This window comes from Chelonia mydas, chromosome 6 (genome assembly GCF_015237465.2).
Source record: "Chelonia mydas isolate rCheMyd1 chromosome 6, rCheMyd1.pri.v2, whole genome shotgun sequence".
Taxonomy (NCBI): domain Eukaryota; kingdom Metazoa; phylum Chordata; order Testudines; family Cheloniidae; genus Chelonia; species Chelonia mydas.
Window position 1 is genome coordinate 124,464,659 of NC_051246.2, and position 144,179 is coordinate 124,608,837.

Here is a 144,179-nt window from a genome sequence, read left to right on the forward strand (position 1 = left end):
TGGAACACTCGACTGGACTTTGTAGAAAGCTGCACACTGGGACTTTCTTTCTAGACCAGAAGTTTCCATGGGGGATGAGGAAATGCCCATATTGATCCTGGGAGACCCCGCCTACCCCTTGCTCTCATAGCTCATGAAGCCTTACTTCAGGAACCTAGACATAGGCAAGGAATGCTTCAACAACAGGCTCAGCAGGTGCCAAATGAGTGATGAATGTGCCTTTGGCCAATTAAAAGGATGTTGGCACTGTCTTTTTGGCCCGGTAGACCTCACTGAGGAAAATATTCTGACAGTCATTGGAGCCTGCTGTTCTCTGCATGATATTTGCGAAGCGAAGTGGGAAGAGTTTCTCCAGGGGTGGAATGCTGAGGCTGATCAGCTGGCTGCTGATTTTGAGCAGCCAGGTACAAGAATATTTAGAGGAGCACGGTGGGAGGCTATTTGAATCAGGGAGGTTTGAAGGAGCATTTTGACAACGGTTCCCAGTAACGTGTCTTTATATGATGCATTCGGCCAGGAAATGTTTACTTGCCACCTTGAATTACCCCTGTAGTGCTTTCTTCCTGAGCATTAATTGTAGTGAGCAAATATTCCCACCGTTGGCAACTGTGTTTTAATATTAGCACTCACCGATTTGTGTATCAGTTTTTATTTGTGACATTATATTTCAAAGATTCAAATTTAATAAGAGAACAAAAGACAAATTTTTGGGCAAACAGGAGACATGAGTATGAGAAACAATCTCGCGATTAGGGCTCATGCAGCTGAGTGTAACTGCAGCTTTTGTTGGGAAACCAGTCACTGGATGTGGAGTGCACAGGGTACTGTGAGGGCCTGGGAACACACAAGGAATACAGTGGGGAAGTTTGGGGAGGGAATGGACCGGAGTCCTGTATTGGCTGCAGGGGGAGTCGTGCATAGATGTGTTCAGATTGCAGGTTAATGGTGGATTTCATCATCTCTGGCCCTCCAGGAACTTTATCATCTGCTCCTACCCCTGTGTCCTTTCCAGGCTATCCAGCAATAGTCCTTCATTAATTATCTCCCTCCATGCTCCTGTTTTTATATATGCTGCATCTGTTGACTGCAGCACTTAGTGAACCATATCCTCCTTATCTGACAGAGGTGTTCTGCTGTGATGTCACGGGGCTGTGATGCGCTGCCGTCGCACAGGGACTCGGGGCGGGACGGGATGTCACGGGGCTGTGATGGGCTGCCGTCGCACAGGGACTCGGGACGGGACGGGATGTCACGGGGCTGTGGTGCGCTGTCGTCGCACAGGGACTCGGGGCGGGACGGGATGTCACGGGGCTGTGATGTGCTGTCGTCGCACAGGGACTCGGGGCGGGACGGGATGTCACGGGGCTGTGATGTGCTGCCGTCGCACAGGGACTCGGGGCGTGAGGTGATGTCACGGGGCTGTGATGCGCTGCCGTCGCACAGGGACTTGGGGCTGGACGGGACGTCACGGGGCTGTGATGGGCGGCCGTCGCACAGGGACTCGGGGCAGGACGGGATGTCACGGGGCTGTGGTGCGCTGTCGTCGCACAGGGACTCGGGGCAGGACGGGATGTCACGGGGCTGTGGTGCGCTGTTGTCGCACAGGGACTCGGGACAGGACGGGATGTCACGGGGCTGTGATGTGCTGTCGTCGCACAGGGACTCGGGGCGGGACGGGATGTCACGGGGCTGTGATGTGCTCCCGTCGCACAGGGACTCGGGGCGGGATGTCACGGGGCTGTGATGGGTTTCCGTCGCACAGGGACTCGGGATGGGACGGGATGTCAGGGGGCTGTGATGGGCTGTTGTCGCACAGGGACTCGGGACGGGACGGGATGTCACGGGGCTAGAGATGCGCTGTCGTCGCACAGTGACTCGGGGCGGGACGGGATGTCACGGGGCTGTGATGGGCTGCTGTCGCACAGGGACTCGGGGCGGGACGGGATGTCACGGGGCTGTGATGCGCTGTCGTCGCACAGAGACTCGCGACAGGACGGGATGGCACGGGGCTGTGATGGGCTGCCGTCGCACAGGGACTCGGGGCGTGAGGCGATGTCACGGGGTTGTGATGCGCTGCCGTCGCACAGGGACTCGGGACGGGACAGGATCTCACGGGGCTGTGATGTGCTGTCGTCGCACAGGGACTCGGGGCGGGACGGGATGTCACGGGGCTGTGATGGGCTGCCGTCGCACAGGGACTCGGGGCGGGACGGGATGTCACGGGGCTGTGATGCGCTGTCGTCGCACAGAGACTCGGGACGGGACGGGATGTCACGGGGCTGTGATGGGCTGCCGTCGCACAGGGACTCGGGGCGTGAGGCGATGTCACGGGGTTGTGATGCGCTGCCGTCGCACAGGGACTCGGGACGGGACAGGATCTCACGGGGCTGTGATGTGCTGTCGTCGCACAGGGACTCGGGGTGGGACGGGATGTCACGGGGCTGTGATGCGCTGCCGTCGCACAGGGACTTGGGACGGGACGGGATGTCAGGGGGCTGTGATGTGCTGTCGTCGCACAGGGACTCGGGGCAGGACGGGATGTCACGGGGCTGTGGTGCACTGTTGTCGCACAGGGACTCGGGACGGGATGTCACAGGGCTGTGATGTGCTGTCGTCGCACAGGGACTCGGGACGGGACGGGATGTCACGGGGCTGTGATGTGCTGTCGTCGCACAGGGACTCGGGGTGGGACGGGATGTCACGGGGCTGTGATGCGCTGCCGTCGCACAGGGACTCGGGACGGGACGGGATGTCACGGGGCTGTGATGCGCTGCCGTCGCACAGGGATTCGGGGCGGGACGGGATGTCACGGGGCTGTGATGGGCTGCCGTCGCACAGGGACTCAGGACGGGATGGGATGTCACGGGGCTGTGATGCGCTGTCGTCGCACAGGGACTCGGGGCGGGACGGGATGTCATGGGGCTGTGATGGGCTGCCGTCGCACAGGGACTCGGGACGGGACGGGATGTCACGGGGCTGTGATGCGCTGCCGTCGCACAGGGACTCGGGGCGGGACGGGATGTCACGGGGCTGTGATGTGCCTGCCGTCGCACAGGGACTCGGGGCGTGAGGTGAGGTCACGGGTCTGTGATGTGCTGCCGTCGCACAGGGACTCGGGGCGTGAGGTGATGTCATGGGGCTGTGATGTGCTGCCGTCGCACAGGGACTCGGGGCGTGAGGTGAGGTCACGGGGTTGTGATGTGCTGCCGTCGCACAGGGACTCGGGGCGGGACGGGATGTCACGGGGCTGTGATGGGCTGTTGTCGCACAGGGACTCGGGACGGGACGGGATGTCATGGGGCTGTGATGGGCTGTTGTCGCACAGGGACTCGGGACAGGACGGGATGTCACGGGGCTGTGATGGGTTTCCGTCGCACAGGGACTCGGGATGGGACGGGATGTCAGGGGGCTGTGATGGGCTGTTGTCGCACAGGGACTCGGGACGGGACGGGATGTTAGGGGGCTAGAGATGCGCTGTCGTCGCACAGTGACTCGGGGCGGGACGGGATGTCACGGGGCTGTGATGGGCTGCTGTCGCACAGGGACTCGGGGCGGGACGGGATGTCACGGGGCTGTGATGCGCTGTCGTCGCACAGAGACTCGGGGCGGGACGGGATGTCACAGGGCTGTGATGCGCTGCCGTCGCACAGGGACTCGGGACGGGACGGGATGTCACGGGGCTGTGATGGGCTGTCGTCGCACAGGGACTCGGGACGGGACGGGATGTCACGGGGCTGTGATGGGCTGTCGTCGCACAGGGACTCGGGGCGTGAGGTGAGGTCACGGGGCTGTGATGGGTTTCCGTCGCACAGGGACTCGGGACGGGACGGGATGTCATGGGGCTGTGATGGGCTGCCGTCCCACAGGAACTCGGTGTCGGACACGGTGCCATGGTGCTGTCACAAGATGCTGTGCTTTCACAACGCTCCTCTGTCCACAGCTATGGGGCCTAGAAGGCCTCTCGAGGGCTCAGCGTGTGACCAACCCCACCCTGCACGTGCCCCCGCCCCCCTTTGCCGCGCCCGCTGCCCTCTCAGTGCATGGAGCCCCGCCCCCTGAGCACCAGCTCAACCCTCCGCCAGGGGGGGCATGAACTTCCCCGCGTCCCGTAGCCGGGTGAAGCCCGCAGTCCGCTCCGGCCGCCCTCGCGGATTGGCTCGCGAGCTGCCCGGCGCAGGCGCACTGGAGCCAGCCGCCGGGACGAGGGCGGCGGCGCTCTCGTTCTTAAAGGGCGAGCGGACGGGGCTGCTGCAGGCGCAAAATGGTGAGTGGAGCCGCCTAAGGGAGCCGCGTCCGCCCGGCCCCGGCGAAGGCCGCCCCGGCCCGCCCCACCGGGGGGCTGCCGGGCAGGGCAGACAGCGGCGCCGCCCTGCTGGGGCAGTTGCTGGCGACCCCCGCCCCGCCCGCGGAGGGAGCGGATGAGGGAGGCCTGGCCGCTCGCAGCTGCCCTGCCCTGGGGGCCCTTCGCCTCCCCCGCCCCTCCCCTGGCAGCCCCGGGGCGCCTGGCCGAGCCCCAAGCGGCCGCCCCCAGAGCCCGTCGGCGAGCCGGCGTGTCGCTCGGGGGCCCACCCGCACGCTGCGGCTGGGGGGCGTCAGCAGCGGCCCGCAGGAGCCCCTGGGTCCCAGCGGCGGCTGGCGCCGGGGCCACGCGGGACAGAGCGAGCGCTCAGCCCGGCCCGCCGCTGTGTCCAGGGCGACTCCGCCGCCCGCGCAGGCTGGGCGCTGGTGCTGGGAGCGGTGCGGGGCTCTGTGCTGGGGCTACGGTGTGTGCTGGTTGTGTGGCTGGCTGCGCTGCTTGACGGCGATCTGCGCAAGTGAGTGTGGGGGGCGCGCTGCCTTTAGGGGCTGGGTGTGTTTGGGGCTTTGATGTGTGCCGGTTGTGTTGACTTGTGTCTGGATTGGGGGGCGGGGGGGGGTGTTTGAAAATTCATGCGCACAGGTGGCAAGTGAAGGGGGGGCTGCTGCAGTGAGGGACTAGGTGTGTTTCACGTTATTGTGTGTGTGTGGGGGTTGTGTGGGTGGTGAATGGGGCGGGTGTGTGTGTGGAGTTATTGTGTGGGTGCCAGTCTTGGAAGAACTGGCAGCTGGGCCAAGTAATCCACCATCTGCGCAGTCTCCCTCATAGAATCCATGGAATTGTTTTATGGAAATTAGTTGTAGAGTCGGTGACGGTGGTTGTCTGATATCACAATGGTCTAGGAGTCTTGGTATGGGATAGATAGATGCCTTGCAGTGAGTGTAATTTATAACCTCAAAATGGCAAAGCTTAAAAATTTACTGCAAATCCTAGTAATGGTTGAACCTAATGATATTAGGAACAAAAAACTCTCAGCCATGCTTGTAGCTATTTCCATTGCTTCATGCTGACTCAACAGACATTCTGGGCTTCAGAGTGACAACCTTGCATAGATGGAGCGCACATTCTACCTGAAACCAAATGGGCAGGGTCTGAAGGGGACAAAAGGTGGAATCCTGGAAGTATGGTCTCTAGAGTCACTGCTAGTGCATCGCCGTTTTTCACTCACCTTTGAATTTGCTACTTTGTCGTAACTTTTGTTAGGTGGAGGCGTGAAAGGGGAGAAACTGTTCTAAAATGATACTGTGTATGTAAACTAAAGTAGTCATGATCTTACATGACTCCTGAGAAAGCTGATTCCGTTTTTTTCTTGAAGTAGAGTTCAGAAAGGTCACACAATGAGAAGTTCTTCTAGTTCCACTGTAACTGAAGATAAAGGCTTCAATTGAAACATGCATTTCTCAACTTCTTGCTTACCCTTGGTGTGTTGCTAAAAAGTGACCATTTGTGGCTCTGTGCCTCTATGGGGAGGAGGGATATGAAAACAGTGTGACTAAGTCTTAACAGGTTTCCATCCTGTCTTCCTACAGACGTTGCAATATGAAAACATTTCTGTGTAAACACTTTGAAAAGCCACTCTTCTGTGATCAGTTAGGAGGAGGGCAGCTGGCTGAGCTATCAGTTTCTGAAGAATTTAAGGTGTGGCTCTAGCCAGAAAAGGGACATGGTTTTTAAAAAAAAAAAAAAAAAAAAGGCACCCCCTTCCTTACTTGGCAGATTTGCTCTCTGCGTAGTCAGTCATAGCTCTGCTGGCTTTAGTGAAAGCATAATATTTAGGTTTACCTCTGGTGCTGGAGAGCCAGCATAGCCAACAGGGAGTAGTGAACTGGATTATGTTCCTCATGTATCACAAACAGAATTGTTTAATTCTATTTACAGGGCTAATTTGAGTCACCTGTGGAAGCCCAGGGGATTGCACAAGTGGTTTGGCCTGCAGTACTTGGTTTACTATTTATGTTGGAAAGAAAAGAACCTAGATAGACTCTCATCCCAAATTGAGTTTGTGGTGTTGGGGAAAAACTGTCTTACTGCACATCAAATGTTTCCATTTTGAAAGTATCATTTAGAAACAATGAACATGGATCACAATGCCGTGTTTAACGACTTTCAGAATAGAACCATACTACTACGACAGCAGGCGAAGTAGATGCTAATACTAGCCTGTGAGTGAGGATGATCCAGAATGGTCTGGGGAAACAAGCACACGGCCATCATCCTCATCCCTGCAGCAGCCAGGAGCCTGAGAAAGAGTAAAGAAGTAGAGTGCCATCATAGCAGACGCATAAGTGGAGGAAGAAGTCTCCATTCCAGCAGTCATAGGGAACAAACTCAAGACACCTTTCCAGAGGCTGCATCTTGGACTCCATCTTCATCAGAGACTAGAGACAGCAGGAGAATGCTTGGATGAGGTTTGCCCTTGCTACTTTTTTAGTGAGGAGACCCTCCTATCTTCAATACTGGCCTCTGGTAAGGTGTCTGATAAACTGCTCGAGGCCTGAGTTTAAAGATAAAATTTCTTCTGATCACTAAACTCGTGATAATTTCTTTTACCGAATGATTCATTTAGTGTCTGCCTTCAATAATTTTAGAATTGTTGACTTGTATTTAAAGATAGGTTTTAATTAAACCACCCCAGCAAAAAAAGTTCTGGCACATCTGAGTAGTTGCAGGGAAACATTCATGGGACTTCCCCTCCCTAACTAATTCCTGACAAAGTCCTCTTTATGGACAGAGGAAGCTATATGTAAACTAAGATAAGTGGACTACTACTTTCGTGTAGTTGCATATGGGCTCAGAACCTTACTTCAGTATCTTTCTAAACTCTAATTTATTCCTTTAAGACTTGCTCTTCATAATGTGATCATTTAGTTTTATATATAGATTTTTGTTAGCCCTGATTTCTCAAGAGTGAGTGTATAAAGAAAACTCCTATGTATGGTGGCTACAGTAGTAAAATTTAGCTAAAGATGGTGAACTACTTTTTCTTCCTTCTGCTTGGCAATGGTGTTCTGATATGCTTGGCATTCAGTCAAAGCTACCTATGGTGACAGAACATTTGCTGAGCGGTGGAGCTGACTGTTACAACAAGACATGCGAGGGAGTGTGTATAAAGAGTGGTGCAGGAAATGGGCAGTGGTTGGTGTGGTGCAATTACAAATTATATGTAAAATGGTTTAGAACTCAGAGGGCTATCTGTGAAGGAACTGATTACTTCCTTTCTTACCTTCAGTAGGATAACTTTTCTAATACTTCATTTTAGACTTCACTAAGTCTGAGTTTTCAAAAAAAGTGACTTGTAAATATAATAGGAAAATGCACACTTTTTTTCATTTAATATAGTTTGTTAAACACTTTGCATGTAGGCAAAATTTGAAGGTTCAGAATTCTGCTTTCCTACCTAGCACAACAGGCCCCTGATTGGGGCCTCTAGATGCTACTGAAATATTAACAGCTCTTATTATTTTAAATATTCACAGTGCTGTACTGGCATTAGTGTATTAATGTGTATTTAATAGGGTGTCTTATTTCAGGACTAAACTTGCAAAATCAGTTGCATATCTGATTCATGATTTTAACTTGTAAGTTGCACAAACAGGATTGCTTGATAAGGTAAAAGTATAGAAATTATTTTCTGACTTCAGGAATAAATATGTAAAGACATTTGGTCCACATTTTTCTGATATTTAACTTTCCTTTTTTGGCCCAGTATGAACAGATAAGATTTTGTTTCTTATGTATCACAAGTCCATTTTTCACTGTGTTTAATCCTTATATTGTCTCTTTCTGAATGTTCTGAATCTTCAACTAATTTCATGTAGTCATATAATTTTGGGAGGATGGGGGTAGTTTCTTTTTGTTAACTGAAATACTTTTTTTTTTTTTTTTTTTTTTTTGGTAGAGTGAATCTCTGGTGGTTTGTGATGTTGCTGAAGATCTGGTGGAAAAGTTGAGAAAATTCCGGTTTCGCAAAGAAACCAACAATGCTGCCATTATAAGTAAGCTAAAATCATTGCCAACAAAAGCTATAAGGTCTTACAGAAAATCTCTTTGATAATTTTTAGCTGCTGCAGCAAAATGGCCTGGACTATGCTTCTACTATACCACTAACTTTGATATTTTCCCATTCCCTCTTAACAATAGAACATTATTTTATAGTATGGAACTAAAGCTTTCAGAATAAAAGCTGTTACACTTGCTGTTAATAGAAATACTTATGTGCTTAAACACTACTTAAAGTGGGAAAAAGTCTACCACTGGCTGCAAGAAGGTGGAGAAAAAGCCAAGACTTGATCCTCTTAAGTTTGAGTATATTTGACATTCTTAAAGTAGACTATTTTGAAATTGCTAGTTTTGTAACAAAGTTTGGGGGGAGAAGTCTTGACTGCACTGAAGTTAAAACTCCCATTGACTTCTGTGGGGCCAGAATTCCACTCACTGATCGTTGTCAGAGGGGGCGGGGGAGAAGAGGAGGGAGTGAAAATACAAGATAATGCAGTAGGTGGGTTAAATAAAAAGCTGATTATTATATGCATGTAATTCTAGAAAAGTTGCAATTTTAACCTTTAATAAAAAAAGGGGTGGGGTGGAGACAGAGCCCCCTATAGATGCATAGTTCACCTATGTTATGTTTTTATTATAGTGAAGATTGACAAGGATAAGCAGCTGGTGGTACTGGATGAGGAGCATGAGGTTTGTTAAATGAACTGTAAATAAGAATATCTTCAGCTTGCCATGTATTGTTGCCACTGAGGTACTGTCTTAGTGTCAAATTGTTTTCAAACTGTTAATCTTATTTGGGTCATGAACCTCCTTCAAATGCATGGTTACTCTGCAGGTGAAGCATGATACACTATTAAATGAGCTGTATGGTAGCAATTGTACTGCTAATTATCCAAACAAAACAGTTTAAGCTTTAAAATGTTAATTAAATTATATTTGAATCAAAATTAGGCAAAAAGCATCTCTCTCTCTCTATTTGCTGGCTCTCTGGAAGAATTCTTGCTGAGCCTTTTGCTGACTTGCACTCTGGATTCTACATTGACCTGCCATTAGTTAGAAGTTAGGATTGTGTTAATCCCTGTAGACAGGTGGCGTAATAACCTTATCTCAGTGTGTAGTGTTGGTCCACACAACACAAAATCTTATGCAATGATTTGAGAAATAACTTTTACCTCTTTCCCAGAATGTTAAATATAATATTTGAAGAGGAATATAGGCTACTGTGAATTGTTTGGCTTGTTCACTAGTCCAGGAACTGGTCTCTCACAGATAGAGGCCAAGGGCTAGATTTCAGGATCCGTTTGTATTGCTGGTTGTAGCAAATCTTGCACACTCGTGTTCAGTAGCTGAGATTGAAATATGTGGTGAGTGTCAGTATATCTAAGACTAGAGTGGAGCCACAAAACATCAGTTTCCTAAACAGATTTTTTTATTAACATTAAATCTCTTATACAAAATTACTAAATCAGTTTAGCAATCATTTAACAGTGGAATCTTCCTATGACTGTTCCCATAGGATTGTTCTCAGTTAAATTGTAGATATATAACTGTAAATGTAGCAGTATCTCTTACTCCCATGACCTTTGTACTCTAGCCTGTATAGTGTGTAGGTCTGAGTTCACCTATTTAAAGACTGCTTGTGTTTTAATATTACTAGGGCATTTCCCCTGATGAACTAAAAGATGAGCTGCCTGAGAGACAACCTCGATATCCTTTTTCTAATGTTGCTAGCATTGTTTTGTTTACTGAAAAAAATTAAATCTAAAATACATTGGAAATTGAATTTCCTTCTCCCCCCCCCCCCCCCCCCCCCAAACAAGTATTTGCCTACAGTGGAAATTCTCCCTACGTTCATGAAAATTAATCAATTTTTGAATTATCTATTCTGTAGTCCTATGCCATTTCTTAGCAAAGACTTGTACAATGGTATAGTGAAGTCTCTACTTCTAAGACTTGGTTACTTTCACCATGTTTTGAATGGCTTTCAGTCTGCTCTTTTGCAGGGACATTTAGCACATTAATACAACAGAAAGATATAAATCTAACACTTTAGCTATAGATTCTGCATTTAAAGGTTAGCAAAACACACCACCATCCAATGTTTGATGTGCAAAGAGCTACCAACAAATAGTTTGCAAAGATAGCATTCAAAGAGCAGCAAAAATTCTCTTTAGAAAAAGAAATCTGACTGCTTATGAAGTGTCAGCTAAATCAGATATTTAAAACATTGTAGAGAGAAATCCTTGGGAAAGGACTTTATAGTGAAAAGGACAATATTGAGAACTAACATTTAGTTTGCAAAATATTCACACAAACAACTATCTCAGATGGGGGTTATGTTACTGAAAAGCAGGGTAAATCCTCCAATGGCTCAAACTCAAATCAGAAGAGAAACCAAGATGGGAGCAAGATGAAACAGTACAGAAATTGATAAATGTAAGCATCTCTTAGAACAGACAGCAAAGAGATTTATTTTTGCCTATATCAAGCTCAGCTAATGAATGTAAGGATTATGTTCTAAGATCAATGAGTTGTATTTTTTTTTTTAGTTTCCTTAACCTCAGGAAAACATTCATTGTGTATAGTTACAAGTATCAGCATGATGATGGAAGAGTTTCTTATCCATTATGCTTTATTTTCTCCAGTCCAGTTGGTGAGTGAACATTGTGAATAGCAGTTGCTATATCCTATAAATGTGGAAGTTCTTGTATCTAAGAAACAAAAAAGGCCTAATGCTTAAGATCAGTGTTTTTTCACACTTAAGGCCAAATTCATCAGTATGTATCCTCTGGCCAACTCTGACACAAAGGGGTTGCAAATTCACAGTAATGGCTTCCTGACAAAATTCTTTGGAGGGGAGTTCCAGGCACAGAGCCAGTTGTATGCTACCTCCTACAGGAGTGTCAAATATTCCTGTGTCCCAGCTGCCAGAACAGCTCTTGCAGCTGAGACCCACATTAGAGCAACTCTCAGGCTGCCTTAGTCTGTACCAGGGACTGAGTGGCCCTGAAGAAACCTAGGAATGTAGAGGAAAAAAGCCAGCTCAGCACCTCCACTTTGTTACAAGCTCTGGTCATACACAGGGAATGAATTGGGCCTCTTGAGATCAGTCTGCACATTCTGAATTATAATAGGGTGGCTTTCTGCAGCTATTAAATTACATTGTGATCCTCGAGAGAGTGCATTATTTTACCCTTCACTACTCTGCCTGCTAGAATAACCAGGTGGGTGTTAAAGTTTAGCAATAAAAGTCCACATCTTTTCTGTATCTTACAGTAGTTAATTTCTGTAACAAGTTCTAAACTACGCCTGCGGTATTAAGTTCTGCTCTGTGAGAGCTCGACCAATGGTGAGGTGCTTCATGGGAGACCTTACCTAAAATTCATTTCTGTAATTATTGTATCTCTAGATTTTGTTTCTAGAAGTTCCCCTTTATTTTCAGTGTTTGGCTAAAACTATACAAAGAGTCAGGACATAGATGGCTTGCTAAATGAAATAAAGCTGGTTATTTGTTTTTGTGTGTGTGGTGTTTTTTTTTTTTTTTTTTTTTGTCCAATCAGTTTATTTTTTTGTCTTGCCCTGAAAGATATTGTGCAAGATTTGTGGCTACACTCAGATAAATGCATCCCCTGTATAAAACTGCATCTGTAGTTCAGGAGGAAATGGGAATCTATTAGAAACAGCAGCAAAGGTAACTTGCTTTCGTGCTCTTGCAGAATATAAGATAGCAGGAGGAGGTAATGGGTTTAGCCTCTGCTTTGCTGGCTGTGAAGTTTGAATTGTGATACAATTAAGCTTAATAGTTATCTTGCTCTCTCGAGTACAGTTGTAAGCAGAACTACAGACACCGCTAGATATAACGACCAATCCAACCCACTTTCATATCACTTTAATATAGTCTTGACAAGTACTAAATATTCAAAACAACATTAAAAGATGATACTGTGTACAAAGAAACAATTGGGTCATTCTGTTGATTGGAAACTTCTGGTATACAAGCTGGATTTTAAAAAAAATCTTGTTAATGGATTTCAGTCAAACTGTCCAACACAGCTTTGCTTTCCTTCTCCACAACTACAGGATGCAAGCCTGAACAACAGATGATGTACGCCGGGAGCAAGAATAAGCTTGTACAGACAGCTGAACTCACTAAGGTATAATTTAATATCTAGCTGACCAGTTGCAAGAATCTTTCATAAAAAGCAGAATGTGAGTGTACATAAGATAGAACAGTATCTTGCTAGTCTCTCACATGTACACAATACAACAGGATCATTATGTTCTTGCATGTTTTAAATTGCATTCAGCAGGTGTCTATCTTGCAGGAAGCCTAAAGAAAGAGGGGAGTAAGCATGGAGATTTATGGATGTGGAGTGTTCTTGCTTTTTTTAATTAGGGGACAGGGAGAACGAATGCTTGTGGAGCATTATCTAAAGTGTCTCTAACTGTTAGAGGGTATTTTAATAATAGTTAACACAATTTGTCAGGTCAGGAGGATAAAAAGGCCATCCTATTTACAAAATAGAATATTCTAGGCTAAGATGAAGTCTACAGCGTGATTGCAGGCTAGGGCTAATGCACATTGGCTGGGCTTTATCTCCTCTGTAGATATAGTATTGTAGCTCTCGGTGTTATATAACTGGAACAGATGAGAAGGCAGGAGTGGGAGACCTACTGATCAACTGGACACAAGTGTTATATATATTAATAGGTGAGAGAATGTAAATAATGCCTGTTTTAATAGCAGTCTTGATCACTAGATTTCAAAGTGCTTCATGCTATTTATTCTTATAACATTCTTGAGAGGTAGAAAAGCATTATTTTCCCCAAAAAGACTAATTGACTTGCCAAAGGTTACACATGATGGAGCAGGTAATCGAATTGGGTTTCCTATATCAGTGCCCTAACCGCTCTTACCCCCAGAATCTAGGAGAGGAATGACACTATTGATTTGCATATGCCTCAGACTTCAAAACACAATCTAAACAAGGCAGAAGCTTGTTTTCGGTTAATAACATGGTAATAGCTAACCCTAGAACGTAGACTAGCTGATCTCGTAAGGCTTTTCCATCTCCCTGCCAGTATGTAGGTGCCACATGTTTGCTAAAAAAAATTCCTCCTTTTTAGGCTTTATACCTTTGACATTCTTAAATTAAGACTAGAAGGGACCATTGCAGTCCTCTAATCTGATTTGTTATATAGCACAGGACATTGACCTTCACCTAGTAATTCTGGTAGTGAGCCCTGTAATTCATGGTTGAACTAGGATGTTTTTAATAGAAGTACATTATCTTGATTTAAAGCTTTCAAATGATGTGGTAGAACCTCCATCTCTTGATAAGCTGTTGCAGTGGCTAATTACCCTCACTTAAAAATGTGCCTTATTGTGGTGAACGCTTCATAACCATCACTGAAGCATGAAACACCTTAGGTGTCTATTTTCTAACAATGGTAGAATGGGTCTTGCCAACTTTATTGCCAACTCAGTGTTTCTAGGCCAAAATTGAAGAAGCATAGTCTGGTTGGATGGTTGGTTCTGACACTGTTGGGTCAGAAATAGGAGATTATAAAATCTGCCCCTGGACACCTGCAGTACAGCTGAAAGTTAATGCTGAAACTCACAGGAGCTATTCTGCTGTTCTCTTCCCCTTCCTATCTTGGTTGCTACCTTTGTAAAGCTTATACTTTAGCCAGGGCAGGACGGGCTTAGTGTTCTGGCCTGTAGTCATCTCCACAATACCTGTAAGAAACACCAAGCCTGGAGAAGAGGGCCCTCCAGTTGAAGGGGATAAGTGGGAGGAAGCAGGCTTTAGAGAGCTGGCTGTTTGTTTTGGCAGAAGGAGACTGTTTCATAGGCCTGGAAGGAACTGAGGCATGAGAACAGAAAAGAGGGGGGACAAGGGGTGGGATCCCCTGAGGAGAAAGGTGAACTCGGGCTATGCACAGCTCATCCACTTGGTGAATGGGGAAGACTGTTCAGGTTTCCAGAGGCAAGGGAAGCTAGAGACCAGCTGCATGTGGGGTTTACCCTTTTTTTGGCAAGAACCACAAACCATTTGAAAACTGCCTGAAAGAAGGCCAAGGAATAGAGTCAGATCTGTTCTAGAACTGACCCAACTCCATACCCAGGTCGGGGTGTTAACTTTCTGCTTCAGATTTAGATTTTAAATATGCTTTATTCATACCTCTCACAGAAGGTTCATTTAATTCTGGCTCATGCTAGGGCCTCTCCTGGTCTGACTCTTGTACATGACTTAATCGACTTGCCCCACTTCTTGGTAGATTAGCCTAGTATCTGTTATGCTAATCTGTGCTATCATATTGATCTCTTTTCCCATCCTTTACTCTACAAATCAATATGCCAGTAGACAGCAGTGAATAACAGATTGAACATGAGAATCTGTGTCTGTAGACTGGGCCTGAGAGGATAGTGCAAAAGTAGAAATAAACAAAGGGACAAAAAAATGTAAAAAACCAAGACCTAAATAAAAAAAACAAACTTGGGGATTACTAAGAAGGTAGAATGGATGGGGAGGAGTAAACAGGTGATTCATGCCCAGCAATAGGTAAATTCACTGGGGATTTTATGTATTTTGTCCCTTTTACTGTCAGCTGAATACTGTAGCGTCAACATAGCGCTCCGCGCATGCGTGTGTGCACATGTACGTGTATAGTGCTGAAAATGTGACTTACAATTTCACATTGATCTTAATAGTATGGTCAAAATATCTTGCGGTCTTCTCTTGGTATATAGTATGTCTTTTCTTGCTAATAATTCTAACTTGATTCTCCACGACTTCAATTTTTTTATCTTTCTTGCATTAGATAACAAAATGTTCTCCAGGCTCTGTGGACATGTTATTGATGCAACATTGTTTTATATTGACTTAGCAATTGACTGTCCTAAAAAGATTGTACCTCATTTGAGTGATGCCCAAGGATTCCAACTGGAGTGGAGTAGTGTAAAATTAATCTATTCTGTGCCAGTATCAAAATCCAGAGATCCTTTGCTGCTGGGTGTGTACTGAGCAGGGAATGGTGTACTTGTTTCTGTTTCATTTGCTGTATCAAGGCCTTACTAAAAACTCTCCAAGCCTTTGTATGTATTTAATACTTAGATCAACAATGCGTACTGACAAGCTACCTTTTAAGTAACAGATGAGCAAAATATTATGGTGATATTTTGAGGATTTCTGCCAGTTTACAAGTTGTTCTTAATCATGGGCTGAAAAAACTTAAAAGGCTTCAGTTAATTCAGCCCAGAATATAGTAATTGTATTGCAAACAGGAAGAACCTTCGCATATTGTAGTAAATATATTAGCATCCCAGAGCTGTGGCTGACCATACCACTTCAGAGTCACTTAAAAGATTGTTTGCTTATGTTATATCCTTATCCTATATATAATGTAGAATCTCAAGAGAACTACAAATGAAGTAGCAAGTCCAAGAAACAGTAATTATGGCTCTCCATGACTTGATCAAACTGAACATGTATTTCCATTAGAGTCTTGCATTTTATTCAAGGTTATTAACCTGTCCTTGCAAAAATGTGCATGAAGCAAAATGTTACACTAGGAATCATCATGTTATCATGACTATTTTTTAAAAGTACACTAATGCATTTTATCAATAGAAGTGTGGTGTAATGTGTTCTGTTCTTCCAAGTACTGGAATGGTAAATATTTAACCTGATACCATTTTGTTTTAGGTATTTGAAATAAGAAATACAGAAGACCTAACTGAAGAGTGGCTGCGTGAGAAACTGGGCTACTTCCATTAAGAGAACCTCTATATTAAGTATTTATATACCATCCTGACAATACTGGAACCAGACATGAATACTTACGCCTAAAAATGCACTGTATTTACAGCAGTTTCCTGCAGTATATTTCTTGTACAAAGTTTGGGCAAGGGGAGGAAGATTAGTCTCCTTGAAGTAAAACTTTGCAAAGTGTTTCCTTGTGTATAACTCTAAAGGGGAATACTTCTCTGCAGGGATTCTCTTTTTTGCACTCTTGTGACTAATATTTCTATAATTACTACAGTTCAGTTCAGAAACTGTTAACGATTTACAAACATTTGGAAGCTGACACTAACTTCCTGAGCTGCAAATGCACCCTTTGACAGATACTGTATACTAGCAGCTTATATGTTAAAATAGCATAGTGCCACTTGTTAAAATGGAGAATTTTTTTTGAATTTCCCAAATTAAAGTCTATGGAAGTGTTAATATTAAACTGAAACCAAGTATTTATATGACCAATAACGTGAAAAAAATTCTTTTTAGGACTTTTCAGGAGTGATTCTCTTTCATTTTAATGAGTATCTCAGTTGATTGTGAGTCAATCCAACTAAATTTCAGGGCAAAGGTCTATGACAACTAGTCAGTCATAAACTAGTTTCTGTAAGACTATTTTATAACTCTTAAGGGCTTAATTACAATACCGGTTACATGCATTCTGGATTTTTACATGCAAGACTTAATATTACACTATTTATAAATTAACCTCTTCACTCACATTACCTGTTATATGAACACCTGTTAATACTGTGTGCCTTTAATTTGTTAGCTTTAAAAAGGACTAAATTTTACACTATTTACTCCAAATTTGGTAAAAACTAACCTTTGTTAAATGGTCTAAGTAACATGTTTTCTAATGCCTAGTGGTGCAACTAAACATTTATAAAATAAAACACACCTCAACTTAAAATGCCAGCTATCTGCTCCCATCTGTAAAGACCTGGGAGTGCAGGAGTTCAAAGCTCTAAAGATCTTGTGAGTGATTTAGAATAGTCTGATTTTGTTGTTGAGAAACCTTGGCCATATATAGATCTTGTGTCTTTTTTTTAAATGAAAGGAGGTCTCCTAGCTTAATTGCTTGTTAGTCAAAACTACATTCCAGCTAGGACTTCTGCGCGTAAGTAACCTCATTCAATCTTTAAGTTTCATCTCTTTTTGGTAAAACAGCAAAAATTCTAATATGAAAATAGTACTTTTTATAATATTGCTAAAAACTAACCTTTTAAAGGGTCTGTTTTTATATTAAAGTAGAATAGTAGTTTGAGTTGGGATATCCTATTTAGCCCATGCAGTGGCAAACAGGTACTCCTGTGACAATATCTCAGTTATGACTCGCGTGAGTGTTTGTCATGCTACTGAATAAGTGGTTTCTCATGAGCAGCTTCCAGTCATGAACAGTTGTAGCTTAAAGTATAGTTGCCCTACTAATGTGTGTGTTTTGGTGGGGAGGAGTGAATTAATCAGTTGTTAAATTGGGAGGCCAGTATTACATTCTGTAAAACCTTTGCTGGGAGAATGTATGTTTACTTGCAAGCACATGTTGTTGTGTAAGAGTATTAAACATGACTCTGTTTAAGAAGACCACATGGACCCATGCAGTGCTCTTCAGTAGCAGCAGTTCATGTTTAGCTTGACTTATTGATTTCTTCCTCCTTCATACACACATCTCTCAGACATAAGAGGGCTTTTCAAGGTGCAGAGGTTATGATGTGATTGAGAAAGACCATTAGTTCAGTGTAGGAAAAATGACTTTAACTGGAGGAAATAAGATCCTTATGTTGATATATTGAACTGGAACAACATTATTTCCTCATTTCCCTGGACAGAACATGTATTGATTGTAAAAATGTTCCTTTGTCTTTCTCATGTGCTACAGATCAAGAGAAGCAATTTCTTTAGTGGCAGACTTGTATAAATAAGGCTTTGGTCTTTAAATTGGTATTACTTTCAAAAGCCATTAAAAAAAATAAGACTAGAAGGTTTTGCTTCACTTGTATTGCATGAACTCTAAGGCATTGTGATGTCAAAGTCCAGTAGGGCAGAAAGAAACTGCCCACTGCACTGTGAGCCCACGAGATTCTCTAATATTCAGCCTAGCCTGTGGTGGGAAACCGGGATTTGTAAACCCCTGACCAGACCAGTGTGCTTTGTACGCTATGTTGGACTGGCAATAGCCACTTTCACAGGGTTTAGCAGGAAGAATGCTCATAAAGGGGGGAAATGTGCCCCACCAAGAAAACTGTTCTTAATTTGTCTCTTTAGATGAAAATATGGGGTTTTCCGCACTAAACTTATAATTGTACTTAATTTGTAAGTGATTCTGAGAGTCACCAGTTCTCCGCACATGGTCTCCTCCTGCCTTGATTCCAAATACCAAGAGCACTTCCTCCTGTTCAGTTCTTCCCATTCCTTTCTTCAGCATTTCACCATTCCACCCACCCCATTCAGATCTCAGATGTTCCTGCTGCCCTATCTTCTATCTTCCCTCCACTGCACCCCCATACTCCACAGTCTTCCCTTTATGCTGCTCCTCAGGAACCTCCTTTGCCTAACTCCCAGTCATACGGGGGCTGTTCTGAAGACTGATGTGATGGGTAGGGCCTACACAGGCAATGAATTCCTAAAAGCCTTGGAGGACCAGGCAGCAGTGTTGCTCTGTAAGTTGTGGGAGTAGGGTGCTGTCTCTGTCCCCTTTCTTCTCAGCTCTGCAGCAAAAGGGAAGGAAGTAACTGCAGCTACTGTGCGGGGAGTCCTTGTGCAGAACAGCTGCTGTTTTAGGGCTAATCTAGACTTAATATATGTCAAGATACTGTACTGTCTCCTGCTGCTCAGTGTCCAGTTCTCAAGGTCCCAGGACTGGCTCTGAGATATGGTAGTGTGCAGAACTATAGTACTTTTAAAGTAAAGGCATAACTGACCACATTCAAATCTATACTGTGGATGTGAGATTTGTAATGCTGTCATATCGCTAACTGCCCAGTCTTGTTCAAACTGCCTTTCTTTACAGCTACCCTTGAAGATTAGCAGGAGGCAGATACATGGTGTTCAGAAAGCCAGTATATTCTAACTTTGCTTATCATTGTTAGTTTAATTTATGCCAGTCTGATGTAACCAAACTCCTCTCTTCTCTGCCAGTGTTTCGGAGATCTCTAAAGAGTACTCAAAACATGGGGCAGAAGAGTGCTTTAATTATCATGAGACTTGTTAACCTTTGTCGCTAAAGGTCACTCAGCATTTTCTATTAGAAACTCTGACTTTTTTTCAGGAGTCAATAACTCCACCATAAAAATGTTTCCTGACCAGAAACTTTACTTAGAGGTCACCAACAGGTGGAGTTTTTCTGCCACACTTAATTTGGCTGTTTTAAATTTCAAATAGATGTATGTGGCAGGGAGGAGGGGGAGGAATCTCTTGTAATCCCATGTGTGAGGAAAAAGCCAAACTGACTAAAGCATGAGAGTTTTTGCATGTTTTCACTTCATAAGATGGACTGGTTCTACTGCATATGTTTGTGGAAAAAATTTAAATGCAATATTTGGTGGTTTAAAGATATTTCTCGTACTGTGTATGCCTCCCTTGATAGACCAGAATGTCAATAATGCTGGGACCTACACCTTTCCAATGTATTGTGTAAATGTGCCTTGTACATTCCCACTGATGATATTTTTGTGTCTTAAATGGCTTTTAGTCCAGAAGTTGCATTAATTTAATGCTAAGGGTCAAAGTTAAATGTGCAAAAGCAAGGGAATTTCGATTTTTAAAAAATTGCTCATGATTTCTCAGTTGTGCGTTGGAATGTAAGCATGTCTCAAAACATTCTGCTCAAACTGCAATAGTGAGTTGTAATGGGATGGGAGTAAAGGCTCCAGTGGAAGCTCTCCACTTCTTCCTTTGCATTTATTACGTTGGGTCAGGCGTACAATGTTACCTTTGGGTGCTGATTATGTATGCCAAGGCAAGCTGCCAATGCTATGGATGTTAAAAGATCAGGAGGTTTGAAATATTGATGGTCAAACTTATGAATCTAACAATTCCATGTAACTGTTAATGTCAATAACTGGCACAACTTCCATCTGGTATTTAGTCTCTGCTAGTTCATACTGCATGTTTGTTTTTAAACCAAATGTTTTGCTCAGCATGGTGCTTGTACTGGTTTAAATAAAATGTGAATACTCAAATCGCTTTGTTTCTTGTTTTAGCTACCTACAGAACGCTAGGCAAGGTCTAAAGACATGGCCCACGTGCAAACTAGCCACAATAGGCCTTTATTCCACTCTCTTGTAAGCAGCGGGGACTGTGAGTAGGCCCATCTGGGGAGAGAAGGAGCTAGTAGACCTGGTGGGTGGGAAGAGTACAGGTGCCATGCCATGATTCTTTCCTCCTCCACCTGTGGGATCAAGGTTGACTGTGGCAATTGGGGAGGACTCTACCTCTTAACCCTGTGAGGCTTCATCTTCCATAAAATAGGGCTAACTCTGTTGCCCTTAACTAACATCATCGCAGCTGAAGGAAGCAAATGGAATCATGATTCTCCATTGCCTTGGGTTGCTGTAAAAATAAGATCAAATCAGAATGGTAGCACTCTTTACACCTGTGCAAAGGGAGTAAAAGATGACCCAGTCAAGAATGGGCCTTAGCACAAATAATACTCATAGGTGTGGGGTTTCAGGGCAGCAGTCATTAGACCCCCTTCTAAAGGAACCATGGACAGGGTTGATCAGGTTCATTGCTTTGATTCCATAAACCTGCCTCCTGCTCCCAGCTAAATTATTCAGGGGAAGCTATGCTGTAGAATTTAGCTATGTGTACACACAGCTTAAGTTGGTATAAGTTAGAAGTGTGAATAAGCTAACACCCCCACACACACCCCAAGTGATGTAAGTTACACTGACCTAAGCATCAGTGTGGACAGCACTAGCTCTGCAGGAGAGCTTCTCCCCCTGACCTAGCTACTGCTTCTTACAGGGGCTGGAGTTAAGTCGATGGGAGAGCTCTCTCCCATCGACTTAAAGCGCCTGCCCTAGGAGCGCTATAGTGGTGCAGCAGTGCCACTGTAAACTCTGTAACATAGCCATAGCCAAACTTCCCCCTTCCTTGCCTACCTCTTCCTTTTGATCTAGCTCCGCTATTGATTGATTCTGCTTCCTAGTTAGGGAATAAGCCCCCTAACATCTTGGTGTCAGTGACTCGGATGTGTGGCAGCCTGTAAGTCCCCCTCCCCGACAGTCCACGCAGCTGCTTGGAGGGGGTATAGTGAACTCTCATGAGGGTAGTTGCGGGTTCTGGCAAGCCAGGGTAAAGGACTTTTTGGATAAATGGATAAGGAAGAACCAGGGCCCATACCAGGTGCAGGGGTCAACCTGGGAGGAGATTAAAAAGGAAATGGAGGAAAAGTTAGGGAACCCAGAGGGATGGGGGGTGGCTGAGGAGCCCACCCTCCTTGGTATATGGGTAGTGGAAGAAGGTTCCTGCCCATGGGGACTGAATGCCTTCCAGGGAAAGGAGACACTTCAGTCTGCTTGTGAGAGGTTTGAAGTAAGGGCAGCATTATGGGAAGCTGTCAGTAATTTTTCAAGTTTGGTGCTGCTTCAGCAAGGGTTGCTGAAGGGTTGTAAATTAGTTAGGGGTAGTTAAAAGATGATTTGGCACAACATGGTTTAAAGTCAAAAGCAGAGTTACAGACTACCTTTAGAGACTGGAGCTGGGACTTGGTCCTGGGGGAATGGAGAGAAAGAAAGGGGAGGGGGGAGTTTAAAAGTGCAAAATGGCAGGGTTTGCAGGAGCAGGTAACAACCCCCACTCTTCTCCCAGAGCCAGAATGAGAACCTGGGGATAAGGGTTCCCAACTGTTTCAACCCAGGGAGCCAACTCTTGGCTCAGAGCTAACTATGTCCTTTTCTTCTTTTTCTCAGTTTACTTAATTTGCTGCTAGTAGCCTAGACTTTAAACTGACCTGACAGGCTTAATTAGTTTCTTTCCACCTCTTCCCGCTGCCTTTCCACACTTTTTTGTTTTTCTGAAGTTTTAATGGAGGGTACTTTGGATACTTATGTGAGATGTTTTTGGTTATTTTGGACAAAGTATGAGGGAGGGCTGCTGTATTCCACTGGAATTTTTGGAGTAAAAGATCCATGGGCATCCATGGAGACAAATGTTTTACTGCCTCTTTGAACAGTCTCAAGGTAAAGACAGCACGCATTAAGGCAGCTGTGTGGCAATAATTGTACTTGATGGCTAAGTTGTTACAGACAAATTGCACTACCTTAAAGAAAAGGAGGACTTGTGGCACCTTAGAGACTAACCAATTTAGCTGAGCATAAGCTTTCGTGAGCTACAGCTCACTTCATCGGATGCATACTGTGGAAAATACAGAAGATGTTTGTTTTTATACACACAAATCATGAAAAAATGGGTGTTTATCACTACAAAAGGTTTTCTCTCCCCCCACCCCACTCTCCTGCTGGTAATAGCTTATGTAAAGTGATCACTCTCTTTACAATGTGTATGATAATCAAGGTGGGCCATTTCCAGCACAAATTACCAGCAGGAGAGTGGGGTGGGGGGAGAGAGAACCTTTTGTAGTGATAAACACCCATTTTTTTTCATGATTTGTGTGTATAAAAACAAACATCTTCTGTATTTTCCACAGTATGCATCCGATGAAGTGAGCTGTAGCTCACGAAAGCTTATGCTCAGCTAAATTGGTTAGTCTCTGAGGTGCCACAAGTCCTCCTTTTCTTTTTGCAAATACAGACTAACACGGCTGTTACTCTGATACACCTACATTTAGTTCTTTAAGGTAAGTGATTTAAAGAAGTGAGTGAGAAGTTACAAATAGCTTTTGTAAAAATTGATAATACAGGGTTTGGAGGAAAGTAAACATTTGGGAGTTGTGGAAATGGTAAAAGGTAACAGTTGTGGTGTTACAAGAAGGAAGTTTTTATTTAATGATCAAACACAGTTATATAAATGTAACTATATGTGCAACTCTGTGCAGTCACATTGGATGGAAGCTTGGTAATTAAATTATCCAAGGGGGTCAGGTAGAGTGGCTACTACCGTCACCAGGCTTCTGTCCCCAGAAGCCTTTACAGCTATTCTGAGGGAAAATGGGCCCTTTTCCCACAGAAATGGTCTATAAGGGACTGCTGCAGGCAGAGAGAGAATCTGATCAAAATTATTTGACTATTGGGTAATGTAATCAAAATCACTAAAGGATGTAAGGGGTTTCTATTGGAACTTAACTTGGCTGCCCCTGGTTGTGCCTAACTGTGCAAGATGGAAGTGTAATCGGGGTACAGTTGTGTAAAAAAGAGTAATCACAGTGCAAGGGATGTTAGGCAAAAGAGAATTTTGTGTGTGCACAGGAAAAAGGAAAAGGGGAGGAATGATGGGAACACTGAGCCTTGGGGTGGCTCTGGGGGATCAGATTGTTGCTTTGGTGGGTGCACATGAAAACTCTGTGGGCATGGGGGAGGCAGTTACACCTTGTGTAAAATTAATATGGCTAATGTTATGGAGGTGGAACTATATGGAAGGAATGTGCATTTTCCCAGGACATGTGCAGTGTATTTTGGAGAAGGGGTAAAAGAAATGCAAATAAAACATGGTACTTCATTAAAATCCTATTAGGGTTCCAAAAGGAACCACAATAGGTTGTGCTTTCTTTTTCAGATCTCTCTGTTTTGGAGCAGGGGATGAAAGGGGAAAGTAATCAGAACTCTAGTGGAAGTGGAATGTTTCCCTTTTAAGACCGTTTCTGAGCTGCTAATAGCTTTGGATCCAAAAGCAAGCTAGTAAGCCACTGTGTAAATGCAAATTACCTAGCTGATGGGCACAAAGGAGCTGCAAATAATGAACACATATGGTCAGCAAACAAGCTACCAAAAGACTCAGATTATGGCCCTCCAGGAAAGGGAGGTGAAAAAACAAGTCAAGCCTAAAAATAAGGGGTCAGGTTAACCTTAAGGGGTGGGTGTGTATGTACAGTGCTAAAATCTGAAGCTGTTTCTCAGCTATTACCTGAGAATAAACTTAAAGCTTGGTACAGCAGAGAAACTATTGCAAACTTGGTCTGTTGTACAAGAGGGGAAACTGAGGTACACCACCCCATGAATTTCATAAATGACCAGTGAGTGGGGTAATTCACTAGCCTGACTATAGAACAAAATAAGGACAGCCTGGAGCTAATTCTTCTGTTTTTCCTGCAATTAGCAAGGAAATTTGTAAAAGAAAGTGGTATTATTATTTATTATTAAGCAATAATCTGTCCCCACCGGGGGGGGGTGGAAATTGTTTTTTGTTTTTCAGACACTCTACAAGCAAGCTGGTGCCATCGGAAAAATAACCGACAATACCATGGATCTGTGTTTTGTGTTTGTCTGTGGTGTTTGTCTTGTTGCTAGCATTGTTCTGTTTTAATGAACAGAAAATCTCATGATGTGGGTGGGGGATGGCTTCAAAAGGCTGACCTTGGGGGGGAGATGTGTATGGGAATACAAAATGCTCAGCTAGGAGGCCAGTACCCGTGTAATAGCTACCGTGGTACCTGGAAATGGAATGGCAACTAAGGTGGTCCCCACAAGCCCTATGGAAATAATGAGAAGGGGAGGAGCTCACTGGGAATCAATGGAGGGGTGTGTAAAATAGTGTAAATCAACAGAAGATGTTTGGATGTGCCCCTCTTCTATGACTATGGAGGAGCAGGATCAATGGCCTATGCAAGGGGTGGACAATTGGGTGTACTGTGTATAAGGTGTTTTGCTGGGAATGTACGTATTACTGGGGGCACAATTACACCAGCCCATAACCAAACTTCACCCATCTACATGCTGCTATCTGGACTTTGATGCACAAATGGATCTGTGAATCTTATTGCTGTGTATAATCAAACCAGGGCATACTGCCTGATTCCATACCAAGTAGTTAAGCTGGTTTGCACAATAACCCATTTTTCTGTGAACATTCAATGGGCTTATGATATGGACTAAACCATGCAAAACTTGCAGGAGCAGCTTGTTGCAACTGCTAGCAACTGGACACACACAATCTTGACCCTGTCAAAGAAGGAGAGGCAGTGTTTTGGGGGTGTCTTGGATGTTGGACCATACTGCAGTGGTCAGGACTCAGTGTTGCTGTGGATTTTGTATTGTTAACTGTACTTGTGTTACATTGCATATGGAGATAACCTATAAGTAATGTAATAACCTCTCCAAACCCTGCAGTGTACTAGACAACTCGGGCCCACTATACTGGGAAGTCTGGAACACTCATTGGAATAGGTGTGGTATGCCCGTACGAGAGAAGGTGCAGGGCACTATACAACACAAGGGGCAGTGGGACAAATGGAATATCGACACCTTCCACCTTGATGCCTGGCCCTATCAGGAAATGTCACCATATGTCCTATGCTTTTCCAGGGATACCTGGGCAGGAGGACTCCAAAAGAAAAAAAAGCGGTGGAGTGTTAGGATATAGATATTCAGGCCTGTCTGTAAACGCCTATACGCTAAGAATTTTGGTGTATTCTTATCACTTAGCTAGTTATAGAGGTATAAAAGAAAGAGAATCAAAATCACTGTCTGCCGGTGTAAGGGCCTTCTCTTACTGTGACAGTCTGAGGCCCTGTGCTTAGGCTAAGATCTTTGGCTAAGCAGCAGAGGCAGCCATAAACTGGGAAGCGAATGGTCAGATCCTCCCATTCCAAACTAGTCACATTGAAATAAGGTGCTATTGGGCTGTTAGGAATACAATCCTGTCCTGATAATGCCTATCGCCTCCAGAGAAAGGGAAGTGCCTAGAAGATGTAAAAGGAAATTTAATTTGATAGCATCCTGTCTGGCAAGAACTCACTTATCAATAGCTGGGATGTGAAATCCTCATTTCTTTTTTGTTCGATCACTTTAGTCCCCATTTCCCTATTGTTTGTCTGTATAATCTGTCTGGTTCTGTGATTGTTTCTGTCTGTTGTATAATTAATTTTGCTGGGTGTAAACTAATTCAGGTGGTGGGATATAATTGGTTAAATAATCATGTTACAATATGTTAGGATTGGTTAGTTAAATTTCAGTAAAATGATTGGTTAAGGTATAGCTAAGCAGAACTCAAGTTTTACTATATAGTCTGCAGTCAATCAGGAAGTGTGTGGGTGGGGAGGAAATGGGAACAGGGAATGGGGGTGGGGAAATTGGAATCATGTTTAGCTAAGGGCAGGAATGGGAACAGGGACACAGGTAAGGCTCTGTGGTGTCAGAGCTGGGAAGGGGGACACTAAGGAAGGAAACTGGAATCATGCTTGCTGGAAGTTCACCCCAATAAACATCAAATTGTTTGCACCGTTGGACTTCGGGTATTGTTGCTCTCTGTTCATGCGAGAAGGACCAGGGAAGTAAGTGGGTGAAGGAATAAGCCCCCTAACACCCTCTCTGCCAGAGAAGGTTCAGAGGACTTTTTTTGTACATCCTTCCTCACTCACCTGGGACAGGTCATCCCCGTCCCATCTAGGGAGTCTGAAAAACAATAAAACCTGCTGATATTCAAGAAAGGCTGCAAAGAAATGGCGTGAATAAGCAGAAGTGCTTGTCAAAGCAGAAAACCTGCGGTGGGAGCTGTTTGTAGCTCTAAAAATGGAAACACTTTGGATTTAGCCTCTAGACCTGAGATTGGCAGAGCAGTCCTGCAACTACTACTTGAAAGAGATTCCTCCCAGTACCCTCCTTGGGTGCTGGAAGCCTGCCTGTCACTACTCTACAGTGGAGATCCACATAGGCAGTGAGACAACTGCCTTTGTGTGGATCCACGCTATCACTTCTTCCTTCCCCACTCTCTCTAGAATTGCAGAATATTTAGAGGAAGAAAGCGAGTGGTCATTAGGGCTGTTATCCTTTATATTGTATTGGGGTCTGAGGTCCTAGCAGCCATGACAGATGCTGCTATTAATGGCTCACGTCATTAACACAGAGTTAAAATTGTCTTGTGATAGCTTGTGCCATTCCAGAACGCTGAGTTCACCACTCAAACTTCTGAAAACCAGGAAGTACAGAGTTCAGGTAAATGCCTACTGTGATAGTCTGTAGCCCTATATTCATCCCTTTTGCAAGACTGTTAAATTTTGTACAAAGCATACTGTGTAAGGTATCCTTAGAAAACTCATGATTTGCTGATCATTATTGTCTTGGTAAAATGTGTGGCAACACTGTATATAAAGATATAAAATTTCGCTGTATGATATTACCCAGGACGTGTTCTGGAGGGCAGTCATAGACACGTTCACCAGAGACAAAAGGCTAGCCCATGCCTAAGCTAGGTGTCCATGAGATCAAATGGACCACAGTTTGATTGAGTGGCCACTCTTGGGCAAGAGAGAGCTACATTTTGACAAAGCAGCAGGTTAAAGTTCCTGGCCACACCAACTTTCTGTCTCCTGAACATCAGCTGGAGGAGATTACTGCACAAGAGAAAGGGCTATAACTGGAGAGGATAGACTCCCCCCAATCTCTTCCCCTTGCTCTCCACCAACAGCATTATCAACACTTGAAAAAAGAAGCAGCATTGGACTGGGGGAGGGGGTGGTGGAGATCTTGACTGGAAGATATTCAGCCAGTAAGATGGCTGGAACATGTGGTGAGAGAGACCTTTGCTCTGAATTCACTTAGCTTGTTAAGTTAGGTGTTTGTGTTTTGCCTTTTTATGTCCTTGTAACCACTTCTGACTTATATGCCTCATTACTTGTAGTCACTTATTAACTACAGAAAGAATAGATTTTAAATTTGTTTTGTTGTTTTATCTAAATCAGTGGGTTTGGACTGAAGCAGTTGGGGAAACTCCATTTGGGATAAGATTTATGCATATCATTTTCTATTAATAAAATGACGGACTTTATATGAGCTTGTGTTGTCCAGGAGAAGGCTGGGTAGTACAAGACACATTTATGAGGGAGAGTTTGGGACTGGGAATTTGCTGGTGTTGCCCTGCAGTGTAGTTCGAGTGGCTGGCTATAGTGCTCCGACAATATAGCTGGGAGTGATTTACTTGCTGGGGGCTCTGAGAGGTGACAAGGAGTGGTTGCTCTCACAGCGAAGCTGTGTAAAAGGCATCCCAGGTTGGAGAATTGAGGGGACACAGCTGTTCATCAGTCCAGATTGCACCCTAGGGAATGTCACAGTAAGTAACCACTCTTGGTAATTGGATGAGGGGTGGCTTTTGGGTCCCTAGAGGGCATAGGAAGCAGTTTGGGATTGTGGGATCTTTCTGCCAAAATGATCAGCAGTGAAGTAGCTACAGATATGAATGTTTAATTTAACATTAGGTTTCAGAATTGACATGACTGAGATGAATGGGCAGTTCACACCTCTGAGCTGTTGCTTATGTTAGACAACACTGGACTGGCTTATTCTCCATTTGTGGTTTTCAGGGTTTCCTTTACAACTACAACTCTTCATGAATACCTAAATTCTTAAGTGCAGTTTGGTGGCAAATTTCACAGCTGTGTAATACATGGGGCTCTGACTTTTGCTTTTAACTTGTTTGATATACATTTTTTTTTATTGATCGTGACACTTTGTATTGAATAGGGTAATGGCTCAGTTAAACTTTTCAAGTTTTCTATCAATTGCTAATCTTTATCACTTGTGAGGTAGCAAACTGAGACTACTGCAGTGGTTCTCAAACTTTTGTACTGATGACCCCTTTCACATAGCAAGCCTCTGAATGCGAACACCCCTTTATAAATTAAACACTTTTTTTTTAATACGTTTAACACCATTATAAATGCTGGAGGCAAAGCAGGGTTTGGGGTGGAGGCTGACAGCTTGCGACCCCCATGTAATAACCTTGTGACCCCCTAAGAGTCCCAACCCCCAGTTTGAGAACCCCTGGAATACTGGTTCTGGTCCACTTATTGATCTTGATTAGCAGGAGATGAAAAGGCCACTGCTATTCTATGCAGAAATATGCTCTTATCACTGTAATCCTTTCCTCTATTCCCTCCCATCACTCTCTTCAGTTATTTCACACTACTTGTCTCAAATTAAGATTATATAAATGCTTTGGAACAAGGGCTGTTTGTTATGATACAGTACATCTATACAGTACCTAGCCCAATGTAGTCCTTGGTCAGCTACCTAATACACCAGGAATTGAAGCAAACGTTATTTTAGAATAGATTTACAAAATAGGTGAGGTTTATCAGCCTCTTTCACCTCTTGAAATCATAGTGGGATTGTTTCCCTACAACCATTTTGTAACATCACTCTTTTGGGACCCTCAGACATACTTTCAGTGAGGTAATTTCACCGTTGGTGTTGCAGAGATGTCTCCTACCTCAATTAACTAATCCTCATTGAGATTGTACTCTGCCTAATCTGACAGCTCTAATCATTTAGATGTATTAAACCAGTGTTCCCCAGCGGGAAGCTAGAATAGTAGAGATGGTGAGGGCAGAAGAGATGTGGATGTCGGAATAGGTACATGATAGTCGGTCCCACTCTCACTGCAAATGTAGTTCTGGTCCTGTGGCTAAAAGCAGCCTGGGGGTTTTGTGGAAGGAATGTACTATCCATCCCTGCTGCTGTGGTGGCCCATAAGGCAGCTAGCTCCGGGAGTAAAGCTTCTCCGTTCTCATGGTACTTGGCTAAGCTACACTGAAACCCTCATGCAGAGCAACAAGTGCTGTAGCATTCTCATCGGTGGAGAAATAGGAAGGGGGGATAGAAAAGACAAGAGGGTGAAAAACTAAAAGGGTGTGGGGGATGGGGAGAGTGTGTTTGTGCAAGGGGGTCAGGAGGTAAAGGGGACCCAGCTGTCCACCTGTCTGAAGGGAGCTCCAATACAATCAATCTGAGTAGGGCAGGAGTCATACTTATGCATCCTCCTTGTAATGATTTATTATTTAATACAGAGCCAGTTGGGAAATCCTAATGGATCAGTGGAAGGAAAACATGCCTGCCCTACTCCCCCATGCTGTGCCATCTGCTCTGACCTCCACAAATCCTGCCTTGATTTGTGAATATGATCAATTCAACTAGGAGGACTGGCTAGCTCAAGGGATCCCCTAAAGATAATATTTACATGTACTCTACCCCCAACTGTGAATGTGCAATTGTTTACCTCAGAAATGCAAATCAAACTGCCAGCTAGGTTTGTGGAGGAATGGTCAAATATATGCAGCACATTCTATCGATTTTAGATCCCCCCCTCACCACAGTATCTTACAATCTATAATGTATTTAACCTCACAACACCTCTGTGAGGTACAGAAGTGCTCTTACCCCCATTTTACAGGTGGGGAACTGAACCACAGAGACCAAGGGCCAGATTTTTTAAGATATTTAAGAACCCAGTAGGATTTTCATTTTGAAATAACAGGAATTGGATGCGTAAATGCCGCTAGGTATCTGCCTCTTTAGGCATCTAAACACCTTTAAAAATGCGACCCCAAGTGACTTGCCCAAGGTCATGCAGGAAGGCAGAGTAGGGAATCAAACCCAGGTCTCCTGAATCCCAACTTAGTACACTAACCATTGGGCTATTCTCCCTACAGCTAGCCTGTCCCTTAAACCTAACATATAAGGCAGAGGTTCTAGCACTATGCTGCACTCCTCTTACCTCCACCTTCTCCTCCCTCATTTTTCTACCCACAATCCAGCTCCGCCCAATCAGTACAGTATCCCGCATGTTACTTATTTTGATACTAAATTCAATGGTTGAGATTTTCAAAGCAGTGTAAAAGTAAAAGGTTAATGCATTAAAGCTTATATGCCTCCTCCCAGCCTCCATGCTGTGATCATTAAACATTTGTTTAGTATATATTAGATTTTTTGTGGTCTATACAAAGTACATACAGGGAAATTTCTGAGAAAATGAAGTCAATTGTTGGGCGATCTGAGAAGAGAAATATATAAATGAAATGAGCATTGATTTGGCCATTGTCCATAGAACTGTTTTTGAAAATGTTTTCCCTGTTGTCCGAGAAAGATAATCCTGACTGTAAGTAATCCTTCATTTAACAGATCCTAGGGGTATAACATTACAGTTGGTTTACTTCCAGTTTTCTCTGCAAAATAATTAAATTTCAGTGACGTCCAGAAATGTGTGTAAGTATTAAAGCTGCTGAAACGCATTCTTTTGAAGCAGGAATAATACTGATGATAAATATAAATTCAGTATATTGCTAACACTCCCTACTGTATATATTGCATATCTGTATTGCACATGCATTTTACTGTATTGTAAAGGCCAGTAATAACATTAGTAACACTATTGCTTATTTGTTTGTAAAAATAGATTCATAGATAGTAAGGTCAGAAGGGACCATTATGATCATCTAGTCTGACCTCCTGCACAACGCAGGCCACGGAATCTCACCCACCCACTCCTGCGAAAAACCTCACCTATGTCTGAGCTATTGAAGTCCTCAAATCGTGGTTTAAAGACTTTCAAGGAGCAGATTTCAGAGTAACAGCCGTGTTAGTCTGTATTCGCAAAAAGAAAAGGAGGACTTGTGGCACCTTAGAGACTAACCAATTTATTTGAGCATAAGCTTTCGTGAGCTACAGCTCACTTCATCGGATGCAAGTGAGCTGTAGCTCATGAAAGCTTATGCTCAAGGAGCAGAGAATCCTCCAACAAGTGATCCGTGCCCCATGCTACAGAGGAAGGCAAAAAACCTCCAAGGCATCTTCCAATCTGCCCTGGAGGAAAATTCCTTCCCGACCCCAAATATGGTGATCAGCTAAACTCTGAGCATATGGGCAAGATTCGCCAGCCAGATACTACAGAAAATTCTTTCCTGGGTAACTCAGATCCTACCCCATCTAACATCCTCCTCTTTTCCCCTTCATGTTTAGGCTAAGAGCGGAATACACCTAATCCTAAAATACCAACATCTGTTATCATAAAGTCATAGAATTTAAGACAAGAAGGGACCACTCTATCATCGATTCTGATCTCTTGTATATCACTGGCCATGGCTAGTGATAGGCTGTGTACTGACTGAGAGCTTGAAGTTAATAACAGCATGTCTCTCAACAGGACTTGGGAAGTTTTCCTTTCTGAATAATATTGTAGGCTTACTGCCCAAAGCAATCTCTAATATTGCAGGATTTGTTTCACTGAGGAAACAATGGACATATTGAATAAAGCTGTAGCTAATGATGGTCTTTATGTCCCTGTGTCCTTTGCTCTAAACTAGGTAAATACACAACATTTCCTTTATATCTTTGCCCTGGAGGGGCTATACTGCTGCTTCTCTTCATCTCCAGTTTAAGCCCTGTCTACGCTACAAAATTAAGTTGACCTAACTTACGTCGGCATATAGCCCCCACAGTAATTACATTGCTTGTGCATGTCTATGCCTTGCTTCTTGAGTTGGTGGTGCGTGTCCTCACCAGCCGCGCTTGTGTTGATTGTACTCTCAGTGTGGGACAGCTCCTGAAAGCCAGTAGTAGTCAACATAAGCAACCCAGTGTCTACGCTGACACTACATCGACCTTGATTTTATGCCGCTTGTAGAGATGGAGTTCTTAAGTAGGCATAGTGGGGCATTTATGTTGGTGGAAGTGAAACTTAAGTGTAGACACTGTCCTAGTTAGGTCGATGCAAGACAGCTAACGTTGACCTAACTGTGTGTTGTAGACCAGACCTAAAACTTCTGATTCCCTTATGTCATCACGTACAATAGTCCTGCATGCATCCACTGTTCCTTCACCTCCTGTTGCCTCTTCTGATGGGAATGAACCCTCCAGCTGGCAGGGGAGAACAGTTTGGAATAGTGAGGAGATCAGTCAAATGGTTTTGCTGGTGTGTTTGTACCAGCCTGATAGCTCATGATGGGCCACAGTGATTACACTCCCCTCTGAAGTAAGGGGCATGAGTCTGGTATGCTGACAAAGAGATTAATGCCTAAACAAGGAACATGGCATCATAAAATATGCCACATGCACAATGAGTTACTGAATAAAAGGAATGAAAGTTAAACAGCAAATTCTTCTCAAGGTGCACACAGGTGACCAGACACACTACTACAAGGAATGGTAGTGATAGGTTGCCAATTTTTCAAGAAGGGGCTCCCACACAAATCTGCCGTGTCCGCCATTAATACTAGTGATATTCCCTAAGCAAAAAACACTCCTCCTCCATAAAAGCCATCAATTACATATGCCTCTCTCACTGCTCAGAATATTGATACATCCCTTGCTTCCTACCCCTTTCTCCCCTTCCCTCCTCCCCCCATGCCCTTCATCAATCCTTATACCACCAGAATGGTTGTTACACACACACACGCACAAAATGTGCTCAGTTTTTACGGATTTTTTTTTTCATCCGGTTTCCACATCACCTGAGTCCCACTCCTGATCTATAGTTATGGGTTACTTTAACCAGATACCTACTACTCAGAGTTAATTCTAGAATAATTTATCTTTATTACCGAACCAACAATACACACGCTGCAGTCTGGTAAAGGACAGTGAGACTAATAAGGAACTTATAGTATTTGCAGGTTTCAGAGTAACAGCCGTGTTAGTCTGTATCCGCAAAAAGAAAAGGAGGACTTGTGGCACCATAGAGATGAACAAATTTATTTGAGCATAAGCTTTGTTGAGCTACAGCTCACTTCATCGGATGCAGTATTTGCATTACTCACCGTGGGTCTTTTGGAAAAATCTGAAGTGTTAGTCCTACTCTTCATCTTCACCATCACCCTCCTCCTCATCACCAGTGACCCTCATCCTAGCATCTCCCCCTACCAAGGCATGCAAGCCAGGATAAAGCTTTTATAATGTGTTATGCTGACGCCTACTGGGGTACGTACCTATTTATGAAGATTGTAACCATGTTTCCTTATTTGAACTTCCATACTCTGCTGCTTTTGGGGTGCCATGTTTTTCATAGGCTAGCTCATTAGTTCGCCATATACTCATTAACATTTATGTGACCTTATCACCATACTAACAGGCAGTTATCTTAAGGAAGTCTCTTAACATTTCACCCTGGCTACCAATGGTCATCTTGTGCTGTCTGCTGATCTCTCCTAGACATTATGTTCCAAACTCAGCTGTTATTTTCAAAACACCAGCATATTACAGACAGAGACACTAGCTCAGCAGGTTTGTTATTAAGTTACTTGTGCTAACTTATCTTTATAATATAGCTAATTTATCCTAAATCCTAAAGCCTAATCTGGCTAAACTAAATAGTTTACATGCCTGAGGCCTGTAGGCTCTGTGTTACAACAGTAATTAATCTTTATATTTCACCTCTATACCCTAAATATACCTGATACCTTTGATCCTTGGCTACCAGCTACCCCCTTGGTGGGGTGATTAGATGTAAGAACCCCATCACATGTGACTGTCTTAAGGGCTGGTTGTTTCTCCATCTGGGGGCTCTGGTGACTGGTATACTCTTTTAACTGGTTGTGATGGACAAACAGAAGCATAGAGAGATACCTGGTAAACATTTCTCTCTACATATAACTGTGGCTATAGGTGCCACTGATTGATATTGGTTGGAACAGCTGTGGTAGAAATTGGATGGGAATAGGCTGAATTAATTGTGCCTGGTTCCTTGGGTTTTTTTGATACCTCTGACTTAATGCCTTAATTTTGTTATACACATAACATAAGGAAATAATAATTATTACAATTATATCTTAAACCACAGTCCATCTTCTTAATACAATTTCCATTGATTGAGGAGTTGCTAACACTTCATCTGCTCCATCTAATAGTTTACTTAATGTTTGTTTTGCTTGGTTTATGTTGTTACTGATTTCAATGAAATGTGAAATTTCTTGTAACAACTGTTTTCGTTGTAAATCCAGTATTGGGATATGCACATGAAACGCTGGGGTGCTTTGTTCTGTTAGATGTTGATAATCTGGATTGCAAATAATTTTAGTTTTAAGAACAGATACAGGAGAGACTGCCACATTCCCAATAAACGTATCTACTTTTGGTTTAAAACAGAAGTTTTGAGTTCTGACCATGCACCTAATTTGACCATAATAAAATTCCTTTTGGTTAATAACTAAACAATTTTGCCTGTTTCCATTGTAGGTCACCTCCGTAGGAGATTTTCACTTTGTTAGCTTCATTGCACAAGACAGTGGCGTCGAACTGGGTTTTAGCAGATCTCACTGGTCGTCTTCTCCGCGGTTACACAGCAGTGTTGCTACCTCAAACACATCACAACTGCAGACACACTGATGTTCTTTTTGAGAACAACAGGCGATTCACAGCACCTTCCAGGTTTGTGCTTCTGGATGCTACGTCACTAAATCATTCAGTTGCTCTCTGCAGACTTTGTTTTTCAGGTATTTATAGAGTGCACAACTGCGAATTGGTTAAACATCTCCTTGTTTGGATAGAACACAGGTAAAGACACCATGAACAAGACAGACAGGGATTTTAATATACCACAGTTTTTCTGAAATAACATTGCCTCAATATCTTTTTACACTTAGTTCAGCACTTGGTTCTCTTTCCTCCATGTCCTTGAATGCATTTCAGACCAAACCAGTTTAAAATGTGCTCATTGTGGATTAAATGTGGGACCTTTCCCAATTCCAAAAAAACCCCACAGGTTGTTCGTGATGGTGCTTAACACATAATTTACCATTTGCAGAATAAATGATTTGTACTACTCTGTACTTGTTGCTGATCAGAACCAATCGTATCCACAAGGAGCACTGAGAAAAAAGAAGCCACCTTGGCATATTCACAATAGTTAAATTCACCCATATGCCAATTTAACAAATGTAATACAACAGGAATTCGCATGAATTAAACTTAACTGACTAATACTGGTACAAGAGTAACAATTAGGCCATTTGCAGGACCTTCCATTAACATAGGTCATTTAACAGAATTCAGCAGTGGATCATCGTAATTATAATCCCCTATGTTCCATATTTCCAGTCTAATTTGAACATTGGTTATTTGGCCTTTTCTTACAGATTTAGTTTGGATACATGCTCTATATTCTTCCTTATCTACATGTTTCAATTTAGCTATTATTAAACTCCTCCCAATGCTGAGTTTCACATTGGGTTCTGTTTTTCCAATGTCTATAGGAATTTCATGCACCACCACCTTTGAATTACTTCCTGTTACGATATATATTTTGCATCCCCCTCTTCCCCCTTCCCTGGAGCTATTAATTAGGGGAAAGAGCTTTTGTCAATTTACATAGGGCAATATGGTTACGTCCACTAGCTCATAGATAAGGATCATACTTTTGCCTATTATGCCCTTTCCAGTTTGATAGGGCTTGGCTTCCTTGTTCATGCTACTGGAGTCGGAGAAACAATTTGACCATCACGACCCCTTCAGGTACATGTTTTTCCAATATATAAATGGACACCTTATATTGACACCATTAGTCCAGGGTATAAATTTAATGCTGTCCCATATTTTGGTTATTAGTCTTCCCCAAATTGAGAATACTGCCATTTGGGGATGAGATCATACTGCTTCAAAGATGACACCAGTGCATCAAAAGGCGTTCTTAGAGCCGACTGCTCCAGACCACAGTTACTGGTATTAGAGTTCACACCATCTGGAGTTTTTACATGTAAGTCCATTTTCTCCTTTTCCTTAACAGGAGAGTCAAATACTGGTGGTCAAGAGTCTGCATTTAGTTGTCTGGTCAGGTGTTACCCTCGATTTGAGTGGTGTGTGTACCCCAGAAAGTGATCAAGCCAGTTGCAATCATATTATGTGCACTCAGTCACTATGAATTAATGAAATAGAACACCACATAGTTAAGGGTTAATTGGAAAGCAGGCTTTTAGATGCAAGGTCAAAATTGGCAGTTTCTGCTAATCAGTATGACAGGATGGGAGAAAAAAGTAAATAACTGAGAATGAAAGAAGATAAGTGGATGAAAACCTTAAGTCTATATGCCTCTGATATTAGAAGCTTATTGAAAGTTAGAAAAGTGGCGGGTGAGCAACTGGCCACTGTGAACCTGCTGTTAATTATTCAATACTGTTCCAGATGTTAGGTAAATATCTGGGATGTTCTAAACCTATTACTTATGTCTGTGTGTGCTTAAATCTAATAAACTGCAGTGTTAGACAAGAGCATGCTTACTTGTATTAATCCTTGATCTGACAGAACACTGCTGTGTTCCTATTGATATATTCCTGGCACTGCCTGGAGTGAAATAGTTAAGTTACCACTGTTGGGGGTTCTGAAAACCCTGGGTAACACAGGTGCTGCACCAAACCAACTGTCAGGGCCCCAAAACTGCTGCAGAGGAGGAACAATGCTACCAGCTTCATTTTGCTGTGAGCCAGTTCCAACTTCGGTCTCCTCTAAAAATCATAGCTACCTGCAAAGGTATGCCTCTTTCTTTAGTTGATTAGCCTGGTAAAATTTTATTTACCTTTTGTTTGTTACCAGTGGCTTAAATTTTATATACAAATAATAAAGTAAATGGAAGCAAGGCCAAATTCCTGAAAAGCGTCCATGCTATGTACAGTCTCTTCCGTTTTTTTCCTGTTATTTGCTGATATTTCTTTTTCCTGTAGATCTTGATTTTAAAGTTTGCCAACATTTATTTTTAGATCCACTTTCTGGATTTCACAGCTGAGCTCTCCACGTGTCACGGTGCTGTTACAGTCTACTGGGAACATCTTCAGAGGAGGAGGGGCTATGGAAGAGAAGGATGGTTTTATGGCTAAAGTACAGAGTGCTTCTGACACAGACTTCCTGTGTGACCTGGGGAAAATCACTTCATCTCTCTTTGTCTCAGTTCCTCACGTGTAAAAAGCATTGCGTTGGGGGAAATAAAACTTATTCCCACTTTGCGGTGGTATTGTGAAAATTAAGTCATTTTTGCAAAATTATCTGGGGAGCCTCAGACAGAAGGTGCTATGTAAATGCAAACTATTATTATTATATTTATTATTCAGATCTTGTTCTTGATTTGATGGAAAGTGTTGATACTGGCTATATTTGTCTGGAAGAATTATTGTGAAACTGCAAGCCAGGCTTCTGTTTTATTAAAGGATATTATTTTTTTAAAGTGAAATTATTTATATATGATTGATATAGCAGGAAAACATCTGAAGTTCCCCTCAAACTATTTGTTTTCTCATCCTCTTGCAGTTGCTGTTTCCTTTGAGTAAATCCCAAATTATATTGATTTTGGATTGTACAAAACTTTTCCTCAGAGTCATCCCTAGTTCTTAACTGGCCTCTTATCCATCTTACCCTTTTCCAGCCACAGTATGCTAATCTTATCAAACACCTTGTCATAAATATAAAGGGAAGGGTAATCGCCTTTCTGTATACAGTGCTATAAAATCCCTCCTGGCCAGAGGCAACATCCTGTTACCTGTAAAAGGTTAAGAAGCTCAGCTAACCTGGCTGGCACCTGACCCAAAGGACCAATAAGGGTACAAGATACTTTCAAATCTTGCAGTGGGGGGAAGGCTTTTGTTTGTGCTCTTTGTTTACGTGGTTGTTCTCTCTTGGGACTGAGAGAGGCCAGACAGAAATCCATCTTCTCCAACCCATCCTAATCCAAGTCTCCAATATTGCAACCAGTATAGGTAAGCCAGGCAAGGCGGATTAGTTTATCTTTTGTTTTATGTGAATTTTCCCTGTGATAAGAGGGAGGTTTATTCCTGTTTTCTGTAACTTTAAGGTTTTGCCCAGAGGGGGATCCTCTGTGTTTTGAATCTGAATACCCTGTAAAGTATTTTCCATCCTGATTTTACAGAGATGATTTTTACCTTTAGTTTTTTTTTTTTTTAAATAAAATCCTTCTTTTAAGAACCTGACTGATTTTTCCATTGTTCCAAGATCCAGGAGTTTGGATCTTTGATGATTTTGTAACAAATTGGTTAGGATATTATTCTCAAGCCTCCCCAGGAAAGGGGGTGTGTAGGGCTTAGGGGGATATTTTGGGGGGAAGACGTCTCCAAGTGGTCTTTCCCTGTTCTTTGTTTAAAATGCTTGGTGCTGGCAGCATACTGTTCAAGGACAAGGCAAAGTTTGTACCTTGGGGTAGTTTTTAACCTCAGCTGGTAAGAATAAGCTTAGGGGGTCTTTCATGCGGGTCCCCACATCTGTACCCTAGAGTTCAGAGTGGGGAAGGAACCCTGACACACCTTATCTGCTGTGTCACTGTATTCATGTCTCAGTCTTGTGTTTATTCAACAAGAACTGGGCTTTTGTTATCTAACTTCAGAACTTTAGGCTAAATTCTATATTCAAAATGTAACAATTGTAAATGTAACAATTTTGTTGATCTTTTTCTTGGCAGTTTCACTTTGCCCAGTTTTGTGTCCCATTGTATTACATGTCCTCCTGAAGTCTCACTGTGCTTACAAAATGGTTTTATGTAAATTATTTTAGAAAAATGAAATACAGGAATCGATGAATAATCTTCATTTCAAAAATTAAGGAAATAAAGGTCAAGTGTGTGAAAAATGCGGGCCAGAGCTCCATTTTAAAAGAAAGCAAAGCAGACTGTTTTGTCTGTCATACAAAATTATACATAGTTCTAAATCTACACACCATATGTTCCTTTGTAGGTTGATTTATTTGCTTTTAAATATAGGTCAAAGGACCTCCTCCTGCTCCCACTGAAGTCAATGGCAAAACTCCCTTTGACTTCAGTGGTACAGGATTAAGCTCAAAGTGCATCCTACTTGAATTTAGTATGGGATGTGGGATGTTAATTCTAGACAAGGAACTACATGCTAGTCTCAGCAGCAAGGCCAATGTCTGCAGGCATTGCTTGCTGTGTGGATAAGCTTAAAACTGTTGCTTCCCTTGATGCACCTGTTCTGTGGCCAACTTTGGGCTGTAGCCTCCAGGGATACAAAGCTGGCACCTTTGTAAATGCCATCTTGACACTAAATAAAATTAAAAACAGAACTGGAGAGGATTGGGTTTTGATTATGTAAAAAGGATCTTGTAAATTAAACACACTGGCAAAGTGTGTTTTGTCCCCCTCAAGTGGCTGGCCCAATGGAAGATAACAGCTTACTATTACTACCATCTAAAAAAAGGGGTAGATGCTTGTGCTTAAATGTCCTAAGGTTGAAACCATGCTGATGATGCAGGTGATGATGGTGGGGGTCCTAATTTAAAGTCTGTATCAGCCTCAACACTTGTATTACAATTTTACTCTGAGCCATAAAAACCAAGTTGTGGGCAATATAATGACATTTTGCACTCTGATAGCATCTTTCATCTGGGGATTACACAACATTTCACAAAAATTTGCTAATTACATCTCACAATATTCCTGTCTGGACACTCATTTGACAGATGGAGAAACTGAGGCACAGATGAATTAATTCCATGGCAATATAGTTAAACCATTGCAAGCTCCAGAATAAAACTCTCATCTGCTGATATCTGGACCACAGACCAATATCCTTCTTCAGAGGAGTGAAGTTCTGGAATAGCCTTCCAAGGGAAGCAGTGGGGGCAAAAGACCTATCTGGCTTCAAGATTAAACTTGATAAGTTTATGGAGGAGATGGTATGATGGGATAACATGAATTTGGCAATTAATTGATCTTTAAATATTCATGGTAAATAGGCCCAATGGCTTGTGATGGGATGTTAGCTGGGGTGGGATCTGAGTTACTACCGGGAATTCTTTCCTGGGAATCTGGCTGGTGAGTCTTGCCCATATGCTCAGGGTTCAGATGATCACCATATTTCGGGTCAGGAAGGAATTTTCCTCCAGGGCAGATTGGAAGAGGGCCTGGGGGTTTTTCACCTTCCTCTGTAGCATGGGGCACAGGTCACTTGCTGGAGGATTCTCTGCACCTTGCAGTCTTTAAACCATTATTTGAGGACTTCAATAGCTCAGACATAGGTGAGAGGTTTATCACAGGAGTGGGTAGGTGAGATTCTGTGGCCTGCGTTGTGCAGGAGGTCGGACTAGATGATCACGATGGTCCCTTCTGACCTTAATATCTATGAATCTAGAAAAGTAAAAGATAAATGGGGGACCGTCACCTACTACAGAGGGTAGATGGGAGGTTGAGACACTCTGTACCTCAAAAGAGCACCCTGGAACCCCCATATTCACTACTGTAATATGATTATGATATGCTTTGTACAATGCATGCCTTGTGAGGTATCATTTTAAAAGTCTTGATCTGTTGAACACTAATATCCTGTTGAATTGTCTGTACTATCATTGTATGTGAAGTTACGAAGTATTGCTATATGTTTGTTACTGAAATATGTGGTAAATGGGAAAAGCCCACAGCTAGCTTTTCAGCAGCAACAAAGAAACAACTGAAAAGACGGATTGACATCTAGATTGGCCAGACAGGTGTTGATGTCCCATTAAGGGAACTCCAAGCTCCCAATGGCCATCCCAGAGACTCCTCAGAGGGCACGAACATGATGGAGGCAGCCTAACTCATGTGACCCACCAAGGATCTTTCTAACAGCTGGAGGAAAGTAGAAAAGAGGGACAGTGGCATCACCACCTGGCCTCTTTCCTCCCACATCTCAATACCTGGAAGATAATCTGGAAGACAGAGATTTGGAATTGGGGAGATTGGTCCCAGGCTGAGAGGGAATTCAACCTGTGTAATAAGAAGTGTACATTGCCTGGAACATCCAGTGGGGTGAGAAAAGCTGTTGATTCAAATCTTGCTTAGTCTGTTAAAGTTAGAATTTAGACTGTGATTCTATTTTTATTTTTTATGTAACCAACTTTGACCTGTGCCTAACCCTTATAATCACTTAAAATCTATCTTTCTGTACTTAATAAATGTATTTCAATGTTTTATCCTTATTAGTGAATCTGTCTAACGTGCTCGTGGAATCTACTCAGATTACAAAGGCTGGTGCATGTCCACTTTCCTTAGACAAAGTGGCGAATGGACTGCAGGAAGCAAAAAAAGAGAGAGACTATTAGAGTCAGTTGAGAATGAAGGAACTGGAGATAAAGGACAATGAGAGAGATACTGAGGCCCAGAAATAGCACATCAACAGGTCCTAGAGCTGAAAGCCAAAGAAGCTGAGGCCCAGAAACTAGCCAGGAGGAGAACTGAAGGGGGGCAGTGGTCCCACAGCTCTAGATTGTACCCTGGGGGTGTGTCCCAGAGGTGCAGAGGGGTGGTGTGCCTGGGCTCAGGGCACTCTCCCCATGTTATAGAGGGGGAGCTAAGGCACAGATGGGCAACATGGGGGAAGTGTCCCTCCATATCTCTGAGATGGCTTGGTGAGGATGTCCTTGGGCAGGGGGTTGTGCCCCCCATACTCCTGCAGAGGGCTGGGTGCTGATGTTCCTGGGTGGAGTGGGGGGACTGTGCCTCCCATATCCCTGCGGGGGCCGTCGCAGATGCCCCAGGGCAGGTATCTATGCCCCCCCCATCCCTGCGGGGGCTGTCGGGGATGCCCCAGGGGAGGGCAAGTATCTATGCCCCCCCTATCCCTGCAGGGGGCTGTCGAGGATGCCCCAGGGCAGCTATCTGTGCCCCCCATATCCCTGCAGGGGCTGTCAAGGATGCCCCAGGGGAGGGCAGGTATCTGTGCCCCCCATATCCCTGCAGGGGGCTGTCGGGGATGCCCCAGGGGAGGGCAGGTATCTGTGCCCCCCATAGCCCTGCAGGGGGCTGTCGGGGATGCCCCAGGGGAGGGCAGGTATCTGTGCCCCCCATAGCCCTGCGGGGGCTGTCGGGGATGCCCCAGGGGAGGGCAGGTATCTGTGCCCCCCATAGTCCTGCAGGGGGCTGTCGGGGATGCCCCAGGGGAGGGCAGGTATCTGTGCCCCCCATAGCCCTGCGGGGGCTGTCAGGGATGCCCCAGGGGAGGGCAGGTATCTGTGCCCCCCCTATCCCTGCAGGGGGCTGTCGGGGATGCCCCAGGGGAGGGCAGGTATCTGTGCCCCCCATAGCCCTGCGGGGGCTGTCGAGGATGCCCCAGGGGACGGCAGGTATCTGTGCCCCCCATATCCCTGCAGGGGGCTGTCGGGGATGCCCCAGGGGAGGGCAGGTATCTGTGCCCCCCATAGCCCTGCAGGGGCTGTCCGGATGCCGCAGGGGAGGGCAGGTATCTGTGCCCCCCATAGCCCTGCAGGGGCTGTCCGGATGCCCCAGGGCAGGTATCTGTGCCCCCCATAGCCCTGCAGGGGGCTGTCGGGGATGCCCCAGGGGAGGGCAGGTATCTGTGCCCCCCATATCCCTGCAGGGGCTGTCGAGGATGCCCCAGGGGTGGGCAGGTATCTGTGCCCCCCATAGCCCTGCAGGGGCTGTCCGGATGCCCCAGGGCAGGTATCTGTGCCCCCCATAGCCCTGCGGGGGCTGTCGGGGATGCCCCAAGGGAGGGCAGGTATCTGTGCCCCCCATAGCCCTGCAGGGGGCTGTCGGGGATGCCCCAGGGGAGGGCAGGTATCTGTGCCCCCCATAGCCCTGCAGGGGGCTGTCGGGGATGCCCCAGGGGAGGGCAGGTATCTGTGCCCCCCATAGCCCTGCAGGGGGCTGTCGGGGATGCCCCAGGGGAGGGCAGGTATCTGTGCCCCCCATAGCCCTGCAGGGGGCTGTCGGGGATGCCCCAGGGGAGGGCAGGTATCTGTGCCCCCCATAGCCCTGCAGGGGCTGTCGGGGATGCCCCAGGGCAGGTATCTGTGCCCCCCATATCCCTGCAGGGGGCTGTCGCGGATGCCCCAGGGAAGGGCAGGTATCTGTGCCCCCCATAGCCCTGCAGGGGGCTGTCGGGGATGCCCCAGGGGAGGGCAGGTATCTGTGCCCCCCATAGCCCTGCAGGGGGCTGTCGGGGATGCCCCAGGGCAGGTATCTGTGCCCCCCATAGCCCTGCAGGGGCTGTCGCGGATGCCCCAGGGGACGGCAGGTATCTGTGCCCCCCCTATCCCTGCGGGGGCTGTCGGGGATGCCCCAGGGCAGCTATCTGTGCGCCCCACATCCCTGCTGCAGGGGGGCTGTCAGGGGTGCCCCGCGCAGGCGCAGCGCCGGCGGGCTCCGACAGGGGTCGCTGTGGCGCGCTCTTCGCTCAGAAAGGCGGGAGCGGGGAGCAGGGGCGGTGCCGGCGGTTCCTCAGGGCGCCTGCGCTGCTGCTTCCCCGGGCCCGGCCTCGGCCGCGCTCCGGCCCGGCATCCCCCGCGCTCCTGCTGCCCCGCTGGCCGCGCGGCCCGCTCTCGCCGCCATGGCCTTCACCTTCGCCGCCTTCTGCTACATGCTGGCGCTGCTGCTCACCGCCGCCCTCATCTTCTTCGCCATCTGGCATGTGAGTGCCGGGCCGGGGCGCCCGGAGCGGGGCGGAGCGGGGCGGGGCTCGGCTCGTCCCCTGCCTGCGGGGCGGGCGGCGGCACCGGCACCGTTGGTGGCCTCCCGTTGTGGCCGGGACGCTTCCGGGCCCCGGGGTGTGTGTGTGAGAGTGTGTGTGCGCGCGCGCTGCTCCGTGCCTCCTCCCCCACCACCGGCTCCAGACCCGCGGTCACCGGGGTGGGGGGGTGAAGAGATCTAACCCCATTGCTGTCCCCCCCCCGCGATCACAGGGGTGGGGGGGAAGAGATCTGACCGCCCCCCTATTGCTGCCCCTCCCCTCTCGCACTCACAGGGGTGGGGGGAAGAGATCTAACCGCCCCCCTCCCGCTGCCCCCTCCCCCCTCGCGCTCACAGGGGTGGGGGGGAAGAGATCTAACCGCCCCCCTCCCGCTGCCCCCTCCCCCCGCCCCCTCCCCCCTCGCGCTCACAGGGGTGGGGGGTAGAGATCTAACTACCCCCCTCCCGCTGCCTCCTCCCCCTGCACCCTCCCCCCTCGCGCTCACAGGGGTGGGGGGGAAGAGATCTGACCGCCCCCCTATTGCTGTCCCCCCCCGCGCTCACAGGGGTGGGGGGCGAAGAGATCTAACCGCCCCCCTGTTGCTGCCCCCCCCCGAGCCGCCCCCCCCTGCGCTCACAGGGTTGGGAGGGAAAGAGATCTAACCGCCTCCCTATTGCTGCGCCATCCCCCCTGTGCTCACGGGTGGGGGGGGGGTAGAGATTTAACTGCCCCCCTGCGCCATCTCCCCCCATGCTCACAGAGGTGGGGGGGTAGATATCTAACCACCCCTCCTTTGCTGCCCCCCCCCCCCCGTGCTCACAGGGGTGGAGAGTAGAGATCTAACTGCCCCCCTATTGTTGCCCCTCCCCAAGCCATCGCCCCCCTCACACTCACAGGAGCGGGGGCAGAGATCAACTGCCCCCCCATTGCAGGCCCCCCCCCCAAGCCATCTCACCTCCCCCCCTGCATTCAGGGATGGGGACAGAGTTTTAAACATCCTTTCATTGATGCCCCCCAGCCATCTCCACCCCCCTTCACTGGCAGGGGTGGGGGCAGAGATTGACCTGTCCCCATTTCTGACCTTCCAGAGCCATCTCTACATCCCCATGTGCTCACAGGGTTGGGAGCAGAAATCCAGCTCCCCTCTGCAGCCATCTCTACCATTGCTACTCCCACAGAGAGCCAGCTCCATCCCACCTGTGTGCACACGGGGTGAGGGCAGAGATTTGACCACTCCACTTCTGCTAGCCCCTCCCCCCCGCCCAACTCAGCACCATGCAGAATTGCACCCGGTTGCATGCGACCTTAGGCCATGGCTGGATGTGTTTAGGGATTATAGGTTTGAGGAATAGTGCCCTATTTTGTGTATATTTTAAATGGTATGTGTAAAATAATTGATCAGATATGTTTAGTAACTTCCTGTTGGTGTAAACCAACTTTGCAAAATTGTCCTGAAAACTCACCAGCCCAGATATATAACCTGCTTGCTCATCATTACCTTAATGGTACAAAACTCACAGTATTCACCTGTAGATGAGTAGAATTTTCAAAGGCTGATGCAAACTGGGTTTGTTTTATTAAACATTTTTGTTGAAAATGTGGGCATCTTATATTTTTAAATATTGGTGTTTTACTTGAAGGAATATGTGTTTAAAATATTTTAGTCTCAAGTCAAATAAGTTTTGTATTTAATGGAAAAAGTGAGCTTTTCCAAGTTTCCCCATGGTATGCTACTTTTGAAAATTTAAATCCTGAGTAAATGTTACTTATTATTTGAGGTCTTAGTCTTTTCCCCTCTGTGGCAGTAGAAAATCCACTGGTGGAACCTTAGGAAACCTAAGTGGCTATGAGATGCCTGGTCTTGGAGAGAAGCACTGATAGATCATCTTTAGGAATGAACTTTATAAGTGAATGAATGGATTTTTTTGAGGGTGATATTTTCCTTGATGAGCATGGAGGACTAAGCCATTAATCTCAGCAGAATTTTAAGCTTTTTTTTTTTTTTAATGGAAAAAGTTTTGGTCCCTGCAGTTGCTAAGATACCTATTTAGATGTGTACCAGATAAACTGATGATTTTTTCCTGAGTGTGTTAACGAATATTTTATAATTTTCTTCTCCATTAATCCTCTGCAACTTCTTGGTTTGCTGAATCTGCCCCATGATGCATTGTTGTGGGACATCCCTGTTACCAGAAGACTCATATTATCCAAGTGATGCTACAAAGATATATCCTCGGGCAGCTTTACGCAAACCAGGAAGTATCATTGGATCTGAGGGAGGAAATATATTAAAATGTGTTTTAAGTGCTTCTCCCCAACATGAATAGTGTGTGTGCACATATAATATATTCAGATTTATTCGGTTTCAATTTTTGCTTTGTAGTTATTAAATAAGCTTTTCATTGTAACATAAAGGATGCTATGTAAACATGTTCTAGTTTACATTGAATATAAAGGATACTGATAGTACTGATTACTTGATGTTTTGGTTCTCATACTTATTTTTCTATGGTTCTTGATTTTTTATTTATAAATGACCTGTTTGGTCTTGTTTGATGCCATGGTATCCATTTTACAAAAAAACGGCTTTGACTCTTTTTCATCCTGGCAGGTTCACCTTTTCCTAAGCATCAGTGTATGGGTAAAAGTTCTGTCATTAAAAGATGTTCTTGACGTTTTCCTGAATATATCTCCCTTGCCTGCTGTCTCACACTCTGACCGTGAAGATAACATCCATTCAGCCTCTTCAAAGACTGCGATAGCTTCCTTTTAATTAAGTGACAAGCACTCAGCACAGAGGAAGTGTGTCATGTGTGCAGCCTCCTGTTTTTTTTTTTTTATGCACCCTGGATATATTCTGTGGGACTGAATGCTATTTGCAATGTCACTATATAACTCCTCTGCATGGTAGTGGGGGAAAGGGAATGAGGGAATGAAATGCAAAGATTTAGTGCCAGAGCACTGTGAGTATAGAAAATGTCTAGAATAATCTGAAGCTAATTTAAATGTGCTTGAATGTTTTTTAAACCAAAGCAGACCTGTTTCAAATACTTTCTTGCTCTAGGTGATTTAGTTTATGGAATTATTTCTTTTACATGAGTAAAACGACCTTACTAAGATTGTGTTCGTAGCACTTATGGCTCTGTACCAATAAATTATATTTTGTGGTGAGATGTGTTTTACTGCTTTTGAACTGAAGAGTCCTAACTGTTCCAATTTTATTCTAGATTATAGCATTTGATGAACTGAAGACTGATTACAAGAATCCCATAGACCAATGTAATACACTCAATCCTGTAAGTTACATGATAAAGAATTCCTCTTTGCATAAATTTATAAATTTTTGTTGCTATTATCTTGATTTAATCAAAAAGGTCATTAAAAATTCTGTTCTGCTGGTAATGTCTAGTATATTTGATAGAATTTCTAGACAGAATTCTTTATCTGATTCTTCTTTACTTTCAATCTTGAATATTCTGACTATTATTAATCTGCTGATGATCTTGTCAGCTGTCCTACTAACATTCTTTCAATCTGCTTTTTACATTTTCGGCACAAAGACAGTTGAAAAGGTCAAAAAGATTAAAAGAGTCAAAATTGCATTAAAGGTGTGTACTGCTTTTTAGTTTAATGTTTTAATCCCACCTTTACTTTCATTTTGTTAGGAACATTTGTATTACTATTAAGATGTTTTGTTCAGTGTGCTTGCTCATCTGCCTGTTTTGTCTGTTCAGGTTTATAATAACTTCATGAACTTTCACATTTTGTGCAAAATAATTTTGCTTGCTTACCCAGTGAAGTGGGGAAAACTGTTATATGCCTAAAATGTATTGAATAGTCACAGCAACTGAAGATGTACAATAAATGGTATCCTCTCTCAAGCCAGGTTCACTGAACTTCCTGATGTTCAGAATCTAGGAAACTAGTTCGTTTAAAAAAAGAAAAGAAAAAAAGGGGTTAATTCTGATCTGGCCTTATGATTTCCAGGGTGGAGGTTGGCTTTCCAAGGATATCCACGGCGTTCTTTCAGAACACTGTGTACTCTCTTGGATACAACTCTAATTACACTCCTTTACTCGTTAATGCTGTGCCTCAAGCACTTTCAGCTTGCTTGTGTCTAATAAACTTCCTTAATATTATTTGTCTGTCAAAGACAGTATGTATTTTCAGTAACGCAGTATGTCTTTTCCTGTTCACCATCCCTTTTATTTTGACTTGGAGTGGCCAGATTGAGATAAAAACATAGGGCAGCACAGTAGTGAAGTGTACCTCTGGAAGGCTGCACTGTAAATGATGGTGTTCTGCAGAATTAAGTAGAATCACACCAATGGAGACTGAGAAAGAATGTGTCCTAGACAGCCAGAGAGCTTTGCAGCATGAGGGTGGGTGAGCGGAGAGAAAGATGATGTTATGGAGAAGATTGTATCTTGGAAAGTGGTGCCTGAATAGCTGTGCATCTAACAGTTTCCCCAACTCTGTCTGTCTTACAGTCATTTCTGCAACAGTATGGGGGAAGGCAAATACTCATTACATTTATGCATTATGATCTTATCACAAATTTAAATAAAAGGCTGTTATAATGTGCATGTTCAAAGCAAATATTTTATTAACCTAATGTTAATATACATGCATGAGGTGTTATATGATAGCTTTGTGTAAACTGAAAATCTTGAACGTGGTATTTACTATGCTAGTGGAGTTAGATTAGTCATGAAAAGGTGAATTTGCGATCGTTACTCTTTAAAGAGTATGATAAATGCACATGATCCATTGTCTTGAAGTTTAAATTCTAGGGGAGAACATTTTTAGTCATGAGAATTAAACACTTCTCTAGAGTACCATTTTTTGGTTCACATAATGCTCAGCATCTCCCTCTCCGTATGCAGCCCCCATCACAGTGGTATCCAAGCTTCTCTTGAGTATTTAGAAATAATAATTCATCCTTCTTAGCCTTTAGGGAAAAATGCATGGTAACCTATAAACTAATCAACCTAGTTCTCGTGTAGGCTGGAAATGAAGAAGGATAACATTTTTGAAATACTTAAAAGGCAGTCTGATACTCTGGTGTGGGGGCAGAACACACAAACCTAGATGGAAGGGAAGTGAATGCTTTGAGACACATGGTTAGTCTTAATTTTTGTAGATTTCAGGTCTAGCAAACGGGTCTTGCTTGGTGGTCAGACTTTTTTTAGTTTAAATAATTGGAATAACATCTAAAAGTTACATATGGTGAGTATACAAGAGTGATCTGGACAAGAAGAGTAATTGTTTTACACATGTAAAGAAAGGTGATGACTTGGGTTTGTGCTGATGTCAGTTGGTGGTGTTTGACAATTGTTTCTTTAAGTGACTATTAGAACGTGCATTCGGAACGAAACTCTGTTTGCTTCTGATTTATAGTTAGACCTTTTTAGGTGTTTAAAACAAACATCTGCTTTTAGACAGTATTAAAAAAACTTGCAAAATACATTCTGAGGCAGTCATCCTAGGTGCACAAATTGGGCAAAGTCAAGAAGCAGAATTGTCTTGTGTGTGCCTCACTTAGAGAGTGGACTCCTTAGTAATTTAACTTAAGTCTTTAGTTTACCATAAACCCTTGACTGAAATATGTAGTAGCAATTGAATATTTTTACCTGAAACAGCTTGTAGTAGTTTATCCTGTGAGCATTTCAGATGTATAGATGAACTTTTTTGGGGAGAACTGTATAATTCAAAAAAGTAGGTGATACGATTCTTTCTGGTATATTTGCCTTTGAAGGATTTTACTCTTGTGATGAGCATGGGGTTTTCTTGGTTTTAGGGTATTTCACCTACATTTAATCTACATATGTTTCTATATTGCTTATTTCTTAATAGCACTAGCAGGGTTACCTGGTATTTTATGCTCTTGGTAATCTGAGAGTAATCAGCATTACCTCTGTACCCTTCTGCTGGAAAGCACAATGTTAAAAAGAAGGCAGGTGTTAGGTATTTGAAAGGTCTTGTACAAAGGAAAATGGAACTGGCTAATATGTCACAAATTGTATGTGCATTTTACTGTTGTTCCCTCCTACCTTGCAGAAAGCATATTGCTTGTATTTGTGCATATTGGTGCGCTTAACAATGTTGTTGCTCCTTTTGTCTAATAAAGCTTTGGACCGGAAATAAGGTTTTGGTAATAGTCTGTTTTAATAAATATTGTGTATATATACTGTTTTAAGTTCAAAACTTCAAAAATAGTAAAATACAAAACAAACTCTTGCATATAAACCAGGGCTCTCAAACTCAAATCACCACGACAGCCTTATGAGGACTAGTACATTGGCCCAAGGGCCGCATCACTGACACCTTTTCATACAAAGATACAAAAGCCCCCAGCCCTGCCCCCACTCCAGCCCTTCCATGAGGCCCTGCCCCTGTTCTGCCTCTTCCCCGCCCCCCATTCCAACCCCTTCCCCAAAGTCCCCACCCCAACTCTGCTCCCTTCCTGCCCCAGTCCAACCCCTTCCCCAAATCCCCGCCCCTGCCCTGCCTCTTCTCCGCCTCCTCCCCATAGCGCGGCTCCTCCCCCCTCCCTCCTGGAAAGCGTTAAGCTCTGTCAAACAGCTGGTTGGTGGCGGGAAGCGCCTGGAGGTAGGCCGAGGAGCGAGGACTCGGCGCGCTGGGGGATGGGAGAGGGAACAGGGGGGAGGGGAGCTGGCTGGGCCACAGCAAATAACTCAACGGATCGTGTGTTTGAGACCCCTGATATAAACTGTTATAGGGATTACTTTTCCCATAGATATTTCTATGTGGAGCATGTGCAGAAATATCTCGATGCTCTACTTTTATGTTACAGAGGTATGTTGTATAAAATGTGGAAGCTGTTCACAGTGCACGTAGCCAATTAATATGTAATAAAAGCTTCCATAATCTGAGCATTCCAACTTGTACATTTTCTTGGGTATTCATGAATATACATAAACTTTTCTGTAAATATCAGGGTGTATTCTGCTAGTTGCTGTTTTCACTTTCTGCAGTTTACTTGCCCATTTGAGTGTTTTTCTCTATATAGTAGTATGGAATTTTTCACCAATAATTTACCTTTTAAATAGAAATTCAAACCAAGCTGTATGTTGTGTAATCACATGTTCTGATGCATATTTTTCTTTTTCAGCTTGTACTTCCAGAGTACCTCATCCATGCATTCTTCTGTGTTATGTTTCTCTGTGCAGCAGAGTGGCTTACACTGGGTCTCAATATGCCTTTGTTGGCTTACCACATTTGGAGGTAATATTGATGAGTTTGATCTCTCTACTCATGTTAATTATAACTAAGGCTAAGATTTTTGTCATGAATAGTTTTAGTAAAAGTCAGGGACAGGTCACGGGCTTCCGTGAATTTTTCTTTATTGCCTGTGATAGTAAAAGTATCCATGATAAAATAGGAAGGGAATGGGCAGCTGCCAGGTGGCTTGGAGCTCCAGGGTCCCCTTCTCCAGTGGTAAGGAGCTGTGGGGTGGTCCCCCCGCCCTGCAGTGGTGGCCAGGAGCTTGGGGGCCCCGTGACTTAGGCAGCGGGGGTACCTCACAGCTCCCTCCCGCTGCGGGACCCTGCAGCTCCCAGCCACCAGGGCTGAAGTCACAGAGGTCTTTGGAAGTCACAGATTCCGCGACCTCCATCGGATTCCATGACTTCTGCGACCTCCGTGACAAAATCGTAGCCTTAGTTATAACTTACTGTCCTTTTGCAATGTTTCTGTTAATTGTCCCATTTCTTCAGCAATAAAGCGTAAAGGCCCATTGTGATAGATGGTGAAAATCTTATGCTGCAGTTGTAAAAAAGGCTATTTTCCTTTTATTTTTTAAAAGGAATATTTTTCCAACTTGATAAGCAAGAATGGGAGTACTGCAGTACATGTTTTAAATGGTGCTGAAGTTACCAAAGCCATACTAAGTATTTTACCATACGAATTACGGTTGGTTCTGTCCCATGTTGCTCTCTTCTTCTGCACCTTTTCCAGTTCTTTAATAAGCCTGTAATATGGTGCCTTAGATCATACATCCTATTTTCAAGGGTTGTCATGCCCATCCTGTAGCACCATGTATAATGTAGTATGATTTGAAGTTGAGATAAACTATGCTGGTGCAGTGCAGCTACAGAGCAAAAAACCACCATAAGAGCATAAGAACGGCCATATTGGGTCAGACCAGTGGTCCATGTAGCCCACTATCCTGTTTTCCAGCAGTGCCCAATACCAGGTGCTTCAGAAGGAATGAACAGAACAGCCAGTCATCAAGTGATCCATCCCCATACAGGCAAGGTCTTAGGTTGCGGTCTCAGACTTTACTCTCATGGTTTAATTGCTGGATGGAGTAAATGTTTAGTGCAGTTAAAGATGTGTGGTTCCTTATACAAATTTCTGTTTTGTTTTTTGGGGGTGGGGGAACCTCCTTTTCCCATAGCTTTCTTTTCCAAACTTACTGCTAACCTAATTTGTCTTTTCCAGGTATATGAGCAGACCTGTGATGAGTGGACCAGGTCTCTATGATCCTACAACCATTATGAATGCAGATATTTTAGCATATTGTCAGAAGGAAGGATGGTGCAAACTAGCATTTTACCTCCTATCGTTTTTTTACTACCTATATGGGTAAGTTTCTTAGCCTGAAACTTTTTGTTTGAGCTCAACCCAGAGGCAAAATTCAAATTTATATGAAACTTCCTTAAAAAAAAAAAAAAAAAAAAAAATGCCCCCACATTTTTATCTTAATTTGTAAAAATATTTCAGACACTTAGCCTGGGAGGTAATGTCTATATATATTTTAAAAAACAACCAGCCGCCCCCCCAAGTTTGTATCATAACTTAGCAATAAAGCTGAACCAAAGAACCAAAAAATCCCAAACTTTTAATTTTTATTATAAAAGTATTGGGATTTTAATATGGGTGGGATTTTAATATTTTCAAAGAAGTGACTTATTTGTCTTAAAATTTGGGTTTCATTGAAGTTTGCTGGTAGAATGGTCATACATCACGGGTGAGAAGATACAGAAGCTGTAAATGCAAAGTTAAACTCTAAAAAGGGGGGGTGTGGGAAGCAATAGCTGGTGATAATGTACTGACGTAGTACTATTACCAATACATTGCATAGACTGACTTTGACAGTCAGGTTACAACTGATGGGTCAGCATTTCTTCATGTGATCATACAAGATGATTAGGAAAAACATGATTAAAAAAACTTCCAATATATATACATCAGTGTGTTTGAGCCTATGTAAGCTCCCTGTTGTTACTGCAACGTGATCCCAGTGTCAGAGTGTGTGATATACATAACACTTCTGTTCACGGGTTCATTTTTAATGTCTTAACCTGGCTTTTAAATAGTCGTGGTGAACTATCAGTATTTTACTGTAATGACAAGCTGTGTGTATGTCTGCTCTTTTTCAGTGGGGAATGAATCTGTGCATAATACTGTTAACTTATCTAATCAAACTATTGCATCTAAATTTAGTACATTTTAAATTTTTCTTTTCTTTTCTAGCATGATTTATGTTTTGGTGAGCTCTTAAGAAGACATTCTGCAAACTTGGTTCCAGTTAAGTGCATGCAAAAGCCACAAAACAAAAGGATTCTTTCCAACAAGAAACTGTTACCAAGATTAAACTATGGAATCTGATGATCACGGTTGCATTAGAAAAAAAATGACTCCCCTATTTTTAAAATGTTTCCACACTTTATACTTGTGGAAAGACTGTTTTCGTATATTTTACTGGGATGTTGAAATTAAAAAGAATTAAGTGTAAATTGATATTAAATGATTCTCTGGTTTTGAACAGTTTTGACTTTGCGCTCCATAAGGAACAGCCATAACTCTTCAAGTAGTTATTAATTCCTGACTGTCCTTAGTATCCTAGAATTTTTTGTTTACAGGACCGCATAGTGGCTCACTTTGAACTTTTGAAACTCCATTTATGTATAAATCAGCTGTACCTATAAAGTGCTCCTGAAGGACTGAAAGCTTTATGTATTTTCTCTGCAGATATCTTCACGGATACACGTGTAGGAAGAGTAGTTCTGTTTTTTATATTTGGGTATCTTTCCCTGTGTATGCATGGTTCTGAAACTTCCCATATTTCCACCAAACACTAAATATCCTTGCTTTAATTTTCAAGCATAAGTTATTGTGATAGGAAACATTGAGTTGTCTGTGAAGGAATGAATTTAAAAGATTTTATTTTTAAATGTTTGTGCAACAGTCTTATTAACCAATTGGCTAATAATGCAAGATTGATCAAATCCAATGGTAAAAATACTGCTCCTATGGATTTACAAGTCACACTAAAGACATTTCCAAGACAAAGTGAGATTGAGAAACTGCCCTGCTGTTCCTTAGTGGAATAAATAAAAATCTCAAATTCAGAAATGTTCAGTTTTTTGCAGTGCCTTGTTTTTAAAAACAAAGTTTACTTGCTGTACTTAACTAATTTATAATAGACAGTAGCATTGCTATTAAAATTCATATTGAGATGGGCTATATCTGGAAAAGAGATACTTACACAGAACTGTTAGACACTAACAGTTTCCTGTACTTTCAGTTGGTCTGTATGTTAATAGTTTTTAGTGGAGGGAGAAGAGTGGAAATAGATGTGCAGTGTAATTCCTCTTGGGATGAGCTACAGGTTAGTTTAGCTTCAGAAGTTTAGAAATCTTTCCCACTTAAACTAGTTTAAAGAATGGTGAAATGCCTTGAGGAAGGTGTGTTGGTGCAGATAATGTCTCCGGTTTTAGTAAAATGTGTTTACATAGATTGGTATTTGACCCTTCTGATATGGACCAGATTTTTGGATTCAGTGCAACCACTTCATGATGCAGATTGGCCTTTCCTTCTGGAATAAAGGAATCTGAGCACTCATAAAATTTTCTCTGTGGATAATGATTTTTGCCTTAGCCAAATCAAAGGAGACAACTGACAGAATAGATACAAACTCCATGAAATTAAAATCCAATAGGTTTGTAGTTTGAAGTGTCTTTATCACATGGCATGCTTTTGTTGCAAATGTTTTCCTCCATGGGGTAGAAATAGCTGCAGAGTTAAAAAAAATTTCTATTTTCATAAGGAATAATGTCCCCCAAACTATACATTAATTGAGAATTCCATTGAGCTGTTCTAGTGATGAAGTATGACTAATTTGTATAGTCCTTTCCCCAAACCATAATTTGAAATTGGAGCTTTAAATTATGTACCGTTTCAGGATCATAGTAAGCACTCTTCAAAAAGGATTAAAGCTGACTTCCCTATTTCTCTCTCTACCCTTTGACTATTTAAAAAATGAATTTGACAAGCTGCTGAGCTGCAAGGAAAGTGTTGCATCCCACACCAATAGATGAAAGTTAACATCTTTGCTTTTATGGCATACAAGCTGTCAATGGCTTTCAAAAGTTCTTCCCCCTATGGCTTGACAACTTCTGTTTTCAAACTGTTTCTTAAAGTATCTAATGAAATTGTTGAGACACTTTTGCACTGTACCCTGAAGATTAACAAGCTATCAAACCATGAAATCTAGTATCAAGATGCCTTCACTAAGTATTCTGCTGCCAGCCCCATCATCCAAAAGTTGGACCACTGCATTTCTCTGCTCTTAGGTGCTGTGGGGGTGTGCTCAGTGGGAGTCTGTCTTGTGGAAAGAACTAGACTACAGCTCTGGAGCACTTTCAAAATCCTTCACAACAGAAGAGTAAAAGGAGGCCCGTTCTGGCTCTCAATAGCCACAAGCCCATTACTAATGTAATTTGATGGGATATGCTTGTGGGGGGTAGTCTGGTTCTGTACTCAACAAGTAGGTCACTATTGTAGTTGAAATCAGTGAAAAGTGATCTAACAGACTTAGAGTAAAGAAATACTCTTCAGACCTTTGCCACCATGCTGAGGGTTCCCAAGTGAACTTATTTGCTCTTTATGCTCCACATCTTGTAATTCAAAATGGGAGTTCTTAATGACATTCAAGGCTTCTCACCACCAGTGATTTTGCACTTGAATAAAATTAACTTATTCAAATCCACAGTCACTCTGGTGCTTCTGCCAGACACAGCACCATAGTGTTTCTAGCTAGGGTAAAACACTAATCATCTCCCTCCACTTGAGCTATAATGCTATTGCTGCCTTTTCCAGCAGTAGTAGTCTCTTGTTTTTGGTATCATGGAGCTAAGATGACAAGATCTCTCCACTACTCTCCTGTTGTAACCACCTCAGGCTTTTGTCCTTACACCTAATCTGATACGAGTCTCATGGAAGAATCTTCCTCTCCTCCCAACTATGTAGTTCTCTGAAACTTAACTTATGTTGTTTACATAGTTAACTGTTGTATATTGTAAGAGCCTTAATGCTAGAACTGGATCACCTTAGGTTTGCAGAAGAGCACACGGTTTTTGAAGGAATTGTCTCAGCCAACTAGACTACAGCTCTGGAGCACTTTCAAAATCCTTCACAACAGAAGAGTAAAAGGAGGCCCTCTCAATAGCCCTGGCTCTTAAAGCTCAGCTGGCTACTGTTAAGTTACCAGATCTTTTTATTCCCATTTCAAGCTTCCCTCTCCTTCCATCCCCAATTGTTCCCACTGACTACTTACAAGAAAAAAAAAAGTACAAATAGATAATGCATTAGCTTTATTTCTTATTTGAGATCCCCGGTAATACCTAAAATGCAACATACAGAAAACTACAAAATTTAAAAACCAAAATACTAGTTCAGCATATTGAAACTTGTATACTGGTAAGGACATACTTGATGAAGGGAATTAATGCATCAGCAGTGAACTGCTGAAGTTACTATACTAAAACAAGTCCATTAGAAATGGCGGGGACACCAGCATAGCATTTCTTCCTTCATGTGTGGAAATACTTGTAGAGTATGAACTTAGAAATTATTCCTTGGAAGTTTGTAATGCAGGATTTACTATAGCTCACAAGACCCTTTCTAGCATCAGTCCCGTATCTATTTACAGTAGAGAGACTGGGTGTTAGGATAATACTTTGCTAGAAGGAGTGACTAATAAAGTGGTATTAAAAGGTCATGTAGGTGAGCGATGTCTTTTTACGTAGAACTTGTACTCAAAGTACCATATGTACACAAAATAGATATACCATAATGCTAATGTTAGTTTATCGTGATACTGTTCTTAATATTGCATCTTTTGTTGACAGATGTGCAGCCAGGTTCTCGCGAAAGTCATGGAGATAGTTGTATTGCTGAAAAATGTACAATCATATTTAGCAAAAGTGCTGAATGTGACGGACATGTTAATAAAGTTTTAAAAGAGATTAAATACTTTGTGGTTTAGGCAAGTCTCTAGCTATTAGGTTAGGATAAGACCTAATTGGGGCAGGAGGGGGCAGATTACCCCACATCTGGCTACTGCATGATTCCTACACCTTACTCTGAAGCATTTGGTGCTGGCCACTGTTAGGACAGAGACAGGATATTGGACTAGATGGACCTTAAGTCTGATCCAATCTGGCAACTCCTGTGTTCCTATTATAGTGAGGTTGGAGATATTACAATTCTGATTGTGGCTGGCCTGAGTTTCTAAAATATTAAATAGGAAACTGCTTCATTTGTGAATATGTAGCTCTACTCCCTCTGCATATAGTCCAAGAAGTAGAACACTGATTCCAGCTAGCTGAATGCAGAGCACAACAATCTACATAGAGGGCTGGTAGGCCAATTCACTCTTGAGTAAAGACTCCAAATGGTGTAAACTGCATAACAAGTGTTCAAAAAAATATAGGCAATCAGGGGAATTTAAACACAGATTCCCCCATATCTAATAAAAGCAGGGTAGGACTCCCCATCCTCTCCCTAGCTTCAGTAAACAGTGCTTACTCTGCTCTCCACTCCGACTTAGCAGAAGTGTGCCTGCTTCCCAAATCCTATTCGGCTACTTCAACTAGCAGTAGGCCGCATTCTCTGGCACTCTGCCTTCTTTAGAAGGCATTTAAAATAACATTGGATCTCAAAGTTAAATGGTCAGATCTTGACTGGTGTACATTTTCTGGCTTTATGAACTATTGTCTTGCTATTGGTTTTATGACTTATGTATTCTGAGTAGGTTTAATACTAGCATTGGGATCTGGGCAGAGGACGATGGATTATAAATGGAAAATGACAGTTAGAATAGGAACTAGTGTGTGTGAAGTGGGGGAAGAGAAAAGTTTAAGAATCAAGGCAGATGATCAAGGTGCAGTGAGAATTAAAGGAAAGGAGGGATTTTGGCAATATAAAGGAAGCAGCAACAACCCCTACTATAAGCTGTAGGTGGGAGTGTGGTGGAGGGCAACAGGGGAGAGAGGTAAGAACAGAGCAAACGGGGTGGGGGGGGGGGGGGGGGGGGGAAGGAGAAGAGATAGAGTGGCTATTGGCCATAAAGGAGGAAAGATGTGAAGTTCTGGTGTGGACAGACCAAGGTTGTGTTGGCATGATAGCATGTGACTAAAAGCAGCTCAAACCCAACATTCAAAGGCAGTAAGGACATGAATTACTAGAGGCCTTCTTTAACTCTCAGAAAGACAAAGCCATTCTCTTCATGAAGAGATCCTAGTACAGAGGCACAGTCCTCTACCCACCAGAGGTCTTCTCCATTTTATTATTCCCTCCCCCCAAAGCTTCCTTACCTTTATTGTCTGTATTGCCCCAGATCCTCTTAAGTCTCGGAGGCTCTCTATTGCCTCTTGGGGTTCCATTGCATCAGATAACTGAAGCAGAAGACATGCAGCTACTGTAAGGAAAAGAGATGCATAAATATGCATTCTAACAATCATCTCTGTATGTAACAAAACTTCTGCTCATTGATGTTTGTGCTTAGACAACCACCGGAGTCTCACGACCACTTCAGAACTGGAATTTCTTCATCATACGAAGGTCCACAGATCTGTTACAATGGATACTTCATCCTGGTTGCGGTTGGGGGCAGAACCAGGCCTGCCAGTCATTAGCAGCAGTGAAGTTTGCTCAAGTTTTCTCTGCATCCCCAGCAGTGTTCCTGGCTGCAGAGCGTTTTAGAGGGAAAGTCCAAACTTTAATTCAAAACTTTAACAGTTTGGTCCCATAACATCTTGAGGGCTGCGTTTGCATTTTGGGAGATTGTTATCTCAGCTCCGCTCCCCTTCTGCGGTGTTTGCACCTTTTGGCACCCCTCAGGCTTTGGGGAGAGAACTAAGCTGAGAAAAAACAGACAAAACGAGAGGTGTGTGTCTCCTGCTTCCTCCTCATTGAGGGTCATGCAGGGAGCTCTGCCAGCTCTGAGGGTAGAGTGCAGTCCCTGCCCTGGCAGGAATGGAGGAAAGTGACAGCAAAGATGTGGAAAAGGAGATAGAAGCAAGATGTAGTTTGTTCCCTTTACAAATCAGACAAGAAGTCTCTCCACACTTCCATATATTTGATAGCACAGAGCGATGGTGCATTGTTCACCGGCTTTTTTTATTCTTTAACAAGTCTGACTAGATAACAGTTTCTTAGTTGATCAGTACCATAAAATACTAAATAAACTGGCTTGATCCTGCTTCATTTACTACAGTGGATGCCTGACCTGTTCTCACCCATATTTCTGCCAACAACTGTAGTAACTGAGGCCTATCAAACTATAACCAATCTTATTATAGGATGCTATTAAACTTCTCCCATTTTCCATGCGTCTCCATAAGGCCTTCACTGTGCAAGGGCACCAAGTTCCATTTCCAACTCAGAAACCTCTGGTTCATAATGCATTTGGTCCTTTAGGCACCAGACTAATTTATATTTTAGTTCTATTACCAGAAGAGAATATGGCTAAACTGTATTAAGCAATGACAATATTAAGCAATGCCATGGGGGAAGGAGGGAAAAAATGCTTACTGAGACATGAACGTCCAAGTCCTCCGTAACAGCTGAAAGAAAAGAATGACTTGTTTTAATAGTGCAGTAGCACCCAAAGTCCCAAATCAGCACTGGGGCCTCATTGTGCTTGGTAATCCTTGCAAGATCACACAGAGATCAAGATGGCTGGAAGCTACTTCCCTCTTTTGTGAACTCTGTGGAAAAAGAATTCATACAAAAATACCTTGACCACAATTCCACTCGTCTCCTATAATCTAAGGAAACAAGCCTCACAATACAGGTGTGGGACACTAGAGTTGTGTGAAAATTCAGTCCTTTGGTAAAACCTGTGGGAATCCACCCCTGCCAAAGAGTTGTGTTCTAGATTCACAGAAAGCAAGATCAGATCATTTTGGTAGATTTTATGCCCACAGCTTCTCTGGTGCCTAATGGGAAAGAAGAAACACTGCATCCAATGGAAATACCTCATCCTACCTCTAGGTCAAAATTCCTCCTACCCACCCAAAGTCCATTTCTTAGTGGATTAGTAGAATGCACCATGATATCCTCATGTAAAGTGGATGGCCTGAAGCCATGTAGACTTATTTTTTAGTATCCATTAGTGTTTCCTAAAGGCTCAGGGAGTATGTCACTGTCAAGGCTGAATCCCCACTCTGTCACTTTGAGTGCAGAAGGTGGGGGCCCACAAGGATTTTCAAAATTAATAGTGGCCATTCCAGGCTTGTATTATACTCCCAAGGTTACAGCTTTTCTCTGACCTTGGCTTGGTAAACGCTCCCACCACCCAAATGCAAAAAAAACCCCAACCAAACCCTTTGAACCCAGGAAGGAGCACTTGGGAATTCCTCCCTCTGGGGTACCCTCAAGCCTCCCCCCAAGGGAAGAGCCGAGAAAGAAAAAGGAAATTAGCTGTTGCCACCAGCTAATCAAACAGCATATGCACAAACCTCTTAGGACACCAAAACTCCAATCCTGTTCTTAAAAAAAAGTAAATTTTATTAAAAATAAAAAAGAAAATACACCTGGAACTTAGGCTTTTGCTGGATTTTAAAAGAGCAATTCCAAAAATTAAGCATCCAAACTAGCTTTCTTGGGGATTCAGCTTAAAGGTTACAAGCAAACGAAAGCATCAGGGGTTAGCACAGAGGAGTCCACAAGCCAATAAGAAAAAAGAAATAACCCTAATCGCGTCTTTTTAGACATTCCCTAATTTTACTCACTATCTGAGGCTTCAGATAAGTAGGTTCGAGGTATGAATTGATAATCTATGATCATACCTGGCTTAAAGCCGCCCACAGCATTGCTGCTCCGTGTCGCTGCAGCCCAGAGAGAGCAAAAGACAAAGGGAAAGTCCCCCCCCTCCCCCCCCCCCCCCCATTTTAAAAAGTTCTACCTTCCCATTGGCTCTTTTAGTTGGGTGCCCACTTCCTTTTCTTTATCTGGGGGGCTTTTAACCCTTTACATGTAAAGCAAGCACAGAACAGCTACCAAGAGGGATTTTACAGCTAACTGGCTCGTTGCGTGTTCATAAAAGGGAGCTACCCCGAGCTTCATTTATCACAGTCACCCTGGCAGCTGCTGTGAATTTTAGTCAGTTTGTCTCAGGTGGTACACCATGTGTCACCCCACTAGACCAGCTGGGGAAAGGGGGGGAGGCTCCATGTGTCCATCCCTACAAGGCCTAGCATTATTTCTCATTGAATGGGGCAAGGAAATGGAAGTAGTTGTAAGTGTGTGGCAGAAGTCAACACGGTGAAAGTGAGGGAATGTCACAGTTTGAATTAACCCTAAAGGAAGCCAGCCAACTGTCATTTGACATTATTTGTTTATTGTACATTAAAATTTTGATTGTTCATTCATCTGGAGGGAAGTTGATAGAGGTCTTGTGGAGATAGGAAGGAAATAGGAACTTACTGTATTAATGTTTTCCGGTTGCTTTCCAGACAGCCCCTTAGTTCTTCCAGAATGGTACAGCAGTTGGTGATGTCAGGAGTATCTCCATCAGGAATAGGATGATGGTGCACAATAATCCCGTGCTGCTGGTAGGAGTCTAGTAGGTTTGGCACCCGATATTTTGAGAGTTCTCCTCTGGTACAGAGCACAAATATATCCTGTGTCCCATACCTCTTTAAATCTTCTGCCAACAAACCAAGACACTTGCAAATAAAAAAAGCCTATCAAGTTTAAGATCTACTTAGACGAAAATGCTAATCAACTCAATTTCAGGGATTAATGCGAGAATCAGCAATGACCAGCTGACACAAACACTACAAGAACTGTAGGGTTAACTATGAACACTGTGTTTATGCTCATTGGTAGGATCCTGAAGTTGGCAAGTTATTGAAATAAAGATTAGAAGTGTTTGTGCTTACGCTTTGAACTAGCTCTTCTTGGGAAGCTTGCTATCCTACATTGGGATTATCAGAGCTTCCTGTTATGGTAGAGAAAAAAAACTAAAGATAACCGCCTCTCGCTATGGGTTGTACATATGCAGCAGTGAGTACTCTCAATTGGTAGTGAACCCATGTAAGAGGTGATGTTTTTCTCTTGCAAAAGCGTCTCAGTACATTAAACAGTGCCCACAGCTTCACATTCCTCCAAGCACATTGAGGACTAGAGAAACCCGGATAAACACAACCGTCAAATCAATACTCCCTCAGGAACTTTTCACCCAGTAAAAGGAAACACTGCATGTATTTTTAAAAGGGAATCGCTAAACACGAATGCAGATGGCACATCTTAACTGCTTGCATAATGAGTGATGATTGTTTCATTTCTGAGAAAATACACGTGGTATCTGGAAACAGATTTGCTGGTTAGAGAGATTATGCGATACAATCTTCAGTCTAAGAGAGCAGGCAAGATTCTAGTGACTAAAATAGTAAATGTATGCACTTTTAATTCACCTTGTGCATTTGAAAGTGCTTACTTACAATATGAAGAAAAGATCTAAATTAGTATAGTGGTCCATATATATTATATATAAATCGAAAGAGCAAGAGCATGTGTTCATGGGTGTGTCTATGTAGCATATGTGTGTATATATTTTTAATATAAACTTACCTATATCTTTCTGAAGATTTCTTTTAACATCCTTGAACCTACAGCCTAAAATAAAATATGAAGAAGTGAGTTGTATGGAATAGAAACATTTGAAAAAACAGTTCACTTTTGCAAATAGAGTAGTTGTGTAGAGGAGAGCAGACAGAACCTCATGTTTAATAAAGTAACAGGGCAGCTTTTCTAAGCCCGTAACTAAAATTTAGTTTTTAAACCTTCCCAAAAGAGAGCTTCTCACATGATTAACTGGGCTATACTTAAAGAGATTGGCAAGAGGTCAGCAAGACGTGAGATGGCTGTAGGGTTACTAGTAGGAAGATTCCCTCCCTCTCCACAAGTTCTGGCATATAACAGATATTAAACTCTCCTCCCTATTTGGGTTCTCAGCATGTCATTATCATTACCTTATTTTCTCCCACTTTATTCCACAAAGAAGAGCTACAAAAGTGCTTTTAACATGATGCATATACCCAACAATGAGAGTTATCAGGACAGAAAATGGGCACAGCAATGCCTGAAACCCAGGGGCAATTGCATGGGTTGCTCTATAGTGTATAAGGCAAATGTGTGTGGCTAGATTGCACGCTCCAATTACTGCTCAAACTATTCCTCTCCTCTAGGTCTGCTAACTTTATAACTGCCCTTACCACCTTTACTGCCCTTACTACCTCTGGGAGACATTTGTTCCCTTCTGAAGATGAGGTGTTCGGATCCTGCAAGTAAGAAGTTATATCTGCTGGCTTCCAACAGGTGGAATTTTGTGAGGCAGGAGCAGGCAGGCAGTGTTTAAAGAACAGACATGAGTTAAGAAGGGACACAGGTAGTTTGAAGACCAACATTTCAAACAGGTTTTGTATTGAAGCTATTTCCAAAGCCTAAACATTTAACACTTTATCTTTAAACACGTGTTTAAAGTGTCAATGAAATTCCGTTTGGAATTAAACAATCCCCATTTTGGCATTTGCAACCCAAACACTACAACAGAATGCTAGTGCATGAGAACTAGACAATGATAATTGATTCCAAGCTGGGAGAAATACAAGCAGTAAAAAACACATGTGGTTAAAACAGGTGAAATACTTCACTAATATCTTACATTTTTATAACGTAGCAGTGTAGGATTTTTTAGATGTGATTTTTAGTTTGACACTCCTTATAGTGGAAAAATTTGGCTTTGCCAGAATTTTCCCATTTCATGGCCTTGCATTGACATTTACTATTATAAAAGGTACTCCAATTTGGAAAGCACACTAGTTGATCAGCAGTTACCTTTCATCACTTCTTCTGGATTAGGCAAAACAGCCTCAGGCATCAAACCAAGAGATCTGATACCTCCACTCTTTCCAATATTGTGTGCTCAGAAGACATGGATATCACTCCACTAAGCAAGTACGGCTTTGAAGAGATCTTTGGAGACAGCATAATTTCCTCCTTGGTAGAAAGCATGTTTTAAAGCTAACTTCTAAAACCAGCGCTACCTACCTGGCAGAGAACATATTCCCAGAAACTGAGAACAATAGAGAGACGACAGGGCTAACCTACCAAAAGAAAATGCATAATATAAACTTAAATTCCAATTCAAGTTTTCAATACTAGACAGCCACTTTTTCTGTGGGGTTGTGGAAAAGTAATTCAGCAGTATTCCAGTTTGAATAGCAAGAATTACAGCCAGAAAACTTTGTAGTGCTTACTGATAAAAGACAATCATATGTCCATACTACAACATTTTATTTCTGATCACGTATCATACGCTTAAGTGAGAAGAGGTATCAAGTATACACACACACAGTGAAGAGGTTTTAACACTTCTGAGGTGTATATTAAAAGTATCAATACTTCATTCTGAACCATTTTACTACTTGATTAAATTCCACGTTGCCTCCACTGTAAGAGCTATGGATCAAATCATCTTAACCTACAACATCTTCACAGTGTGTCAGAAATTAAGAATTAAGTTATTTGGGAAGTAAAGAAAATGGATTTTAGTCACTCACAAGTTATGTTTTAAACAGAGTCTGGACCAATATCTTCAGGTTGCAGAGAGCCATGGTAGTTACATGACAATGAAACTTGATAGTATATGTCTAGTGTTTGATTTCATTACTGTTTCTATGACTTCTCTGAAATATCACTGAACACGAGTGGCCTGCTGCAGGTTTCTTTAGGACAGGTACTATCTATTGTCCAGCTGTGTGGTTTTATGAACATTTAGGCCCACATTTACTGCAGATATTTAGTTGCAAGCAGCATACAAGTTTTCTACAAACCCTATATATGTTACTTGGGATATTTCTGCAAGGCCAGAAATTGCTGAGTGAAACATCTACGAGCGTATTTGATTACAAAGGATTTTCTGCTCAAAAAAATATTTGTCTTACCATGATATCTGAAATGGTGTCTGATCATCTTGAATAGGCTCTTCATCAGATGAGTCAAACTCATTCGCTTGCATCGCGCCAGGCTTCAATAGAAGAGTAATTGCTGTAAGGAATTGTTCGTCAACATTTGCTGTGTTGCAAGCACACTACAGCAGATGAGTTTTTTTTCCCTTAGTAAAAGATTATCAGTGTTCATGTAGGATGCATTACTTCTAAGACCACTTTGATGTAACTCAAAGGTTTAGTTTAAGATGATAGACTGCAACATTAGTGATTAGCCACTATCTACAGGTTCAATCTTACATAAGATTTTGAATCCTTGTCTGTAGCTCTCTGCTACGTAAATAGTTCATCAGGGTTGTGAAAAACCCAGGTTTCAAATAGCAAAAAAAATTACTTCAGGTTCTCTTTTTTAAACACCTGTAACTCTGAAGTATTCACATGAACATAACATACTTGAATACAAGATATGGGTATCAGAAACAGGATCTAATTTTAATATGTGAATGAAAACTTTTTCTCAAGGTTATGAGTACATCAAGGTTCTTGTTATTCCTGTTTTGAAAGTTTTAGAACTGTCTACGTAGCGAGAGAGGAATCAATGGCGATTCAGAGAAGTGCATTCCTAATAAGTGGATCAACTTATTAAATGTTGACAAGAGGGGAGCAGGTGGAGCAGTGAACGTGAGGAGGCCTATAGCTATCTTAGCTTGAAGGTTGGCATGGCACCTGATACACAGCTCTGAACAAAACTGGCTAGTTCATTTTATTTTATGATCTTCACCATATTGATCTCAAATCATCTGGATGGAAGATACATAAATTCAGTCTACACAGGTCATCTAATAGCAGAGTGATGCCTGTTTTTGTTTGAGTTGCATGCATGAAAGTAATGCTTCCGAAAATCTGTGACATGAAAGCCCTGAAGAATGAAATCCTCTATCCACAGAACAAGTACAACACCGGCACCTGCTGTGCATCCTTTCTTACCTTTTCATGCCTTTGTCTCAACCTTATCCTAGAGAGATTACCTTTAGGGATGAGAGGGGAATTTAGTTCCCAGGCCTACTCAACATTGAGAGAACAGTTATTGCTAATTGGGATGATGATGGTTTGTGACATGAACTGAACTGACACCATTGTACCCATTTCAAACAATAGACCACAAACTGCATTAGATAGTAACAATTTCCAGCCACTACCAACCAGGGAAGAATTCAAGTGGTTACCCTAGCTGTCAAAGGCTACATACTCATTACTTGTCTGAGCCATTCAGTTACGCAGCCAGGCAACTGCCCGCCCATGTCAGAAACAAGAAGGGTCCTTAAATGGAGATAGGCAACAGTGTGGTGGGCCTTAGGCTACTTAGCTAATAAGACATTTCAATGCCTGTGGTATGCTTAGAGTGGAGATGGAAACTTCACAACTGAAGGCTAAGTGAAAGCAGCACCAGCCTGGCACAGGCTCAGGGTTGTGGCAGCCCCATGAAAAGCTCAGACCTGTAGCAAGAGGCAAGTGGTGTTGCAACACGCTTCACCAGCGATCTTACAATCACAGAAAGTATACATCATACAGATACATTCATGTACAGTAATTGTGCGGGGAGGGGTAGCAAACAGCAGGGCAGAAATGCAGTCCGGAAAGCGGACGCCTTACAGCTTGTTAGCAGCCAGAGTATTTCCCCAGGGTAGGGGCAGGGACCAGTGTCACATTTCCTGGGTTCCCAAATCCCTGACCCACAGATTCAGGAAGCAACTAAATGTTCAGAAGAGCTATCGCAGAACAGAGGGATGTTTGGGCGGGGGAGGGGAACCCTGCCCTCCCCTCACAGGTCAGGAAGGAGGGGGAGGCAGGGAGGAAGGGTAAGCCTGCCCCTCCTCCCCCCGGGGCTCAGGATGAGGGGGAGGGGTAATCCTGCCCTCTCCCCCCCGGGATAAACGGGGCTCAGGATAGGGGAGGAGGGGTAACCCTGCCCTCTCCCCCCCGGGATAAACGGGGCTCAGGATAGGGGAGGAGGGGTAACCCTGTCCCCCCGGGAAAACCGGGGCTCAGGATGTGGGGGAGGGGTAACCCTGTCCCCTCCCAGGGCTCAGAGGGAGAGGGGGAGGGGGAGGGGTAACCCTACCCCCCCCCCCCGGGGCTCAGGAACGGGTGGGGGTATCCCGGTTCCGTCCGCCCCCCATATCCCGGCCCGGCTGAGGTAGCCGTGGGAGGAGGCCGAGCGGCGCTCCCCAGCACACCGACCCCTCAGGCCCCGACACACCGGGCGCCCCTCACCAGGTTCACCATCCCAGCGCGCTCCCCAGCGCTCAGCCCGGGCCGCCGCCGCCGGTTTGAACAGGCCTCTGTCCCGCCCCTTTGGGTTCGGCCCGGCCCAGGGCGCTCATTGGTCAGTGCTTTCCCGCTCTCACCCAATCCCCTGCAGGCAGGCGGCTCGCGCCGGATACAAATAAACCCCGCCCCCCGACAACGGACGAGCCCTATTCCCCATCTCCTCCCTAAGCAACATGAAAAGCACCTTCTGATTAGCCGAAGTAGGCGGGCTTTGGAAACGCCCGCAAGCTCTAACGGGATTGGTTAGTTGGGAGGAAGGGGCGGGGATTATGGTTGGTCAATGCTGAGTGGTTAAAAGGGCAGCTGTGGGCGGATGCACTGTTGCCAGGGTGCAGTAGGGGGCAGGAAGATGGTTGCTAAGGAGCAGCCCCTGGTGGTGTTTGGCCAAGGGAGGCTGGGGCTGAAGATGGCTGCTAAGGGGTGGGGTGGCAGCAGGGTATTCACGGGCAGGGGTATAGGACAGCTGCCAAGGGGTGAAGGAGACAGTAGGGTCCTTGCTAGCCAAGGCAGCCCCTGCGAGCCCCAGGGCGTGAGCATCCTACAGCTCCTTTTACAGCTGGATGGGTGGAATTTGAATAGTTTGGTCAACCCCATTGGTAAAAGGGGAACAAAATACAGTCTCCCTCCACAGGGTGTGTTGATCCTTAGCTAGCCCTGTCGTAACTGTCTAACAGGCTCTTCTGGAGAGAGTGGCACAGAGTGGCCATAACCAACCTGTAGGGATCAAAGTTCTTTGCACGCTCTGTGTGTGCTGCACCTGTCTTGCCTCTGTGGTTGTCTTTGGCATAGCAATAGCCTGATGCTCTGCTTAGCACAATGGAAAGGAAGAGGGAGGGAATTGTTGGTTAAGTGCAAGGGTGAACTCCCTACCACTTACGAAAAGTGCTATGGTGGTAGATTCTTCATGCACAAGATCAGAGGCTGAGTTTGAAAAGATGACCCTGAGTTTATACAGAGAGAGTACATGGGAGAGGAAGGATGCTTTTGTGGTTAGAGTACTGGATGGGGACTCAGGTAATCCCTCTGGCTCTACTGCAGACTTGCAGTGTGACCTTGGGTCTGCCACACACATGGTAATGTTCAAAGGGCCTTTGACTGTTCTGCAGGGTATTTGGCTAGCCAGTTTTGGGTACACAGAAAATAGGGATTTTTCAAAGAATGCAGGCAGTGCTTGTTATTTCAAATTATGCACTTAGTATTGGATGCCCAGTCCTCAGCTGGACACCCAGTCACTGGGATGTCAGAACCTCACTAATATATGATGCTATGCTCTCCAGGCACTGCTGTTCTCCTAGGGGCAGCCTCACCATTGCATCAGCAGGGAAAGAGAGAAGGCAGCTTGCACCATCTCTGTTCAGGCATTGCTGGGGACTAATTTAGCCCTTTCATAGGATAGGGTAGTCCTGAAGGTTGCCATAACTTGTCTTTGTTGTGATGACTCCTGTTAGAAATTGCTGGGACATAGAAACAGCAAGATGCTGGTCTGCCCCAGTCACATCCGTGGTCTAGAATGCCCCCTGCAGCCAGGGCTCTTGTGAGGTGGCGCATAGATGGGCAAATTGTCTCTACGCATGGTGTAGGGGCTCTAGGTACTAGAGTAATTGCACCTGTCCTATGGCCTGTTTGCCCTAGCCTAGCTGGCAGAAAGGGAAGACCACAGGCCAGTAATGAATCTCATCTGGCCCCATTTTAAAAAGTCACAGCCTCCCCCTGGTTCAGAGTGTTTCAGCCAACCTCTTATTGGGGCATCTGTGGCTTATTGGGACAGTACAATGACATAGGAACATGAATTAAAAGCCTCAGAAATAGTGAGGAATTAATAGTTTGTTTGAAAAAGTGATATTAGAACAGCATTTCACATTCTGTTTTTGAGCATTGTAGAACTAGATTGTGAAGCGGCTAATTGGTAGTTTCTATACAATCTAATAAAAATTTTCAAAACCTTGGGTAGGCACAAATAGCTATTGGGGCCTGATCTAGGGGTTGAAGTGGGATCCCAGGAATTTTCAAAGCAGATGTTTGGCTGTAGCAAAGCTGCTGGAATGCACTGAGGTTGGTGGGATTTTCAAAAGGGCCTGTTCAAACTTTCTTGGTATGCAGGGCCAACCTGAAAGCTATATTAGGTTCATATTAGCATACATAAATTACACCCTTGTGTATGCTAATAAAATCTGAATGAGGAGCATTATAAAAGCAGGCTATTTTCAGACATCTCTGGAAAATGGCCAAAAATCACAGGATTTAGGGTAGGTGCAGGTGATGGGATCATCAAGAAAACCCAGAAATTGACGCCATAGTTACAGAAATGACCTTGTGGCACCTTAGAGACTAACCAATTTATTTGAGCATAAGCTTTTGTGAGCTACAGCTCACTTCATCGGATGCATACTGTGGAAAGTGTAGAAGATCTTTTTATACACACAAAGCATGAAAAAATACCTCCCCCCCACCCCACTCTCCTGCTGGTAATAGCTTATCTAAAGTGATCACTCTCCTTACAATGTGTATGATAATCAAGTTGGGCCATTTCCAGCACAAATCCAGGTTTTCTCACCCCCCACCCCCGCCACCACAAACCCACTCTCCTGCTGGTAATAGCTTATCTAAAGTGACCACTCTCCTTACAATGTGTATGATAATCAAGGTGGGCCATTTCCAGCACAAATCCAGGGTTTAACAAGAACATCTTGGGGGGGGGGGGGTAGGAAAAAACAAGGGGAAATAGGTTACCTTGCATAATGACTTAGCCACTCCCAGTCTCTATTACCAGCAGGAGAGTGGGTTTGTGTGGGGGAGGGGGGAGGGTGAGAAAACCTGGATTTGTGCTGGAAATGGCCCAACGTGATTATCATACACATTGTAAGGAGAGTGATCACTTTAGATAAGCTATTACCAGCAGGAGAGTGGGGTGGGGGGAGGTATTTTTTCATGCTTTATGTGTATAAAAAGATCTTCTACACTTTCCACAGTATGCATCCGATGAAGTGAGCTGTAGCTCACAAAAGCTTATGCTCAATAAATTGGTTAGTCTCTAAGGTGCCACAAGTACTCCTTTTCTTTTTGTGAATACAGACTAACACGGCTGTTACTCTGAAACCTGTCAGAAATGACCTTGTTGAGGAAGAGCTGATAGGGGAGTGCATGAGTACCCTTTTTGCCAGCACAGAGCAGAGGCTGTGAATGAGACAAACACCGTTAGAAGAGATGGCAAGATACACAATTTGTGGCAGGAGAGTGAACGCCATCTTTACATCTTCTGTGGCTGATATGGAACAGGTATGTTTTCTATTTCTATAAACTGCCTTATCTAACCCTGGTCCCTTCAGAGTTATATGTGCAACACTCACAATGTTCAGTACAGATGGGAAATTCACCATGGTATAGTATGCTTGCAGTTTTTTCTGCCCATTCATGGGGAAGATAACATAGTCTTTATACTTGTGGATTGTATTTAGGCACACAACAGCAATGGACTTGCTGATAACAGTAGTGTTCCCAATGGTCCTTTGAAAAGACCAAGTGACAAGTATGCCAAGTGCATTGTTGATCAGGACTTGTGTAGAGATGGGATTTTGTAAAGACATCATGTCCGTACTGCCCATCATGAGGTCAAAAATGGTAAGAACAATCCATAGTGCTGTCTGGGTATTGAGAAATGTAAGAATAGAGCCACTGATCTATTGTCAAAGGTAAGATAGCTATCTAAATGTTAAATCTGCAGTGAATGCAGAAAACAGGATATGAAAGAACCACTGGGAACCACATGAGATTCCTGATCACCCTTGACCCAAGATTGGTGTAGATATATTCAAATTAAATGGCAAATATTATCTTTTATTAGTAGACTACTACTCAGGTTTGTGGTGTTTTTTAAAAATTAAACTTGCCCAACACATCATATTGAGATATTACAACATTTAAATTGCAGTTTGCTCCCCAGGGTACATTAGATGAGTTAATAACAGGTAATGGTCCACAGTTCATGAATGGCTTATTTGTGCAGTTCTCTTGATATATCAGTTCAAACTCACCAACATGAAGCCCTTACCTTTCTGAATTTCTACTCTGTCTAAGGAATGGAGTCTTGTTCAAAGTATTAATAAATTGTATAGTCAATTGCTTGACCACACTTTGGTTTGTTATGAAATATACTCAAAAGACCAAATAAGCAATGTCAGTCAGGTTTATTAATATGGCACAGGAAAGGGTTCTATATGATACCAGTCTCTAAAGCTGATGACAGAACAAGGAGTAATGGTCTCAAGTTGCAGTGGGGGAGGTTTAGGTTGGTTATTAGGAAAAACTTTTTCACTAGGAGGGTGGTGAAACGCTGGAATGCGTTACCTAGGGACGTGGTGGAATCTCCTTCCTTAGATATTTTTAAGGTCAGGCTTGACAAAGCCCTGGCTGGGATGATTTAGTTGGGGATTGGTCCTGCTTTGAGCAGGGGGTTGGACTAGATGACCTTCTGAGGTCCCTTCTATTCTATGATTCTAAAGAACAGCCCCGTGCAGCGATGTTACATTTGCCTCATGCAGAAGGTGTGCTCGCCAAGTTATATATTACAACTGGTATTCTTAATATGATGATTTTACAAGTTACATCTCTTTACATGACACTAAAACCCAACTCATCAGTTTGTCCCAGTTTCCTAATAGTCCCTACTCTCCTAGCTTGTATTAAGACACGGAACAAGTGTATCTTGATTTTGACAAGTTTCCTATCTGCTTATGCCAAATGCTTATTTCAGCTAATGCAAGGAGTTATGGGATAATTAGCCTAAATGAATAGGATTATGTTATAGGCCAGTTTAGGCTATCACTGTTACAAGTATTTGTGCTTAATGTTATGGGTTTTTAATGTATACTAATCTATGTACGGTGCTGATAATGCATATTATTAATATATTTATATGCTAGCCAGCATATAGTCATCAACAAAAGAGAGGGTGGGGAAGAATCTTGGAAGTATGGTGTAGGAGGACAGATTGAGAGATTTGGTTCGCTTTTGAGGGAAGTTGTGAGGAACGGGTCCTGAGTAAGGGGACGGTTTAGGTAGAAAATTGTAACATGTTTGAAAAAATATTAAAGTAATTTGGCTTTCTAGACAAAGATTGGTCGGGAACTAATAATGGCTTGGTAGAGGAGGAATTGGGGATAATTTTATATAAAATAAATCATTGTGGGACTAAGAAGAGGTGCATATCTTTACTTCAATTGCTTTGCTTTGTGTGTTGTATCCCCTTCCTTCGTACATCTTTTAGTCTTCGCTCCTGCATTTTGCTCTGCACAGATGAACCCCTATACTGGTGCAGGGCCTGTGTCTTCCCTCTGCACTAGGCAAATGCCTAACACGTGGGTGCTATCATAATCTAAATAAAGAATAGTGCAATATTTCCTATGTAAGCATGGGAAAAAACCCTGCTATCTCAGATACCACTGTATGGTGACTGTTGACTTTAAGGGTTCCATCTACTGTCTAATTTATCCGTGCACCAAGCGCCGAAGTATCTGCACTATATCCATAAATAAGATTAACACTGTATGTTTCTGGAAAAAAGACAAAGTTTTTCACCCCTCCTTTTATTTATATGCTCTCAAGACTCCATATTAAAAGTTTCCTAATGCTGGAATTGATGTTTACATCTCCTGTTCCTGATAACTGTTCTATTTGCAAAATACTCTACAGCAATAAAAAATGAAAAGAACAGCTTGGCTCATGTTAAAGTTTCTGTTTACGTTGTGGCTGCTCAGGAATAGATATCATTTAGATTTTTCAGAGAATAATGCTTGTATCATGTACAATATGTCACCAAGCGCTTATGCCTCCAAAGCAATAAATAAATTTTAAAAAGTCTCCCATACGCATCTAAAAATAATTTACAACATGAAGGATCAAACAGCAAGATTTTTCCAAGGAGTCCTATATCCAAAGCTCTAAACACAAGGGTAGGAGGGGTCTGTGGTCTGGCACCAAAGCATCTATGTGACTTTTGTAACATAAAGAAACTGTGTGAGAGAATCCAAATGGTTATGCTGAGTTAGTGGAGAATTTCCATGCAGACACAGTCATGACTGCTATGAAAGCAATCCTGTTTGAAACCTTTTGGGTTTTGGACCCTTTCTGTTTCTCATTTGATAGCAAGCAGGCTCCTGATGGCTGGCTTGGAGACCTAGGCGTGTGCTTCTTGTATTGAGGCCTAAGTGCTTTGTTGAGTCAGGGCCCTAGTGAAGGCATTTGCACCCTGAATATAGGGTATGTACAGGCAAAGGGTTAAATTTATGACTGTCAAACAAACAAGCACCCCACTCCAAGATAGAGGTTTGAGGGGCAAACTATACTCAGCTTTTGCAAGGAGTTGAAAGGGGATCTGGAGCGTAAAAAGCATCATTGTCGTACATTTCCTTTGACTGGAAAAATCATGGGTAATCCAAGCTACCATCATGCTTGTTAGTCACCTACCACTGCATAGCTCCATTTCTTGAAGGTCTTTTTGGAAGAAGTTTGTCTCGTTTTCTAAGAGATCCATAGGAATGGGGTTAGAGAGCTCCAATGGCGATATCATCAGAAATCCCAAGGTGGCATCATGTCAGTTTTTCATATTGTTTTGAAAAAATTATAGGTGGAACTGAAGGTTTCAAAATCTCTCTCTTCCCTCTCCCGTTATATTTATCTTCCCTTATCTCCTTTTATTTCCTCTTAACCCCCCACCCCCTTTCTTATGCCATTACAGAAGAGGTCCCCAATCTGTGGGGCAGGGAGAAATGTTTGGGAGGGTGTGGTGTGGCCCGGTCCAGCCCCCATGGGGGACGGGGAGGGAGCACTACCCAGCTCTGCTCCCAGCTCTGCTCCAGCCTGCCCCCAGCTGTGGTTCCGATCCCAGCCTTCGCTCCCGACCGCGGCCTGGCCATGGTTCCGCACCCAGCCCCTGTCCCTCACCCAGCCTTGGCCCCTGGCTGCAGCTTTGTTCCTGGCCCTGGCCCCAGACCCAACCCCAGCTGCAGCCCCCTTACTCCTGTGCGTGTTTCCCCCTCCCCCCTGGAGACCGATCCCCACTCCTGGTCCTGGCTCCAGGAGGAGGGGCAGATGGGGTAAGGGGGGGGAGCGACCCTGAAAAGTTTGGGGACCACAGCATTAGAGTGATGTTATGTGTAACCCTGTTTCTCATCTATTGTTGCACAATTACAGCTCCCAAGAAGGTACGTTTTTAAGGTGCAAAAGCTAATCAAAAAGACTTGTCTTTAATTCTCTGTTTGCTATGGAAAATTCATATTGTATGTGATAAAAATTGTTTGTGCCATGTTTGGAGAATGTTACTTTCTTGATACACAAAAACTCAGAAGTTGCTGGTGGAATTTATAGGAGAGTCTATATGTTTTCCACACTATTACCTAAGCATAGTTTAACAATTGATTATGTTTTGGTAGGGTTTTGTTACAAAGTTCTGCCAACAACACTCTGATGGTTAAAAATACATTTGAATAAGGAATATACACTGAAAGCCTAAATGTTTGCTGCAGGCAGACTTTGCAAGATGTCATTTCAAAAAAGATCAAGCAGCTGAAACTGCAAAATATGAGGAAGCTTCATTGTTTTTTTTTGTTTTTTTCTTTACATGTATGTGGCTTTACATTGCTTTCAGCCACCACCGAAGCACATTCGTGGTAGACATTTGTCTGGAATTATAAAACTCATTGATTGGATGTCTTGTCCATCAATACAGTTTCAAATGAACACGATTTCTCTGCAGTGCAGAATGACAACATACAACCCCTTGAGAAACGTTGCTGGCTAAGTGACTTCCTTGTGAATACCATGTTGCATGATGCTGCTGGCACAGTAGTGGACTCAAGAAAGCCACGGATTATTTTGTATTAGTAGTTTAGTGTTAAAAATTCAGGGTAAAACAGAGGGGGCCACAGTCAAACTGGATCTGCACCTCCTGTAATCCCATTTAATCAAAATCAAGCCAGAGATTTGGCCCCATATCTAGTGGTCAGCAACAAATTTGTAGATTAACTGCTGAGAACCATGGTAAATTAGAACAGTAGCCTATGACATTTTAATGTAGTTAATATTCATTATTCATACAAAGAACAACGTACTCTTGATTCTACAAAAAGGGTCCAATCCTGCTCCTATTGAAACCCATGTCATAAATCCCATTTGGAACGGGTCCAAAGAAAAGTAATTATTTGACATCTTCACTGCAGAGCTCCATTGCATATTTTGGAATCATCATTCGTGTGTGGAATGAGTGCAGAATTTCAATAGCGATTTAGTGAGGTTTGGAGGGGGGAATTTTGCTTCTGGCTGTAATTCCATCAATGAAATCTAACAGCCCAGCAGGACTGAAATGATGCATGTGTCTTATGCTGGTCCTCTTATGCAGGAGTGAATTTCATCCTATTATCACATTATATGCACTGTTTTTTCTATTTATACTAAATACAGAAAACTAATGCTTTTGGGAAACAAGACAATTTCTGTAACTTCTAGCTTTTACAGTTTGCATGACTTTTGTTCCTTTCACAGTGGCTTCCCTGTGACTTTTTCATAAAATTGCTTGGATGAAACCATAGTCCCATAAATGACCATTTAAAATCAAGATCTTCCTTAGTGTGTGACCCAATCATTTTCATTGTTTCACAGTTAAATTATCTGGCAAGAGGAATCATAAGGGGCAAACTTTTTCCCCGGTTTCTTGCACAATGGGACTCATATTCAGATTTGGGCTTGGATTTGCCTGGAGTCTCCAGGAATTAAAGATTAATCTTTAATTAAAGATTATGTCATGTGATGAAACCTCAAGGAATACATCCAACCAAAATTGGCAACCCTACTTTTGGGTACTACTGTAATATAAATAATAAGTAACTAATGTTTCAGGTCAAAGATGCAACGGGTAAGGCTGCAAAAATGCACCCATTGCAGCAAAACCAGCTTTAGAAATTTGGCCCTCAACAGCATATTCTAAATTACTAGTCAATTTTTATTGTTTGCTCCTTGTTCTATATGAAAAGAGATTTTATTTTGCTTTTTTATCAGAAGGGACTACTCGTGCTTTGTTAACATATTAAAACATGCTTTATTACAACTCATTATTGTAAAGCCTCTGGACTACATTGAATATGAAAAGTTCTACATGCAAACAAAATGGTTTATATTCTGTTTAGTATTGTTTATGTAGCTGTGCCTTTGAAGGAGAATCATAGAATCGTAGAATATCAGGGTTGGGAGGGACCTCAGGAGGTCATCTAGTCCAACCCCCTGCTCAAAGCAGGACCAATCCCCAACTAAATCATCCCAGCCAGGGCTTTGTCAAGCCTGACCTTAAAAACCTCTAAGGAAGGAGATTCCACCACCTCCCTAGGTAACGCATTCCAGTGCTTCACCACCCTCCTAGTGAAAAAGTTTTTCCTAATATCCAACCTAAACCTCCCCCACTGCAACTTGAGACCATTACTCCTTGTTCTGTCTTCTACCACTGAGAACAGCCTAGATCCATCTTCTTTGAAACCCTCTTTCAGGTAGTTGAAAGCAGATATCAAATCCCCACTCATTCTTCTCTTCTGCAGACAAAATAATCCCAGTTCCCTCAGCCTCTCCTCATAAATCATGTGCTCCAGCCCCCTAATCATTTTTGTTGCCCTCCGCTGGACCCTTTCCAATTTTTCCACATCCTTCTTGTAGTGTGGGGCCCAAAACTGGACACACTACTCCAGATGAGGCCTCACCAATGCCAAATAGAGGGGAATGATCACGTCCCTTGATCGGCTGGCAATGTTCCTACTTATAAAGCCCAAAATGCTGTTAGCCTTCTTGGCAACAAGGGCACACTGTTGACTCATATCCAGCTTCTCGTCCACTGTAACCGCTAGGTCCTTTTCTGCAGAACTGCTGCCTAGTCATTCGGTCCCTAGTCTGTAGCAGTGCGTGGGATTCTTCCGTCCTAAGTGCAGGACTCTGCACTTGTCCTTGTTGAACCTCATCAGATTTCTTTTGGCCCAATCCTCTAATTTGTCTAATTTGTCTCTGTATCCTATCCCTACCCTCCAGCGTATCTACCTCTCCTCCCAGTTTAGTGTCATCTGCAAACTTGCTGAGGGTGCAATCCATGCCATCCTTCAGATCATTAATGAAGAAGTAGTAATCACATCTCCAAGTAGTAATCAAAACAGCAGGTGGAAGTGAGACTAAGAAAGAGGGAAGGAAACAGAAATAAAGGGGAGAGATTTTAGGACCATATCTTCAGCTACCGTAAATTGCCATAACTCCACTGACTACACTGCATGCCCCAAGTAAAGGGGGGGGGGGAAATGGGTACACTTTACCAGGTTCTGATCCAAGGGGGAACCCTGCCAGAGGCCTACAAGCCCATCAGTATGAGAAGAAAATTCAGACTTTGACTGAATATTATTTATAAAATCTTAGTGAATAGATTTGTACCTGTGTATCTATGTGTGGGATGGGGGCCCATGTTATGAGTTTGTCCTGGGCCCAGCAAAATTTTGCTTGGGGCTTGCTACACTGATTTACTCCAGCTGAGGATTTGGTTTTCGGTGTCTAACTAAGAGAGTTCATACTGAGCGTTTTCTTTTTGGGGAATCCCACTGGTGTTATGTTTTCCCTATTTCAGGCATAATAAACATTGTTATAACCTCCAGCTGATAGAGAATTGCACAATTTAAATACAAACATTTCTTCATACTCAAGAATGTCAAGGAGAAAACATTACACAATGTATAAATGAATTTGCTTTTCAACTGTTCTCTCAATGCACTTCCCAAATTGTTAGTAACGAAGCCAAGAAACATGCTTGAAACTAGAACTCTTGTGCATTGCTGGCTTGCTCTTCCATGCACTGTCTGTTCAATGATATTTGAATATTTGGTCTATGACAACATAGTCTTCTGCAGAGGGAATGATATGAAATCCCAAACAGACAGCTGAGTTATTACTTCATTCTTTGTGAAAACAGCAGGAGGTGAAGTTATGAGTGAATCTCTGTGAAATAGCTTCACAAACTGTAATGGAGGTGAAGGATCCAATCCAAATATTTAAAAGATGGACTTGCATTTAAATAATGTTTAAAGTTTGACAATCCAAGAAAATTTCTGAAGGTTCTGGTGAAGCATTCACTTTTTGTTGAATGTATTAGCCAGTGGGAGTCCTATCAGAGCATGGAGTTGAGTGAATTTACTTGCTTCCGCCTTCTTCTTCAGTCTTTTCCTTTGTGCATTTTATGTGGTTTTGGTGAAAATGGGCCACATTCTTGTCAGTTAACGTGAGGGTGTCTGGTAGGTGACAGGAGAGAAGGAGGTTACAATAGTCTGTGCAGGACATTACTAAGGGTAAGTGTTTTAGCTGTGGGGTTAGAGAAGAAGGGATGTAATTTGAAGATACAGAAGAAAAAGCAACAAGATTTAACAGCTGGGATGTGAGGGGAGAGGGAAAGAAAGGAATCAAAGTCCTGAGATACAGGGATAGTGGCTGAACGATCACTGTGATGGGGAATATTTTTGACTGGGGAGATGGGTGGTGTTTTGTATGTGTGTGTGTGTGTGTGTGCCATGTTGTGTTTTGCTTGTTGGCAGGAAAAGATGTTTAGAATTAAAGGAATTAAACTACAGCTAAACTACCAATTAAACAAAAGGCAAATAAACAATGGAAGAGTTATTGAATGTTTCCTTTCTGAAGGCTGTAATCTCAATTTGTACCCATAATTCCTGTTAACAGGAGAGCCACCATATGAGGAATCAGAAGAGTCCTCCCAATGTTTTATTTGTATTGGAATAACACATAAGAGCCTCAGTCATTGACCAGGACCCCATTGTGCTAGACGCTGTACAGACACAGAACAAAAAGACAGTCCCTGCCACAAAGAGCTTGCTTACTCTGCCTTTTTGTGCTACAGTTCTTGTCTGCTGTAACTTCACTGATACCAGTTGAGATACAACAGGGGAAAGGGGTTGCCTGGGGACAGGGGGAGGGGTTGCAGGGACACATGGGACAGGAGAGGAGTGGTGGCTGAGTGGGGGTGCAGAGATACATGGGAATGGCGGGAAGGGGTGCAGGTGGAGCTTATAGCAAAAAGGTCTGGGTTCAATATCCAGGAGTTCCTCTTAACAATAAACACAGAACCAGCTTCAGTCCTGACCCAATAATCTGGAAAAATTAAACACCACTCCTGGGCACCTCTCACAAGCACTGAGACTGTATACAGAAAAGAAAACTTTTTAATAAAAAGGGGAAAGGAACCTGGCATTAATTTGGGAAAATGCCACAAGTATGATTCTGAAGCCCAGGAGCATGAGCAAAACACCCTCCCTGCCCCCCAGAGTATGTTGGGCATTGTCCTTTGCCTTAGTTTCTCACCCTGTGTGAAAATCTGACAAGCAAATGTTCCTTTAACATGCCACTCCCCTTTTCCCTTCACTGCACCTCACTCACAGATGCTCTCCATAGTCAGTGAAGACCTAGAGTTCAGAGGTGTTCATGTAAATTCCCTTCCCGTCCGGGGAGGGGGGGGAGGCATCAAGCAGTGCCTCAGCTGCTGCACCATTCACGCTGCATTGCTGCCCACTGCCGTTGCTGCTTCATTGTTCGCTTGGCCACTGCGCCACTGGCTGCTCTGTCATTGTTCACTGCGCTGCCATTGGCCACTGCACTTTTGCTTTCTCTGCTGCAACCTCTGTGATGCCTTGAAGTGGCACCACCTAACACAGCTCTCCGTGATTTCAGCAGTTAGTGTGGGAAGGACCTCATTGCTAGTGCAGGCTGTATAGTCTCTTTCACTGAAAATGCTGTCCCCCAGCAGATCTAAAGTTTAGCACTTAGAACTGGTTATCAGTGATTTCAGCTCTAGTGATCACTGAACAAAACAAAAGATTCTTAATTGAATCTAATCAGCTCTGACCTTAAACAGTGGAGCAGTGTTTAGGACTCTCTGGGCAGAGCCCACACCACAAACACCTGTCCCCACCCTCTCTCCTCATTCACTGGGATTTGGCATTCCTAGCCCTGGCTTAGTGAGTGCAGTTCAGTTGAGGGAGACCACTTCATCTAGGGCAGGACAAGCTCAGCTCTGCTGCCTCTCACTTACACAACAAGGACACAACCTGTTCATCACACCTGCACCCAACACTAAAGTGATTTGCAATCCAACACCAGCCAAAAGTGATCATTTGGGCAAAGCAGCTCCATCATGCTGCACATCTAGGCAGAGAAGGTGTGTCTATGCAAACAAGGTTGGTTCCTGAAATCTTTTCCCCCCAGCTCATCAATACATGTCAGGGGAGAGCTCATTCAGACTCTGCTTACAACAGTCATTGATGAACCTATCCTCAGTGAACTTACCCAGTTCTTTTTTTGAACCTATTTATACTTTTGGCCATCACAACTTCCCATGGTAATGAATTCCACAGGTTAGTTGTATGTTGTGTGGAAAAAGTGCTTCCTCTTATTTGTATTACGCCTGCTGTCTATTAATTTAATCAAGAGACCCCTGGTTTCTGTGTTCTGTGAAAGGCTAAATAACACTTCTCTATTCATGTTTTCCACACCATTCACGGTTTTATAGACCTTTGTCATATCGCCCTTTAGGTGTCTCTTTTCTACATTGAACAGCCCTAATCTTTTTAGTCTCTTCTCATATGGAAGCTGTTCCATACCTTTGATCATCTTTGTTGTCTTCCTCTGAATATTTTCCAGTTCCTATATCCTTTTTGAGATGGGGCGATAAGAACTGGACACAGTATTCAAGATGTGGGCACACAATGGATTTATATAGTGACATTGTGACTTATTCTGTCTTATTTTCTATCCCTTTCCGAATAGTTCCTACAGTTAGTCTTTTTGACTCCTGCTTCACAGTGAGCAGAAGTTTTCAGACAACTATCCACGGTGACTCCAAGATCTCTTTCTAGGGTGATAACAGCGGATTTAGAACCCATCGTTGTATGTGTATAGTTGGGATTATTTTTCCCATTGTGCATTACCCAGTTTTGTGAGATCCCTCTGTAACTCCTACTAGTCAGCTTTGGACTTAACTATCTTGAATGTATTTTGTACTGTCTGCAAATTTTCCCACTTCGGTGTTTGTCCCCTTTTCCAGATCATTTATGAATATGTTGAACAGCACAGATCCCAGTGCAGATCCTTGGGGGACCCTGTTGTACACCCCTTTCTATTGTGAAAACTGGCCATTTAGTCCTACCTTTGTTTCCTGTCTTTTAGCTGGTTATTGATCCATGAGAGGACCTCCCCCCTTATCCTGTGGCTGCTTAATTTCCTTTCTGAAAATCCAAGTACACTATATCGACTGGATCACCTTTATCCACTTGCTTGTTGATTCCCTCAAATAATTTTAATAGATTGGTGAGGTTGACTTCTCTTTACAGAAGCAGTGTTGACTTTTCCCCCAGCAAATAGTGTGTATCTATGTGTTTGATAATTCTGTTCTTTACTATAGTTTCAACCAGTTTGCCTGGTACTGAAGTTGGGCTCACCAGTTAGTGCAGGAGGTCAGACTAGATGATCATAATGGTCCCTTCTGACCTAAATATCTATGAATCTACCAGCCTGTAATTGCCAGGATTGACTCTGGAGCCTTTTTAAAAAATCAGTGTTACGTTTACTGCCTTCCAGTCATTAAGAAGCTGTCCTAAGACTTTATATAAAATCTGTACTAAAGTCTACAGATGATGCTTCTTTTTAATTGAGGAGAAATTGAAACATATGTATCTATACAGCCTCGTAACAGTAGAGGGCATCCTTGTCTTAAAAACATTGGTACAAAATTCTTTAAAAACGTATCAGTGCCTTTCTTTTATACATTGTAGCAGATAGATTTGAGGGTTTTATCTCTGGAAATACATAGGATCAAGTGTCTGTATTATTGTCTGTAAATGTTATCTTTGTTAAAAATACTTGCAATAACTCTCAGGTTTTAAACCACACTACAACATTTCTATATATTTAGTAAGAGGTAAGAAAGTATTACTGAGTGATGAAGCAAATAATAAAATCTACTGCTTTGGGAATTCTATGTAGATTCACTGCACTAGGGTCATATTTGGGAGGCAATATGAAATAAGCTTTTCAGGACTTTGAGAAAAAGTTGAACATGGAAATATTTTAATATTCTTCTTATTATTTGCCATCTAAGGCTTAAAATAGTGACTTTATCCTAAATTTGTTTTGCAAAAAATTGAATATAAAATGCATGTCTGTTTTTGATGCTTGTGAATGGAGATAACTGATTGCAAATTAAGGCATTGAGCCAGCAACCGTTACTCCCGTGAGTAGTTTATTGATGACAGTGGGACTGCTCTTGTGAACAAGGACTATCCACATGAGTTAAGATTACAAGATTGGGCCCTAAATTACCAAAATACAAAAATGAAGTGCAGATAATTTATCATATAGTTATATTTTGAAGTATTTTCCCTAATGGCATTAGTGAATTCTTTTAAAAACAAAAAATATTTCAAATAAATGACTTATGTTGCATTACATTTCATGTTCCTAACATGTCAACTGGTGACAAGTGTCCTAAAACATTTGGTCCCTGTGATGGGGGAATGACTGAGCTATTGTAGATGGCCCATCTTGATAAACATCATTGTGAATCTGCTTGCAAATGCCCTTAGTCTTCCAATTGTGTTTTCCTCTCACAGTCCTGTGATAGTTACCTATGGCTCCAGGATGGAGCAATCCAGGGCCGTAAAGAGATTGAGATAATGACAGTTCATGGTGACAGCAGGACTGGCAGAGCCAGCCTGGGGGAAGAAAGTCACATACTTGTCAATAGAAATATCTCCATCCTTTGGGAATTGTGGCTTGGGAATCAAAGCTGACCTCATAGGCAAGAATGATGGGGAACAAGCTTTTGATTTATGACTAGATGAAGCTCTGAGTCTGCCCTTCTGATCCTGCCTCACAACACACCTTTTGTATTTTATTTCAGCTTTTTCACTTTATTCTCAGAATCTTATCTTCTGAGGTATCATCTTTGGGTCTTTCAGTTTCATAATAGTTCAGTCATCTGTTTCCTAAGAGGATTCTCTCTTTTTCTTTTTTAAATGAAACAGAAATCCCTTTTTTAACATCACAAATACCCCAGCCATTTATATTTTACATGGCTGATTGGCTGCTTTGCTTTTCATTAGTGTGGCAAAGTCTTATAAAAGCTGAAACCATTTTTGCCTTGAAGATCCTTGATTCACAAAGAGATCCCAGTTTGCAAATGTGGATGCCTTTCTTGGGCACTGCTTATTTGCACCAAAGTGTAAAAAACGGGCCTTTATGTGACTAAGTAACAACCTTGGCATCCACACGCATAATTTTATGGGCCAGATCCTTAGCTAGTGTACAGACCTCAGTGGAGCTATACTGATTTACACCAGCTGGTGGTGTGGGCTCACAATTCCTAATTAAGGCACCTACTGCTGTAATGGGCTCAGTATGTCCCACTGTTAGGTGACTCCTACTGTTTGTGTCCTATGGTTTGTGACTCTGTCTAATTGAATCTTAACCAAAACCCTCAACTTCCCCAAACTTGAGGGTGTTCAAAATCTAGATCTGGCTCTGAATTTTGTAGTGAGTGCCTTTCTCTAGTTTATGCACCAAACTTTTTGTATCTTTGCTTTAGGAAGGTGAATGTTTGTGGCCTGAATGACAAGCTGCAAGGCATAAAAAAGGCATTTGCAATAATGGCTATTATAAAGAGGGGTAAAATTATTATGGCTTAACATCAAACATTGCTTTATAAAAGGGAACTGTACTATATATCAGCACCATTATATCTGTGTTTAGGGTGCCTGTATTCTATGTCTGTCAGTCTGTCTGTCATCTGCCTGCCTGTCTTCCCAACTTACATATATATACTATAGATAAATATGCTCCGTTGGTGATTAAAAGGAAGTGACCTCATAAGTTTGTCTTTTCAACCACAAAGGTTTGGTTGTAATGTGACATTCCATCCGATTACTCTGGTTTACACCAAATTCAACAACTTGTGGCCTGCAGATACTCAGAATAAAGAGCAGAAAGCGACTGACCTTGACAACCTCATTTCTCATTCCTTTCTTGTTATAGGTAATATAGCTGAAAATGTGGTTTTAATTATAGCACTAATGAAAACTGAAAATCCAGACAGACACTTGACAAACTCTGGTACGCTTTATATTACATTTGTGCTAACTACAAAGTATCCAGCTGGGTGTAACATTATCTCTCTTTTCCTTGAGCATCCGCCTGACTTAAGCTGTATAATTAATGTGTACTTTGGCTGGAGGTCAGTTTACAGTTGGTTTTTTAGAATTTTTACATTTTTAAAGATGTTGTAATGAAACGAATATGTTTATTACCTCTGTGCCTGCATTCTCCAGGGGGAGTTAATACCTGTGGAGGAGCACTGGCTGGAAGAACTCTAACAAAGTGCCTAAGCCAGCTGAATCTGAAGCATCAGGCAAAAATATTTTCAAAACTTTGTGAAGAAACGTGACCAAAATCCGTAATTTCCATAGATGCATTTTGCTTAGATTCAACACCCTTATATGGTCTGAGTCCAATATGGGACAAGATTATGTAGGTCCAAACACAAGGGTTATTTATTTGTTTGTTTGTTTTTGGAAAGGGCTTTGATTGCAGTGCTCATGAAAGAGAAACTGATGTCCCTGGTTAGAGCTAAATATACTAAATGTGGGTTCCCTGCAAAGCTCCACCAGTATATCTTCATCCTGACCTGTTTCAATTCTGCTGTTGTAATCTTGGGTCTTTTCTCAGCATATGTGTATAATCATGTTAAATTAAGCAGTGGTTCTCATGATATGGACAAATGCCCACTAGGGACTAGATTGAGTTTAGTTTGGAACTAATTTCATTGTGATCTCAGGTATATTTAAATTTGGGTTGCCTATGATAAAAAAGGCCAGTGCTTTACATGGCAGCACCACTCACACAACATGCCAGTATATTGCTTATGTCAACCTTCCAAAAATTCTCTCTTACGTAAAAGGAAATGATTGCAGTATAACTATAGTCACAACTGGGGGGGCCTCAAGAGGCTACTATAATAGAAATGAATAAATAATGTTTTTCAAATGATCTTTTCTGTCATGTGCATGTGGCTATCTGCGGACTTTGGATCGTCTGTGAGCACAAATGATGAACTTATCTCCCACATACCACTGCACTTGAAACCTGTTTGTTGATACAGGTTTCTATGAAGAGTTTAATTTTCTTCAAAGAGCCTCAAACTGTCTCTTTAGTCTTCCACTGAGTTCTGTGTGATCACAAAGCCAAATATGAAAACAGAAGAGTAGTTTCTTACACAGAATTACTCACAAGCCATTTTATTAATGTCTAGTTATCTGTGAAATGGCCTAATGTTACCATCTCCTCAAAAAGCTCTCCAGAAATAATGGATGGATAGTCCTTGGTGTTGCTTCCCAGAATTGGCTAATGGGTCCAGTTCGCTAAAGATATCTACATAGTTTTCAAAATACTGTCATAAACAATGTCCCCAAGATCATGAGACTTCCCCCTTGCCCAAAAGACTCCATTCTATAGGTTCTGAAAATTAAGGGTGAGATTTCAAAAGCACCAATGTGACTTAGGGGCACAAGGCCCATTGAAAATCAAAGGTATGTATGCTTCAGTCACTTAGGTACTTTTGAATATTCCACCCATTATTATTTATTTGTATTACAGTAGCACTAGAAGCCCTGACTGAGATCAAGGTCCCATGGTGCTAGGTGCTGTACAAACACAAACTGTGTGACAGTCCCTGCCCCAAAGAGTTTACAAACCAAGTAGACAAGACAGACAAATCCCAGCCTTCTTTCTGCCTCCACTGCTTAACTGGCTTCTGTATTGCCTCACGAGTGCCCGTTCGGCCTGAGGGTTATGCACTGGCATTAATAAAGGGATTTTCCATCTCAAAGAGGAAATAACACCTAGTATCCAGTTAGTTAAAAGTTTCAAAAATGAATTAAACCAGACGTTGCTGGGCTCTTGATAGTGACACACTTGAGAGTGCAACCTTAAGTGTCCCTGCTGTGGCCCCTGTAGATGTATTAAGATTTTATTTCCATCCTATAAACATCTAGTAGAATAAGTAGGCAACAGTATTCCAGGTGTATCCCATGTTATACCAAAATAGTTTGTGGCTGTATTGTTCCTGGAGGAAAAGTGTGCTGGCTGGGTAAAGGGATGTCATTTATTTGTTGGTTCATTAATAATTAATTAACAAACATACAGGACAAAAAGACCTGAAAATGAATAAGAGATCTTTTGGGCTAACGTTTGAGCATTGTATTTGTTTACTGTTCCACTAAGTGGAATTTTGTTGGGGCAAATCCTCCTTGCTTTACCGATGCAGGTGAATAGCCCCATTAACCTCAATGGAGCTCCTTGTGTGAGTAACGTGAGGAGGATCTGGTATTTTCATTTCCTGATTTGGAATAATGCTCAGACACTAATTCTACAGTTGGCACCACTTACCAAGGATGTGCATTTGAGTGAGTACTTTCAAGGGATGGCTCATTATTCCTCTATCAGTCCTTCACAAATTACCACGAGTGCCCTTCAAGACAATAAAATGGATGCTTTATTGTCAAAAGGTTCTCTCCCATGCCCAAGTAAAGAAGGCTATTTTGTTTTCCTTTGGTGTGTCTTGTGTTCTTACTATTGTTGAGAGAAAGCTAAGGCAGAGAGACGGGTCTTGTGCCTGTAATTGAAGGCAATATCTGATTGATCTAACTGATATATCTCAAAATGTAATTATTAATGGGAAATAATCAATGAATGTGTGTGTTTCTAGTGGGGTCCTGTAGGGATCAGTTCTTGGCTGAACAGTATTCAATATTGTTATCAGTGATCTAGAAAAAATAACTTTGCTGATAAAGTTGGAGTTGGAATTGATGGAGTGGTAAATGATAAGAGCAATCTTGATTGTAAAATGCCCATAAGCAAGCCACATGTAAGACAGCCTTGCATTTGCTGTATCAAAACACATCTAGATAAAGAATGTTGGCCACATGTGTAGGTTGGAAGACTATATCCTGGAAAGTAGTGACTGAAAAGGATTTAGGAGTCAAGGCAGATAACGTGATTTTCAAGTGCAATACTGTGACTCAGAGGACTAATGCGGTCCTTGGATGTATAAACGGGGAATATAATTAGGGGTAGAGAGATATTACCTCTGTATATTTATGATACTTTTGCACTCTTTAATCTAGTGGACAAATGCCTAACAAGATCCAACAGCAGAAAGTTGAAGCTAGACAAATGCAAACTGGAAATAAGGTCCACATTTTTAAGTCCAAATAATTAAGCACTGGAACATCTCAGTAAGGGATGCGGTAGATTCTTTAACTAAAGATTGGATATCTTAAGGTATGCTCTAGTCAACCACAGGCTGCTGGGCTTGATGCAGGAATTACTGGGTGAAATTCTCTGGCTTTTGTTATACAGGAGGTCAGACTAGGTTTGGTCTCTTCTGGTCTTAAAATCTGAGTGTGTGAGATCTGAGGACATTCCACTCTCCTCAGGAAGGAGCAGCTGTAGTTGTGGGCTTGTGTCATGGAGTTCTCTGCTCACCATTGAGGCACCTCTTGTGGCTATGTCTGGGGAATAGCTCCACCCGGTCTTATGCCCTTTTTTATGTCTTGCTTGTGCTGAGTGCCCGTCCATGCTCCAAGAGTTGCATTGCTTCCTCTTTGTGACTCAGGATGCTCTCTCTTTGTAGCTTGGCCCTCAGTCCATGTCACTTTAGTGTTCCCCTTCCAGGATATCAGACTCTGACTGGACTGCCTGTCTGGGTACCATTTGTGGCAATCCTCTAAGTCAAAGCTCTGCCATTTCCCCCACTCATTGGCTGGTAGGGGAACCTGGGTCCATCCACTACTCTGGTTTCCAGCTGGGAAACCCTCAAATCAGCAGTCAAGGTCCACACCATCCCAAACCTTCATGCCATGTCCTGAGCCTTTTCCTACTCTACTTCTATTAGGCTTGCATTAGCTTTCTGGATACTTCCTTCCCTCATGGCCAGGATCCCAGGGATCGTGCTCTACCCCTGGATTTTCTCCTTTTCTCTCTCTAAGCCCAGAGAGTGACTGCAGGCTTCATCACTGTAGCCCCTTGCTGCTGCAAACTTCCCAGCTTTATACTAGGCCCGTGTGCTCCTACTCAGGTGGGCTCCATCCTTAACCAGTGCTTACTCATCAAGCATAACTCTTCCTCAGGTGTGACCTACTTAACCCCTCCTGGGGCACATTAACCCTGTCCAGGCTAGTGTGGGGTGAACACCTCATCAAAGTTTGGCACTGAGAAAGCTTTGCCTTCAGCTCTCCTGTTTCTTAGTCTGGTTATGGAAAGCTCCATTGTTCCTGAAAAGGAGGCCTGGTCATGCAATGAGAGATGATGCTTTAGGTCAGTGGTCGGCAACTTGTGGCCCGTGGGCCGCACATGGCCCGTCAGGGTAATCTGCTGGTGGGCCGCGAGACAGTTTGTGTACATTGACCGTCCGCAGGCACGGCTACCCACAGCTCCTAATGGCCGCGATTCACTGTTCCTGGCCAATGGGAGCTGTGGGAAGCGGCGGCCAGCATGTCCCTGTGGCCCACGCCACTTCCTGCAGCTCCCATTGACTGGGAATGGTGAACCATGGCCGCTGGGAGCTGTGGGTGGCCATGCCTGCAGACGGTCAATGTAAACAAGCTGTCTCATGGCCCGCCAGCGGATTACCCTGATGGGTTGCGTGCAGCCTGCAGGCTGCAGGTTGTCCACCACTGCTTTAGGTGCTTTGCACTCAACTCATGGAGGGATTTGGAAATTAGGCCCATAACCTTGAACTGGATCCGGTGAGTAATGGAGATCCAATTAAGTAGTAGGGACTGCAGTACTGGGGTGATGTGCTTTCATCACCTGCTGTTACTGAGCAGGCGAGCAGCCACATTCTGGACCAGCAGGAGTTTTTCCAAGATTGCATACACATTCCCATGTATAAGACATTACACTAACTGAGCCTGGAGGGCATGATATTCTGGATTGCCATGGCCATGTGTGTGTGGTGGACTTGGGGGCAGTTTCCTGCCAGTCACAAGTGGAAGATAACCTTTCTGGTGGCCATTGCTATGTGGGTTTCTGGTGCTGATGAGGAGTCAGAAGGATCCAAAGGCTGTGTAGTGTTGTGGCAATCTGTGGACTGACTCTCTGTGTTAGGTGACATGTAGCTAGAGAGCTCTGCGAAATGCCTGTTTCTTCTACCAGTACCACTTCCATCTTGCATAGGTTCAGCTTCTGGCAGAAGATGGGCACATGCTTCCATTGACTTTAATCACACTTGCCTGGGAATAATTAATTCTCTTGTCAGGATTTATTTAATACCCATGTGAACAACCATATTACCTTTTCTGTTCTGCAGACATTATATATAATTACACTGCAATATTATAGTTTTATTGTAATATACTATTTGTGTTTTGCTTTAATTATGTACTTATAAAACCCACAAAAGTACATAGAAAATGGATACGGAGGGTCTCCATGTCACCACCTTGTATAGTAACATTAATTTAAAATTTAGTTTTATACACTTGACAAGCTGTTCATGATCTTGACTTAAAGTGCACAGAACACAGTATTCAATGGGGTGAATTTTCACTCGTGAAGAGGTACTCCTTATTTGAAAATTCAGAATGCTGGTTTGAGGAAAATGGAGACAGTTTTCCTTTACATAATATGAGCAATGTAGGAGAAAGATTAGATTTGTCCCAAATAAAAAAAAAGAAGTGATATTTGTGTCTCACTGGAATCAGTTCAATGGTTTGTGGGGCCAGAATCTTCCAGGAAGTAGCACAAATCCATATGTGTGCCTGAGTGGTTTTGCATTTAGACCTTTGATTTACCTGACCTGGCTGATTTGTATGGCTAGATTTTTTTTAAGCTTGGCTTCCTTTTTTGTGGTTCCAGCTGATGTCCTTTGGATATTTGGTTCCTGACTTGCAGAAGCAATCAGTTTCACTTGCAAATGACTGTGTGTGCAAAGAGGCACATGGAAATATTTTTACTCAAACAACAGTAGGCTCAAAAAGGAAGGCCGGGCTGCAGTCCCATTTTAAAATCAACCCACAAAATATCATGTAGCTGAACAGTTCCTTGTTGACTCTGCAACTGAGAAGGATCAAAAATGTAAATTATTCTAGCTCTTATTGTTTGTTGAGCATTGTCAGGGTGCTCAATGCTGTACAGCACAAAGAAGGGCTGGGGGAAAGCTGACAGGTGCAGAGGAGCACATGATTCAGACAGAGACATCCCTTTGGGGAGGATCTATTAATAGAGATTCTCTATGTCCTAGTAAGGAGGAGAGGATGGAAGATAATAAAATACAGGTCGGATCTGATGAGAAACAGTCAAATGAAAAAAAAGTCCCATTCAAATCCATCATGTAATGGCAGACAGCTAAAAAGTGACAAGTTTTTAAAGTGCTTATATACCAATGCTAGAAGTCTAAATAATAAGATGGATGAACTAGAGTGCCTCGTATCACATGAGGATATTGATATAATAGGCATCACAGAAACTTGGTGGAATGAGGATAATCAATGGGATACAGTAATACCAGGGTACAAAATATTTCGGAAGGACAGAACAGGTCGTGCTGGTGGGGGAGTGGCACTATATGTGAAAGAAAGCGTAGAATCAAATGAAGTAAAAATCTTAAATGAACCAACCTGTACCATAGAATCTCTATGGATAGTAATTCTATGCTCTAATAATAAGAATATAGCAGAAGGGATATATTACAGACCGCCTGCCCAGGATGGTGATAGTGAAATGCTCGGGGAGATTAGAGCGGCTATTAAAATAAGAAACTCAATAATAATGGGGATTTCAACTATCTCCATATTGACTGGGTACATGTCACCTCAAGACGGGATGCAAAGATAAAGTTTCTTGACACCTTAAATGACTGCTTCTTGGAGCAGCTAGTCCTGGAACCCACAAAAGGAGAGTCAATTCTTGATTTAGTCCCAAGTGGAGCACAGGATCTGGTCCAAGGGTGAATATAGCTGGACCGCTTGGTAATAGTGACCATAATATAATTAAATTTAACATTCCTGTGGTGGGGAAAACACCACAGCAGCCCAACACTGTAGCATTTAATTTCAGAAAGGGGGACTACACAAAAATGAGGAAGTTAGTTAAACAGAAATTAAATGTACAGCACAAAAAGTGAAATCCCTGCAAGCTGCATGGAAACTTTTTGAAGACACCAAAATACAGGCTCAACTTAAATGTAACCCCCAAATTAAAAAACATAGCAAGAGAATGAAAAAAGTGCCACCGTGGTTAAAAACAAAGTAAAAGAAGCAGTGAGAGGCAAAAAAGCATCCTTTAAAAGGTGGAAGTTAAATCCTAATGTGGAAACTAGAAAAGAACATAAACTCTTTCAAATGAAGTGTAAAAATATAGTTAGGAAAGCCAAAAAAGAATTTGGAGAACAGCTAGCTAAAGTAATAGCAAGTCCATCAGAAGCATGAAGCCTGCTAAACAACCAGTGAGGCCACTGGACGATCAAGATGCTAAAAGAGCACTAACGGACAATAAGTTCATTGCGGAGAAACTAAATGAATTCTTTGTGTCTGTCTTCACGGCTGAGGATGTGAGGGAGATTCCCAAACCTGAGCCATTCTTTTTAGGTGACAAATCTGAGGAACTCTCCCAGATTGAGGTGTTGTTAGAGAAGGTATTGGAACAAATTGATAAACTAAAGAGTAATAAGTCGCTATGACCAGATGGTATTCAGCCAAGAGTTCTGAAGGAACTCAAATGTAAAATTGCAGAACTACTACCTGTAGTTTGTAACCTATCATTTAAATCAGCTTCTGTAACAAATGACTGGAGGATAGCTAATGTGACGCCAATTTTTCAAAAGGGCTCCAGAGGTGATCCCGGCAATTACAGGCCGGTAAGCCTGACTTCAGTACCTGCCAAATTGGTTGAAACTACAATAAAGAACAAAATTGTCAGACACATAGATGAACATAATTTGTTGGGGAAGTGACAACATGATTTTTGTAAAGGGAAATCTTGCCTTACCAATCTACTAGAATTCTTTGAATGGGTCAACAAGCATGTGGACAAGGGGGATCCAGTGGATATATGTACTTAGATTTTCAAAAAGCCTTTGACAAGGTCCCTCACCAAAGGCTCTTAAGCAGAGTAAGCTGTCATGAGATAAGAGGGAAGGTCCTTTCATGGATTGGTAACTGGTTAAAAGATAGGAAACAAAAGGTAGGAATAAATGGTCAGTTTTCAGAATGGAGAGAGGTAAATAGTGGTGTCCCCCAGGGTCTGTACTGGGCCCAGTCCTATTCAACATATTCATAAATGATCTGGTAAACAGTGAGGTGGCAAAATTTGCAGATGATACAAAACTACTCAAGATAGTTAAGTCCCAGGCAGACTGCGAAGAGCTACAAAAGGATCTCTCAAAACTGGGTGACTGGGCAACAAAATGGCAGATTAAATTCAATGTTGATAATTGCAAAGTAATGCACATTGGAAAACATAATCCCAACCATACATATAAACTCGTGGGGTCTAAATTAGCTGTTACCACTCAAAGAGATCTTGAGGTCATTGTGGATAGTTATCTGAAAACAGCCACTCAATATGCTGCAGCAGCAGTCAAAAAAGCGAACAGAGTGTTGGGCATCATTAAGAAAGGGATAGATAATAAGACAGAAACTATCATATTGCCTCTCTATAAATCCATGGAACGCCCACATTTTGAGCACTGTGTGCAGATGTGGTCGCCCCATCTCAAAAAAGATGTATTGTAACTGGAAAAGGTTCAGAAAAGGGCAAAAAAAATGATTAGGGGTATGGAACAGCTTTGGTATGAGGCGAGATTAATAAGACTAAAAGAAAAGGAGTATTTGTGGCACCTTAGAGACTAACCAATTTATTTGAGCATAAGCTTTCATGAGCTACAGCTCACTTCATCGGATGCATACTGTGGAAAGTGTAGAAGATCTTTTTATATACATAAAGCATGAAAAAATACCTCCCTCCACCCCACTCTCCTGCTGGTAATAGCTTATCCAAAGTGATCACTCTCCTTACAATGTGTATGATAATCAAGTTTGGCCATTTCCAGCACAAATCCAGGTTTTCTCACCCCCCCCCCCACGCTTGCGCTATATTGATGACATCTTCATCATCTGGACTCATGGAAAAGAAGCCCTTGAGGAATTCCACCATGATTTCAACAATTTCCATCCCACCATCAACCTCAGCCTGGTCCAGTCCACACAAGAGATCCACTTCCTGGACACTACAGTGCTAATAAACGATAGTCACATAAACACCACCCTATACCGGAAACCTACTGACTGCTATTCCTACCTACATGCCTCCAGCTTTCACCCTGACCACACCACACGATCCATCGTCTACAGCCAAGCTCTGCGATACAACCGCATTTGCTCCAACCCCTCAGACAGAGACAAACACCTACAAGATCTCTATCAAGCATTCTTACAACTACAATACCCACCTGTGGAAGTGAAGAAACAGATTGATAGAGCCAGAAGAGTTCCCAGAAGTCACCTACTACAGGACAGGCCTAACAAAGAAAATAACAGAACGCCACTAGCTGTCACCTTCAGCCCCCAACTAAAACCCCTCCAACGCATTATTAAGGATCTACAGCCTATGCTGAAGGATGACCCAACACTCTCACAAATCTTGGGAGACAGGCCAGTCCTTGCCTACAGACAGCCCCCCAACCTGAAGCAAATACTCACCAGCAACCACATACCACACAACAGAACCACTAACCCAGGAACCTATCCTTGCAACAAAGCCCGTTGCCAACTGTGCCCACATATCTATTCAGGGGACACCATCACAGGGCCTAATAACATCAGCCACACTATCAGAGGCTCGTTCACCTGCACATCCACCAATGTGATATATGCCATCATGTGCCAGCAATGTCCCTCTGCCATGTACATTGGTCAAACTGGACAGTCTCTACGTAAAAGAATAAATGGACACAAATCAGATGTCAAGAATTATAACATTCATAAACCAGTCGGAGAACACTTCAATCTCTCTGGTCACGCGATTCCAGACATGAAAGTTGCGATATTACAACAAAAAAACTTCAAATCCAGACTCCAGCGAGAAACTGTTGAATTGGAATTCATTTGCAAATTGGATACAATTAACTTAGGCTTGAATAGAGATTGGGAGTGGCTAAGTCATTATGCAAGGTAACCTATTTCCCCTTGTTTTTTCCTACCCCCCCACCCCGACGTTCTTGTTAAACCCTGGATTTGTGCTGGAAATGGCCCAACTTGATTATCATACACATTGTAAGGAGAGTGATCACTTTGGATAAGCTATTACCAGCAGGATAGTGGGGTGGGGGGAGGTATTTTTTCATGCTTTATGTGTATAAAAAGATTTACACTTTCCACAGTATGCATCCGATGAAGTGAGCTGTAGCTCACGAAAGCTTATGCTCAAATAAATTGGTTAGTCTCTAAGGTGCCACAAGTACTCCTTTTCTTTTTGCGAATAGAGACTAACACGGGTGTTACTCTGAAACCTTAATAAGACTGGGACTTTTCAGCTTGGAAAAGAGACGACTAAGGGGGGATATGATTGAGGTCTATAAAATCATGACTGGTATGGAGAGAGTAAATAAGGAAGTGTTAGTTACTCCTTCTTATAACATAAGAACTAGGGGTCACCAAATGAATTAATAGACAGCAGGTGTAAAACAAACAAAAGGAAGTATTTCTTCACACAGCACACAATCAACCTGTGGAACTCTTTGCCAGAGGATGTTGTGAAGGCCAAGACTATAACAGGGTTCAAAAAAGAACTAGATAAGTTTATGGAGGATAGGTTCATCAATGGCTATTAGCCAGGATGGGCAGGGATGGTGTCCCTAGCCTCTGTTTGCCAGAAGCTGGGAATGGGTGACAGGGATGGATCACTTGATGATTACCTGTTCTGTTCATTCCCTCTGGGGCACCTGGCATTGGCCACTGTCAGATGACAAGGTACTGGGCTAGATGAGCCTTTGATCTGACCCAGTATGGCCGTTCTTATGCTCTTATGAAGAAGAGAGACAATGCCTGCACCGAAGAGCTTACAAACTAAATTACATAAACAATCTAGAGCAGGGGTGGGTAAACTATGGCCTGGGTGCCACATCTGACCCTTCAGACGTTTTAATCCAGCCCTCGAGCTTCTGCCAGGGAGCTGGGTCTGGGGCTTGCCTCGCTCCTGCACTCCAGCCGCGGGCTTGCCACATTCCATGTGTGCTGTGGCTCTGTCTGGCTCCCGGAAGCAGGAGCATGTCCCCCCTCCGGCTCCTATGCATAGGGTCTGCCAAGGGGCTCTGCAACTCTCATTGGCCGGGAACCATGGCCAATGGGATCTGCAGGGGAAACACACAGATCTGGAGATCTATCTGTGTGGAGGACAGGGCCATAGCGGGGCCTAAGCATGCACTTAAGTATATTTCTATTCAGAAAAGCATGTAATCATGTGCTTAGGTACTTTCCTGAATTGGTCCTTTGTTAGGTGTGGATTCTGAGGAGACTTCTCTCCACAGCCCCTTAGTTATGTCTACACTTAAAACACTACAGCGGCACCACTGTAGGGCTTCCATGTCGACACTCACTACAGTGAGGGTAGGGGTTCTCTGTTGAGCTAGTGCTGTCTACATGGGGTCTTAGGTTGGCTTAACTATGTCGTTCAGGGGTGTGGATTTGTCACACCTCTGAGTGAGGTATCTGGGTTGATCTAATTTTCTAATGTAGACCAGCCCTGAGCCTTGTAACTAAAGCCACATCTCTAAAGCTATGGAGAGCAGATTTGACAGTACCATTTGGCACTTATGACTAAAACATTATGGACAAGAAAAATGTGCAGCAATTTGATAGTGTGCTATAGTTGTGTTTAGACTTTTTACGACAGTAGGAAAAAGGAAGGATGGTCTTGTGGGTACAGCAGTGGAGCGAGACTCAGGAGACCTGCATTCAGCTCCTAGGGTCTGTCACAAGACCTCCTCTGTGACTTTGGGCAAATCACTCTTTGATTCACTTTCCCAGCTGTAAGATGGGGCAATACTTCTTTTGTGTGACTTTTTTATTTAGATTGTATGCACCTTGGGGCAAAGATTATCTCTTACTCTGTTTCCACAGCACCTAGCACACTGGTGCTCCAGTCCCAGTTGGGGGCCTGCAAACACTATCATAATACAAATAATTGATAAAGTAAACACCTTGCTATCCCAGTATTTCTCAGTTGCATTCTGCTACAACATTGCAGTAGGCTATTTGCTTTTAAAAGAGCAACAATTTATGGTTTCACAGAGCAAGTTCTAGTAGTAATGACAGACATAGTTCATCACTAATCAATGGAGGTATATATTCAGCATGGCAAACAATCTACTTTCGGATACCTGTTTGAATTATGATGCAGATGGTGGCCTCTGAATTACGTGTGGAATAATTGTAGTGTTACTCAATGTGGCATTTTGTACATGGGATGCAGAACTTTTATGATGGCCAATAGTCTGAAACTCATTCAAGCAATAAATTTACTTGCCTTTGAGTTTACAAGGCAATAAACAGTTAAGGCCTTTGACCTCAACATTTACCAAATACATTTGCAGCAGTTGTGTTTATTGACAACTATTTATAGGGAAGTATTTTATACTGAATTTCACATGTGAAATAAATAGTGATTTCATTTTGCAGATCTTTTTTTTCTTCCTTTTGGTTTCCATTTCTACTTCCTGGCTATTTGATTTGTTTCAGTTTATTGGAGTTTCAGGCTAATGCAGCAGAAAAATCTGCTTTAGACTGGGACAGTTAATTTAAAACTTTGTTAGAAAATTCCTCTAGCTTTATTTAGCTGGCTAGGTTAAAAGTACATTTATGCAACGTTTTCAAAGCATTGTGTGAGGTTTTATTTAAGGGACTCTCATTAGGCTCAATGGGATTTACTGGTTTGGAAATGGTCCCTTTATTTGAACAGGAAGTCCAAAGAGTAAAACAATAACAATTAAAGCCCCTTTCCCATGAGTTGTGGGAGTAGAGAGTACTCAGCATCTTCCACTGGGTGCTCGGGAACATCGCAGGACCAGGCTCTGAGACACATCCAGAATGTCTGTCATGGAGGTTGGTGTCAATAGTGCTGTCATACAGACCAGGGGCTCAGTCCTGCCCTATGAAAAGTCCCCTTTGCTGCTGAGGATTCCCCCGCAGTGGAGCATGTTGGAGGTAGGAAAGGGTGGGTTGCTGGAATTTTAGCCAACACCAGAGCCGTCCTGAGACTGTTCTGATTTATCCAAGGGCTAAACTAGACCTTGGCTGGCCACAGGGTTGCTAGGAGTAGAAAGGTAGCACTCCTTCTCCCCCATCCCTCAAATGAGTGCATATCAGGGCACTTGAGGATTTAGTCCTGAGTTACTATTCCCAAAACAAACCCTGCTTTTGGAGTTGACACTTTTAAAATGGCATTGGCCTTAATCCAGCCAAACACTTGAGCAGGTGTTTAACTTTAAGGATGAAACATTGACTTCAGTGGGACAATGCACAAGTTTAAAGGTAAGCACATGCTTGAGCACTTTGCGGGATCAGGGCCAACGGGCTCATTACCTTTCAGCATTGAGCCCATAAGATGCTGGTTTGAATCTGTTGAGCTGTTTTTACTTGACGGCTTTTTTTAAAAAAAAAGATCTTGTTTCAGATGGAATGAAAATAATTAAATTTTGAAAATAATGGGTTAGCTCCTCCGCTGGTGTAAATGAGTGTACCTTCAATGACTTCAGTGGAACGACACCTATTTACACCAGTTGAGAATATGGGCCAAAATTTTGAGGGTAATGTATCCTTCTCTTTTTGTAACTTTTTTTTTTTTTTTTTAAAGAACAAGATGTTTATATATAAATATCTACAGAGCATGTGCAGTAATTTGCATAAGGCCTTAGCATTACAAAACCTTTTAGAAAATCATATGCATTCGAGAGCCAGAGCCTCAGCTGAAGTCAGAGGAATTCTTGTCAGTGGTTAGGCTGATGGTGTGCTGAGACTACAGCCTATTATGCTGACCAATATGGTCTCATTGTTTCCTTGTATTCCTCCATCTGTCTGTATCCATCTTTTGTCTCTTGTCTTACTCTTAGATTGTAAGCTATTTGGGGAAGGGACTGTCTTCTTGTTCTGGGTTTGTATAGTGCCTAGCACAATGGGGTCTGGGTTCATGACCAGGACTCCTAGGTGCTATAACACTACTATGATTAATAATAATAGTGTCATGCCTTATTGTATAATGGTGAGTTTCAATCACAAGACATAAGAAAACAGTCCTCAAATGTTTAAATTAGTAAGTAAAGAAGAGGCTTTATTAATGCAGCTTCCCAGCTTGCTTTGTGAATTACACTTCTAGTCCGTATCCTGATTTCCCAACATATGCGTTAGAAATCTGTGGAAATAGCCTGAAGTGGAGCTGACTCATGTTGAAGTGGTGACACACCAGAGTTTTGGGGTGGGCTATATTATTTTCTTGGCACCTCTGTCCTCTGGTTAATGAGGTGGCAGTGATGGCTGGCTCAGAGTAAGGCACTGTGAGATGAAGGTGTGGAGAAAAGCCCATTGCCTTGTTGGGCTGGGCTTATAGTTGGCACAAAATCCCAATTAAGGAAATGCCTTATGGGGGGCCCCCAATAAAGAAATTAGGCTACTATTGTTGCATAGTATTAAGAGGGGACAGGCATGTCAATTTGAAGGGATGAATGCATGCAGATTCATTAGAACCAAATAGGAGTCCAATTTTAAAAAATGACATGAAGGAGGACCATCTGGGCAGCCTGACCACATGACAAAGTAAAAGGCAACTCTGGAGCTGTCAGCACAACTGTGCGTGGAGCATGCCAAGAAGCCAGACGCTGTTCCTGCTGCAGAAAGATTATTTTCCACAGCTCAGTGCTGGGGCCTTCTGATGTAAATCCCTGCCCCATGTGTGGCCATGGGCACTGGACCCTATTGCTGGATAAAATAATGAAGGCGGAAGAAAGGGCGAAATCATGTATTCACTGGGGATGATTTATAAACTAAAAACAAATTCATTGGAGCCATGGAGTCCGCTTAAGTGGAAAAAAAAGTTAATCTGTGTTATAATATTTAGTGATTTATGTGTGTGGTTAACAGCATCTGCCTTTATCTCCAGGCCTCTGAACTCTAGTCCTCCCCACAAAGAATGATAATGTATGTATTTTTTTTATTTTGTGTGTTTAGTTAATTTAAAAATGCATGTTACAGAATCAGGGAACTAGATGCATGCTTAAAATCACTGCTCAGCTATCAGCCTTTGTCACTTTCCATCCCTTTCTGTCTTCTGTGCATCCATCTGTTGAGAAATGTAAAATGCTCGGGGCAAGAACTTGTCTTCATGTTTGTTCAAGACTCATCTATCACACTATTGGCACAATAATGATAATTAATAATTTTGCAATTATGTGGCATCTTTCATCTCAAAGATTACAAAGGGCTTTTTAACTAGACTTTGCACTTACATTGCTACTGAAAGGAAGGCACCTCTGAAGTGGAGGGTGGTACTTAGATGGCCATTCAGGGTGAAATTCACCCCATGCAGAAGGCCAGCACAAAGATCCATGTTATAGCAAAGTGCCTAAGCCAAAAAATGTGAAGTTCCCCAGACTGAGAGCTTTGTACCTGGAATTCTGGTTTGGATGGTTTATTCTCCTCTTGGCATTTGAAGGTTTTGAATATATCCTCCCATATGAACCCATTCTCCCAAGATTGTGCGTTGACACAGACAGGATATGAAGACATCAGAAGGAGAATCAGCATGAAAAGTCTTTTCCCTATCTCCCATTTCCTATGGGAAAAATCCTCAACGTGGTGCATACACTGGGTACATGGGCTGTGCTCATAGATATCCCACTGAGGCCTAGGGGCAGAAATCCTCCCCGACCTCCCAAACTGCACAGTAGCAAAAATAAAAGGAGTACGTGTGGCACCTTAGAGACTAACCAATTTATTTGAGCATAAGCTTTTGTGAGCTACAGCTCACTTCATCTGATGCATGCAGTGGAAAATACAGTGGGGAGATTTATATACATAGAGAACATGAAACCCTGGGTCTTACCATACACACTGTAATGAGAGTGATCAGGTAAGGTGAGCTATTACCAGCAGGAGAGGGGAAAAAAACCTTTTGTAGTGGTAATCCAGGTGGGCCATTTCCAGCAGTTGACAAGAACGTGTGAGGAACAGTAGGGGGGAAAATAAACATGGGGAAATAGGTTTACTTTGTGTAATGACACATCCACTCCTACTCTTTATTCAAGCCTAATTTAATGGTGTCCAGTTTGCAAATTAATTCCAATTCAGCAGTCTCTCGTTGGAGTCTGTTTTTGAAGTTTTTTTGTTGAAGAATTGCCACTTTTAGGTCTGTAATTGAGTGACCAGAGAGATTGAAGTGTTCTCCGACTGGTTTTTGAATGTTATAATACTTGCCGTCTGATTTGTGTCTATTTATTCTTTTAGGTAGAGACTGTCCGGTTTGGCCAATGTACATGGCAGAGGGGCATTGCTGGCACATGATGGCATATATCACATTGGTAGATGTGCAGGTGCCACAAGTCCTCCTTTTCTTTTTGCAGATACAGACTAACATGGCTGCTACTCTGAAACCTGCAGAGTAGCAGTGAACTATTGTAGTCTTGGAGTTGCAGTGGCTTCCACGTGATCTTTTGTCCACTGACTAGCCCCCTCCTCCCCACCACCATTCAAACTTTCTTTTGCAGTGGTGAGAGCAGCCACTGTGGAACTGTGCAAAATGACTGAGGATCTTCTCTGCAGGCTAATGGAACTGCTTTGGTTCTTCGGCAATAAGGCATTTTTGATCCTAGGAATACAATCAGTTCCTGTGAATCACCTAGGGAAAGTCACCTCCAGGGCCGGCAGGTGCTTGGAGCGGCACATTTGCAGGGGCAGCATTCGGGTCATCCTTTTTTTTTTTTTGCTTGGGAGCCGGCCCTGCGCTGTAGAAGCTGTCCCGGCCCACAAGGAGGGGAACCCAGAGCTGGGGCGGCAGGGGGTGCGGGTGGTGGGGGAGAGCCCAGGGCTGGGGCAGCAGGGGGGCGCGGGGGGGAGCCTAGGGCTGGGGTGGGGGGCAGCCAAAATTTTTTTTGCTTGGGGCAGCAAAAAACCTAGTGCTGGCCCTGGTCACCTCTTTGTTGCAGAATACATACAGTATAACATATACCTTACAAAGCACATTTGGATCTGTGCTGTTTTTTTACCAGCTAAAAAAGAACAACCCCCAATCCACCATAATCATCTTTGATATTCACAATCAAAATACACTCCATTAGGAGACCAACAAATAGGGGATAGGGCTGGTCTAAAATATTCCACTGAAACTTTTTGATCAAATATAATTTTTTAAAGTACATCAGAAGCAGGAAGCCTGCTAAACAACCAATGGGGTCACTGGACGATTGAAATGCTCAAGGAGCACTCAAGGAAGATAAGGCCATTGTGGAGAAACTAAATGAATCTTTGCATAAGTCTTCATGGCTGAGGATGTGGGGGAGGTTCCTACACCTGAATCATTCTTTTTAGGTGACAAATCCGAGGAACTGTCCTAGATTGAGGTGCCATTATAGGTGGTTTTGGAACAAATTGATCAATTAAACAGTAGTAAGTCACCAGGACTAGATGGTATTCACCCAAGAGTTCTGACAGAACTCAAATAGGAAATTTCAGAACTACTAACTTACTTACTATGTAACTTATCATTTAAATCAGCTTCTGTACCAGATGACTGGAGTATAGCTAATGTGTCACCAATTTTTAAAAAAGGCTCCAGAGGCAATCCCAGCACTTACAGTTTGGTAATCCTAACATCAGTACCAGACAAATTGGTTGAAACGATCGTAAAGAACAGAATTATCAGATGCATAGATGAATATGATTTGTTGGGGAAGAGTCAACATGGTTTTTGTAAAGGGAAATCATGCCTCACCAATCTACTAGAATACTTTGAGGGGGGGTCAACAAGCATGTGGACAAGGGTGATCCAGTGGATATAGTGTACTTAGATTTTTAGAAAGCCTTCATCAAGTTCCCTCATCAAAGGCTCTTAAGCAAAGTAAGCTGTCATGGGATAAAAGGGAAGGTTGTCTCATGGATCGGTAACTGGTTAAAAGATAGGAAACAAAGGGCAGGAATAAATGGTCAGTTTTCAAAATGGAGAGAGGCAAATAGTGGACCCCAGGGGCAGGGCCATCCCTAGGGATTGTGGTGACCTATGCAGCCCCCCCTGTGGCTGGCCTTGGGACTCCGCGGTGGGTGGCATCCCACGCCTCCCTGGGGGGAGGGGTGGCTGCACCCAAGGGGTTTGGGAGGCATCAGAAGCAGGAAGCCTGCCAAACAATCAGTGGAGTCACTGGACAATCGAAGTGCTAAAGGAACACTCAAGGAAGATAAGGCCATTGTGGAGAAGCTTAATGAATTTTTTGATTGGTCTTCACTGCATAGGATTTGAGGGATACTCCCAGGCCTGTGTCACTTTTTAAGTGATACATCTGAGGAAGTATCCCAAACTGTGGTACAAATAGTGGAGGTTTTAGAACAAATTGATAAATTAAACAATAATAAGTCACCAGGACTAGATGGTATTCAGCCAAGATTTCTGAAGGAACTCAAATATGAAATTGCAGAACTACTAACTCTGATATGTAACCTATTGCTTAAATCAGCCTTTTTACAAGATGATTGGAGAATAGCTAATGTAACACTGATTTTTTTAAAACAGCTCCAGGGGTGATCCTGGCAATTATGGGCCAGTATACCTAACTTCAGAACCAGGCAAATTGGTTGAAATGATCGGAAACATAGATGAACACGGTGTGTTTGGGAAGAATAGACATGGGCTTTTGTAAAGGAAAATCATGCCTCGCCAATCTATTAGAAATCTTTGGGGGTATCAACAAGCCTGTCCACATGCGTGTTCCAGTGGATATAGTATACTTGGAATTTCAGAAAGCTTTTGACAAGGTCTCTGACTAAAGGCTCTGAAACAAAGCAAGCAGTCATGGGATAAGAGGGAAGGTCTTCTCATGGATCAGTAACTGGTTAAAAGACAGGAAACAAAGGGAAGGAATAAATGATCAGTTTTCACAGTAGAGTGAAGTAAATAGTATGGGAAGGACTCCCACAAGGATCTGTACTGGGACCACTGCTGTTCAGCATATTTATAAATGATCTGGAAAAAGCGTAAACAGTGAGGTGGAAAAGTTTGCATACCATACAAAATTACTCAAGATAGTTAAGTCCAAAGTTGACTGTGAAGAGTTACAAGGGGATCTCAGAAAACGGTGTGGCTGGGCAACAAAAAGGCAGATGACGTTCAATGTTGACAAATGCAAAGTAATGCACATTGGAAAACATCATCCCAACTATATGTACAAAATGATGGGGTCTAAGGTAGCTGTAACCACTCAAGAAAGAGTTCTTGGAATCATCGTGGATAGCTATATGAAAACATCTGCTCAATGTGTAGCAGCAATCAAAATAACTAACAGAATGTTAGGGATCATTAGGAAAGGGCTAGAAAATAAGACAAAAAATATCATAATGCCACTATACATGTCGATGGTACGCTCACACCTTGAATACTGTGTGCAGCTCAGGTCACCCCATGACAAAGATGATATATTAGAACTGGAAAAAGTACACAGAATGGCAACAAAAATGATGGAACACCTCTCAGATGAGGAGAGATTAAAAAGACGAGGACTGTTCTTTTGAGGAAAGAGACAGTTAAAGGGGGATTCCATGGAGGTCTATAAAACCATGACAGGTATGGAGAAAGTGGAGTTTAATATGGAAGTGGAGTTTCCCCCTTCACATAATACCAGAACCAGGGGTCACCCAATGAAATTAATAGGCAGCAGGTTTAAAACAAGCATAAGGAAGTACTTTACACAATGCACAGTCAACCTGTGGAATTCGTTGCCAGGGGATGTTTTGAAGGCCAAAAGTGTAATTGGATTAAATAAAGAATGAGATACGTTCATGGAGGATAGATCCATCTATGGTTATTAGCCAAGATGGTCAGAGATGCAACCCTATGATCTTTGTGTCCCTAAACATCTTACCGGCAGAAGCTGGTACTGGACAATAGGATGGATCACTTGCCAATTGCCCTGTTCTGTTCATTCCCTCTGAAGCATCTGGCACTGGTTACTGTCAGGAGGCAGGATACTGAGCTAGATGGACCATCTGTCTGACCAACTGTGGATGTTCTTATGTTCTGAAGTTTCCTTTGTGGTGCATGCCAGTAAAAAGGAAGTTAATACCACCTGCTTGGAGATGCAGTTGTCAAATTTGATTGGTGCTCTACAGAAACTCCACAAATGAAGACTGCCCAGATGGATGCACTGAATTAGTCCACTGGCCACTGGCTTTGCCCTTGCTTCCCCACTCTGAGCTGCTCCTGCTATTTATGGGACTGTGTGAGCCTGCTCAGCATCTCCTGGTGATAAAGGGGTTGTGGATGGTTTGCATTGATGCTCCTCACACTTCTCCTGCCAAATTGCTGCTACTGCGGACCTGCAGCCTCCAAGGAGCAAGTGGACCCCATTTTTTTGAACTGTACACTTTAATCTCACATTAAACCAGAGATTTAACAATCCAAACTGTTTAATATTTGTGTCATTTTATTGCGCGGTATCCATTTCCCAAGTGCATAAATGAATCCTGCCAAAGTGATCAGATGCGAGTTCATCTCTAGCGATGTTTTAATTAATTTAGGATGATAAAATGGGAAAAGAAATACATATGTACCAAAAAATTAAACATGGAAGGAAACTAAGAAACTAGAGCTCTGAGGTCTTTGAAAAACCCACTCTGTGATCAGATTCTTTTGCCGCCTTTATCTTTTATTAAAAGCTCTGCAAAGGCAAAAGGCTACAGAAGCTATAGTGAAAACCAAAGGAGGTGTTACCAACTCTACTGACTATATCACAAGTCTTGACTATATCACAAGCCACCAGGCAGCCCCATGCCTGCAGCTCTTCCAGCGTGGCTGTACCGCCCCCTGCCCCGCCCACAGCCCTGTCTTCTGGCGGGGCGGCTATACAGACAGAGAAGACCCTGTGTGGAAGGGCTGGGGGCAGTACAGCTGTGCCAGAGAAGCTGCAGGCATGGGGCCGCCTTGGCCCCATGTTCTGCTGCTCCTTTTTCCAGTACGCCATACCAGCTACAAGTATCTTGCTGGTATGGTGTATCGTACCGCCCTCCTTACGCTGCTGCTTAAGACTGTCAGCACATACCACTGGTAACTATTCTCTGGGAACGGTTTTCCAACCAGTTATGCACCTACCTTATAGTACAGGGGTGGGCAATAATTTCACAGGGGGGCCACTCCATGAATTTTGGTAAGTTGTCACAGGCCGCACATTTCTTGTTAATGAAATTACCTCACCATCTATTGTAAAAAGACCCCATTACGTTCTCTACACAACAAAGTAGTTACACGTAATAACAATTAACTGAATATACGATTATCCAAAGCTTATCTTACAAGGCAATTTATATTGCAAACTGTTTTGTGAACACTTATAAAATTTGTAATAATAACACTAACTCTAAACTTTTACTTACAACTTACGTTCATTATTAAAATTAAGTATAAAAGAAGAAATGAAACTCACTCAGCGTGAAGAAGCAAGTTGCTGATGGGCATTAACAAGGGAGGTGAAGTCAGGTGTCATTTCTGTTGTTGCAATGCCGAGCACTGCTGCAAGGTGGTCATCATTGATAGAAGGTCTGTTCTTTGATATATTGAATTTCATCACAGAAAATGTCTGTTCGCAGACATAAGTTGATCTGAACAGTTCTAGGATCTTTTGGGCATGAGCCTTGATCTTCGGAAATTTCTGTTCATTGAGAGATGCATAAAACCTCGGAAGTGGTGCTGATTTGAATTGCTCTGCAAGCAGTGCATCACATTGCAAGTCAATAAGCTCAAGTTGGAGGTCACTTGGAGTGTTGTCCACATCACATGTGAAAGGGAGGAGATCAAAGCCATGTCATTTTCTATCATTCTAAAATCCTTGAAGCGGCAAGAAAATTCAGTATGCAAAGTGAGCAGTAACAACATGTACCTTTCCAGATTCTGGTCAGATACTGTAATCTGTTGCAAAGTGGGGAAGTGTATGAACTGCTTGTTTCCAGTCTGACGGGAGAAAAGGAGCAACTTTGTCAGGAAAGACTTGACAAGGGAATACATGTCATGAGCAAAAAGCCCCCTACCTTGCAGTTTCGAATTCAGTTTGTTCATGTTACCTGTAACATCAATGGCAAATGTGAAATCAGAGAGCCAGTTCACATCGTTCAATTGAGGGAAGTCCACATCTTTTCCTTTCATTTTCAAAAACAAATTCATCTCTGCTCTCAGACACTACACTCTTTTCAGAACTTTTCCCAAACATTTGTGTGGTACTGAACGTCCCTGAGCTCTGACTCGGACTCCTCCAGCAGAGAGACAAATTACCTGTGGTTTAATCCTCTTGCTCTAATAAAGTTGACTAGCTTTGTAATTGTATTCATGACATTGCTTAATTTCAGAACACTTTTGCCGTGGATCTCTTGGTGAATAATGCAATGTAGAAAAATTATTTTCTGCTCTGGGTTTGTTTCTGTCACTTGGTCTTGTATTCTTTTCAACAATCCAACATTTTTGCCTGTCAGATTAGGGCTTCCATCAGTGGTCACACTCGCCAATTTCTTCCACCCAATACCAATTTTGAGACGCTGTTGTTTACTGCCTCCAGTAGATCTTTTCAGTAGTCGTATTTTTAATTGATTGCATAGATGCCAGTTCTTCTGCGAGCTCAAAATTTGTGTGCTGCCGACGGGGGAGAGAGGGGCAAAAGAGGCAGCCACCCCAGCAGTTTAAAAGGGCCTGGGGCTCCCAGCCACCGCCGCTGCTACTGCAGTAGTGGCAGCGCTGGTGGCCGGAGCCCCGGGCCCTTTAATTTGCCACCGGAGTCCCAGGCGGTGCAGATTGGGCAGCGCTGAAGGGCTGGCTGGGGGAGGCTAGCCCCAGCCCCCGCTCTTTCCGCCTGAGTCCCCACCCCTTCCGGGGGCCTGGAGCCAGCCCCCCCTACTTTGCCCAGGGGCCCAGAAATTCTGTCGGCAGCCCTACAGCTGCCTCAGTTGCTTCAGTTGCCAGGGGTCATGATGGGCCGGACAGAAATATTAGATGTCCCCATGTTGCCCATCCCTGTTATAGTAGCTCTATCTAAGTTGTATTACCCTGATTTGTTCATGAGAAGTCATGCGAGCCAGTGTCAAAAGTCTTACTAAAGTCGAGATATACCACATCTACCTTTTCCCCCGATCCACAAGGTTGGGGTCCTATGGAAAGAATAGCATGTGATTATGTAATTAAAGATGTATGATAAAGTGTATGTAGAAGGTGGCCAAATTAAGGTTGCATAGGCAGCCTGAATTTTGGCATTTCCTCACTTTTAGATGCTTGATTTTGCAATCTTAATCTGTTAACAATATTTCTGTTAACAGATTATTACAGTATTTTTGGATGTAATAAATAATAAAGAATGATGCCTTCGAAGCCTACGTTTCATCGTCAGCTCAGTGAAGCATTTCTAATCTTTTTCCCAATCAGCCTAGAGGAGCTTTTTTGTAGAGTTCAGATCCTTGACGAATAGTTAACAGCAGCATTTTAGAAAACAGACTTAGTGCCATCTTTCAAAAATGTGCATTTGCATTTTGCCTCTGCAGCCATTTGAGCAGCCAGGCATCTCATGTGCACACTCAAAAGGGATTTGCACACATAAGTCAGGAAGTTGGAAGTACAAGTATTTGACTAATGTGCCCAAATGTGTTTACCTGCAATTTAGAGTGGTTACTTGTATAGGTTGTGTTTAAAATGAATTCTTTAAATATTATTTAGTATTTAAGGAGCTGATCCAACTCCCATTACAATAAATGTAACAAGTCCCATTGTCAATTCAATGGGAGCTGGATTAGGCCTAAATATTAGACTAGGGCCCTGTTTCAGCAGAGCACTCCTGTCCAGCTAAATACTTATGCACATGCTTAAATTTTAAGCACATATTTAATCCCACTGAAGTCAATGAGATTTAAGTACATGCTTAAAGTTAGCCACATGTTTAAATGGATTTAAGCATATGCCTAACTACAAAAACATGAGTAATCCCATTGACTTCATGAGAACTACTCATACAATTAAACTTAAATATGTGCTCAAGTTCCTTAGTGAATCAGCCTGTGGCCTCAATTGTACTTTTAAGGCACTGATCTGAGTAGGGGCAATGTGGTATCCTGCTTTTGTGGACTTATATAAAGTCTTGAATGTGATTTTAACACAGTTGCTTTGCATTCACTTGCTTTTGTTTTTTAATTGTAAAATGTAAAAGTTATGGACCGAAGTTATGAAATCAACTTCCAGCCTACAAATTGTCCTGTTACACTGTGGCAATGGCAGAAAATGGAATAATCCTGGGTATGATCTATGCCTCACAGTGCACGGACACAGTCAGCCAGCAGACTACAGAGCCTCATGGGCAATGGCTCAAGACTCCAAACCTCAGGGTTAAATACTCAGAATAATTGTCAAAAATGAAATAGTCCCCTGAATGGACTAGTGGCATGTCAAGTTTCACATTTCTATGGAAGTCATTTTTTAATTAAAAAAAGGTTCTGAACTGTCATGATCCAGATTTGGTTTTAAAAAAATACTGGCTCAGGGGATGTGTGTTTTTTAATCCAACTCTTCCCCTGAGGCAAAGTCCTGCTTGTTTACTGATATGAGTAGCCCAAGTGAGTTAGGTGAGCAAGCTTTGGGCCCAGGAGTGAATTGTATGTACTTTTCCAGTAGAAACATAGTCAGACCTTTAGCTAGAGTGGTGCTGGTGCTAGAGGTTGGCTGCTCTAATGCAGATGTTGCATGACTAAACTGGATCAATCCAGAACAGTATTTCATTGGCAAGATTTAACATTCTTAATGCAAAGTGAGCCCTCTACCAGGGCCTCTTGTGCTGCAGGTTTTAGACTTTAATGAGGTAGATATTTAATCAATTTTAGAGTACATTGGCATCTGCATTTTGCATATGTTTCAAATAACTATGAAATTTATACGCAGATGAAGTAATTGAAGTATAGCCTGATTTCTGAAGGGCACAGAGTCTTTATTGGAGTGTAATTTGAAGAGATTGGGGATCAATCAAAGCATCTTAAAATTAAGAGTTTTCTGCAGCTGGGACACTCCCAAGTTGAGATTCGTTGCTTTCAGTTTTATAGCTCAACTTTTCCCCCCAAATCAAATAGTTCATTAGAGAGTTGTAACCAGGATTTTTTAACTGTCACATCTGAAAATTAAAGGTCTCTTTGAAAACCTGATATTCTGTAGAGGTGCCCCCAAAGTAAAAGCCCTCAAATCCAGCACATGCCTGAACTCTGGTGAGAAGGGGGCTTGGATTCTAAACCCAGATCCACATTTCATAGTTTATATCTCAGAATTTGAATTTAATATTCAGCTTTTGAGTTTAACTGTTCCTACAGCAGTTTCAGTGCTGGCAATGAGTTACTGCTCTTAGGGAAAATAATAGTTTTTATCCCCCAAACAACTTTCTATCCTTAGCAAACGACTTGTACTCTATCATACCAAAGTATTGGGTCCAAGAACATCTGAGCTGTAAAATATAAATCTGAGTTATGTTGTATAGGCCCATTGCAGCCTTTGATGATGTTGCTTTATAAATTCTCTTGCCTTCACAGAGAGTAGATTTTCAAGTTTTTCTCCTGAGTATAATTGCTTAATTATTCACCTAGGGCCAGACTCTGATACGCTTATGTTAAATAGTACCTTACAGTATGAGGAGTTCCACTGAAGTCAAGGAGCTCTGTGAATAAGGGTATCAGCATCTGGACCTGCGGACCTGATCCAAAGCCCACTGAAGTCAATAGAAAGACTCCCATTGACTTCAGGGGGCTTTGTATCTGTCCCTTACCAATCTAACTTCCACTGAAGTCAGAGACTTAACATTGACTTTAATGACAGCGGAGTTGGGCCTTTTAGAAGTTCTCATAGATATCTGACCCATTTAGGTACCTCCTGCTACCTCTAAATTTCAGCATCAGCATGTTTGGATGGATCAGGAATGCCCATAAATTATTACAGTAGAACCTCAGAGTTACACACACCTCGGGAATGGAGGTTGTAACTCTGAAACAGGGGCAATGGATTCTTCCTAAAAGTGCTGCTCCTGCCCCTCCTTGTCATAAGCCAGAACCTGGCCGGGGAGCCTGGGCCCCTCCACCTCCACAGGGTGGGGTAGGGCCAAGAGCAGCTCCTGGCCCATGTTCCTGCCCCCATGTCCCTTGGCTACCCACAGCTGCCTGGGCTTCCCGGGGCTGCGTTCGAGCTGCTGGCCTGGCTGGGGGGCAGGGCCTTGCGGGGAAGAGGAAAGGCTGGGGGCCAGGCCCCGGTGGAAAAGTGGACAGGCCAGGACCGTCCACTTTCAAAAAGTGGGAGGGCCATAGGCCTTTGTCCCCTCTGTACCTGTCCATTAAAACTGACTTTTGCATGCTTTACATGGATTTCTATTGTAATTTTCCTTGCCCTTTTTATGTAAATGATCCAATGTTTTCCATGTTATTTCAGCCTTTCAAAGGACAGAATATTTCATTTAGAAAACTTTAAAGTAGATGTGCAGTGGGCATAACCTTCAAACTTCAATGCTGAATTGAGTCGTGCTTGATAACGGATGCATACTCTCCCGATTAATGTGAAACATAAGGGTATTGTAAGGTAGTGTAATGCACTTCAGAAATAAAGTCTGATGTATTTAGATCTGATTAGAAGACTGAAATATCAAGCCTTGTATTGGAGACATAAACTACATGCACTTAACAGTGCTTCTCTGTGCTATTGTCATTTATTTTTCCCTCCTAGATATATTGCTTGTATTGTGTTTTCTCCTTCTCCTGCTTCCTATACACTTTGACATTGAACTGCAGACCTTAGGCCTGATTTGCTTTTTTTCACTACACCTTGCAGGTTGCGCGGCACACCAGGTACAACCCAGGGCAGGGGTAGGCAAATGCAGTTTTATAGCATCTTTGTTCTCTCCAACTTCTGTCTGGCCTGCCTGGCCGTGGTGCAATTTAGAGCAGTCCCAAGTGACTACTGTAAGTTTTGGCAGCCTTGCATGGCTGCTTATGTGCTGCTCCATCCCAAAATAGCCAGAGCACAGTCCTGCCACCCTGCTTCCGCTCTTCACTCTTGTGTGACTGTCCCCTGCAGGCCACTCTGCTGGAGTCTGAACAGGAAAGGGATGTAGGGTGACTCGCATCAATTCTATGCTTGTTGGGGAACCTCCTATGCCAGAAAAATTCCATAGGGGCTGTTCTGCCCCCTTTAGGGCCTCTCTATGCAAGCAGAATGGCATAAAGGGTCCACAGTAGGGCACATAATCAGGGCCATTATGCTTTAGGTGCATGCATTAACCTCCCCAGATTCCTCATATTCCAGGTACTGCAATGAGAAATATTTGCCAATGGCAAGACTAACTTTCTTTTGGAATGTGATGTAGTGGTTAGATAAATTGCAGTTAGGTAGGGGAAAACCCAAACAAAGCCACAACGAATTATTCAGCAAAATAAATATTTTGAAAAGTATTTTAAATGGCCCCTTTTTTAGGCAGCATAATTACACGGAGAACATAAAACCAAGCTGCAAAGTGCATTCAACCTAAAAAAAAAAAAAAAAAAAGCTTCAGTGATTTGAAATATATGACAGCAACTACCTATCTATCACACAGATCTGAGGGAGACTAATGATAGGGATCCAGTGTGCTTCAGAACAGAAGATTCTCTGTATTTTAGCCTTTGTATCAATAAATGAAAATAAAATCCCTAGAATTTTGTGGTTTGAATATGGCTTTAAGTGCATAGATAAGAGCCCAAGTAAATACAAGCACTCCTCCATTCCTGAGGGAAGTTGGTGGACTGCCCACATAATTTGCTGATAAAGTCCCATCTGTTAAAACAAAGTACTGCAGCAGTGGTAATAAATTTCAGGCAAAGACCACAAGAGGTTATTTTTGCTTGACAGTCTTTGGTGAGTTTTTTTTTTTTTTAAACAGAAAACTATTTGAAAGTGAAATATAGATGATAATATTGGCTTTAAGTTAGCTTTACACTTTTATGGGGCGAATGAGAAATCCTGCTGCACTTTATTTCCCTGGTAAACAGTGTTGCATGATAAACTGTTATGAGAATAAAGTCATAAGGAAAACTCTGCTTCACAAATGACATACGTAGAAAAACAGCAGATGTCTGATGAAGTAAAGAACAGACTTATTGCCAAGTCCTTGGAAAACAAAATTAATTTCCTTTCGTCTTTGATAATGATGATGTAATGTAGTTAATAGGAAGAGCCTGCCATGCTCTTGGAGTTATTAAAGAAGAAATGTTAGACATGCAGCAGGTCAGAATTATTGGTTTACTTACCAGTGCCTTAGCCACAGGAGTATTTATTGGCATGAAAGGAAAAGACAGAGAATTCTGCGTTGATAGTAGACTTAAATTTTGCACTGTGTCTTATTTGAACCAAAAAAAATTATAGTTAACAAAATTGTGAATGTCAGTTTAAGGAGCTGAGAACTGTGGTTGTTAAATATTAGAGAAAAAAGTCTTCTCTGGAGGTAACTTTTTTTTTTTTCAGGGTAGGATCTCGTTTCCAGGATAATAAAATCTCTCTTCAGAGTAGAATTCAAAAATAAATAAGTTGCTGCTTATTTTTTCACAACTGGGGTAAGTGAAGTGAAAATACTGGAAAGGAACATAAGATATTGGTTGTATTTAATGTACAGAAAATGTCAGGAAAAGTAACAGGAGTGTTTCTCTTAACTGTTAAACATTTTAATTTTGTGTGTTCTGTGAGTCAAAGAAAATGGAGCAGCTTAATGGTGTAATGATATGTTTATTTGCAGAATGTTATTGAGCCACTAGATGTCTCTGTGTGCTGTTTAGAGTTGCAGAAAGGGTGTGGTGACTGGTAAACTAGAAAGGCAAAGCGAAAACTCAAGCTGTGTACAACTTTGTGTCTGTAACTGTTTTCATTAATAGATGCTTTTTGTTTAAGGAGCGACTGTGGTTTTGTCTATCATGACCGGCTGCACCTGAGAATTGGAGCCAATGTTGGACCTTGATGTACCGTCCTGGTACTCCTTTTACCATATTTTCCTGCCACAGAAAGAAAATGAGATTTGGCCAGGGAAGTTGCTGAGGAGAGAGTTAACAGAATTTTCAGAGGAATTGGGTGTGTTCTGACAATCTACTGGAGACTCAATACAATCTCTGGGTGATGAATATTATAAGTGGTAGGGGGTGGCATTTAAAACTGAAGATTCATTGCCCAAGGCATAACTGCAATAAATATAATATAAATACCACAGTCTGGCAATCACTGTGGCAAGTGTTAATTGTAATGATGCCTACTCTAACAAGCTTTGCCAACAATGCCAGTAAGATTGTATATAGGGCTGTAGATTAATTGCAGTTAACTCACGCGATTAACTCAAAAAATTAATTGCGATTGAAAAAATTAATCGCAGTTTTATTTGCACTGTGAAACAATAGAATACCATTTGAAATTTATTAATTATTTTGGATGTTTTCTACCTTTTCAAATCTATTGATTTCAATTACAACACAGAGTACAAAATGTACAGTGCTCACTTTATATTATTTTTTATTACAAATATTTGCACTGTAAAAATGATAAACAAGAAATTGTATTTTTCAATTCACCTCATACAAGTACTGTAGCGCAATCTCTTTATTGTGAAAGCACAACTTACAAATGTATATTTTTATTACATAACTGCACTTGCACTCAAAAACAAAACAGTGTAAAACTTTAGAGCATACAAGTCTACTCAGTCCTACTTCTCATTCAGCCAATCGCTAAGACAAACAAGTTTGTTTACATTTACGGGAGATAATGCTCCCCACTTTTTATTTATAATGTCACCAGAAAGTGAGAACAGGCATTCGCATGGCACTTTTGTAGTCGGCATGGCAAGGTATCTACCTGCTAGATATGCTAAACATTTGTATGCCCCTTCATGCTTCGACCACCATTCCAGAGGACATGCTTCCATGCTGATGATGCTTGTTTAAAAAAAAAAAAAAGCGTTAATTAAATTTGTGACTGAACTCCTTGGGTGAGAATTGTATGCCTCTGGCTCTATTTTACCCACATTCTGCCATATATTTCATGTTATAGTAGTCTTGGATGATGACTCATCCCATGTTGTTCATTTTAAGAACATGTTCACTGCAGATGTGACAAAACACAAAGAAGGTACCAATGTGAGATTTCTAAAGATGGTTACAGCACTCAACCCAAGGTTTAAGAATCTAAAGTGCGGTCCAAAATCTGAGAGGGATGTGGTGTGGAGCATGCTTTCCGAAGTCTTAAAAGAGCAACACTCCGATGCAGAAACTACAGAATCTGAACCACCAAAAAAGAAAATCAACCTTCTGCTGGTGGCATTTGACTCAGACGATAAAAATGAACATGTGTCCGTTTGCACTGCTTTGGATTGTTATCAAGCAGAACCCGTCATCAGCATGGATGCGTGTCCTCTGAAATGGTGGTTGAAGCATGAAGGGACATATGAATCTTTAGCGCATCTGGCATGTAAATATCTTGTGACGCCAGCTACAACAGTGCCATGTGAACACCTGTTCTCACTTTCAGGTGACATTGTGAACAAGAAGCAGGCAGCATTATCTTCTGCAAATGCAAACTAAACTTGTTTGTTTGAGCCATTGGCTGAACAAGAAATAGGACTGAGTGGACTTGTCGGCGCTAAAGTTTTACATTGTTCTATTTTTGAATGCAGTTATTTTTATTCATAATTCTACATTTGTAAGTTCAACTTTCATGATAAAGAGATTGCACTACAGTACTTGTATTAAGTGAATTGAAAAATACTATTTTTTTTACCGTGCAAATATCTGTAATAAAAAATAAATATAAAGTGAGCACTGTACACTTTGTATTCTGTGTTATAAGTGAAATCAGTATATTTGAAAATGTGGAAAACATCCAAAAATATTTAAATAAATCGTGTTCTATTATTGTTTAACAGTGCGATTGTGATTAATTTTTTTAATCGCTTGACAGCCCTAATTTTATATTATGTAGCAAGTTAATTGTCATACCTATTTTCCCTGAAATCTGATGTATACTTTTTATTTAACAGATTTAGGTCTTTTTTTTTAATGCCTTCTTCCTGTGAGTGGGAATACATTTAGATTACCCTGTGGCCCAGATTCAACCATGGTGCAAGTGGGCACAATAGAAATGGAGTTGTGCTTGCTGACAGTCAGGTTGAATTTGGTCCTCTCTTTCTAATAAACGTCTGTTTGCTGCTTGTGGTATGCAGACATTATCTTCCAGGAGGTTAAGCTCTAGAAGTGCAGGGGTATAAGATACACTATTATCCCCCTAGCTTGCAAAGACTGTTATTGAGCTCTTTTAATAGGATCTTGGCCATTTACCTTCGTGGCTTCTCCATATCAATCATCTGACAGTTAGTTGTCTCTCCAGCAAAATTAATATGTGCTGGTGCAAATCAGAAATCTAGAAAGCTGAGCAATGCACAACATATGTGATCGTTGTTTCTAATTAGTTATGTAGAATAATGCCATAGGTTAGTGTAAAATACCATACATACCTCTCAAGAGAAGAAGACTGCACAAGAGAATTGTTACAGAAACTGTTCCATTAGGCTAAAATGAATGCATAAGGTTTACTAACTTGCTTTTATTGTTACTGTTATATTTTTGCATATATGACTGGGGAGTTTATGAAGGAAAAATGCACCATACACATTTACTTTAGTGCTAGGCTGACCTATTCCCCTACTGACTTCTTCCAAGTTATTACGAAAATAATATGAGTTTGGTCCACTCCTATTTGTTGTATAAATAAAAAATTATTACAGTGATTAAAATAGATCCAAGCCAAGAGACTGTGTCTTTGTTGACCCTGGATAGTTGAACCTCTAAAGCCCATTTCTCCCGTGCATATATTTGAGTCCAAAAGAACGATGTAGAGTTCAATAAATGCAGAGGTTAAGACCAAATGAGACTATAAAGTGGGTTGTTCCTGAGCCAATGGATTCTACTTGTATGTCATCAAAATGTTGAGAGGCTCTCTATATTCAGCTGTACTTTAGGGTGGATTTGTAGTGATGTTGCAGAAGTGAGTAACTTGCACTGGAAAGCTAGTTTTCCACCCCCAGAATTCCTGACTTCAGTATGAAGTGAAAACTGGAGGGTTCTCTTTCATGAGTGAAGGTTAAAAAAAGTTAAAGCATTGAAAGCAATCATTTTAATGTTGCAAGATTCGCTTGAGATTAGGGAAAGTGTGACTGTTACCACTGAACACACCACAAGTGCTTACAAGGGAAAGTGATCTTTTTAAATCTTGTATTCAATACATGTTCATTCTAATTTTGTCTGTATAGCTAATGAATTCTTTATTGTGCTAACAGGCTGCTATGCATATGTGGAAGCCATTTGGGGCATGCACGAAAATGGAACCAGACTCATATTTCACATCTGAATATTTAACACTAGATAAGGTAGCCACCTGTTTTTGAAAGTTACTACAGCATATTCAAATGCTCTTTACTGCTCATCAGAGAATATGGGGATTATTTTTGATCTCCTCTAATGAAAAATTGGTCAAACCTATTTAATCACTTTAAAAAAAAATTCTAGCCCTGAGTATTCTTTGGAATTTGAAGTGAACCTATTATTATTAAGTTACACATCACTTAGAAAGGGGTTTGCAATTTTAAAAGCCATGTCTTAATATGGAAATTTTAGTACTTTTAAAAGAGAGTCAGCAGAACCATGTAATGAGCACTCGGCATTTTGTAGGCCGGTGCTCAGCTGACATCTCCATGGAGCTGTCAGCTCTCTTCAGCCCTGACCAGAGCTGTCTGGAAAATTTGCAATGAAATCTGAAACCAGATGAGTTGGTTCTGTGCGTTGTTACGCATCTTATATTCTGTTCCAGTTTGCCAAAAGATTTGCCATGGCTCTTGAACGCAGTGCAAGCCAGAAGTTGGTGGGGTGGGATTGCAAAGGTGGTAGAAGTCACTTCCAATCTCCCTGGTTTTGGACTAGCTGCGCAAGCATTGGATCAGCCAGGAAAATGTTTGTTTGGCATCCCTGCAGGGACCGAGTTAAGGCAGCATGGTTTTCTTGTGTGGAAAGTGTTGCCTTAACTCCGCATTTCCTCTTTTTCTAACATTTGCTATTTGATTTTGGAATGCACTCAGGTACCACAGTGATGGATATGCAGTATAAGAACCTGAAGAGAATAATGCCACATTACCGTCTTCCAATCTGCCGGTCTCCTTCAGTGCAATGCCAGAGTAGATGGGCATTCCTGACATAATAGCTCCAACAGTGTAAATAATCCTCCTGTCACCGTCCCACAGTGCAGGTGTCACAGTTGCTGGAAGCTGCTTACCTGTAAAAATAGTGCTCCATTCCTTCCCACAGCCTCAGAAGAAAATGGTGTGTTTTTTGTGTGTGTATGTTTCCGGGATGGGAGGGAAGGAAGAGATTCCTTAGTTTTGCATTGTTTTTTGAGTAAGCTAATATGACATGCCTTGTTCTTAGGGAAGGCAAGGTCTAAGATATGTGCTTTGCATTTGGACTGGAATATAGTAAGGTTTGTGGTAGTTCTTAGGGCTGCCAGACTGTGGAACACACTTTTGCAGGAACTATCTCCTGAACAGATAAGATTCATCTTTGTGGTAGCCAGTTGCATTGTTCCTGAGCAGAACTGTTGAAAATAGTCATGGTCCTGGCGGGTTAGGTGGTCTTCTAGGTAACATAGGCCCAGGCCGTTTAGCTCTTTAAAAATAAGGACCAAGGCCTTAAACTTAAGAAGTGTTCTGTGGAGCCAGGGGAGGAGAACATATGTAAGCGGGGGAATAGTCCCGCGATTGTGGGGAACTTTCCTGGCTTCTGCACTACCCCAGTGAAGTGGGCTACCAAAAGGATCTGAGTCCTCACTCCCACTTCCTTTACCCAGTGGCCTCCCTGCCCTTGAGGACTCCCCTTCCACTCTCCTGTCTGGCAGAGTCCTCGTAACGCCAACAAGGCTGTGCTCAGGATTCCTGGGGGGCTCGACCCCCAACCCTGCTGTGGTCACCTAGGACAGGGGCTAGGGTGTCCCCACTCCGGGGTACTCTCTCTGCACTGGGCACTTCTCTGACCCACTGACCATTACATACAATTTAAAGCAAATGCAAGTTATTTAATCAACAATTAATTTTAAAAAGAATAAGGAAAAATGGGAAAGGGTTAAAGGGAACACATCACTCACGCTCTGTGGCAGGGAAGATCACAAACAGTGTCTCTGGAGCGTCAGGGCAGTTCACAGTCTGTTCCTTTTAAGTCCCAGGCCTTCCTCTCAGGCCCTGGCTGTGCTGCAGGGATGCTGTGGGTTGGACACTTGCTCTGGTGGTGGCCATACGCCCTCAGGTTCTAGGTGGCAGGTCCCTTCTTCCCAGCGTCGCCCCCGCCCTATCGGGGTTATGATCCAAGCCCGGCCTGCAGAGCCTCTTGGCTGAGGCATCTCCCTGGGCTGGGCCCGCTGCTCAGGGTCCCCCTCGGTCTCCCAAGCTGCTCACCGCACCAAGCTCCAGACTGCTCCAGCCCCAGCTCCACCTCTCTGTCTCTGCACTGCTGCTGCCGCTCTGCCTCCAGCTCCCTGGGCTGCTTCTCTGGCCCCTCTGGCTCTGGTTGCTGCAGCTCTGCTCCCAGGACAGGTCTGCTCTGCAGGCTGCTTCTGTGACTCTGCTCCCAGCACTGACCTGCTTCCTGGGCTGCTTTTCTAGTCCCTCTGGCTCTGGTTGCTGCAGCTCTGCTCCCAGGACAGGTCTGTTCTGCAGGCTGCTTCTGTGACTCTGCTCCCAGCACTGACATGCTTCCTGTGCTGCTTTTCTAGCCCCTCTGGCTCTGGTTGCTACAGCTCTCCTCCCAGGGCAAGTCTGCTCTCTCTGGGCTGGGCTTCTGCCTTTGGGGCTGCAGCTCTGCTCCCAGGACGGGGTCTGCTCTCTCTGGGCTGCTTTTCTGGTCCCTCTCGATCTGGCACAGCTCTGCTCCCCAGCTCAGCTTGGTCCCCTGCTTTCTCCTTAGCTCAGCCCCACTCTGTCTGACCCAGGCAAATCCAGCTCACACGGAGGACGGGACCTTCCTGGCCTCCTGACTCTCTGATTAGCCCGCCTGCCCTGTCATTCAGGCTGACCTGGAGCATTGGCCTCTCCCCATTGTTCCTGCGGACTATTAGTCTCAGGGTCCTGATTTCCCATAGACCCTTCCCCTTTTACTACTGGGAGCTAGCCAACCAAAACACCCCCACTGAATGTTAGTAAGGGGGCAACAGTCCCCTTACACATAGCACCAGGGATGTGTGCTCTCAGTAACTACTGTGGCTGGTAAGGTGAGCTGTTGCATTCTCCATCAGCTGCAATTCTCATGGGGCCGACATTCAAAGCTCAAATGGATTGTATTGCCAAAATCCAGATGGGAAGTAAAGAAAGCATTTACTGCTAAGGCCAGGTTATCATCACCACGGATGCAATGCAGACTCCTGGTCAGTCACAGATGGTAGAAATCATTTCTCACAGATGTTGTGTATGAGAACACAGCATCGGTGTGGAGTCCACAAGAGCTTCCAAACTGCAGAGTCTTTGGATGATGTGAGCATGCGTCCTCAATCAGAGAGGCCCCGACTGCTCCTTGGAGCATTTCCCTCTGCCCATAAGCGTATAACCTCTGTTTTGCTGGGACTCAGCTTCAGCCAGTTCTTCCTCATATCCACGTGCTAATCTTGGCCAGACACTGGGACAACTGAGTGTCTGTTGGGTTATCCTAGGTTATAAACAACAGACAGAGTTGCATGTCATCCATGAGCAAGTCTAATCCAAACAGTGGCCTGAGCACCTGTGTACCATTGAGAGCATTTTTGAATTGTGTTATAGTCGTGCTAGGGGGACAAGTGCTGGTTAGCATGCCAAATTTCTCTAGCTCAGACAAGGCTTACAGTTGAGGACACGTACATTAGACAAAAGCTGAGCATTAACATCCACAGCAGAAGCACTCAGTAAAACAGCTTGAGTGATTTCTGGCCACTAATAGCTTTCTTTCTTTAGAGGCAGATAAGTAAAGGAAATAATGTCTTTTAAGCGAATAGTTCCCCTTTGAGGGAACTGGTGAGTGTCAGAAAAGGCCAGTGGCAGGAAGTACCTATCACAGCTTTTGAAGATGGCAGTGACAAAAGACTTCACTTTTTCTTTTTCTTTTTTTTTTTTGCATATCCAGACACAGCGCTGAATATGCAGCTTCTGCGGTTCTTTAGCTGCTACAGGTGTAAGCCCAGGCTTGTCTGAAGTAGACAAGTTGCATTGGTTTCACTGATCATTCTTAAGCTCCTTTCTCTCTAAAATTAAAAGGAGTAAAAATCTCTGTTGCCTGATAGACAGGACACTGGACCGGGAATCAGGAGACTTGGGTTTTGTTCCTGGCTCTGCCAGTAACCTGCTGTGTGATACTGAGCAAGTCATTTCACCTCTCTGTGTACCTGTTTCCCCATCTGTAAAATGAAGAAGTTGATATTGACCTTCCTCTGTCAAGTGCTTTAAGATGTATGGGGGAAAATAGAAAGGGGGCCTGTTCCAAAACCCATTAAAGTCAGGGTGTCTTTCCATTAACTTCAAAGGGCTTTTGATAGAACCTTAACTGAGAAGGGCTTATCTACATGGCAAGTTACTGCATGGCAAGTCAGGGTGTGAATCTACGGTGCAGCAGCCAGCTGCGCAGTAACATCTGTTGTGGACACTGCTACGGCGCAGCGAAAGTCTCAGAGTGCGACGTTACTACACAGCAAGCTGGCACACCCTGAGTAGCTACGCCAGGGGTCAGCAACCTATGGCACGCGTGCCAAAGACGGCACGTGAGCTGATTTTTAATGGCACGCTGCTGCATGCCGGGTCCCAGACGCCAGCCCCGCTCAGCCCGCTGCCGAACCCAGGCCGGGACCCCGGCAGGCAGCAGCGTGCCATTAAAAATCCCGCCCGCCCCGGCCCGCTCTTCTCTGTCCCCCTCCCTCCGGCAGGATGAAGAAGCATGGTCCTGTCGGCTGCTGCTGCAGAGCAGGCAAGCTCCCCCTCCCCCATCTCTCCCCCAGCATGCTGCGTTCCTGCCCCTCCTCCTCTCCCTGCTGCTGATCAGCAGCCCCTGCCCCCATGCCCTGACTCCTGTACCCCCCTTATGTGCCCCCAGCCCCCTCACACTCCATGTCCTGACTCTTGCACCCCCCACATTCCCACGCCCACTCCTCGCACCAAACAGGAGCTCCTGCACTCCACCCCCACCCCCGCACATTCCCACCTGCACCCCTCACACCAAATGGGAGCTGCCCAGGTAAGCACTCCACACCCAAACCTCTTGCCCCAACCCTGAGCCCCCTCCCTCATTCTAGCTCCTGGCCAGACCCTGCACCTCAACCCCCAGCCTGCTCCTTCACCCCCAGTCCTGTGCTCAGTGCACTCCCATCCTCAGCTCAGTGCAGAGAGAGAGGAAGAGAATGGGCTAGAACCAGGGAGAAGGTAGGTACCCACTCTATGTGGGCAGGGCCAGGGTCCCAGACCCGCAGCGGGCTGAGCAGGGACAGCAGCTGGGACCCTGGCTGGCAGGAGCTGGCAGACTGAACCCCAGATCGGCAGTGGGCTGAGCCGCTCAGCCCACTGCCAGTCTGGGGTCCTGGCCACCGGCCCCGTTCAGCTTGCTGCTGGTCTGGGGTTCTGGCTGCCGGCCCCTTGCCATCCGGGGTCTCGGCCGCAGGCCCCACTCAGCCTGCTGCCGGCCTAGGTGAACGGAACCCCAGGCTGGCAGTGGGCTGAGCGGGCCGGCGGCGTAAGATCAGCATTTTAATTTAATTTTAAATGAAGCTTCTTAAACATTTTGAAAACCTTGTTTACTGTACATACGACAATAGTTTAGTTATATAACATATAGACTTATACAGAGAGACCGTCTAACAAACGTTAAAATGTATGACTGGCACACGAAACCTTAAATTAAAGTGAATAAATGAAGACTCGGCACACCACTTCTGAAAGGTTGCCAACCCCTGAGTAGCTATGCAGTAACATGCTCTGTAGACAATCCCTAAGTCCTCTGACAAAAGGATCAAATAAGCAGGCTCCTGTTTGCCATTGCCCTTGCATTCAAAGTGAACAGCAACATGGAGAAGATTTAGAGGTCTTGTTTACACTAGGAAAATGCATCATATTTTAAAATGAGATGACTAACTTGTTTTAACTAACGTGATTTTTCCTGTAGTGCCGGCAAGGACGGTCATGCTGAAAGGCTGTTAGCTGGTCAAAGTAAACCCTACAGGTCTTCTAGGGTTAGCCATGACCAGCCAACAGATTTTTAAATACAGCTTCTCCCTGTCTACAATAGGTACCAAGTCATGTTTAACACCATATTAATTATAACGTTAGTTAACATAATGCATTTCCCCAGTGTATTCATAGCCTTAACACATGCATGTTGAGTTGCGATTACCCGTGTGTTTTTACACTAACTGTTTTGTTATGCTTATTTGTGCACACGTGCTAAAGTAGTGGTTACCTCCCTCTTTTCCTTCTTGACTCATGCAGAAAGCTCAAAGCAACTCGCATACTGGTCAGCATGCCCTTTGCGTAGGATCGCTTTGGCGATTGCATGTTCTGGAGGAAAGCCATTTGCTGTGTGCGAGTCTGCGAGACACAGCGAAACAGGTGGACTGGACTCTTGTTTTTAGCGTCTGAGTACTGATCACAGATAGGCTTTCTCACTCAACATCGTACATCTAAAAAACCAGTTGTTAAAAAGAGCTGGTAAGGACTACAATACTTCTAGACTTCAAACATTGTGCCCTACTGTTTGCTCTGTGCCGCTGTCCTGCCTACTCTGTAGTTTGCGAACCCAGTAGGAGAGAACCATACTGGTGTGTTGCGAATGCTTTGGGTGAGCTGCACAGGCTCTTGCTCTAGGAATGCTGACACAAACAAAAAGGAGATAACTTGGAAATTCTATTGCTCAGTTTATGTTGTTGTTGTAGTTAATGATCTGTCAGCGTTTCCATTATAAATCCCTATTTTCAGGGGTTTATAACTCAGCCGTAAAAATTCTCTCCAGGCTGAACTTGGCATGTGTGTTCCCAGCCTGAGAGCACATGTGTTGTGTTTTGTTTTTTTTTTAACAAGGGTTGAGAAAAAAAATGGCGTTCACAATTTTTAAGATATAGAATTGGAAAAAAAAAGCAACGGCAAGCCAACAAAAAATAGGTGATTGGTTACAGATGCTTTCTTTGCACTCATATAACTCAAAATTGCTGAGTTATTTGAGCTGTAATTGTGGGTATGTGTAAGGTTAAAATGGTGGATTTAGTACTGTTCCTTTCTTTATGGTGTTGGTATTTGACAAGTAAATAGAAAACAGACCATGATACTGTATACACTCATGTATAAGCCGACCCACGTGTAAACTGACCCCCCCAAACCTGCCCTATTCTCTCCTCATCCGGGCCAGGTTGTTTAGCTTTCAGCAATACTGTGGATGCAGCCAGTGGAATGTGGGCGACAGTGTTAGTTTTTGGTGAGTTTATTTTTCTCTTTTTCATTGCCTCTGATTATTTCCTGTTTGGTCTATTGTCATGATAGATAGAATCGTAATCCATTTTAAACATAAGATGTTTATTAAATAAATCAGCTATAACAGAGAGAAACTGCCACGCAGCTTGAATCCCAGCTTGTCTTTCTTGTTTACCAGGGGACTACACTCTATCTGAAACTCACTACAGCACATAGAGACATCTAGTGGCTTACTGATACAACTGCACATGTAAACCACATGTTATATACTGGATAATTTAAAAGGGATAAAAGCAGTGTGGAGGAGAAATTGATTTTGTCTGAATCATCTGTGTCTCTATACATGTGCTGAAAGCAAAGTAGCAGGTTCAGCTAGAAGTGCCCAGAATAGTTAGAAGAAGAGTGCTGTAGTTCCTGCACATGTTCAGTAGTTTTTCTTGAAACCATATAGAAGGTCACCATTATGGGCAAGCTTTCTGGTATGTCCTACGTGTCCTCAACTGGAGAACTGAGCCAATCAGAGCTTGGGGGAAAATTTTATAAATATAAGAGCTATGGAAAGTCCTAGTGGAGTGCGCTGCTGATACAAGGACAAGATGGTTATTGAACCAAGCACATGTCATTTCATCGGTCACTCACATGTCCTGTCCTGAGCCTTCAGTCTGCCTTCTTTTCCTCTGTATTTTCATTTAGCTTTTTCCTGCCTCTGGTCAGCTGATGACCCATGATTTCTCTGGCTCTCAGTACAGGCTCAGGCCCACCCCTTGCTTTCAGTTCAGCTTCATGGCTTTCCCAAGCCCTGCACTCCACACTTGTCTCTCCCACAGCCTTAGCTGAACTATAAGTGAATAGATATATCTTTAAAAAGGGGAACAAAGAGGATTTAGGCTGATTGGGCTATAATTCCCCAAATTTGATACCTGGTAAGATATTGGAACAAATTATTAAACAATCAGTTTGTAAGCACCTAGAGGATAATAGGGTTATAAGGAACAGCTTGCATGGATTTGCTAACAAGAAGTCATGCCGAACCAGCCTCATTTCCTTCTTTGACAGGGTTACTGGCCTCGTGGATGGGGAAAAGCTGTAGATGTGATGTACCTTGGTTTTAGTAATGCTTTTAACATAATCACACGTGATATTCTCATAAGCAAAGTAGGGAAATGTGGACTAGATGAAATTACTATAAGGTGAGTGCACAACTGGTTGAAAAACTGTACTCAGAAGAGTAGTTATCAATAGTTCGCTGTCAAATTGGGAGGATGTATCTAGTGGAGTCTTGGATCCAGTATTATTCAATGCTTTCATTAATCACTTGGATAATGGATTGGAGAGCATGCTCATAAAATTTGTGGATGACACCAAGCTGAAAAGCTGGAAAAAGGCTAATGTAGTGCCAATCTTTAAAAAAGGGAAGAAGGAGGATCCTGGGAACTACAGGCCAGTCAGCCTCACCTCAGTCCCTGGAAAAATCATGGAGCAGGTCCTCAAAGAATCAATCCTGAAGCACTTACATGAGAGGAAAGTGATCAGGAACAGTCAGCATGGATTCACCAAGGGAAGGTCATGCCTGACTAATCTAATCGCCTTTTATGATGAGATTACTGGTTCTGTGGATGAAGGGAAAGCAGTGGATGTATTGTTTCTTGACTTTAGCAAAGCTTTTGACACGGTCTCCCACAGTATTCTTGTCAGCAAGTTAAGGAAGTATGGGCTGGATGAATGCACTATAAGGTGGGTAGAAAGCTGGCTAGATTGTCGGGCTCAACGGGTAGTGATCAATGGCTCCATGTCTAGTTGGCAGCCGGTGTCAAGTGGAGTGCCCCAGGGGTCGGTCCTGGGGCCGGTTTTGTTCAATATCTTCATAAATGATCTGGAGGATGGTGTGGATTGCACACTCAGCAAATTTGCGGATGATACTAAACTGGGAGGAGTGGTAGATACGCTGGAGGGGAGGGATAGGATACAGAAGGACCTAGACAAATTGGAGGATTGGGCCAAAAGAAATCTGATGAGGTTCAATAAGGATAAGTGCAGGGTCCTGCACTTAGGATGGAAGAATCCAATGCACCGCTACAGACTAGGGACCGAATGGCTAGGCAGCAGTTCTGCGGAAAAGGACCTAGGGGTGACAGTGGACGAGAAGCTGGATATGAGTCAGCAGTGTGCCCTTGTTGCCAAGAAGGCCAATGGCATTTTGGGATGTATAAGTAGGGGCATAGCGAGCAGATCGAGGGACGTGATCGTTCCCCTCTATTCGACACTGGTGAGGCCTCATCTGGAGTAGTGTGTCCAGTTTTGGGCCCCACACTACAAGAAGGATGTGGATAAATTGGAGAGAGTCCAGCGAAGGGCAACAAAAATGATTAGGGGTCTAGAGCACATGACTTATGAGGAGAGGCTGAGGGAGCTGGGATTGTTTAGTCTGCAGAAGAGAAGAATGAGGGGGGATTTGATAGCTGCTTTCAACTACCTGAAAGGGGGTTCCAAAGAGGATGGCTCTAGACTGTTCTCAATGGTAGCAGATGACAGAACGAGGAGTAATGGTCTCAAGTTGCAATGGGGGAGGTTTAGATTGGATATTAGGAAAAACTTTTTCACTAAGAGGGTGGTGAAACACTGGAATGCGTTACCTAGGGAGGTGGTAGAATCTCCTTCCTTAGAGGTTTTTAAGGTCAGGCTTGACAAAGCCCTGGCTGGGATGATTTAACTGGGACTTGGTCCTGCTTCGAGCAGGGGGTTGGACTAGATGACCTTCTGGGGTCCCTTCCAACCCTGATATTCTATGATTCTATGATTCTATGAAAGGGCTTGCTAACATTCTAGAGGACAGGATTAGAATTCAGAAGGACTTTGATAACTTAGAGAATTGGCCTGAAATCACCAAGATGAAAGTCAATAAAGACAAGTACAAAGCACTATGCTTAGTGGGAAAAAAAATCAAATGCACAACTACAAAATGGGAAATAACTGGCTAGATGGTAGTACTGTTAAAAAGGATCTGGGGGTTAAAATGGATCACATACTGATTATGAGTCAACAATGTGATGCAGCTGCAAAAAAAACTGGGGTGTATTAATACGAGTGTCATATGAAAGACCCTGGAGGTAATTGTCCCACTCTACTTGGCACTCGTGGGGCTTCAGCTGCAGTACTATGTCCAGTTGTAGGTACCACACTTTAGGAAAGATGTGGTCAAATGGACAGAGTCCAGAGGAGAGCAACAAAAACTATAAGAGTTTTGGAAAACCTGACCTCTGAAGAAAGATTAAAAAAGCTGGGCATATTTAGTCTTGGGAAAAGAAGACTGAGGGGAGAACCTGATAACAGTCTTTAACTATATTAAAGGCTTTTATAAAGTGGATGATTATCAGTTGTTCTCCATGTCCTCTGAAGGTAGGACAGGAAGTAATGGGCTTAATCTGCAGCAAGGGAGATTTAAGTTTGATATTGGGAAAAGCTTTCTAACTGAAAGGATAGTTAAAATACTGGACTAGGTTACTAAAGGAGATTGTGGAATCCCCTGTTTAAGAATGGGTTAAATAAACACTTATCAGGGATGGTCTAGATATATTTGGGCCTGTCTTGGTGTGGGGGGCTGAACTAGATGACCTCTGGAGATCCCTTCCAGTCCTACATTTCTGTGATTCTGTATAAATGATTCACATATAAACCTCCAAATACCAAGGCGAAATCTGAACACTGACTTTCAATTTTAATTTCTGAGCTATACAGATAATGTGAAACCCACAGATTGTGAATTCGTTTATAATCAGAACTCTAATATGCTCTAATAAATTTGTTAGTCTCTAAGGTGCCACAAGGACTCCTGTTCTTTTAATCAGAACTCACTGTATCATGAAGAGTGACATTTCCAGTGGCTTCAATGCCTTTCGAATGGATTTTCACTCCGCTTTAACTGGGTTCCACTGTGCTGGCCCCTTTGGGATTCAGCAGTCATCACCTTCCAAACAGACATCAAGTGCTGCATTCCAGGGAGAGGGATTGTCACCTCCCTCTTTCTCTGCTCTTTTCTGAGGGGGAGGAGAGGCAAAGTTGCCTCTGGCTTTTTGAGGTACAGGAAATGAGGAAATGTTTACTTTCAGACTTGCTTCAGCAGCTCTCAGTGAGCTCCTTTTAAGGAGTATTGGGCTAAATAATGTAGTGATCTAACCCTCACCAAGATGGTGTCAAGTAGGACACAGAATGATGAGGAAAAGACCCGTGTGGGTGCAGGGAGTGTCAATGTCATACCTCTTGTGTCTATACTGATAACTGATATTTACTAAAAGAAAAGGAGTACTTGTGGCACCTTAGAGACTAACCAATTTATTTGAGCATAAGCTTTCGTGAGCTACAGCTCACTTCATCGGATGCATACTGTGGAAAGTGTAGAAGATCTTTTTATATACACACAAAGCATGAAAAAATACCTCCTCCCACCCCACTCTCCTGCTGGTAATAGCTTATCTAAAGTGATCACTCTCCTTACAATGTGTATGATAATCAAGTTGGGCCATTTCCAGCACAAATCCAGGTTTTCTCAACCCCCCCCCCCACAAACCCACTCTCCTGCTGGAATCCTGGGCGCCCCATCATCTCAGGCATTGGCACCCTGACAGCAGGATTGTCTGGCTATGTAGACTCCCTCCTCAGGCCCTACGCTACCAGCACTCCCAGCTACCTTCGAGATACCACAGACTTCCTGAGGAAACTACAACCCGTCGGTGATCTTCCTGATAACACCATCCTGGCCACTATGGATGTAGAAGCCCTCTACACCAACATTCCACACAAAGATGGACTACAAGCTGTCAAGAACACTATCCCCGATAATGTCACGGCTAACCTGGTGGCTGAACTTTGTGACTTTGTCCTTACCCATAACTATTTTACATTTGGGGACTATGTATACCTTCAAATCAGCAGCACTGCTATGGGTACCCGCATGGCCCCACAGTATGCCAACATTTTTATGGCTGACTTAGAACAACGCTTCCTCAGCTCTCGTCCCCTAACGCCCCTACTCTACTTGTGCTATATTGATGACATCTTCATCATCTGGACCCATGGAAAAGAAGCCCTTGAGGAATTCCACCATGATTTCAACAATTTCCATCCCACCATCAACCTCAGCCTGGTCCAGTCCACACAAGAGATCCACTTCCTGGACACTACAGTGCTAATAAACAATGGTCACATAAACACCACCCTATACCAGAAATCTACTGACCGCTATTCCTACCTACATGTCTCCAGCTTTCACCCTGACCACACCACACGATCCATCGTCTACAGCCAAGCTCTGCGATACAACCGCATTTGCTCCAACCCCTCAGACAGAGACAAACACCTACAAGATCTCTATCAAGCATTCTTACAACTACAATACCCACCTGCGGAAGTGAAGAAACAGATTGATTAAGCCAGAAGAGTTCCCAGAAGTCTCCTACTACAGGACAGGCCTAACAAAGAAAATAACAGAACGCCACTAGCCGTCACCTTCAGCCCCCAACTAAAACCCCTCCAACGCATTATTAAGGATCTACAACCTATCCTGAAGGATGACCCAACACTCTCACAAATCTTGGGAGACAGGCCGGTCCTTGCCTACAGACAGCCCCCCAACCTGAAGCAAATACTCACCAGCAACCACATACCACACAACAGAACCACTAACCCAGGAACCTATCCTTGCAACAAAGCCCGTTGCCAACTGTGCCCACATATCTATTCAGGGGACACCATCACAGGGCCTAATAACATCAGCCACACTATCAGAGGCTCGTTCACCTGCACATCCACCAATGTGATATATGCCATCATGTGCCAGCAATGTCCCTCTGCCATGTACATTGGTCAAACTGGACAGTCTCTACGTAAAAGAATAAATGGACACAAATCAGATGTCAAGAATTATAACATTCATAAACCAGTTAATAAACAATTAACTTAGGCTTGAATAGAGACTGGGAGTGGCTAAGTCATTATGCAAGGTAACCTATTTCCCCTTGTTTTTTCATCCCCCCCCCCCCCCCCCCCCGACGTTCTTGTTAAACCCTGGATTTGTGCTGGAAATGGCCCACCTTGATTATCATACACATTGTAAGGAGAGTGGTCACTTTAGATAAGCTATTACCAGCAGGAGAGTGGGTTTGTGTGTGTTTGGGGGGGGGCGGGGGGTGAGGAAACCTGGATTTGTGCTGGAAATGGCCCAACTTGATTATCATACACACTGTAAGGAGAGTGATCACTTTAGATAAGCTATTACCAGCAGGAGAGTGGGGTGGGAGGAGGTATTTTTTCATGCTTGGTGTGTATATAAAAAGATCTTCTACACTTTCCACAGTATGCATCCAATGAAGTGAGCTGTAGCTCACGAAAGCTTATGCTCAAATAAATTGGTTAGTCTCTAAGGTGCCACAAGTACTCCTTTTCTTTTTGCGATACAGACTAACACGGCTGTTACTCTGAAACCTGATATTTACTGCCTCAACTTCCTTGTATTTTGGGGATGCTCAGTTCATGGCATATGTGCCACCCTGGAGAGGATTAATTTGTTAAAGGCAGCTAGGCCACTTTGTCCTACTCTGTGTCACTGATCAGCCAGGGAGCACGTGCTCTGACAGTGTGATTCTTCTGTTAGTTGTTTCATTGGATGCCTGGGTTGTCACTCACTTTATAAACCTTAATGGAATTGTTGACAGAAAGTTTTTCTGTCTCAAAATGGCCTTGTATTAAAAAAAAAAACAAAAAACAATTTTTTTCATGAAAATTTGACATTTTTAAAATTTTTTGGTTTTCTCAGTTGTTTCTGCTATTTACTGAGTTTTACTGACATTTTAAAAAATTGTTTTCAAAATGTAGACAAAAATGTGTTTTCTTACTGAAAACGGATTGACTAAACAAAAATTTTTGAAAACAATTTTAAAAATATTTCAGTATAAAATATGACAGAAACTTTCACATCAAAATTGAAAGTAGGTCAGTTTTTCTTCCTGCGAAATGGAAGCATCTTTGAATTTTTTTTGTAAAATTGTTCTCCTGATTTTCAGCCAGATCTCCTCACTACTCTGCTAGGACAGCTTTGTATGGGAGGAGCTGCATGTCATAGACTTCAGCCTGAGTCAGTGTCATCTGCTTAGAGAACTCTTTCTTCCACAGCTGAGTTTATCTCTTAAAAGGCCTTTGCTTTCTAATTTGACTCCCTTCCAGGCTCTTAGGACATGACTTTCAGAGAAACCAAAAATCAAATTTTAGGCAGCCCCAACTGAATATCTAGTTCAGCGCCTTTGAGAAACAGACCAAAGGTGTTTCAAGTTGGGCTCTCAAAAATGGAAGCACTTGAAATCAGTGGCCATTTTAAAATATGTGGTCCGTTGGCTGTTGGAAATATAATAGCTTTTAATATTCCCAATAGGAAATATTAGTTCTGAATAAATATAAAGCTATGTCATACATATATAGGTACTTGCCCAGACATATACAAAGTTGTAAACTTGTATTTCCGTGTGCAAGCAAGATGATGCTTGTCTGCTGTATGTATACCTAAGTGTGGGGTCAAGAATGGAAATAAAATTACCTTCACAAGAACATGTGAAGAACCCTCATTAACTTGAGAAAGGATTTTCAGTATCAGGCTCTAAAACAGCAAAACTTCCTATGTGTATCTCAGTGTTGGGATTGGTTTTCTTAAAGACAACAAACACTGATCTGAAATTGCAATATCAACAGGGAAATCACCCTTCACAATAACAGGTTTTAGAGTAACAGCCGTGTTAGTCTGTATTCGCAAAAAGAAAAGGAGTACTTGTGGCACCTTAGAGACTAACCAATTTATTTGAGCATAAGCTTATGCTCAAATAAATTGGTTAGTCTCTAAGGTGCCACAAGTACTCCTTTCCTTCACAATAAACGTATTGTTGCCACTTCTTCCAACACCAGGGTCTAGTTTCTGACATCAGTGCCATCACTCTGCTGAGTGGGAGCAAATTTTTGGGGGATTGCAGGTTAGCTTCCCAGTGGAGGAGATAGCAATGATGTGGAATTTGGGTACATTTAAGTGTAACTTATTTGATTGATACACATTCACCTGTGCTGGAACAGAGATGGTCAGACAGCATGCAGGCAATTCCTGTTTTCAGACTCTCAGCCCGATACAATGCCTAGTTCCCAGGGAGCAATTTTGCATCAAGAATTGCCTCCAAACAGAGACTAAAAGAGAGAGAGCAAACTTTTCTGCTCCTCACACAACTCTCTCTCTACATACAATCTTGCATAACTAAAACTAACATCACCACAGCATGTCTTCCGAAGACTGAGCATTTGCTTGCACACTAACAAAAGGAACTTGGAAGACTATGTGTAACAGCTTTACTTAGTGACATCTGCCATAACATTGGCATTTACAAGTGTTGGAAGTCTAAAATCTATCTATGGAAAACTGCAAATAATATATATTCTAATATGAAAAAAATTATTTCTTATTTTGCTTTGTGTATCTCTTTTTACTAGTAAAATAACTATTTTCAAAATATTTAACACGGTACATTTTCAATGTCTTGACATTTTTCCGTGATGTGTTTAACATTCCTTGATATATAATGTCCCATCATATCCTAAACTTTTCCTTACGTCAGTATGAAGGGTCATGTATTTCGGCTGGTTTTTATTTTACAAACATCTGGTCTTATGTGATTAACAGAACAGTATACTACTGCCTTCTTTTTGGACTCTTTTATTAATACTTGTGAATTATATTTGTCTTCTACCATGTGGATTATACTTCAGTTTTGGGCAATTTCCTCAATATAGTAAGGACCTCTGGCTTTTGAAACTATCCAATCTTAACCCTTGTTCATAACTTCCATTGTTATTAGCTCAAATACAATTCTTTACATAGTCAAGAGGAGACATTTTTATGTTTTGGTAGGATATGTCTGTCTTTCTTTCAAAGAAGAGAATGAGCTGGATTTTCTTCAAGAAGCTGTCACTTAAAATTCCAAAATACATATTTAAGGTCAAGTTTGAAACAGAGATATGTATTTAGGCATAAAGTTTAGCATGTGCTTACGTGCCTCCTTGCCTCATTCACTATACACCTTCCAACTTCTGAAACAAATGAGGGGGTCCTACAGACAACAGTCTCTTTCACTGCACTGCCCTGATTCATCCACATCCTGTACACGAAAGGGACAGGGGTCCTGTGGAAAAAATAGCATGGGATCATGTAATTAAAGACGGTCTTATAATGTATACGTCCAATGAGGCTGAATTAAAGTTGCCCCGGAAACCTTAATTCTGGCGTTTCCTAACTTGCAAGCATTTCTTAATGCTTGACTTTGCAACCTTAATAATGTTCTTTTAACTTAAGGTTTTTGTTGGTGGAATTGGCTAGGTATTTAAAAAAGCAAAATGAAAAAAGAAATTCCGTTATATGGCACCATATTGATAGATCCATGATTTGTAAGCAGTGTAGTGACCATTAGATCCTCTGCACAGACCTCAGGTGCTTGAGCTAATACAATAATCAGTGGCAATAGCAGGTGGTCATCCTCTATGTGGACTATTGCTAGAGGGGGATGAGATAGACACATTGTCCGTGGGTTTCACAGATGTTTGCTGACAGCAGAAGAATGGTGAGACTCATGAATCATGGGTTGCATTCCAGACCCTGGAAAGGAGGGTGTTCTTGTGAACACAGTCTTTTCCCTGTTTCCCTCAAGGTTGACCCTCTTCAACCCTGTGCTTGTACCTGTCCTATCTCTTCCCCACTTCTCTTCTCCTCTTTTTGTCCTCGTCCCAGTCTCCACTTCTAAGGCTTCTCATCCCAGTCCCCTTATACAACCACTCTGCATCTCTCCCTGTAGGCTTGCTGTTTGAATCCCAACCTCTCCCCAACTCCTAATCTCCTTCACCACACCCAGTCCCAGTCTCCTTGTCCAGATAGTCCCAGTCTCCCAGCTCCTTGTCTGATCTCAGTATTGCCCCCACACTCCCAGCCAGTTGGTTCCCAGTCCTTCCTCATTGGCTCCCACTCCCAGTCTTCCCTCCCTTGTCTCCTAGACCAGTGGTCTCCAAAGTGGGGTGCACAAGACCATCCATGGGGTTGCGCGGCAGGAGGAGCACCGCCGAAGGAGTGCTGCTGGCACGGCAGCAGCACTGCTCCTGGACCTTTGATTTTTTGGCGGCACACCGGTGGCAGCTCGGCTCTCCCCACTCCGTCTTTGGCGGTGGCTCGGCTCTCCCCGCTCCATCTTCGGCGGTATGCTGGTGGCAGCTCTTTTTTTTTTTTTTGCTTCCCCAGAGCTGGCCCTGGGGGTGCGCGATTCAAAAAGTTTGGAGACCCCTGTCCTAGACCCAATCTCTTTGCCCAACCAATCCCAGATTCCCCTTTATCCCAGGCTCCCAGTCCCAGCTTCCCTGCCTAACCAGCCTCTATTTCCCCCAGTTCCCGGTCCCACACAATTTCCCTCCCTTACCCCGTCAGTCCTAGTCTCACCAGACTCCTTGTCCCAATCTACTCCTTTCCCTGTGTCCTGCTTTGGCTCTTGTCCCCTCTGCATTCAAATCAGATGTCTTTCTCCTCCACCCTGCCTGGGTGCCTCTGGGGGTCATTGAAGGTACAGGAGAGACAGGGCTTGTCTACACTTACAATGCTGCACAGTTGCTTTGCTGCAGCTGTGCTGCTGTAGTGCTTTAGAGAAGATGCTACCTATGTTGACAGGAGGAGTTCCAGGGAAAGGCTGGCTTGCTCCATAGCCCGGGGCTGGAACGTGCTCAGTTGTTCTGCAGGGACAGGGCTGTGAGAGGCTCTAGCATGCTCAGTGAGGACAGTATCTTTGGAGATTTTAGCTGTTAAAATTGCAGAAGTCACTGCTAAGCATGTGTGAACTGTGATTTTTTTTTTTCCAAAGGTTTATAATTTTACCAATTTTAGGTGGAATTTCATGAGGATGGTAAAAGGCACATCTTTGACACAAAGGTGGGTAATTTCATGTCCCTGCTGCAAAGTATACAGGTGCTAGAACTTTTTAAAGACAAGATCTCAAGAATCTGTTAATGCCAACAAAACAATGCATTTTTTCCCACGCTTCATTCTTGGAAAGAGATGATTCATTTTGTCTGAAATTTTACAAAAATTTTTAGCCCGAGTTGGGCAACTGGTATGGAAAATTACAGCTAAAATAGGTAAATTTTCCAAAAGTTATGAGCAATTTGAATGTAGGGCCTTATAATAGGAACTGTTAGGCAACCTTAATAATAGGTGGTGCTGCCAGCCATGACAATTATGTATATTTTTGTGTGTGTGTGTGTGTGTGTAAGTAAGAACTATTGCAAAACAGTAACCACATTAAAGGTTTTCACATTTTGTTATGACGTCACAAAAAAAGGTAAAAAAGAAAGAAAAAACCTTCATAATTTTGACAAGTTTTGAATCTCAGAATTTGAAGTGTAGTTCCAAGACCAAGTTTATGTTTTGACATGAAAGTCCCATTTACAGAAATATTATGGGGACAGAAATTAATTCGCAATTTTTTTGACTATTTCTTCATGTTTTATATTATAATAAAACATGAAGAAATAGTCAAAAAAATTGCAAAAATTGTGTGTGTGTATACACATACACACACACACACACGATGATGCACAACATGGTATAAAGGCTTCATTTTCAGAAGAATGGGAGGTCTGTAGCACTCATGAGTGGCCAAGCCATGAGTGAGGTATGCAAGTCATCCAGATTGCGTGCCAGTAAAAGCCTTACATGATGATGTGGTGTGGTATATTCTGTATAGGCCACATGAGTAAAAGAAAAGCTGTTGCAAGAATATTTGAGAGAAAAGGCAGGTGCCTTATTACAATCAGTTCAAGCATATGGGGCTTGTAGGGAACCATAAAAACCTCTTTTAAAAAAACCCTAAAATAACGTTTCTATACCCAAATATGTCATTATTTTAGAGTCCAATATGGGGTCCTTCCAGGGCTAGCAGCAAGCAGTTGGGAAGCTGGGATTCTCCCTAGAAATGGTATAAAGCTCTCATTTCTAGCTCAGTAGAGGTGTGAGATATCAGGCCATAAACCTGTCACCAGACCAGGACTGAAGCTTGCCTCTCCAAGGCTTTGGGGCAGATCCACAATCGAGGGAGGGAGAAAAAGGAAAAATGTTGTGATGGCAAGACAAGTTCCAAATAAGCTTGTGCATTTGGTTAGTGGGGGTAGGGTGAGGCAGGGGCAGTATTGCTATGTCTGTGACTTTGACCCTGGAATGCCATTGTAAAAGGATCTGGAGGGAACCCAGAGTCCGCCTTTATGTTATGGGGTGAATGGATTTCATTACCTCGAATTCCCATGCAGCCAAGCTTACATAGCCTGCTTACACATGTTGCCTTATTCGCCTTCCTCCCTCTCCTCTTGCTGCACTGCCCCATCTCAGCCATTCTGCCCACACCTCCTGGGTTCAGAATAGTTGACCATTCTGACCCAGAACCAGCTGGTATGTGATATTCAAAATGCATGTCCAGTGGGAAATGGACCGAGACCAGCAATTTATTTCATGCCTGTCACAGAATAGCCATCAATGAGATGGTAACTTTCAGTTGCCTCTTTCATTTGCAATTGTGTGCACTACCTCCACCTCTGTTGTCAGTCAGATCACATCCTTGTGGCAAATACAGCAATTGCTCACCTGGAAAACTCATATCAGAGAAACATTCCTGTATTTTTAGCTGTCTTTTAATGTAGTTTAGCAGCTAGAAATGAGGAGCAGCTAGCATCATATCACCAGCCTGCTTTTCATGGATAATGCTTGGAGAACTGCTGACTTAGAGATACAGGACAGGCCCAACAAAGAAAATAACAGAACGCCACTAGCCGTCACCTTCAGCCCCCAACTAAAACCTCTCCAAAGCATTATCAAGGATCTACAACCTATCCTGAAGGACAACCCATCACTCTCACAAATCTTGGGAGACAGGCCGGTCCTTGCCTACAGACAGCCCCCCAACCTGAAGCAAATACTCACCAGCAACCACACACCACACAACAGAACCACTAACCCAGGAACCTATCCTTGCAACAAAGCCCGTTGCCAACTGTGCCCACATATCTATTCAGGGGACACCATCATAGGGCCTAATCACATCAGCAACACTATCAGAGGCTCATTCACCTGCACATCTACCAATGTGATATATGCCATCATGTGCCAGCAATGTCCCTCTGCCATGTACATTGGTCAAACTGGACAGTCTCTACGTAAAAGAATAAATGGACACAAATCAGATGTCAAGAATTATAACATTCATAAACCAGTCGGAGAACACTTCAATCTCTCTGGTCACTCGATTTCTGATCTAAAAATGACTATTCTTCAACAAAAAAACTTCGAAAACAGACTCCAACGAGAGACTGCTGAATTGGAATTAATTTGCAAATTGGATACAATTAACTTAGGCTTGAATAGAGACTGGGAGTGATTGAGTCATTATACAAAGTAAAACTATTTCCCCTTGTTTATTCCTCCCCCTTTCCCCCCCACCCCCCCACTGTTCCTCAGAGGTTCTTGTTAACTCCTGGAAATGGCCCACCTTGATTATCACTTCAAAAGGTTTTCTCTCCCCCCACCCCACTCTCCTGCTGGTAATAGCTCATCTTAAGGGATCACTCTCCTTACAATGTGTATGATAAACACCCATTTTTTCATGGTCTGTGTGTATATAAATCTCCTCACTGTATTTTCCACTTTATGCATCCAATGAAGTGAGCTGTAGCTCATGAAAGCTTATGCTCAAATAAATTGGTTAGTCTCTAAGGTGCCACAAGTACTCCTTTTCTTTTTTCTAGAGATAAAAGGCTCTGTACTATACTCCTCACCAGTCTCCTGAACTATCAAGTCCTTTCCCCTTCTCGTTTTGTGTGTGTGTTTTATCTACTGCAGTCAGCACTTTCATGGCTTTTGACCACAAGATGGCATCTGGCTTCATGATCTTCCCTTAGAAGCACAGGTTTCAGAGTAGCAGCCGTGTTAGTCTGTATTCGCAAAAAGAAAAGGAGGACTTGTGGCACCTTAGAGACTAACCAATTTGAGCATAAGCTTTCGTGAGCTACAGCTCATTTAGAAGCACAGTTTTCTGTGTAGGTTTGACCTAGCAATACATTAGTTCTCTTGCAGCAGGTTATAACTTACTATCTTCTTTCTCTGCCTTAGGGCAAATACTCTGAAACAAACACAGTGTGGCTTTTTATCTGCCTTCCTAGCTCTGAAATATCCTTCTTAGTACTTCATAGTGCCAGGGTGATGACTAGCTCAGTGATACTCCCCATGAAGACTCTACTGTGTGTCCTCCATCACCTTTCCCGATGTGAGCAATTCCCTTTGTTCCAACTGTCACCTTTCTGTTAACGGAAAATTCCAGCGATTCTAATTAATCACGATACCCAAGAACTGATCCAAAGTCCATTGAAGTCATCGGAAAGATTCCCATTGGCTTCAATAAGACTTGGACTAGGCCCCTAATTACAAAGAGAAGTAATTGTCTGACAGTATCTTAATTCTACTTGAAGCTTCTTGAATCTTGGCTAGTTCTGTTTCTTCCTCCCTGAGCTCCAGCTGGGCTCCCATGTGACTGAGTTTGGGAAATGGAGAGGATACTCAGGCTTGGGGGAACAATCAGGGAATCTCTAGGAAGCCAATTGCATCCCAGCCATGACTAGGCAGAAGTGAAGGTGCTAGGGAATGAGGACAGCACCTTGCTCAGTGGATCCAAGAGAGTTTTTGCCACCCCCCCCCACCCAAAAGCTCAAGCAACCCTCTCCAAATAAAACCAATATCCTGTGGATTTGGCACCCCTTAATATGATGATTTGATACCCCTGAATGTTGGCACCCAGGTGGCTGCCCCGGGAGCAGGAACCTGGGAGATGTTAAGCCAGAGAAGGGTCACTTCTTGCAATCTGGGGTAGAACAAATGGGAAGTTTATGCGGGAGTGAGAAAGCTGAAGCAGGGTTGGGTTTTATCTCGCAAACAAAAGGCCATCTGATGTGGCCGAGTTTTAGGCGGAACTACGTAAATACCAGTGGCATGGTATGGCCCTCTAGTGTGCGAATGTTGTGCCATTTGGAAACCCCTGGCTCCCCCACATGGAGGAGGGGTGATTTGTGTTCTTCTGATTAACTCAAACAAATAAAATCATTGTGAAATTACCCCCAAATGCTTTATAAAATGTAACAGCTCTTACCGTGTTTCACAACAGCTTTGGAAGCCTTTTTCATGCATTCAAATGCCAAACTGCCTATCACTTGTCTTAATTTATGTCACTGATCTTCAAACTTTTTTACAGTGTATGGGGACCCTATCTCAACAGGAAAACCCTCAAATCTCCTTCTTCCCATTCCTGTGCTTTAATTGCTAGACCAGCTTTCCTGTTCTACCCTCCACTTGTTCATCTTTATTTACTTGAATGCATCATTTTGATTCAATACAATGTTGTATATTGAAGTCACTGGAAAGTAGCAAGTATTCTGCTAACTGATTGGATTATGTGGCATTGTTAATATTCTGACAGGCTGCTTCCTGGAAAGGAAATCTAATATATAAAACACCATGTTCTGATTTCTAGAGCTGAATTAAATACAGTATTTGCATAAGGTGGGGTCAAGCGGACTATAACTTGTTCCTGATGGGCCCCATTCTGTCATGCTTACTCACACTGAGTAGTACCTTCCTCCATGAGTGGCTGCATTACTCTCAGTGAGACTACTCACACTGTGAAGTTCTGCTCAGCCTGAGCCAAAGTGATAAAATATGGCCTGATGTCCTTATTCAGGCCCTTGGTGCTTCCTTATTGATTCATCTTCATTTGGAGAATTTGGAATTTGTGAATGCAACAAGCAGCCTTTGAGAATGGCTCAGATTGCAGAAATATTTTACAGTGCTCAGCAGTGGCTTGGTGGACTCCTGATCTTCTTGGCAAAGTTAATATAATCTGCTCTAGGCATGAACGCAAGGCATTCTGAAGACAAGCAGAGAATATGCTATTTTATGGCAGAGGTGTACTCCTCCTGTTTCTCTAACACATTAGCTTGCAGTGCATTCTGATTCTAGTGTGCAGCATGCTTCACTCATGGTCATGTCTTTTGCTTGATTAAAAATAACCTCTGAGGCAGGTGGTTGTAGACACCCCCAACCGTGATTATGAATGGTTTGCAGGTATTTTGAAACCTTGCCCTTTATCTGAGATGGTGCTGGCATGTTACTGGATAAAGTACTGCTTCTTAATGGCGCTGCTTCTGAGGCTGCTCTGGTGCTGGAAATGCTGGTTGATTGACACCATTCCTAAAGCCACCACCTTCCAATTAGCTAATGGTTGTGCAGTGCTTTGAAGATGTACAAGGCTGTGTAGGTACTATGTTATGTCACACCGAGTGGTGTCTGTACAAGTGTTGTTGAATAGGTACCATGTAGCAAGGTGCTCATAGGTCCACAAGTTTTAGGGCCAGAAGGTATAATTCAATCATCTAGACTGAGCACAACACACATAACTCCATATAGGAAACAGTTCAGTGATATTTTCTGGTAAACCAGTTAGTATAGGATGGAGGGTCAGGAAGACACTTGCACATTTTTCTGGTTCTGCCTCTAATTCTTACTCTCTATGACCTTCGGCAGGACTATTAACAGTTGCCCTTGCTGTAAAATGGGGCTAATAATATTCATCTATCTTCGAGGGGTTTGTGCAGTTCCATTTAATGTATGCCAAGGTCTCTGAGATTCTTGGAAGAGAGATGCTCAGTAGATGCAAATTATTTTAGTTCTTACTTTATTACTTGTATGTTAGGATAGGGGACAAGGACAGAGTTTTGAGAAAATAGCATAAATTGAGAAATGCTAGAGAGTATCAAGGAGAAATGTTTTGTGTTTAACTCCTCACACTCCATGAAGCTGGTTGTGAATCTCAAAGTACATTTGAGGGTGGTGCATTAAAAAAAAATGTCTGCACTATTTTTATTATTTAATTTATTCACTTTTTAAAAATACAACTCGGAGATGCTCCTATCCCTTAAATTAAAAACTGCCCATCAGTATTTCAACTCCACTCTCCCCACAGTCTTAACAAAGAGGGAAAGAAGATGGGTGTCACAGTGTGGCTGGAAGGTTAATAAATCTGGGCTCTGGAGCACCCAAAGAGGAAATTCCAAAATCAAGAACCCCTCACAGAGAACGCCCTGTTAGCAGCCTTGTCTAATGTACATGGAGGGAGCTCCATCTTGAGTGCGTCTGCTGATCTCAACTGTGGCAGTATATCATGGGCTAGAATGCATGCTTGGATTTGCTGTCCTACTGAGGAAGCAGAAGGGGCAGTAAATGAAAACATTTACAAAGTGGCATTGTCCGGTGTTTAAACATTTGTCTTCTTGTGCTCGTGTAGTCAGTGAATTTCCATTGATTGCACTGTCAGAAGCCCGCTTCCTCCTCTTCTGCAAGTGGGTTGAGGGCTTAGGAAGGAAGGTGGGAGATCGGGTTGACAAAGAGAAGCAGGGTATTATCTTAAGGATAAATGAGTTAACCCATCACTGCAAGTACTGGGTGGCTCTGTGCTGGCGGATTTCAGTGCAATTAGCTCCCCAAATACCAAGACAGGCAGTCTGCAACCAGACTAAAAGGTCTTCTAAACAATTAGGGGACCACGGCCCCATGGACCCCTGTCATGCACATTAATGTCACTGGCCTTAGCAAGGGGTATGTGTGTTCTTTGATGACAGGAGAATCCAGAGTTTGACTCTGTCCCATAAACATCATATCCCTTTTGGTCTAACTCCTATGATTCCATGGTGTTTTATTTACTACACTTAATAGCATTTAGTCAATAAACAAATACAGGGTAGACAGATAGAAGGTTTATCATGATCTTAATTGCCTCAACTCTCTGGCTAGCCTTTTGTTATGTACATCACGGATACTTGACAGCATTAACATTCCTGGAATTGTATCTGGCCATCCTTTGTAAAGGGATTGAATACTAGAGCATTAGTTTGGGCTCGTGGGGCATTTGTGTCACCAACAACAGCTTAATTATGGACATTGTTTACTAATCAGTATTAAATGGACAGACTATGAGGGCTAATCTGCAGATTAACACAATAGTTTGTTTTCATTTTGTTCTTCTAGCAGTGTATTGAACGCAGGATTTAAAACAAGACCCCTTTTGTGATCATTACCATCCACATCATGGCGTGTGTGTTTGTGTATGTGTGTGTACGTGTGTACACAAAAGAGATCTGTATATTTCCTTCCTAGAATTTAGTGCTTGAGCGCAATGACTATGCTTAATAAATAACAACAATCCATAAATGTCAGGTTATATTTCATACCATTCAACATAAGAGCAATAAAACTTCCTTTTTGTAGCATCAGCAATTCCAGAACTCTTTAGGCTGCATGTAAGCTCTCTGAAGGCATGAGTTGAGCCTTCTCTTTGTTCTGTCTTGCGGGCACACTTTGAACTCTCAACAATAAATAATAAAAAAAAGAAGTAATATTTGTGCAGTGAGTATATTTAATATCTCTTTATGCTGACTGTTCATCCAGCCTCAAACCAGTGCCGACTTTTGGGTGTTCACTGTTGCACATATAAATGATTAGCTCCTACAATGTAGATGTGTACCTATTTTGTATGTAAAAGAACCCCAGATTTGCATGTGCAAAACCAGTAGCTGATCGCCATACTGTGGGGTCTGCACATGTAACCGGCTGTTTGCCCATGCAAAATAGGAGCATGCTCAGTTCTGTGGCTCAAAATTGTTTGTGTGTGTAAAAGAGTGAATGCTGAGGCAGAAAATACTGCCCTTGATGTCTTTTGCAGAACAGCCTTTGCACACACGTTGCCCATCCTTCACTTTTTACTGCAGCTGAGAACACTTTGTGTTTTATAGTAATGTCAGTGATTTTGGCAGATCACATCTTCCAGGTCTGCAGGGGATAGACATAAAGTTGCCCATCCTGCCTGAATTGTATTTTTGTAATGGAGGTTTTCGTATTGCTAGAAGTGTCTTGAATTTTGTATGCAGTGTTGTTGTGGCCATGTCAGTCCCAGGATATTAGAGAGACAAGGTGGATGAGGTGATATCTTTTAATGGACCAACTTCTGTTGGTGAGAGAGACAAGCTTTTGAGCTACACAGAGCTCTTCTTCAGGTCTGGGAAAGGTACTAGGAGTGTCACAGCTAAATACAAGATCAAACTGGCCCCTTAGCATACATAGTTAACACAAATTCTT

At 43.0% G+C, this 144,179-nt stretch overlaps 3 protein-coding genes and 1 long non-coding RNA gene across 12 annotated transcripts; 3 read left to right on the forward strand and 1 right to left on the reverse strand.

Annotated features, from left to right (window-relative positions):
- Positions 1–4,124: 4,124 nt before the first annotated feature.
- Positions 4,125–20,336, forward strand: GMFB (glia maturation factor beta). Of its 5 annotated transcripts, XM_037901267.2 has the most exons (8): positions 4,174–4,264; positions 6,468–6,823; positions 8,256–8,352; positions 8,997–9,046; positions 10,014–10,063; positions 10,927–11,009; positions 12,437–12,510; positions 16,066–20,336. In XM_037901267.2, exons 2-8 carry the CDS (start codon positions 6,761–6,763, stop codon positions 16,135–16,137), a joined length of 489 nt encoding a protein of 162 aa, XP_037757195.1. In that variant the 5' UTR covers positions 4,174–4,264; positions 6,468–6,760; the 3' UTR covers positions 16,138–20,336. The 5 variants fall into 5 exon arrangements, with proteins under 5 accessions (XP_037757196.1, XP_037757195.1, XP_037757200.1 ...); XM_037901268.2 differs by lacking the exon at positions 6,468–6,823 and having other exon boundaries at positions 4,125–4,264; XM_037901272.2 differs by lacking the exons at positions 4,174–4,264; positions 6,468–6,823 and adding an exon at positions 4,666–4,814.
- A 7,408-nt stretch (positions 20,337–27,744) lies between these two features.
- Positions 27,745–38,520, forward strand: LOC119566481. The gene is made up of 4 exons (XR_005225656.2): positions 27,745–28,320; positions 35,214–35,405; positions 36,416–36,729; positions 37,727–38,520. It is a non-coding gene; the product is annotated as an uncharacterized LOC119566481 (long non-coding RNA).
- Positions 38,521–44,163: 5,643 nt separating this feature from the next.
- On the forward strand, positions 44,164–54,811 carry CNIH1 (cornichon family AMPA receptor auxiliary protein 1). Of its 2 annotated transcripts, none has more exons than XM_037901278.2 (5): positions 44,164–44,389; positions 47,656–47,724; positions 51,564–51,676; positions 52,895–53,038; positions 53,930–54,811. In XM_037901278.2, the coding sequence occupies exons 1-5, from the start codon at positions 44,309–44,311 to the stop codon at positions 53,955–53,957; spliced, it is 435 nt and encodes a 144-aa protein (XP_037757206.1). In that variant the 5' UTR covers positions 44,164–44,308; the 3' UTR covers positions 53,958–54,811. The 2 variants fall into 2 exon arrangements, with proteins under 2 accessions (XP_037757206.1, XP_043404653.1); XM_043548718.1 differs by lacking the exon at positions 44,164–44,389 and adding an exon at positions 45,373–45,899.
- Positions 54,812–57,036: 2,225 nt separating this feature from the next.
- On the reverse strand, positions 57,037–68,153 carry CDKN3 (cyclin dependent kinase inhibitor 3). 4 transcript variants are annotated; one of them, XM_043548716.1, is made up of 9 exons: positions 67,972–68,051; positions 66,685–66,725; positions 65,695–65,777; positions 64,799–64,854; positions 63,320–63,364; positions 62,171–62,393; positions 60,275–60,306; positions 59,056–59,159; positions 57,037–57,633 (listed from the first exon to the last, which is right to left on the reverse strand). In XM_043548716.1, exons 3-9 carry the CDS (start codon positions 65,766–65,768, stop codon positions 57,547–57,549), a joined length of 621 nt encoding a protein of 206 aa, XP_043404651.1. In that variant the 5' UTR covers positions 65,769–65,777; positions 66,685–66,725; positions 67,972–68,051; the 3' UTR covers positions 57,037–57,546. The 4 variants fall into 4 exon arrangements, with proteins under 4 accessions (XP_043404651.1, XP_037757202.1, XP_037757201.1 ...); XM_037901274.2 differs by lacking the exon at positions 66,685–66,725 and having other exon boundaries at positions 62,171–62,390; positions 67,972–68,153; XM_037901273.2 differs by lacking the exon at positions 66,685–66,725 and having other exon boundaries at positions 67,972–68,129.
- Positions 68,154–144,179: the final 76,026 nt, after the last annotated feature.

Excerpts from the sequence above, each read along its gene's own strand:
- GMFB (XM_043548748.1), top strand. The coding sequence starts at position 5,410 with ATGGAGCGCACATTCTACCTGAAACCAAATGGGCAGGGTCTGAAGGGG. Across the intron at positions 8,353-8,996 it reads CAACAATGCTGCCATTATAA|TGAAGATTGACAAGGATAAG; the intron begins GTAAGCTAAAAT and ends TTTTTATTATAG. Across the intron at positions 11,010-12,436 it reads TATTTTCTCCAGTCCAGTTG|GATGCAAGCCTGAACAACAG; the intron begins GTGAGTGAACAT and ends CCACAACTACAG.
- CDKN3 (XM_037901273.2), bottom strand. Across the intron at positions 64,855-65,694 it reads ACACCATTTCAGATATCATG|GTTAGCCCTGTCGTCTCTCT; the intron begins GTAAGACAAATA and ends TTCTTTTGGTAG. Across the intron at positions 59,160-60,274 it reads ACTTGGACGTTCATGTCTCA|TAGCTGCATGTCTTCTGCTT; the intron begins GTAAGCATTTTT and ends TTTTCCTTACAG.
- CNIH1 (XM_043548718.1), top strand. The coding sequence starts at position 45,810 with ATGTGTAAAATAATTGATCAGATATGTTTAGTAACTTCCTGTTGGTGT. Across the intron at positions 45,900-47,655 it reads CTGAAAACTCACCAGCCCAG|ATTATAGCATTTGATGAACT; the intron begins ATATATAACCTG and ends ATTTTATTCTAG. Across the intron at positions 47,725-51,563 it reads AATGTAATACACTCAATCCT|CTTGTACTTCCAGAGTACCT; the intron begins GTAAGTTACATG and ends TTTCTTTTTCAG.